General features: G+C 40.6%; 5 protein-coding genes and 1 long non-coding RNA gene across 10 annotated transcripts in view; 3 read left to right on the plus strand and 3 right to left on the minus strand.

Moving 5' to 3' along the window:
* plxna3 (plexin A3) overlaps nucleotides 1-18,649 on the plus strand; it is a 118,690-nt gene extending 100,041 nt beyond the window's left edge. The window contains exons 18-38 of the mRNA XM_063895565.1: nucleotides 19-155; nucleotides 246-416; nucleotides 884-977; nucleotides 1,116-1,235; nucleotides 2,043-2,162; nucleotides 2,256-2,399; nucleotides 5,556-5,790; nucleotides 6,058-6,200; nucleotides 8,044-8,199; nucleotides 8,659-8,759; nucleotides 8,871-8,937; nucleotides 10,225-10,371; nucleotides 13,268-13,427; nucleotides 14,278-14,381; nucleotides 15,487-15,583; nucleotides 15,673-15,750; nucleotides 16,361-16,473; nucleotides 16,828-16,997; nucleotides 17,080-17,292; nucleotides 17,976-18,126; nucleotides 18,515-18,649. Coding sequence (XP_063751635.1) covers nucleotides 19-155; nucleotides 246-416; nucleotides 884-977; nucleotides 1,116-1,235; nucleotides 2,043-2,162; nucleotides 2,256-2,399; nucleotides 5,556-5,790; nucleotides 6,058-6,200; nucleotides 8,044-8,199; nucleotides 8,659-8,759; nucleotides 8,871-8,937; nucleotides 10,225-10,371; nucleotides 13,268-13,427; nucleotides 14,278-14,381; nucleotides 15,487-15,583; nucleotides 15,673-15,750; nucleotides 16,361-16,473; nucleotides 16,828-16,997; nucleotides 17,080-17,292; nucleotides 17,976-18,126; nucleotides 18,515-18,610 — 2,817 coding nt within the window. The 3' untranslated portion in view covers nucleotides 18,611-18,649. The remainder of the gene's footprint in view (nucleotides 1-18; nucleotides 156-245; nucleotides 417-883; nucleotides 978-1,115; nucleotides 1,236-2,042; nucleotides 2,163-2,255; nucleotides 2,400-5,555; nucleotides 5,791-6,057; nucleotides 6,201-8,043; nucleotides 8,200-8,658; nucleotides 8,760-8,870; nucleotides 8,938-10,224; nucleotides 10,372-13,267; nucleotides 13,428-14,277; nucleotides 14,382-15,486; nucleotides 15,584-15,672; nucleotides 15,751-16,360; nucleotides 16,474-16,827; nucleotides 16,998-17,079; nucleotides 17,293-17,975; nucleotides 18,127-18,514) is intronic.
* A 22,630-nt stretch (nucleotides 18,650-41,279) lies between these two features.
* On the plus strand, nucleotides 41,280-59,705 carry bcap31 (B cell receptor associated protein 31). Its single transcript, XM_063882331.1, has 8 exons — nucleotides 41,280-41,421; nucleotides 43,894-43,993; nucleotides 46,674-46,774; nucleotides 47,746-47,890; nucleotides 50,608-50,743; nucleotides 56,195-56,321; nucleotides 56,463-56,563; nucleotides 57,517-59,705. The coding sequence occupies exons 2-8, from the start codon at nucleotides 43,902-43,904 to the stop codon at nucleotides 57,541-57,543; spliced, it is 729 nt and encodes a 242-aa protein (XP_063738401.1). The 5' UTR covers nucleotides 41,280-41,421; nucleotides 43,894-43,901; the 3' UTR covers nucleotides 57,544-59,705.
* Nucleotides 59,706-61,610: 1,905 nt separating this feature from the next.
* Nucleotides 61,611-96,594, minus strand: slc6a8 (solute carrier family 6 member 8). Of its 4 annotated transcripts, none has more exons than XR_010165706.1 (14): nucleotides 94,903-96,594; nucleotides 82,890-83,021; nucleotides 81,326-81,593; nucleotides 78,874-79,006; nucleotides 75,787-75,921; nucleotides 75,477-75,580; nucleotides 74,706-74,830; nucleotides 72,466-72,578; nucleotides 72,228-72,365; nucleotides 71,503-71,605; nucleotides 70,400-70,500; nucleotides 70,123-70,244; nucleotides 69,756-69,926; nucleotides 61,611-68,202 (listed from the first exon to the last, which is right to left on the minus strand). XR_010165706.1 is itself a non-coding variant. In XM_063882308.1 (14 exons), exons 2-14 carry the CDS (start codon nucleotides 95,222-95,224, stop codon nucleotides 68,068-68,070), a joined length of 1,980 nt encoding a protein of 659 aa, XP_063738378.1. In that variant the 5' UTR covers nucleotides 95,225-96,044; nucleotides 96,295-96,594; the 3' UTR covers nucleotides 61,611-68,067. The 4 variants fall into 4 exon arrangements, 3 of the variants coding, with proteins under 3 accessions (XP_063738378.1, XP_063738388.1, XP_063738372.1); XM_063882308.1 differs by lacking the exon at nucleotides 70,123-70,244 and having other exon boundaries at nucleotides 94,903-96,044; nucleotides 96,295-96,594; XM_063882318.1 differs by lacking the exon at nucleotides 70,123-70,244 and having other exon boundaries at nucleotides 94,903-96,047; nucleotides 96,295-96,594.
* On the plus strand, nucleotides 67,931-71,131 carry LOC134863697 (uncharacterized). Its single transcript, XR_010165709.1, has 3 exons — nucleotides 67,931-68,190; nucleotides 69,766-69,972; nucleotides 70,077-71,131. It is a non-coding gene; the product is annotated as an uncharacterized LOC134863697 (long non-coding RNA).
* A 3,365-nt stretch (nucleotides 96,595-99,959) lies between the features above and the next one.
* On the minus strand, nucleotides 99,960-114,045 carry slc35a2 (solute carrier family 35 member 2). 2 transcript variants are annotated; one of them, XM_063909999.1, is made up of 6 exons: nucleotides 113,712-114,045; nucleotides 109,378-109,560; nucleotides 108,141-108,292; nucleotides 107,495-107,617; nucleotides 106,496-107,082; nucleotides 99,960-101,707 (listed from the first exon to the last, which is right to left on the minus strand). In XM_063909999.1, the coding sequence occupies exons 1-6, from the start codon at nucleotides 113,773-113,775 to the stop codon at nucleotides 101,680-101,682; spliced, it is 1,137 nt and encodes a 378-aa protein (XP_063766069.1). In that variant the 5' UTR covers nucleotides 113,776-114,045; the 3' UTR covers nucleotides 99,960-101,679. The 2 variants fall into 2 exon arrangements, with proteins under 2 accessions (XP_063766069.1, XP_063765999.1); XM_063909929.1 differs by lacking the exon at nucleotides 99,960-101,707 and adding an exon at nucleotides 102,536-105,231.
* Nucleotides 114,046-114,945: 900 nt separating this feature from the next.
* Nucleotides 114,946-119,251, minus strand: part of pim2 (Pim-2 proto-oncogene, serine/threonine kinase) — a 5,490-nt gene continuing 1,184 nt past the window's right edge. The window contains exons 2-7 of the mRNA XM_063910121.1: nucleotides 118,531-118,631; nucleotides 118,329-118,379; nucleotides 117,156-117,364; nucleotides 116,841-117,010; nucleotides 116,550-116,726; nucleotides 114,946-116,381 (exon numbers count right to left, since the gene is read on the minus strand). Of these exons, the coding sequence (XP_063766191.1) occupies nucleotides 116,224-116,381; nucleotides 116,550-116,726; nucleotides 116,841-117,010; nucleotides 117,156-117,364; nucleotides 118,329-118,379; nucleotides 118,531-118,631 (866 nt within the window). The 3' untranslated portion in view covers nucleotides 114,946-116,223. The remainder of the gene's footprint in view (nucleotides 116,382-116,549; nucleotides 116,727-116,840; nucleotides 117,011-117,155; nucleotides 117,365-118,328; nucleotides 118,380-118,530; nucleotides 118,632-119,251) is intronic.

Consider the following 119,251-nt stretch of genomic DNA (forward strand, 5'->3'; position numbering starts at 1 on the left):
CTCCTCCTCCTCCTCCAGAGCCCCAGTTTCAGTCGGTTGCGTCCAGAGAAGGGTCCTGTTTCCGGGGGAACCAGGCTGACGGTGACGGGTCGACACCTGGACGCCGGCAGCTCCGTCACCGTCTACATCGACAAGGAGGAGTGTCTGTTCGTCAAGTCAGTGTCCCTCTCATGCTGACGCGTTTCCCCTCTGTACAGTACAGTTTGAATTCAACACTGACCAATCACTGATCTCCTCTCTTGCAGACGGACCAATCGGGAAATTATCTGCATCACTCCCGCCTCCCTGTTGGGCTCAGGCCCCGCCCCCATCCGCCTGATGATTGACAGGGCCGAGGTGACGAGCTCAGAGTTGAAATACATGTACACCGAGGACCCGACCATCACTGGCATCGAGCCCAACTGGAGCATCCTCAAGTAAACACATGATCTCTCATAATAATTATAATAAATAATGCTTTCAGTTATACATTTAATTTAGTGTATCTGTTTTACTTTTATTGATTGACTTGGTTACAACTTCTATTTATTTTTTACACGCTTTTTTTAAATATACAGTAATAATAAATAATAAAAACACATTTTGAGGGAAACTAAATAAATTCTATAAAAAAAGATTCAAATTAAACATTGAAAATAACAATTTGTTTACAATTTACAAAGAAATGTATTGGAAATAAATTCTGCACACAAGATGTTCACTGAACTATTTTTATATACAAAATACTAATTTATTTTGTCCTACTGTTCCAATTTTATTCTAATACTGAGCATCTGTTACCAAATTAAATGTCCCTGAAGTATTTCTGATTCTGATCATTAACCTGTGTGTGTGTGTGTGTGTGTGCGTGTGTGTGTCTGTGTGTGTGCGTGTGCGTGTGCAGTGGCAGCACAGTGATAACGGTGACAGGAACCAACCTGAAGACCATCCAGGAGCCCAAAGTCAGAGCCAAGTACGGCGGAGTGGAAACCAACAACGTAAGGAAAACCATTTAAAAATGTTTCCACTCAAGAGTTTCCCAACATGAGGGCTCGAAGTTTAATTATTCCTCAAGGAAATGTAATAAAATATAAAAGAAACAAACGTAATTTAACCGAATCCCTCTGTGTCTGTAGTTCTGCTCTGTGGTGAACGACAGCACCATGACCTGTTTGGCTCCTGGTCTGATCTACGGAAAACCCAACCCACCAGAGGGGGCGCTGCGGCCAGACGAGTTCGGCTTCATCTTTGACCAGGTAACACACACACACACACACACACACACACACACACACACACACACACACACACACACACACAGGTGAGGTGTTTTGTTGAGAATGTATGAATATGAACGTAAATAGACATCACAAAGGTTGATATTCTAAGTACAGTTATCGCTGTAGTAGTTTTACTCACTTTATAGAAACATTATTGTTTGATTCTTATTTTCTAATGTTTCTTTATTTACTGGCGTTCACTTCTCTGCTAAGCTTGGGAAAATTCCTTATGAAGAACATCTGTTGTGGTTAGTTTCTCTGTGCACCAACAGTGTGACCTTCTACTTCTGTTGAGAACATCCTGATACAGCCTCTCTGAAACTTACTGAATGCTCCTTTCATTATCCCCCCCCGCCCCCTTTCTCCTCTCTGTGTTTTAAATATGCAACCCAAACTACATTCTTCGTCTTTCACTCTGCAGACAGTTTGCTCTCTGTATGATTGTCTGAACTTCTTGAAAGAATAAATGACATTCTTTATTCGCGTTGGATAAATGAACTGCCACCACGTCACGACTGTGTTTTATTTTATAGTCGAGCAAAAAAAAAACCACTCTTTTAAATGTGGTTGCATAAACACACAAGAAATCCACTTCCTCTCAACACACAGCGTGAATATTAAACATCATCTTTCTGCGATCATACTCTTTGCACATGATGTAACTGTACACACTTAAAAACCCATCAGTGATGAAACAATCAATGGACTCACACACACCCTGTGGAAGTCATATTTCTGCAGATTTGAAAGTATTCAGTCCCTGATGTTCTGTGAATGTTCCAGGTCTCCTCTCTGCTCGTCCTGAACTCCACGCCCTTCACCCATTACCCCAACCCGACTTTTGACCCCCTGGGGAACTCTGGGATCCTGGAGGTCAAACCGGGGTCACCCATCATCCTCAAGGTGAGAAAAAACTGGAAGTTCAAAGATAAAATAAATGTGATTACACTACTTACACTGCACTAAAACTATAACTACCTGCCTCTCTGTTTCCAGGGTAAGAACCTGATCCCTCCGGCCCCCGGGAACAACCGTCTGAACTACACTGTTCTGATCGGAGAGACTCCCTGTCTGCTGACGGTGTCGGAGAACCAGCTGCTCTGTGATTCGCCGGATCTCACCGGAGAACAGCGAGTCCTGGTGAGTGACAGGAGCTAAGCCCCTCCCCCTTTGATTATGTGATTGGTTGACGATCGGGCAGTTACCGAAAGTTAGCGTAGAAAAAGTTTGAGGTGTTCAAGTCGGTGTTTACTCAATAAGAAAAGAGGGAAACGAGTAAGGAAAGGAGGGGAGAATAGGGAATAAGGAAAGGATGAGAGGAAAAAGTAGGGAGGAAGATTGAGACCAAGGGAAGAGGAGGAGAGAAGGAAATGAAAGAGAGGATAGGAAAGAAGAGAGAGGGTAAGGAAAGTGAAAGTGAGGAGATGGGGATAGTAGAAGAAGGGAGGAGGAAAGAAAATGAGACAAGGGAGGAGGGAAAGAAAGGGAGCATAGGGAAAGAGGAAAGAAGAAGAAGAAGATATTCTTTATTGATCCCTTACTAGTGTTGTAAGCCACTGCCGCCAAAGGAGGGAGGGGGATAGAAGTAGAATGGGAGGATGAAACCCTCTTTATTGTCACATACATGCAAACAGCAGAGCACACACAGGGAAATTGGTCCTCTGCATTTAACCCATCCTAGTACTAGGAGCAGTGGGCAGCTATCGTGCAGCGCCCGGGGAGCAATGGGGAGGGGGGATTGGAGGTGTCCGATGCCTTGCTCAAGGGCACCACAGCAGGGCCTAGGAGGTGAACTGGGACCTCTCCAAGTAGCAGTCCACTTTCCATATTTCAAGTCTGTTTGGGGACTTGAACCGGCGACCCTACGATTCCCAGTCCAAGCCCCTACTGACTGAGCCACTGCTGGACAGAAAGGAGGAAAATAAGAGCAGAGGAGAAAAAGAGAAGTAGGAAAGAAGGAAATAAAAGAGGATAGGAGAGAAGAGAGTGGGCAAGGAAATGTCAGAGAGGAGGAGGTTAGAGGACGAGATAAGGAAGAGGGATAGGAGAAGAAGAAGAAGAAGAAGAAGGTAGGAGGATGAGGAAAAAAAGGAGACAAGGGAGGAGGCAGGACATCTCAAAGAAGAGAGGGTAAGTAAAGTGAGGAGGGGGGGACGGGAGAAATGTCAGAGGAGAGGAGGAGGTAAAAGGAGGAGATAAGGAAGAGAAAGAAGAGATGTGGATAGTAGTAGAAGAAGGGAGGAGGAGGGACATCAGAAAGGAGAGGAGGGAAAAGGTATTTTGTAAAGGTGAAAGTCATTAAGTGCAGCCACAGGGAATCATGGGTAATTGGTCTGATGTCACAGATCAGAGGATGACACACACACACACACACACACACACACACACACATGTTCAAAGGGAACAGTCGAACAGCACCAGACAAACTATTGATACATAATTAAAATGGTTAATTACTAATCAATACTTAATGTCATGTTCGAGCCTCTCCTTCTTCTCCTTCTTCTCCTTCTTCTCTCTGATGAATAAAAGATAACGAGGAGATGAAGAGGGTCTGTTTCAACTCGTCTTCATCATTTATTCATCAGATTGTTCATACGAGCCTTCGTCTGTTTTTATAATCGATGTTTATCACCTGTAAAGAGGAAGCGCTTTAATAAAACATGAACACAGGAGACAACGGGGATAATTAATACTCGTATAATGTCTGTATAGGAGTGTATAAAGAGGTCTGCCAGTGCAGGGCGTCCTTCATCTGGAGTGTACAGTGGGCTTAATGTAAAATACCATCTCTTAATGACAAATGAAAAGTTCAATTACCTTCACATTTTTAGGCTAACTTTGTATTTGACCCGTGTTGTTCAGATGAAACAGTTCGTTTCTGTGGGGTTTTTATAAGTGGTTGAGTAAAATGAACATTTTTTATTCATACTAAACACAATCGACACCTTTATTCCCAAATGTCAAATAACATGTTGGACATTTAGACATTGCGTTCATAAAATAAATGGCAAAAGGTCAAAATAACGTCAAATATGCAGTCATTTCAGAGCTGTAAAAGTGCAGAAAATACAATCTTTTTGTGTTACTTTGGAAGAGTTTAGAAAGCAATGGAATACAGCTGATTTAGAATCACAGCTTTCAGGTGTCTCACATTTGTGTTTGGTGACCGTCCTGTAACCAAAATTCCAGCGTAGTTGCATTTTACGACTGTGTCTGCGAGGTAGTGCGGTCGTCTTTCAACCAGAAGGCTGTGGGTTCGATCCCAGCCCTAGCAGTCAACATGTCGATGTATCCTTGGGCAAGATACCTAACCCCGATGTGCTCCCGATGGCATGGCCAACGGGGTGTGAATGTGTGTGAAAGGTAGTTACCTAGAGCAAAAAGTCTACTGCTCTGTATGAATGGGGGTGAATGTAGTATGTGAAGCGCTTTGAGGGGTCGAAAAGACTGGATAAAGCGCTATTTAAGTACAAGTCCATTTACCATTTACCAAATATCTCTCGGATAACATCAGTGGCTTTCTCATAACGGGTGTATTCCTCTTCACAGTAATTATCTGTGGAATAAATACAAACACAACATACCTCCATGGCTGCATGCTCGGAAACAGAGGGAAGTATCTTGAGAACTTTGACTGAAGCTTACGGAGCTGTCGCTGTGTTGTTTCTCTAACTCACATTAACCTGGATTTTCAAAATAAAAGACTTATTTTACACCTTTGCATTTTTTGTTTTTATTACCCATGTGAAATATTGCAACAGGAAATGATTACTAGCCTTGGAAAAATACAAAGTACAATTACATGATAAACATGTAAAAGGCACTTAGCAAACACATGAGGATAGCAGGGGAACATCTCTCCTAGAGGATTCAAGACATCTTAAATGTAACCGGGACTGGGAAAGACCTCTGCTTAGAAAAACCCAGAACGACTTCCTAAGCACAACACAACTAAATGCAATCAAGCATCTAATCAACCGCCTCAGTTTTGATTGATGACTTGTTGCCTCCCATCTCTATCTGGATCGAATCCAGAAGGTCTCTAATGTGGTTCAGGTCCACAAATTAGGTTAACCATGATGGGGTCTTGATCTGGTGGTCCTCCATCTACTCCTTGATTGAAGACTGGATTTATTATGTCAGTGAACATCTTACCCTCTTATCAGTGTTGGATAGTTGGTTGAATTCAGGATGCTTGAATTGAAATTTGAGGAAATATTCATTTTAGAAATGGCTCCAACGAATCGAAACCGACCTACTAAATACACCTGGGCTGTCTCTGTGTTCCTGCAGATCCTGGTGGGGGGTCTGGAGTATTCACCCGGTACGCTGCACATTTACTCCGACAGCGCCCTGACGCTGCCCGCCATCATCGGCATCGGGGCGGGCGGGGGCGTGCTGCTCATCGCCATCATCGCCGTGCTCATCGCCTACAAGAGGAAGACCCGCGACGCCGACCGGACGCTCAAACGCCTCCAGCTGCAGATGGACAACCTGGAGAGCCGCGTGGCGCTGGAGTGCAAGGAGGGTACGTCCGGGGGATGATATGAGTTTATTCACACAGTGTTTGTGGTGTCTCTGATATCTTAAGACCCCGAGAGCTTTAAGTCAAAAGTATTTCTGATTCTACGTTTTAGAAGCTTCCCTTCTACCAGCACTCATGCTAAGCTAGGCTAATCCAGACTCCGAGTTTGGGATTTATTAAGATCTAAAAGGGTTAAACCTCATACTTTAAAACCAAACTGTACTCCCACCCTGTGTTTTATATACCCGTCCTCTCTGTTGCTTCTTCCAGCGTTTGCAGAGCTGCAGACGGATATCCAGGAGCTGACCAACGACATGGACGGGGTGAAGATCCCCTTCCTGGAGTACAGAAACTACACCATGAGAGTGATGTTCCCCGGCATCGAGGAGCACCCCGTCCTCAAAGAGCTCGATGTACGGACACAGACACACACACACACACACACACACACACACACACACACACACACACACACACACACACACACACGGCCCTATTATGCTTTTTAGAGTTTCCCTTTCCTGTAGTGTGCTATAAAGGTTTTTTTGTGCATGTAAATGGTCTGCAAAGGCTAAAAGATAACCAATCAGAACAGACTGGGTGAAAAGAGGTGCAGAATGAGAAAAATAAAGAGCTTTTTGAACATTAAAGCATGGAGACATGTCCCAGGAGAGGCAGGAAATACAAAACTCAACTTGAACATTTGCTGAATATGTCGCCTTAAAAGGAAAAGTAGACAAAAAGTGGAAACGAAAGAAAGGAAACGAGGGGAAAGGAAATAAAGTGAAGTAAAAAGGTCAATGTTGGCCTCTAAAATGTAGAGTAGATTGTAAAGTAGCATGATAAATAGTGCTTGGGTAAATGTACTTCACTGCTTTTATCCCCAGAACAAATACAGAGGAGTATTTCAGAAATAGTCAAAGCTGCTTTTTAAAGGGATGAGAATGATCAGAGAGATGGGAGAAGAGGAGGAAAGGACATAAGGACAAAGGAGAAGGGGAAAAAGTAGAAATTAGAGGAAAAAACTAAATGAGGAAGAGGAGGAAGGAACGGAAAAGGGGAGTAAAAAGTACAGTGTTGGCGTCTGAAAGGTGTGAAACAGTGCTTGAGTAAATGCACTTCAGTGCTCTTATCCCCAGAACAAACAGAGGAATCTTTCAGAAATAGCTGCTGTTAGAAGCGTCTGCACAGTGTGTGTAGCATCTTCGCTCGATGCGGCTTTAATTAATGGACCCAGCAGGAAGCCTCTGAGCTTCCCCTCTGCAGCGTCACGTTTCCTCAGATCCTCCTCGCCGGCTGTGGAGGCGCACCAGTCTCTGCCGTCCAGGATTTCAGCAGAACTCTTTCTTTGTGTTCGTCTGTTTCCTCAGCGGACCGAGAAGTCTCCTTAAACCAGCGGGAATCTTGAGCGTTGTTTTTCTAAAGGATGCAAATTTAAAGTCGTGTCGCGGTTTTGATGTATTCAAGGTTTCTTTTTAATGAGTATGTGGGAATATTAAATAGCAAACCATCGACAAACTATTTGAATCATCCTGAGTCTCCTATACTTTTATAACTTTAGTTGTGAGTGCATTATTAAATAAATAATCATACTTATATTTATTATAAGTGCTAATCACTTGAGGTAATCTGTGCTTTATATATAATATAATTAATATTTAATTATTTTAACATTTAACTTAAAGACAAATTCATGACTCAATACAAAAACATTAAACACAATAATATATTGAATTAATTGTTACCTAAATGTCTCGTATTTGTCCTGACATTGTTGAATCTCAAAGTAATTGTTAATTATTTATTTAATTTATTTATTTATGAATTGACTCTCACACTTGTGGTACATTTGCACGTTAAACTGGTCTTAAAGAAGTCTTCAAGATTCCAAAATCTAACTTGTTTTATACTGTAGGAACCTTTGGTTAATATATTTGCATATAACTAAGATTCCCATTCATATATTTATCCTCAGCGATGAAAAACTACGAAACGATTTCTTTATTCCAGATCAAAAAAACATACTTTGTTTGCAGAGATCCTGAAGAGACACGTTTTTAATAAAGCAGGAACATCGTTTGAAGTTGTTATCCTATACTAACTGTGTGTGTGTGTGTGTGTGTGTGTGTGTGTGTGTGTGTGTGTGTGTGTGTGTGTGTGTGTGTGTGTGTGTGTGTGTGTGTGTGTGTGTGTGTGTGTGTGTGTGTGTGTGTGTGTGTGTGTGTGTGTGTGTGTGTGTGTGTGTGTGTGTTTCAGTCCCCTGCTAACGTGGAGAAGGCCCTGCGTCTCTTCAGTCAGCTGCTGAACAACAAGATGTTCCTGCTGACCTTCATCCACACTCTGGAGGCTCAGAGGTCGTTCTCCATGAGGGACCGCGGGAACGTCGCCTCGCTGCTCATGGCCGCGCTGCAGGTAATCCCATATCTTATAATGATGGGGGATTTATAAATGAGATATTGTGTGCTGTTTTTAATGTAAGGTGTCTTTAAGTACCGTGAAAAGCTGCATAAATAAAACGTATTATTATTTTACTTTCATTTATTTCATTATATTTTCTTGCACTGCATTTTTATTACCTTGTAATGTTTATCTAAATATCTTTATAACTTAATTTGTTTTATTTTATTTTAATACGATTTTTAGTATTTTTAAATTGTATTAATTAACACCTAGTTAGTGTTTTGAGCTGATCCACAGTGGCTATTTTCAGGTAATAATTGGTAAATAGATGTTTTTAATGTCAGTTATCTGGTTTAAATATGTTATTAGAGACTTTTATGTGTAAATATATCTTAAAACTTGATCAAATATATGTTTTAATGTTATCTATGCATTATTATCTGTTATTAACTGGTTTATCTTTGTCTTCAGGGTCGTATGGAGTATGCCACAGTGGTTTTAAAGCAGCTGCTGGCCGACCTGATCGAGAAGAACCTGGAGAACAAGAACCATCCCAAGCTGCTGCTCAGGAGGTCAGAAACCCACTAATGCATGCAGTACCTTTCAAAATAAAAGAACCAGGACTGTAGTGCCTTTCAAAATAAAAGAACCAGGGCTGCAGGTTAACCTCTGACCTCTTTCAGGACGGAGTCTGTGGCTGAGAAGATGCTCACCAACTGGTTCACCTTCCTGCTGCACCGCTTCCTCAAGGTAACAGTACTGAAGTAAAAGTACCAATACCTTAATATTAAAATACTCCAGTACAGGTACAAGTATTGCATCTCATTTAGGTGAAGTACATCCGTTTTATCAGCAGAATAAACTTCAATTTAAGAAGTAAAAGCACTCACTCTGCAGGAAATGGTCTCCGTATGCGGTATATTATTTATAATTATTAAATATATGACATTGAAGTATAACATTTACTGTCAAACACAGTTCTGATACACAGCTTCGTCACGTTTACGACTTTCTTTCTTATTTTTTTGTTATATAATATTACATATTTCACCTCGAACAGTCGCTCTCATCTTTAAGGATGCGATATCTAAATGTTTATCACGGGGTTTTAATCTTAATTATAAAATCACTAAAGCTTTCAAATTTACTGGCAATTAAATTAACTTGAGTAAGTTGTTACTTTCCACTACTGGCTGCATGATGGGTAAAATAAATGAGGGTTTTTTAATATAAGAAACATTTGTTATAAATCAGAGTTAAAAAAAGAAAGTGCATTGAAGTCGTTCTTTGGTGAGGAGAAACATCCAAGACACATCCAGTCTGGCAAATCGTTCAATTAGCACGTTTATTATTTTAATCAGCGCATAAGAAAGTTAGTGCTGCGTAGCGTGGGTTGTTGGCTCAGCTCTGTTTTAACATGTCTCTGTTTTTGGACAAAACCATGAAATTTCAGCGTCTTTTTTTTTAAGCGTTTTGCCAGAAAAGTTCCGTAACCCTTTTTATTTTTTGATATATTGAAGCCAGTTCTGCCTTTTAGCATCGGGATAAACTGCAGCAAATTGCTTGTTATGTTCATTTTAAAATAGGCAGTGAAATGATTCACCTTGAGAGAAAAATGACACAAAACCTCTGAAAATAAATGAATAAAAAGACATTTTAAAGTTCCTCTTTATTCTGATGATCTCTCTCCTTTCACCTATTCTAAAAAGTATATATTAATCATCCATAGTAGCTTATCATCTCTTCGGTTGTTCTTCTTCTCCTCTTCCTAATTGACCTCGTTAAGCTCCTACTCGTCAGTGTGACCGTGACCAATCAGATCAGAGCTGCAGTTAATTTATTCATAGGAAAGGAAGGGCACTGGTTAAACCCGGCTGCAGGATTAAAGATGTAGAAAGAATTCAGACCTGACACTGTGTGTGTGTGTGTGTGTGTGTGTGTGTGTGTGTGTGTGTGTGTGTGTGTGTGTGTGTGTGTGTGTGTGTGTGTGTGTGTGTGTGTGTGTGTGTGTGTGTGTGTGTGTGTGTGTGTCTGCAGGAGTGTGCAGGGGAGCCTCTGTTCATGCTGTACTGCGCCATAAAGCAGCAGATGGAGAAGGGTCCGATCGACGCCATTACCGGAGAGGCCCGCTACTCCCTGAGTGAAGACAAGCTCATCAGGCAGCAGATCGACTACAAACAGCTGGTAACACACACACACACACACACACACACAGGCGCACACACACACACACACACACACACACACACACACACACACACACACACACACACACACACATATTGATATACACCTGAACATCAGCAGGAGAGGACTCTTTAAAGTAGAGACTCTACGTACTGATATACACCTGAACATCAGCAGGAGAGGACTCTTTAAAGTAGAGACACTACATACTGATATACACCTGAACATCAGCAGGAGAGGACTCTTTAAAGTAGAGACACTACATACTGATATACACCTGAACATCAGCAGGAGAGGACTCTTTAAAGTAGAGACTCTACATACTGATATACACCTGAACATCAGCAGGAGAGGACTCTTTAAAGTAGAGACACTACATACTGATATACACCTGAACATCAGCAGGAGAGGACTCTTTAAAGTAGAGACACTACATACTGATATACACCTGAACATCAGCAGGAGAGGACTCTTTAAAGTAGAGACTCTACATACTGATATACACCTGAACATCAGCAGGAGAGGACTCTTTAAAGTAGAGACTCTACATACTGATATACACCTGAACATCAGCAGGAGAGGACTCTTTAAAGTAGAGACACTACATACTGATATACACCTGAACATCAGCAGGAGAGGACTCTTTAAAGTAGAGACACTACATACTGATATACACCTGAACATCAGCAGGAGAGGACTCTTTAAAGTAGAGACACTACATACTGATATACACCTGAACATCAGCAGGAGAGGACTCTTTAAAGTAGAGACACTACATACTGATATACACCTGAACATCAGCAGGAGAGGACTCTTTAAAGTAGAGACTCTACATACTGATATACACCTGAACATCAGCAGGAGAGGACTCTTTAAAGTAGAGACACTACATACTGATATACACCTGAACATCAGCAGGAGAGGACTCTTTAAAGTAGAGACACTACATACTGATATACACCTGAACATCAGCAGGAGAGGACTCTTTAAAGTAGAGACACTACATACTGATATACACCTGAACATCAGCAGGAGAGGACTCTTTAAAGTAGAGACACTACATACTGATATACACCTGAACATCAGCAGGAGAGGACTCTTTAAAGTAGAGACACTACATACTGATATACACCTGAACATCAGCAGGAGAGGACTCTTTAAAGTAGAGACTCTACATACTGATATACACCTGAACATCAGCAGGAGAGGACTCTTTAAAGTAGAGACACTACATACTGATATACACCTGAACATCAGCAGGAGAGGACTCTTTAAAGTAGAGACTCTACATACTGATATACACCTGAACATCAGCAGGAGAGGACTCTTTAAAGTAGAGACACTACATACTGATATACACCTGAACATCAGCAGGAGAGGACTCTTTAAAGTAGAGACACTACATACTGATATACACCTGAACATCAGCAGGAGAGGACTCTTTAAAGTAGAGACTCTACATACTGATATACACCTGAACATCAGCAGGAGAGGACTCTTTAAAGTAGAGACTCTACATACTGATATACACCTGAACATCAGCAGGAGAGGACTCTTTAAAGTAGAGACCCTACATACTGATATACACCTGAACATCAGCAGGAGAGGACTCTTTAAAGTAGAGACTCTACATACTGATATACACCTGAACATCAGCAGGAATCTGAATTAAAAAGTATGTATGTATCTTCTGTCTATAACTTTGTATATGTAGTTTGAAAGGTGCTTTGTAACTGAAACCCTACTTGTTTTCTCAGATCTGCAGCGGGGGGCAGATGGTGGTTAACAGTTCATTAGTGCGGGGATGTTAGAGAGGAATAAGAATAATAAATAGTTGTAAAGTTGTTTATATGGCGGTATAAATCAGCCCCTGCTTATCATAACTCGGCTGTATTTAATGTCCTTAATGGTCACATTATATCTGCAGCTCCGTGATGCGCCTCCAGAATAAAACTCTGATTTGTTTACTATTTATTTACGGCTCCATATATATATATTATTTCTTTGCCTGATTCTCTGCAGGATGGATGCTCATAGTTTGCCGTGTCAGCGGGTCATTATCGCTGGTTATTGATAACACTGTGACTCACTGAATCACACACACTCACACACACACACACAAACACACACACACAGTTTCTGTGTTTATTATGTTAATTAATGTTTGTGTTAGTGTGTGTGAGCAGTCTCTTAATGTAGAGACAACATAATGTGTGTGTGTGTGTGTGTGTGTGTGTGACTGATCCAATCCAACAACTGCTAGATAATGATGTTTTCCTCTCTGTGACGACAATGCTTCGAACTAACTAAATCACACACACACACACACACACACACACACACACACACACACACACACACACACACACACACACACACACACACACACACACACACACACACACACACACACACACACACACACACACAGAGCAGTGGATAGATCAAGGCGTTTGCAGCCATTATCTCTTTTATTCGTTAATGACTTTAAAAGCAAAGACATGCTTTTTAAGTTTATAAAATACACGTTCGTTCTCAAATGACAGGTAGGGACGCTTTTTCAATTTACTTCTCATGACACAAATTTAATAACGTAGCCAAACTAAAAAAGCAGAGCACACAATCCCCATGTAATCATGTGAATTGTAAAAATTGTTTGCATAAAAAGGAGCCAATTTGATGCAACAGTCTACTGCAAACAGCAAGGATCTGCATTTCAGCCTCTGAGGAACCGCACGGCTTCCTTTTGTGTTATTTGTGCAGGTTTAGGGGCTGCAAGAGCTGCACAGTCCTGCTGTGAGCTGTCAGTGTAAGAAACTCCAGATGAATCAATGCTTAACACTTCTCACACTCTCTCTGTCTCTGTCTCTCTCTCTCTCTCTCTCTCTCTCAGACTCTGATGTGCATCCCTCCGGAGGGCGAGGCGGGGACAGAGGTGCCGGTGAAGGTATTGAACTGCGACACGGTGACGCAGGTGAAAGACAAGCTGCTGGACGCCGTGTACAAAGGGATCCCGTTCTCCCAGAGACCGCAGGCCGACGACATGGACCTCGGTAACCCTTCACAACACACACACACACACACACAACGACATGTTAAAGGATCTGCTGCTGTTTAGGTGTATTAAAGAGGCCCTAATGTACGTGTTGGGGGATTTCCCTTGCCTGTAGTGTGTTTATATAGGGTTTCTGCATGTGGTCTGCAAAGGCAAAAAAAAAAAGCATTTTCAAACACGAACATTTGAACAACATCAATATTTGAAGTCAAGATGAACTACAGCATGTGTGTTCATAATGAAGGAACATATATCCACACGACGCAGTGCAACAGTGTGACTCGTGGATGTAGATGTATTGAGACGTAGTAGAGGATCTGTTTAAGGGCCGGCTGTGGTGCAGTGAACACCAGTTCAATCCCACCTTGAACACCACTTCAGACATTATGACGTTGTGTCCTTGGGCAAGACGTGAGGGTCCACACTCCTGGTACCTTTGAGCACTTTCAAAAGCGCTAAAATAAATGCAATGAATTATTATTAATATGAATAATCTTAAAACAAATGAAAGCAGTAAATATAAACACGCTGTGACAGTAGAATTCAAATATAATACCTTAACAAAAATACCCTCATAAGTTAGAGTACACTTGAAGATACATCCCATTAGTAATAAAGTACAGAGAAGGTATACTCAGTACAAATATGCAAAGTAGTATTTAATGATTTGTTTATCCCGTCACCATCTACCTCTCACTCTTTATTCTGTACGTTGTTCTGCATTTTTACCTTATTTTTGCAGGTTCGCTCGGATGCTCGGGGGCATTTTGTGGTGTCGTGCTTGTGCGTTGAATACAAAAACTGAATGCATTAAACCACGTGACGTACTTCTGTGTTCTTGTTGTCAGAGTGGCGTCAGGGCCGACTGACCAGGATCATCCTGCAGGACGAGGACGTGACCACCAAGATCGAGAGCGACTGGAAGAGGCTGAACACACTGGCACACTACCAGGTACACACACACACACACACACATACATGTATTACAGTACCAGAGAGGCTTGCAGAATACATTTGAGGAATCTAGAAGAAGTGACAAGCCGGCTGTCTGTAAGGGGAGAGCGTTACATTAGTTTTGAAAGTGTAAACTTTGGTTATAGAACTCAAATGATGGGTTTAATTATTTAAATGCCTCCCAGATACTTTCAAACTATCAGAGATGCAAATCAGCTCCCTCAGCTCTGCATGCTGGGATAGCTGAAGGACAGTCAATTTCAGATTAAAGGAAAGGAATTTCAAAAGTCAAACATTAAGGCAACGCAGTGCTGTGTTACTGAATACAGTTTGTACTTAATGCAAACTTTAAATGAAACAGATTACTGTAGGTTACATTTTCCTGATCATTTCTTACACTTATTTTGAGCGCAAGTTGAAAAAAATGATAATCTAGGTTTAAAAAAACAGGATGCAGAGATGGAAATGCTGAGTAAAGCAATACATTTTTTAAAAGCAAATAAAAAAATTAATAAAAATGTTTTTATTAAAGAATTGTTTTTAACTTTATAATATTTAAAGATTTTTCTAAATCATTATTTTTTAAGCTGTTGTTTATTTTCGACGGTGCTGCTTTTTTTATAATTTTCTAAAATGAGGATTTTGACGAAAAATCCTAAAATAAAAATGTGTTGATAAATAGTTAAATAATTATTAATAATAAGTTCTATAAATACTTTATTGTTCATCAGAATCTTTTACTTGTAACACAAAACTTTCCTTAGAGAATGAAGTGCCGTCCTTATGTCTCAGGATTTACATTTCCTCCATAAGAAGTCTGCTTTTACTCCGTCAGCATTATTGTCAAACTCTGTATTAAAAGCCGGTTTATGAGCAGATTAAAGGCTTTAAAACCTGAATACCCCCCCCCCCTCCTGCTGAATGGAGACGCCTCAGCTCTCTGAGTGAGTCCTGGCTCTTTATCAGCGCTGACATGTGTGGAGAGAGCATCCAGATCCAGGGCGAGATACGAATCGACCGAGTTAGCGGACTGAATGGATAATTAGTCAGCTGACTGACGCCGCGATTGGCTGATTGACTGATGTGTTGCTGTTTGTTGCCAGGTAACAGACGGCTCCCTGGTGGCGCTGGTCCAGAAGCAGGTCTCTGCGTACAACATCGCCAACTCCTTCACCTTCACCAGATCACTGAGCAGATACGGTACAGCGTGCACACACACTCTCATACACACACACACAGTATCTGAGAGAGGATTACTGATGGATACGTTTATCTCTTTGTTTCTGCAGAGTCGTTACTCCGAACATCCAGCAGTCCTGACAGTCTGAGATCCAGAGCGCCAATGATCACCCCGGACCAGGAGACAGGTACTGCAGCACAAGGTGTATTAGCCAAGGGGCACTGACTACTTTAACATCCACAACATTCCAGTGTGTCCCTTATTTCAGGACAAAGACAATGTTCCTACTAAACTGGTTAAAGGAGTTAGATTTTCCCATTTACATGCAGGAGTGCATACTTGATCGAGGGACAAAAAGGAATGACCTCCACGCCCTTTAAATATCATACATACAAAGTTATTTACATTTTAAGAAAATTCCCAAAACATCTTTAAAATAAGAATTCCCAAAAAAAAGTGAAAATTCAAAAAAAAATCAGATGTTTTTTTCTCCGAGTTCTTTTCTCAGAACAAACAAAAATAATGATTCACATTTGGTCAGATCTAAAACAACATTTTCACACGTGGCCGTAATCCTCTTCAGTCTTTCAAGTCTTTAATGATTTTCAAAATGTGTTTTGGCATCTGACAAGCAACCTCTTTAGGCATGCATCTCTCCCTTAGACTTTAAAGTTGTTGGCTAGTTACAACAATATACTTCATATATAATCCCAGAGTTACAACACATGCAAGAGGCTGTGTGTATCAATAGCAGTATCCAGCCTTTACACTACAGTGTTTATTTTCTGTACTTCCAGGGACTAAACTGTGGCACCTGGTGAAGAATCACGAGCACAGCGATCAGAGAGAAGGAGACCGAGGCAGCAAGATGGTTTCTGAGATCTACCTGACCAGACTGCTGGCTACCAAGGTAACAAACACAACCATAAATCATGATTGTTGCAGCATATCCCCCTCTCTCTTTCTGTATCCTCATTTCCTGTCTCCTCTCTACTGTTAACTCAATAAAAGACGATGGGAGACATTTAAGTGGCGGTGCAATGGCATATAATATGCCTGCACACGCTGCAGCTCATATCTAGTTTTTAAAAAGATGATGTTGATAAAAGACCTTCAAAGATATTACAATTCATGGAAGTTTCCACCGTGGAGGCTTTATGTAGTTTGTTAAGGGGTTTATTATTTCAGTAATTGGTGTATTTACTCCATAGAAATGTGGCTGTTTTAAATATTTACTCCCACACTTTGGTCTTCCCACCACCAGGGGACGCTGCAGAAGTTTGTGGACGACCTGTTTGAGACGGTGTTCAGCACCGCTCACCGGGGATCTGCTCTCCCTTTGGCTATCAAATACATGTTCGACTTCCTGGACGAGCAGGCGGACAAACGACAGATCACAGACCCGGACGTCCGACACACCTGGAAGAGCAACTGGTGAGAGGAACTCAATATACTGTTGTTGGTTTCATAGCAAGACGCTGATAAAAGTTGTTTAATCAACCTTTCTTTTCTGCAGCCTTCCTCTCAGGTTCTGGGTGAACGTCATCAAGAATCCTCAGTTTGTGTTCGACATCCACAAGAGCAGCATCACCGACGCCTGTCTGTCCGTCGTCGCTCAGACCTTCATGGACTCCTGTTCGACGTCCGAACACCGGCTGGGGAAAGACTCCCCGTCCAACAAGCTGCTCTACGCTAAAGACATCCCCAACTACAAGAGCTGGGTGGAGAGGTAGCTAACATGCTAACCAGCTAATTAACTGTAATACACAATGTAATAAAAGCATTGAGTGGTAGCTAATATGCTAACCAGTCAAACATTCTTCAAAGATTGAGTGGAAGGATAGTACACATCGTACACAACTAAACAACTGTAATACACTGCAATACAAATGTAGCTTTCATGCTAACTAGCATGCTAACCAAAGAACAGGATCCAGTTGGGTACTTAGCTAACGTGCTAATTACCTTAACTACAACAACAGCAAGAAGTCAAACAGTCATCAAGCCGTCACATAAACACAAAGAATACACGACCACGATACTGAGTGCAATCTCAGCTAACATGCTAAATAAGGAGCTACATGAAAAGGTAGCTGGCCTGCTAACGAGTTGATGAAGCAACGTTTTAGACACATAAATGACATTAATCATATTAATTAATGTCAATGACTCATAATGCAATTGCCTGTTCAGACAGAAATGAAATAATAATGACACCATCAGTACGGGAGTCTTAGGTAATTACCTGTGAAGAAAAACATTGTTGAGACAATTAGAAACAACTTCGAAGTGACTAACTGTGTGTGTGTGTGTGTGTGTGTGTGTGTGTGTGTGTGTGTGTGTGTGTGTGTGTGTGTGTGTGTGTGTGTGTGTGTGTGTGTGTGTGTGTGTGTGTGTGTGTGTGTCCTGCAGGTACTACAGGGATATTGCAAAGATGCCCAGCATCAGTGATCAGGACATGGACGCCTACCTGGTGGAGCAGTCCCGTCTGCACGGCACCGAGTTCAACACACTGAGCGCACTCAGTGAGCTCTACTTCTACATCAACAAGTACAAGGAAGAGGTGAGGAGGGGGGGGTTTATTTCTGATGACACTATGGATGTTAGGCATCAGCGTCATAATTACAGATTAGATGGTTATCCTGCATTACCCCTGAATCCTACGGCATGGCTCTACTCATTTTGGAGTTTTTATAAGCAAATGCTGTGGCTAGACCCTGCTAAGTTCTTTGATAACACCCTGGTGGAACTACCAAGTGATTTGATACTAGAATGATGAGTTAAAACCCTGCAGACCAACAATAAGTCAGAGAGAATCGTGTTGAATCTTGCACAAATCCCCTAGCCCCCCTAACCTGTTCCCCTGTGATGTTAGAGACACATTTAGTGGAACCCTTATATTGTTTGTAGCTCCGTGTTTGATTTGTTTTGTCGTTCCTCCGTGTCTGCAGATCCTGACAGCGTTGGATCGGGATGGGTACTGTCGCAAACACAAACTGAGGCACAAACTGGAGCAAGCCATCAACCTGATGTCTGGGAGCAGCTGAGAGGAGGGGACGAATGGACTGATGGACTGATGGATGGATTGGGGGGTGGGGAAGAAGAACGGGGGAGGGGGAAGTGAAGAGTTTTTGTTTTTCTGAACTGTCCGAACAGTCAGCTGAACTGCTCAGCGTCGAACCGAACTGACAGCCGCAGCTTCGGCCCTTGAGCAATCAATCCATCAGCAATTTATTTCTTGATTGATTGATTGATTGATTGATTGATTGATTGATTGATTGGAAGACTGATTATCTTAAAGGCTGAGACCCCAAATATCTCCATTTGGTGGGTTTTGGGGTTGAAAAATCCGTTTCCAAACTGATTTGGATACATTTGCAATGTGACTTCACCGTGGAATGGAGTCATTTTGGGGAAAAATGATCCAAGATGCATCTGTCGGTTCGGATTTGGATTTAAATTCACTACAGGTTGTGAGCAGGGATCAAAGCAAAAGGGGCCTGGCTGTGGAGAGACATGGAAACTAAGCTAAAGACTTAAGTCAGGTGACACTAAACAACGGGTGTGACATGAGGACTTATCGACCTGACGTCAGGACTCCCAGCCTGGTCGGGAAAATTCTAGATTTTGAAAAAGCAATAGGTCTAGTCAAAGTTATGGACTTCACCTTCAAAGCTTGTTCTGGTCCAAAGGATCAGGAAACTACGCTGATGGCCAAGGGGTCAAAGTCAAATCGCAAAAAGCCTCATCGTAGTCCAAACGAATCCGGGCTAAATGTCAAAAGGTCAAGTCAAGGCTCACCGCAGGAGTCCGAAGCCTCGTTACTGATGTTGTTATTTCGAGCAATTAATTCCCACCATGAATCCTAAGCCTTGAATGGAAGGAAACCTGATTCACTGTCAGAAGTTCAGGTCAACCGTCAAGGAAGGAAGCGTCAAAGTTGTTGGCGAAAGGATTCAGGAGGTTGTTTCACGCTTTAACGAAGAAGAACAAGGAAGCAAATAAACTGATGTCCAAATAACCGATAACTTGGAGAAACTGCTCGGTCTCCACAGATGTGAATTCACGGTGCAAAATAACAGGAATTCATCTTTGGAGATGAGGAACTTTTGAGCCGGGACGATTTTGTCTTGACCTTGGACTGTTCGGACCGAGCCTCGTCAGGATCCAGGAGTTTTCGAAGTTGCTGTATAACCACTCAATGTTTTCTCTGGACAATCACTCTTTACCACAGCACACTGAGCCCAATGCCTACCGACCGCCAGTACCTGTGTCCATAACCCCGTCCCGTTCCTTTTCCTTTCCTTCATCCTCAACTGTTAGAACTTTCCTTCGTTTGTCTCTATCTTCCCTTCTCCCTCCATTCTGACTAGTTTCCTCTTTCACCCCACTCTTTAATTCTCTTCCCCCTCGACCCCTCTCCGTCATTGGTCAGTGATGCTGGCCTCTGGTCATCCTATTGGCCAGGAAGACTCTTTAGTAATGTACTGCCCGACCAATCAAGACTGTGGAATTCGCCAGAATCAAGAAAATTAATCCAGAATTACGTTTTGAATACATTCCAGCACAGGCACACAGGCAAGGTCTGTAAATAAGCAGGTTGACTCGATAATTCTTCGGAAAAGAGAAGAACTTCTGACTGAACCGACATTTTTTTTCAGGACCAGAACGACCCGAAAACTTGGGTTCTGGATTCAGCACCAGTCGGTACACTTTGACGCTGGCTGGTGCACAACGCTTTATCGTCGGACCTTGCACATACACCCACATACAGCCATGCTTTACAGCGCCATGCTAACCGTGCCCAGGGGGAAAATACTGTGCAGAGCTACAAGCCCAGTGCCATGTAAAAGACCGGACCGGATCACGTCAGAACTGGACCGGACTTGGACCAAACCCGGATCAAAAACAACCCTGGAGTGGAGTTTTAACCCGGACCGTACTCAAGAACTTTTAAGACTTGTGGCCATAATTGTAAACAAACAAAAAAAGAGAAAGATAATAATAGAAATGATGATAAAGTATAAAAAATAAAAACAAAAAGAAAGGAGAAAAAAAAGAAATATTGAAATGTTAACATGTAATAAGAACTTTGTGGATTTGACAGTATGGATTTTAAGGAGCTGAACTTGTATAAAGCTGAACATTCAACTACATCAGAGTCTGGAGAAAGAGAGGGAGCCAGGAGACAGAACGACGAACCAAACCAAGTCCATCGAAAGTCCACCGAATCAAACTGGATTGAACCGGACTGAATATCTGCTCTGAATGTCAACGTTGGAGGAACAAACTGGACTTATTGGTTCTTTTTTTGCCAAACGGGATGTTATTTAGAACCGAACAGAGCAGTACTGGATAGAGGGTTGGTTTGGAGGTTGTGGTGGGGTTTGACGTTGCATCTGTAGCCTCGAACGGGGTCTTTGTTTTCATGATTTCTTGTACATCCTTGAGGCGAATAGGGGCGCTTTCACACTGTTCGACTCTACGAATGTTTACCTTGAAACTTGCAAATGGTTTCTGCAGACGGGGGAATTGTTCCTCAGTCCAACCATCTTGATGCTGGTAAGAAACACAGAGTTTGGATCAACTATAGTGCAAAAAAAGAACCAGTGTGAAACGCTTTTATTCCCCAGGACTTTCAAACTTGGCAACGCTGCACCCCCTGCCCCCCGCTCAACCTCGTTTTTCTGTGGTAGAACATTTTCACGTAACACTTAACCATATTTATTGTTCAGGGGTCAACACTTGTGAAAAGTTTGAGGATTTTTGTCCTTCTGAGAAGTCAGATAATCTCAGAAGGACAGATTTGAGTTTCTTTAAATACAGTTCACCATACATTCTGCACCATTGGGTTCAAATGTATAGGCAGTATGTCATGTGCAAGGAGGTGGGTTACCAGTACCTTCTCTTTGATTTTATTTCAGAATAATCCAAAAGTTTGTTTCAAAAATGGGAATTGGTGCAAACGTAAATCATTGACTAGTTTACCAATCTTTCTGCGCGGTTTGCCAATCCGTGAATATTTCCACATGAATTACTTAATGTTTTCTCACCACATGACCTCCTCTGAAGGAACGTGCACCATCTCCAGTGAAGGCGTGAAAAGCACCATCAGACTCGTTGGTTGATGTGTGAAAATGTTCCGCCACAGCGTCTGTCTCCTGGCTCTCTGCGACGCCATAAAGCTACAAAGCACCTTTTTATTTCTTATTTTTCTTGCTGTTGTTTCACTGTCGTTTGAACATTTTGGGGCCAAAAGGACCCGAGTGAGGAAGATGAGGAGGAGAAACGGTCCTGATAGAAGAAGACTGCCTTTTAAGATGATTAATTATAGAACAGGGAGGGAAGCCACTACCATACCAATACCACTGTTCACCCAACGTGTGTGTGTGTGTGTGTGGGGGGGGGGTGTATGTACGTGTGTGTGTGAGTGTGTGATCCTCCTGCTGCTGCTGCTGCAGTGGAAACTCAACCATTAAATCACTGATGGTATCTGCAGCTCAATTAAAAATGTTTTTCTGTACAGTGGCACCATTTAAATCGGACGATCGGTATCTTTAAAGCTTTCCAAATCTCAGATCGGATCTTCGGTGTCCTTTTAAAAAAATTGTTTTAAATGAAAATCTCAGATCGCCCTTTAATCCCAAAGTCACCAAACATGTTTCTGATCATGTCCTCGGCACCATTTTGATAAAACATTACCTTCTCTTCTGTAAAGGATGAGATGTGAGTTTAGAGGGGGAGAGGAGTTTCTGTCAGCATGCAGGAGGGTGTGGAGGAGGAGAGAGAATCCCAAGAGGAAAACGTAAAGGAAAAGGGAGGATGCATAGGGAACGCCTGCTGCATGTTGAGAAGTGAGGAAGAGGAGCGTGGAAAAGGAAAGAATTACTATTTCAATGCAGAGAGGAGAGGAAGAAGAAGAAGTGCCCAAAGGTGACGCAGAGGAGCTAAAGCCTGATCAATTGCACAGAAGGAGGAATAAATGTTAGAGTATAACACGGGAGGATCAGGATGAAAAGAGGAGGTCAGCTTCTCCTTTTGCACGCTAAAGTGAGAGGAAGGAGATGCAGTTTGAATACTGAGAGCAGGAGAGAGGGAGAATACTGATCAGGGAGGAGAAAGACGGAGGCAACGTCATCCATCAAAACCGGCCGAGGAAAGGAAAGGTCTCGGTGAGGAGGGAGGAGAGAAAACACTCCCGATGCAGAGAGGGGAGGAAAGGGAAACTGGGAGAGTTCTGCTAAAAGAAAGCACACATATCACAGGCGTGCCTCAGATAAACACAGAGTACCCTTTAAAGGATGTGTGTTTAATCACGTATCTGTGCTATGATGAAGCTTTCCATCCATTACATCCTCAAATGTTTGGGATGATGGTCTGATTTTTAAAGACAAGTCATGGTGCAGGATTCCCTCCTCAAACGGCAGCGATGGCCAGAGGACATTTCCAGAAAGCTGCTGGTATTGATCCGTTTGAATTAGCATTATCAAGCCTAATATGTTTTTGCCACCACCAAAATGTAGAGAAGACTGCCAAGGTATAAGAGCATAAAACATTAGACCCTTTTCCTAAGATACTTTGGTAAAAAAGGCAAAGACAACTCGGAAAATCAACAACAACTTGTCTCACATTAAGGCATCTTAAATGTTAATGTACTCGGGTATTATATCCACACTGGTAGCTTAATCTTTCAAACTGTCCGTGCTCCTATCTGTATTTATTTACAGTATATCTTTAAATCAGTGGCAGTTCAAACTTGCTGTGATATCAGAGTGACTGAAATGTGTTCGGTTCACTCTGATATCCGTCCTGATACCAGAGAATAGAAACCCCCGTAATACACTTTAAAATCATCCAGAACAAATCGATGTTTGGATGCTTTTCCACTGTGGTAGTGAGCAGTGTGTGTGTGTGTGTGTGTGTGTTTGTTTGAGTGTTGTCTCTACACATACACACATTTTAAAATCATATCCATCCATTGAACACACACACACACACAGCTGGGAGGAGGTAACTGAGACTGAAAGAGGCCGGAGGGAGGGCCGGGTGTAATTCCTGGAACAGCAAACAAAACAATTGGATTGATACCTCGTTTTAGATGCAGTGTCCATCCATCTGTACACACACACACACACACACACACACACACGGCTCAGAGTTCTTAGCGTTCTCCAGCGATGAGATATTTATTGATTATTTTCCTTTAATTTATTTTTTACGATGAGTTATATTTATTGTGGGAGGATGTTTATTACCTTGTACAGCGTTAAAGAGAGAGAAAAGCTCGATGTCATACTTTTACTGCATAAACACACACATTTTAACACACACCATGTTTTAATACGTCCATGTGCAGGCTGGGAAACCACCACGAACGCTGTAACACATACTGTTGTTAAAAAGTGTCATTTTAAGTGATTAAAGTCGGATTTTAAGGCTAAATTGTAGTCTCAAATCCCAATTTAGGTCACTTTCTAGGTGAAATATGTCGAGTAGATCTAAGAAGAATGTGTGTTTTCTGTTTCTGTGTATCGGGCTTTGAGAAAGAACACATTTGAATTGAATCCACAGTGTCTGGTCGGCCGTTTCCCATCCTCTGCATGTTCAAATCCATGCCTTTTTTCCAATAATTTAGGAGTCAGATCAGTTTCATTAATTAGGAATCATCCATCGGAGTATTTGTTTGAATCTTACGACGCCTCTGACTTTAAATCAAGACGATGTTTCCAGGAGTAAGCAGAGCGGGGAGCGGGGAACATGGTTCTCCAATTGAAAATCAATGAAGCTAAGCTAACGTCCTATTGGAAGTTATCATTTAGGGGACATGTTTTTATTTGAACACAGCATCCAAAAAACTCTCTTACTGGATATTTTTTGGGATCTCCCATTTAAAACCAATGGTGCCATTGAATTCCCATTGGATAAAATGTATGCTATTGGGTCGATTTGAGGTGTTTCCCATTTAAATCCAATGGTATCTTCATACACATTCCTTTTATATACAAATTAAGAATACTGCAACTCCCTTTCATAATCAATGGGAGCGTCTGAAGTGATACCGTTCCTTCCTAATGGAAATCAATTGTTCTCCCATTGATTCCCATTGAGCAGTTTGTAAACAACATCTCAAATCCATTGGACATCTCTCTCTTGGAAGAGTTATGTGATCCTAGCAATAACAAAAAGTTTTTACCTTTAAGTAATCCTTCATTTGAAATGATTGGTATTTGCATAAACGGGGGACCAGTACAACCAGCATGTATCTGAAGGTCACACTGGTGTCCCTCTGGAAATCAATTAATCTCCCGTTGATTTCATGGGAAATCAGGATAATTTAATTCTACACCAATGGGAGATTGAACTCAGAAGATCAGTGGTCAGAGCATTTATAGTCAGACCGAGCCTGGTAATCAAACCCCCCCCCCCCCCCTGTTCAAAAATCAATCAGCTGCACTGATCTCCCATTGGAAATCTATGGGAGTTGACTGAATCCGTCCTCTCGATAAGCCCCTCCCACCTCTGCAGACTCCTGACACACTATTGGTTGACTGACAGACGAGTCGAGCCGACAGCCAATCCCATCGCGGCGTCATTGTATCATAGCAACGGCAAAATCAGTGGACTCCCCACGGAGCTGACGGGGAGTCGGATGTCTTTATTGTACCATAATATAATTACTGTCATTATTATTGTTATTCTGAGCCGGTGCTTCTCAGCTGCAGCGGGATCCGGATCCACTAGGTTCAAATTAACTTTATCCGTAAAGCACTTTTTCTGAACAAAGTCCCGGGTTTTAAAATAACTCTCATCTACGTTAAGTTTTTTCGTTTCGGGTTTGCGAGCCGAGAAGCACCGCTCTCACTGGATCTTGTGTCTTAGTTCAGGATGGGATTGTTCATTTAGGCGGCTCCGCAGGAACGTTTAGCGTCCAATCGTGAACGTGCATGTATTATAAACACCCTCTCGACTTCATGACGACACGATGCGCCTCCCGCCGCGCCGCCGCTTCATTCACGCTGCCTGGAAGAAGCTGAAAAACGCAGAAACACACATCGCCTTGATTGCAGCGCTTTCCAGGATGTAGTCAGGGCCCATTTTTGATACCATTTGCCATTGCCTTGTTTTTTATTTTTTTATTTTTGCTGAGTTTAACAATGTAATGATGATGATGATGAGGATGAATCTTCTTCATGTAATAGCCTGTGTCAGTTTTTATACCATTGCCATTGCCTTCTGCTGAGTTTGTATATTTGTGTGATTTCACTAAAGTGTAATGGAAAAGTTGGACTCGTGTTTTCTTGTGTTTTTACTTGTTTGTTTGTTTGTTTCCGTTTAATTAGAAAAGCTGATCCTTTAAGTATTAAATGTAAGAGTATTAAAAACAAAGTTAAAATGCATCAATAAGTGACGTTCAGAATGTCTTCAAAGCGCAGTTATATTCTGCACTTCAGCAGCTTGACGCCTAATCAGCCGGTTTTCTGCTTGTTTGTAAGGTGACTTTAAGTTCGGTCCCCCGCTGCAAAGCCATCAGCCATCAAGTGCTGGCAAGGGTACAGACTAATTAATGGAGAACAATGATCCAGGCTTTGCAGGGCTTATCAGCGCGCAACAAAGGAACTGTTATCACAGGTTTTCATTATCAGGAAACACACATGATTAAAACACACCAGAGAGCGAAGGACAGACAGACAGGAGGTGAGACAGAAGAATGAGCTCAGATGTTCAGACTTTTGAAAGATTAGCTTTGAGAAACTTTCATCAGTGTCTTTCATCAGCTGAGTTTCAGTTTAAGGTATAAGACCTATACAATTAATTGGTCTCTAAATCTTAACTGGCTAAACCTTAGTGAAGTGTACGAGATTACACCATCACTCAGAGGTGAGCCCTATTGTGGGAAAGCGCAATAAATTAAGTGAACCAGCAGCCAGTTATAAACGATCATAAATAGTATATGTTGTAGGCGTTTGCACAAGAGCAGCACGATTTCAATTCACTTTCATGCACTAAAAACACTGAGAAGGGTCAAAAGTTTGAAGACGTAACAAAGCGACCAAATCGGACAAATTGGTTGCAGCAACCATTCATCTAAGGTAGCCCCGCAGTTAAACATACTCTGCTCTATCGTCTATTTTACTCTAAATGCAACCTTAATTTAATAAATGATCGACATATTGGATTGAAGAGGATTTCAGACTAAAGATTGAGATAAAAAAAATCTTCACAAAATTGTTTACAGATGCAATAAATCAAGTATGAAGTAGGGTCATTTTCTCATAGACTTCTATACAATCACATCTTTCTGCACCCCCTGCTGGATGTTGGGGAGAATGCACGTTAAAGGCATTTGTGCACTGGCTTTTCTTTGGAGGTTTGCAGCTTAAAGGATCTGTATTATGTTCATTTTCAGATTCATAACTATATGTCGTGCCTCTTCTGTGACAGCTTTGCATGCTTAATGTTCAGAAAGGTCTTTATGTACATGCACAAATACTACAGGAAAGGGAAGACTCCAAAAAGCATACTAGGGCCTCTTTAAATCCCAGCCTGTTTATATAAATGTGCTTCAGTTACCATCAACTCTATTCACTGAGACACAAATACATTCACTGCATAAAACGGGGGCAAACGTCGCTAAAAGACTGAACTGTACCTAATTTAAACACAACTATCGACACAGTATTTTCTTCGAGGTGCAATTAGGACAGCTCTTCAACCTGTCGGTCCGTCCAGAAAAACACTGATCGTTTTTATCTTTTTTGTGCAAGATTAACCCTTCCCATAATTCACCCCTGAGACTCTTTTCTGGTGTGATATTTGACCTGAAGTCTCATGGAATCATCTTATGTTCTTACCTGGTCCCCTACCTGTCAATCACAGAGGCATCGCGGCCAATCGGTTCAGTGTTTTGGCAGGACGTGGGCGAGGCTAAGCGCTGGCTTGTGTCTGAGCTCGTTAACATGACGAGCTGCAGCAGAGAGACAAACGAGCTCCGTTTAGGATTAAAGCTCTGATTTGATTACAGCTCAGTGTGTGTGTGTGTGTGTGTGTGTGTGTGTGTGTGTGTGTGTGTGTGTGTGTGTGTGTGTGTGTGTGTGTGTGTGTGTGTGTGTGTGTGTGTGTGTGTGTGTGTGTGTGTGTAAAGCCCTGACTCAGACTATGCTGCCAGTTAACCAGCTGCCCACTCAGCATCTACAGGTGTCACACACACACACACACACACACACACACACACACACACACACACACACACACACACACACACACACACACACACACACACACACATAGAGCCACTCTCCCAAATTAACCGTTAATCATAAACGGTAAAAAAAAAAACGATGAGTCATGAGTTTCCTAATCTCTGCTCGAAGCCTTACACTGACACACACACACACACACACACACACACACACACACACACACACACACACACACACACACACACACACACACACACACACACAGATCGGTAATCATTTCTTCAGTCAGCGTGTTTTTATTCTGCTGATGTTTGTAGGAGTCGAGAGACAGTTAGATCAAAATATTGTCTCTGACACATCATGAAATTAAATGGACTTTGTAATAATTAAGAATCACGGCAGAGCAACATGCCTCAAATTTATCAAACCACAACTTTCATACCAACATGCAGCTGTGCTTAAAATAAACAACAAAAAATACATTTATTTTAAAGTAATTATAAAAATGTAACCTCTTTTTTTTGTATGAAACAAATAAAAGTAAAAATAATAATAATTAACACAATTAAATAAAAGGAGTAAATGGTGTTGGTCTATTTTTTCTCTCTGGCAATGGTTGTAAATATATACACAGAATATATGCATTTAAATGACTGCCATTCGTGTCTCCTATTTCTTCAGTGGGTCGCAATGTCATTTAATAAAGCATTGTTATTTTAAATATGTATTTAATTAGGATTTATTGAGGTTCCTTTAGTTGTAGTGCACGTAAAAATACAATAAATAATAATAATAATAAAAGGCTTGAATTAAAAACCTCAGGTATGTTTCCTGGTAGCTTTTAGGTGTGATTTTTTCAAAGTCAAAGTCAACTTTATTATCAATCTTGTGATCGAAATGCTGTTTCTCACAATGCCTGGAATAAAAGTTAAAATATCTTTAAAAACTCCTGCATGATCAAACATAGACACATCTATAAACATCCCACATTAAGAGGCATCAATAAAACATACACATATAAAAGCAGTCAATATATACAAAACCAACACTCCCTTTCAGAGGAATATAGTACAGTAAAAGGTACACTAGTGCAAATGTCCACAGCAGTGTGGTTAAAGATGTCTGTCTCTGTCTGTCTTTGGTTGCAGGAGTGGGGGGGGGGGGGGGGGGTGGCTGTTACCATCCAGGTCCAATGGGGGGAGAGTCCAGCAGCCTGACAGCCTGATGGAAAAAGCAGTTTTTAGCAGTTTTTTTTAGCAGCCTCTTTAACAATGAATGTGACCTAAAAGAGTTCACGTGTCACCAATGCTTCCATGCTTTTACAATGTTCCTCTCCAGAATTTAAACTGGAAGCCCATTCTAGGTGTATTGAAGTTAGCTTTTTGCACCACCATAGCCAGGGACTACAGATGAAAAGCAGTATTTCTGGCATTTTCTACCATGTTTATTTATAATGTACAATGTGCCTTCTCTCAAACAAACCTCTCAACAGTTGGCGCGGTCTGAACACACTGAGCAAAGAGAGTCCAGTCATCCAGGGATTAGACTGTACCGAGCTCTCTCTCCGTCTGAGCTTCACTTAATGAGGCTCTCATTGTTTGTAAGGGAGATGAAAATACCCACAATCCCTCAGGAGCAAATTAACCATCCCTCCCCAGAGATTAGACCGAGTACAGAACTGCGGGACGCTTATCGCTGCAAAAAAAAACCCGTCAGTATTAATTATTATTATCACCATTTAATGACTTCTAAATTCTTATTTACATTTTCAGATTCTCATTTATGTGATACAGAAACTGGCTCATCCCAGTGGATCAGACTATCCTCTGAGCTTCTAATAACATGCATCCTCCAGAGATTAGACTGGACCCAGATTTGTTGTTCATTAATGAAGATATTTAGGTCAATACAAACCATCCACAAGCCTTTTCCTTTGAGATAATTGAGACTGTTTCCAAGTGATAGACATGTCCCACTGGACCGGTCTATTCTCAGTTGGTGTCTGTAATGGGAACTGGCAACAGTAGATAGGGAGTAATGGATCAAAAAAGATCTCTGCTGTCCAGGGAGTAAACCAGACCCAAACTCATACACATCCCAGTGGAAACTTTGAGCCATCAGTAACTAAGGTTTAGGGACAGACTAATCCCTGGAGAGTTTTTTTTCTATATACTCCTATATATCAGGGTTAATTCAGAGTATCAACACATTTACATCTTTACAGAGGCCTGCATTTGAGCAGAGAAGGCCCCTTTAATACACAAAGACAGCAGAGTATTAACCTTGGACAGTTTTAACCCCACTCTCCGTCCTTTCTCTCTTTTCAATTTTCACATTCTCTTAATTCTATCGATTAGCCCAGCATTAATGTCATCAGTATGAACGGGAGCAGTGGAAACAGACTGTCTCATGTTATTTCAGTCACACACACACACACACACACACACACACACACACACACACACACACACACACACACACACACACACACACACACACACACACACACACACACACACACTCCTTCCTATCAGTAGACCTCCAGCCAATTAGCTAATGTCTCGTTAAGGACGGCGTCCATTAGACCTTCTAATCAATCAATTAAGCAGAACAGACAAGGAGTAAATTGATCCGCTCCAGCTCTGCTATTGATCACATGGTGCGGTCACCACGGCAACCACATGGGACCGAAATGATGATGAGGCTGACTCAGCATGTGTGTGTGTGTGTGTGTGATTTTATGGTTACATTCAGTGTGTGTGTATTACTCAAGTAATATGGTGGAGCCTATAAGAGCTCTTTATTTCTCTCATACTGCCTGTGCTACAGCACCTCTTTTCACCATCTGTCTGAAACCAGAGCCCAGTCTGCTCTGATTGGTAAAAAACGTAGAGATGTCCCGCCCCTTAGCCTATCACGTACAATGTGTTGTGGTGATTATCCTGCACACTTTTATATACGTTTCTGTTGACGGTTCAGATACAAAATCACACATTTGTCACAGCTCTACCTGGGTCCCCGGTCAAACAGCAGTCCTCACAACCACCTAAAACAAGAATTCTCACACACACAAACAAAGTGTCAGCAGCCAACTCCTGAAAACACAGAGAACAGTTTTGTCTGCTGGTGTTTGAACACAGCTTCATCAGCTCTCCGTCTGTAGTCCAGTGGGCCTGTTGCCATGAAATTAATGAGACTTTATGGGCAGCAATCCCAGAGTTAAAGCACACACACACACAGACACACACACACACACACACACACACACACACACACACACACACACACACACACACACACACACACACACACACATACACGTTTTCTTCACAAGTCATCGCTCTCATTGTGTGTCTGTGTTGTATTGTTGTGCTGTTGCTGCCCGGGCCGATAAAACTACAGCTCACTGATGCCGAAAACAATGTGACTTGATTTGATCGACAGACAAAACGCTCACAGACATTTATTTATTCGTTAAAAATGATTTGGACCTGGAGCTTCACGGCACAGAAAGCCGTCATGAGATTAGAGGTACGTTACCACACTCACAGAAAATATTTCATTACCTCCAGCTTGTGCATTTTCAATTAAAACCCACCAGTTTGTGCATTGTGTTGAGGGAAAGTGATTAAAACATTTCTGTCTTTTCATTTCAGATAACAGAACACATCTCTGCACAGCGCTGTGTGTGACAGGTGCGTTGGACGGCTGAACGACCTGAATTAAAAGGGAAGAAATTATGATTAAAGAAATACTGTTTTCTGGCATGATGCAAAGTACTACGGACGTGGTAAAAAAAAACAGCAATATTACTTTAGATGAAACTCAAACAGTCAGAAGAATAAACGAATCAAAACCATCGAAATCATTTGATCGGTCTACCTTTTATAGCCTATATCAAGAATGCGTTGTCCTGCTGCTGGTGAAATAGGAAGTTTCTTACTTAACTGAAGCACACCAAGACGAACGGGCTGCATGATTCCACGAGGTAATCGAGGTCTTCATTCAACGTTACATTTAATTTAGATGTTTTCATCCAAAGGGACTTCAAATAAGTGCAATCAACCACAAGGAAACAATCCCAGAACATCGTTAATCCTGCAGCTTCAAATAATCCCAAATATTTTAAAGAGGCACTATTACTTTTTGTGGGGTTCCTTCGCCGTGTTATAGGTTTTAGTGCATGTAAACGGTCTTCAAAAGCTAAAATCCCTGAGTCCCCCCCCCTGGCTGAAACACCTCCATCGGACTCCATTGTTTACTTCCTGAACATAGTGACATCATTATGTAACACTCAAGCTTCTATTGGCTAGCACTCCAACACATTGTCGGCTAAGGAACGGGACATCTATAAACTGTTGACCAATCACTGCGGCGCCGGCCAGCTAACCAATCAGAGCAGACTGGCAGTATGAGAAAAATAAAGAGCTTTTTTGAACATTGAGACATGACCCAGAAGAAGCAAAACTGACAAATATGAACCTGAAAATGTCCTCTTTGTGGTCTTTTGTTACTACACTAACAGAGGGACTACCTTGTCTGCTCAGATGCACATCACGTCACTGTATTTTTACTTAGCAGACAGTTCTTTGCTGCTATATATTAAAGCTCCGAATGCCATAAATAGATCTTTTATGGGTGGCCAGTGACTCAGGAAGTAGGGTGACTGTCCACAAATCAAAAGGGCGGTGGTTTGATCCCCAGCTCCTGAGGTCTAAATGTCCTTGGGCAAGGTATTTAACCCTTAAATCTTCCCGATTGCACGGCAAGGGTGTGTGAAGAGCAGGAAGTCTTTGTCTCTGTATGAATATGTGTGAATGCTGACCTTATATTTAACATTCAAGGATTTTAAATGGAGTATTTGTGCATGAATGTATTGGTACTTTTACTACAGTAAGGATCTGAGTCCGGACTGTTATTGTTTCTGACAGAAGAGAAATGACATCATGGTACAGTTTGACGGTGAGGTCATGCAGCAGATATTACTGATGGAGGCAGACATAGAATATTCTATTACAGTGTGTCTCTGTGTGTGTGTGTGTGTGTGTGTGTGTGTGTGTGTGTGTGTGTGTGTGTGTGTGTGTGTGTGTGTGTGTGTGTGTGTGTGTGTGTGTGTGTGTGTGTGTGTGTGTGTGTCCACTCAGCCCCTCATCATTAATACATGTCATCATTTCCACTCAGAGTGTTTCTGGCCTCCTGCTGACACGTCTCCAGTCTCTTTAGCAGCTTTTAATGTTAAAAATATGAAAGAAAAACCACCTTCAGAGGCAAACCCGCTCTGATAGAACTTACTCTGAACATGAATCCTGTTCTAACCTGATTAAATATCAGTGAGGTCTGTGACACTAAACCCTCTGAGACTTAAACTGCTCAGGGATTATTAGTATTTCCAGAATCGGGGTATGAGAACATGATAGCCATGGCGGCACCAATCTGCCAAATCCCAAATCACCCTTTTGAACTTTTATTGAGTAATTCATGTTGTGCGTTTTAATTTCAGCTTGTCACATACAGACGCAATTAGATTGCAGTTTAAACCATGTGCTGAATGTTTTGATTGGTCTGGTTAAGGAAAGATAATGGTTTGTGTTGAGTAAGAACGTTTGCTACGCCTCCATTGGACCCATGAATGTTATCTCCAGAAGTAAAAAGCTAATGTAAGGCTATAAAGGAACTACAGCACGGTCACATGACTTCACGTCACCACCACTAAGCTAATGGAGGCTAATGTTGGGCTATAAAGGAACTACAGCACGGTCACATGACTTCACGTCTCCACCGCTAAGCTAAAGGAGGCTAATGTTGGGCTATAAAGGAACTACAGCACGGTCACATGACTTCACGTCACCACCGCTAAGCTAAAGGTGGCTAATGTTGGGCTATAAAGGAACTACAGCACGGTCCATGACTTCACGTCGCCACCGCTAAGCTAAAGGAGGCTAATGTTGGGCTATAAAGGAACTACAGCACGGTCACATGACTTCACGTCACCACCGCTAAGCTAAAGGCGCCTAATGTTGGGCTATAAAGGAACTACAGCACGGTCACATGACTTCACGTCTCCACCGCTAAGCTAAAGGCAGGCTAATGTTTGGCGTGATGACGTTTAGTCGTCTCATTCAGACACTAGTAGTAACTGCTGTTTTAAATTCACCAGGGGGGTAACATGCTGACTAATATCCAGTATTTAGGACTCATTCCTGCACCAGTCTGAAAGCTATTTGATGACATCAGGCTGCTCTAAAGAAGAGATCATGAGGTTATTTATATCTAAAGGTTTCATCAGATGGGACTCAGATGTGGTCGTTGTTGCTGTGGATCAAAGACAGGCTTCAGTATAATCCTGTTAACAATAAACTGCTGAACAGACAAGCATTTAACCAGTGACCCTGCTTCATGTATATTCAATTATGCAGGAAAATAATGTGATTAAAGTCATCCTCATCTGACAACCATCATATTTCAGGAGGCTCTGCTGTTGAGGTCAGTGATACAGACGTTTGTTTTGAAAACCTCCCAGAGACGCTGAGAGAATCTGTGCTTTTCTGTATATAATTAATTTATGTTTTCATAAGAAAACAGGAGGAAAGGACTTCCTGATGAGTCCCGTCTGCCTTTTAAAGTCCCACAGCGGCTGGAAACAGTCCTCGGGAGGTTAAACCGCCTGGCAACAGCAGGGCAGCTCCTGCATGATTTATGATTGGGTGACAGCCGGTCACATGACGCTGTGTGTTTATGTTTAATGAATGACGGTCTGGCCATCGTATGAAATCATCTGCAGACATCAGATTCATCTTTATTTTACACAACCGCAGACAAGGCTCAGCTCTGAATGCTTCTATATGTCTGTCTGTCTGTCTGTCTGTCTGTCTGTCTGTCTGTCTGTCTGCCTGCCTGCCTGCCTGCCTGCCTGCCTGCCTGCCTGCCTGCCTGCCTGCCTGCATGTCTGTCTGTCTGTCTGTCTGTCTGTCTGTCTGTCTGTCTGTCTGTCTGTCTGTCTGTCTGTCTTGCCTGCCTGTCTGTCTGTCTGCCTGCCTGCCTGCCTGCCTGCCTGCCTGTCTGCCTGCCTGCCTGCCTGCATGCATGTCTGTCTGTCTGTCTGTCTGTCTGTCTGTCTGTCTGTCTGTCTGCCTGCCTGCCTGCCTGCCTGCCTGCCTGCCTGCCTGTCTGTCTGTCTGTCTGTCTGCCTGCCTGCCTGCCTGCCTGCCTGTCTGTCTGTCTGTCTGTCTGTCTGTCTGCCTGCCTGCCTGCCTGCCTGTCTGTCTGTCTGTCTGTCTGTCTGTCTGTCTGTCTGCCTGCCTGTCTGCCTGCCTGTCTGTCTGTCTGCCTGCCTGCCTGCCTGTCTGTCTGTCTGTCTGTCTGTCTGTCTGCCTGCCTGTCTGTCTGTCTGTCTGTCTGTCTGTCTGTCTGTCTGTCTGTCTGTCTGTCATAAGAAAATGTAAGACAAAAAGACGTTTACAATTCCCCAAAAATAAATGAGTATACTTAACAAGACCAAGGAATAAAAACTGAAGCTAAAGTTTAAGAAATGTTAATATTTGAGCAGCTTTCAGAGAGTACGTTTTGAATATATGTTGAATAAATGTAATACATTATTTTAATCAAAAGTTATTATAAATCAAATACTTTTTTTGATGAACTCCTAGACACTTCTCCATTAAAATAATGAAATAAAATACTACATTTTAAAAAGGGAATATCTTCGTGTAGAGATTATAAAAAAGTGCTTTGATTGTTAAAAATGATAACAATGCACTTGACATTATTTGTGAATTTGAACACTAAAGCAATGTAGCTATCAGAAACCCTAACTTCCCAGTACAATTTGAATGCACCATTAATCACAAATTGCTCCCTACAGAGCCAATTTCCTCTGTAAGTCCAAAACACAATGCAGAAACTCCAGATGTTTTCACAGTGAGTGAAACTAGCGTCACTGAAGGTTTTACGAAGAGGAAACATCAATTACATAATTAACTCAAAGCTGCAGATGTTACAATTAAAACCGTGTATCTCTTCTGCTGGTATTTCTATAGAAAGTGAGGACTTGATAAGGATGCATTGGATGTTCATTTGAATTGGTGTTTGCACTTATTGTTCACAGAGAAATATCAATAAAGTTGTATCGTTCAAATGAAAATGAATATGTGTTTTCAACCAGTATGAAACGTTTCTTCACCTGTCTGTATAATCCTCTTTATTCACCTGTTAATCTGTAATATAGAGAATTAATCTGTCCCACACACACACACACACACACACACACACACACACACACACACACACACACACACACACACACACACACACACACACACACACACACACACTCCACAGGGAGCATCTCATTCATAACGGAGACTTTCAAAGACTTCTTCTCATCTCGTAATCCTCACAACTGTTAATCCCATTTGCATTTTCCCTCTTTCACTTCTTCACACATTGATTTTGTGTTTCTGTGAAACTGTTTCTCGTTTAATATTTCACGTGATCCGTCTCTCAGTTTCTTTATTATCATTTTTCTTCTTCTTCCTTGTTTCTCTGGCCTCGCTGTTTCTTGTCCTGATTGACAGCTCCTTTCTTGGTTTACTTCAATGCTTCCTTACCTTGTTTCCTTTCCTATCCTTGGTACCTTTTTTGGTGTCCTTTCCTACTACGTTCACTTTCTTTTTCTTAACTCATTGCATTTCCTTTCCTGTTGTGTTACCTTGCATTTCCTTTCCTTGTTTCCTCTCTTTTATGCCTCTTTCTATTATATAGTTTTTTCAACTTTTCTTTTCTTGGTTTCCTTCAATGCTTCCTTACCTTGTTTCCTTTCCTGTCTTTGGTATCCTTTCTTACCACGTTCCCTTTCTTTTTCTTAACTTGTTACATTTCCTTTCCTTTTTAGGTCCTTTCTTTTGTTTTCATGGTTACTTTTGTTCCGTCTTCCATCTCTTTTCAATCCCTTTCTGAGTTTCCTAACCTTGTTACCTTTACTTGTTCTCTTGCTTTCTTTGTATCCTTTCATTTCTCCATGTTTCCTTCCTTCTCTTTTACTTGTTACCTTTCGGTTACTTTGTTTGCTTTCCTGGCCTTTCTGAGTTTCCGTTCCTTGTAACGTTTATCTCAACCTTTTCTTATTTCTTTTACCTTTTCTGTAATCTTTTGCAACCATGGTTTCTTTCTTTCTGTTTACTTGTTACCCTTTCCTTCACTATTTCTTTTTCCTGGTTCATTTCCTTGTCTACTTCTTCCCTTTCCTTATTTCCTCCCCTTGTTTCCTTCCCCTTCCTCTTCTCCTACCTCCTCTACTTTTCTTTATCCTTCTTTCCTGTCGAAAGTCCATTCTCTCTTTCTCCTCATGGCTGTATTTCCCTAATCGTTTTATCCATGCACCATGACTGAAACACACACACACACACACACACACACACACACACACACACACACACACACACACACACACACACACACACACACACACACACACACACACACACACACACACACGCATGCTCGCACGCACACACCTACACACACTGTCATGCATGTGCTCTCACACACATACACACACACACACACACACACTCCAGAAGGACACATTACCCCCTGCTTGAACCGACTCAGCTCTGCCAGGATCAGGGGGCTGCACAGCACTGATAACAACACACACACACACTAACGCACACACACACACACACACACACACACACACACACACACACACACACACACACACACACACACACACACACACACACACACACACACACACCCTTTAGTTTCTGGTTTAATGTTGCAGCTGATCGATGTGTCTGAAATATAATTCTGTTAGAACAGATGACAGTTAACTGACAGTAGTAGCAGTAAGGAGGTGCAGACAGTAAAAAAAATAAACGATGTGTGACAAAGAGTGTGAAGAGAAACTTCAGAGTATCAGAGTCGGCTGGGTCTCCTTTATGCACGATGGTGTCAGTAAATCAAACACACTTCAACAAGACTGAAGGTGCGAAGTGATGCCAGCACCCCGTACAGGAGGAAGGGCTCATTACAGACAAAATACCTCCGTTTCTTTTATCTATCTTCTACTAATTATGAGTCTTAAAATCCCGAAATGAGTCAGATTTGACCGCTTTCAGTTCCCTTGGTTTTCTGATTGTGTTTTTGGTTGTTGTACTGAAATAAGGTATGTGGTTAACACAAGCTGGAGAGATTTGTGTTGTTCTACGACATAAAATACGTCAGTAAATACCCCACTTGTGGATTTAAAAATAGTGCTTGCTAACAATTGTCTATATGAGACATCAGGCCCAACATTAGCCACTTTTAGCTTAGCGGTGGAGACGTGAAGTCATGTGACCGTGCTGTAGTTCCTTTATAGCCCAACATTAGCCACTTTTAGCTTAGCGGTGGAGACGTGAAGTCATGTGACCGTGCTGTAGTTCCTTTATAGCCCAACATTAGCTGCCTTTAGCATAGCGGTGGTGACGTGAGGTCATGTGACCGTGCTGTAGTTCCTTTATAGCACAACATTAGCCTCCTTTCGCTTAGCGGTGGAGACGTGAAGTCATGTGGTCGTGCTGTAGTTCCTTTATAGCCCAACATTAGACACCTTTAGCTTAGCGGTGGTGACGTGAAGTCATGTGACCGTGCTGTAGTTCCTTTATAGCCCAACATTAGCCTCCTTTAGCTTAGCGGTGGTGACGTGAAGTCATGTGACCGTGCTGTAGTTCCTTTATAGCCCAACATTAGCAGCTTTAGCTTAGTGGTGGTGACGTGAAGTCATGTGACCGTGCTGTAGTTCCTTTATAGCCCAACATTAGCCTCCTTTAGCTTAGCGGTGGTGACGTGAAGTCATGTGACCGTGCTGTAGTTCCTTTATAGCCCAACATTAGCTTTTTATTTGTGGCGATTGCGTTTAAGCTAAAAAATCCTTACAGTAGCCCCAAAATCTTCATCTGATTGACGATCTCAGTCCTAACTCGTCATCAAGCTGTATATTGTCAGCGTGATAGCGTCACACTTGGGCATGGTGGAGGTGTGAAGGTTTACAAATGTGTAATATGAAGATTGAGTTCAAAGAAGGGCTGGAATTTCTGTGAAGAAGGCTAACATAAACTATAGACAGACACCACATAAGAAAGCAGGATTATTTTTGACAGGCTCTCAATGATTTAAATTACGTCAGTTCGGTTTTTAAATTGATGTGTCTGTACATTCAAATTGTATGGATCCAGTAGTAGGATTGAAGTGGAGCGTGTGGGCATTTACACTTTAAAGACACGTTAGCACCTCGCTAATCTGTGTAATTACACATGAAAAGGAGGAATTATACGTGACTCAGTATTACACACACACACACACACACACACACACACACACACACACACACACACACACACACACACACACACACACACACACACACACACACACACACACACACACACACACACACACACACACACAAACCAACACACTCACTTACAGTAGTGCAGAACATTCACACATGAGCATGACCTCACACTTAACATCATGCAATGTGTGTGTGTGTGTGTGTGTGTGTGTGTGTGTGTGTGTGTGTGTGTGTGTGTGTGTGTGTGTGTTCACCATGATGACTAATTCATCTCTTCATCACTCAGCTGCTCGCCTCCACTGCTTTGTAAAAATTGCACTTTTACCCAGCTTTTCATTGGCCGTTCAGAAAATCTGATCAGCCAATCAAATGCTTTGCTGCTTCTGTCTGAGTGTTCTCCGCCCGGCGACCAAAAGAGACCCTTTAATAAGGTTCATTGTGTGATTTAGGGTTGACTGGAGGGGGGAGGGAGAAGAAAGCAGAGGGAATAAGAGGTTGGGTGAAAATAAAGTGTGAGGAGAAGAAGAGGGTTTAAGTTAAAAGCATAAAACAGAGAAAGAGAGGCAGATAAAACGTCTTTATGAGCGTTGACGTTTTTATGAAGCAGACAGACTCTGTGTGGTCTTTTTCAGTCTTTACGGGGTCTTGTGGTGTCTGGAAAGAGAATTAAGTGTGTATTGATTGTTCTCTCTGGTGCCCCCTGCAGCTCTTCACTGGTATAAAGTGTGATTGTTAATTAAAAGAAAACTTTTAATTAACAATCACACTTTATTCTGTTTCATTGTTTTTCCTTTGTGCCATAGAGCTCCATTATTGTCCAAAAATGTATTGAAAAAACCTATAAATAAGAGCTTTTTGAGCATTAAAGCATGGAGATATGTCACAGTAGAGACACAATACAAAGATGAACCTGAAAATGAACATGAGGCCCCTTTAATTAAATTTGTTTAGCTGTTGTTCCTGTATATAAATGTGCTTGCTGCTATTATATGAGACCCAAATCCCCCTCAGGGATCTATAAATAACTACCCTGTATCTTCGAAATTGACTGTACATACTTAATAATTTACTGTGGAGGCAGTCTGACCAGTAATTGGAGAGAAAAAGAGAGCTTGTATCGTTCGTGGAAAAACAATCAGAGTGAGATGTCTTTGTTTTCTTCCTCCTCTCACAATCTATCTGAAGCACAGAGATCGTTTCCGCAGACAATGTCTCTCTCTGCCGGTCAGAAGATGGAACTGTGTAGAGATGATGGATAGCTAGATAGAATAGATATGATAGAATACATAATAAACCTTGGGGGGAAAAATCAAAATAAGGGTTATTTATGTGAAAATAAATATAAAAATTAGGATTGAAAAACATTCATATTAATCTGTCAGAAATAAATTAGATTGAATAAATCAAAAACATTTATTCTCAGTGTATATGTAAGTATTTTGTATTGATATGGCCAACTTTCTGAAAGAAAACCTTTTTTTTCTAATGCAATATATATTGCATTTTATTATATAGTTGCACAATAGCCACACAAAATCTAGGAAAGAAATTTTATTTCTTGATGGTGTTCCTCTGGGCCTTCATCAGTTTAAAAAACATAAGCCGAGAGTGAAAGGATACATTAAATTAAAGTGAATAAATAACAGTATTATTATTATTATTATTATTATTATTATTATTATTATTATTATTATTATTATTATTATTATTATTAATAATAATAATAATAATAAAAATAGGTTAAATAAACTTATATCATTTATTTCTATAAATAAATGATAGAAAAACAATCAGATTAATAAATGAAAGTGTAATAGTTTTAATATATAATTAAATCTCACATATAGTTGTCAAACATTAAAATACCTTATAGATATTAGATAATTTATATAATGTGTTATTACTTATATATTTATTCTATTATTATTATTTATTTCTCTTTTTTGTTATTGTTTTTTAATGTGATATTTCAACTGTTTGATGTTTGTTTTGAATGCTTTTTTACGGGGTTTGGAGGGAGTGGGATTTTTTTGGGATACTGTATGTAATTTAAAGTTGCTGTAAAAAAGGAAAATAAAGTAAGAAATATAATAATATAATTGTCAAACCTCGGAAGTGACACATAGACCCCTCCCACCTGCATCAGTTTAACCAATCAAATACCAGGAGCTGGATGAGCTGGCATTAAACCCCGGAAGTATCACGTGTTTACAACAGGAAGCTAGGCTAATAAGCTAACTGCTGTGAGCAGAGAGTTTGAAGCGCGTCAGAAGAACTCCGTGTTTCCTGAGTTTCTCTGAGTCTGCGGAAATATTCTCAGGTAAGTTCACCTTCTCATTCACAACTAGGGTTATTTAGCTAACAACTGCTAACTATTTTAGCCCGCTAACTTAACGCCACGTTTGTTAACTTATTAAATCAAGTTGTTAGCATATATTTCCACATCAACCATTCCCGAGAAATACGACACATGGAGTCATAATTAATAACGTTAATGTCTGACTCAAAACAACGCAGGAATTAGACGGGGCCTACAAGCTAAGTGGCTAATTTCCAGGAAATACTCGGAGACATCCAGCTATTAGCTAAACTAGTTCACGTTTTAAAAACCGAACTTGGGTTTCCTGTCAAACTCCAAATAAAACAGGGTAATAAAATCTGTCTGTTTTAACTTCTTTACGTAAATAAGTTTGATTCCAGGTAATAGATGTACCCTAAACGTTATTGACGTGGTGTGCCTTTGTTGTAGATCAATATCTTTTAGCAATGGACACTCATTTAGTTGTTGATAGAGAATAAACAGTGTTTTCACGTAGCTTTTTACCCTACCAGGTGTGTCCTGTGTGCCTGTTTAAATTACCTTTATGGACTAAATCTGTTACTGTTTAATTCCCAAATATACTTTGTTTTGTCACACAGAGAAAGAAACTAGTTCATAGACACTGAGCAGGTTAATCGTGTCTAAATGTGTGTTTTTAATGTAAAGAATAAGCCGATGATCAGTGTGTGTGTGTCTGTTGGCACTGTGTTGCAGCATTGCATGACACAGCTGCTGCCACACCCACTCCACTGGTCAGCTGATCCTCCACTCTGGGTTTAGTTAGTTTAATTAAATTAGGTTTATTTGTTAGGCTTTTAGAAAACAGAATAAGGGAGTGCCCTACACATTTAGCTGTCTGGACTCTCCTACAATGGTTTTACACGAACCAGGACTGTGATGCTTTAACTTGAGATCTAATTACATGTTTTACCTTTTTTTATTTATGAATTGTGTATACAAGCTTAAGTGTTTTGAGTTTCAATGATTCTGTTTTTGTTACCTACCAGTGCCAAGGCACTACACATGTACATTATTTATGATAACTATGGCATTGAGTACAACAGCAGATAACATACGGCTACATTTGCACACATTATTATTAATAACACACCAAGTAAAAAACCAAAATAGCATGGTGATAAACGTGAAATTGCAGGAGGGTATATTGCACAACGTTTTATATTGACAGACAGGGTTATTGCACATCAGGGTTATTCCATTCTGTGTGTGTGGGTGGGGGGGTCTACCAGGGGCCGTGGTGGTTGTAAAGCCTGATTGCTGCAGGAGTGAAGGGACTGCAGTATCTCTATATAATATACTGATCAAAGTAAACGAATAGATGCACAGAGAAGCGGTCGTTGTTAAGATCTTAGGGTCCTTCCAAATATGTTCGTTGAAGAGGTATTTTTTAATCGGCACGTGAGAAATGAGACTTTAATGGATGAATTAATGTGGATTATACAAATTAAAATAGGATTTATTTGTGGAGAACGGTTGCAAAATGCATGAACGTTAATCTAAACATGGATGAGGTAAATGTGTAAATATAAAATGCATTCAAGTAAATCTCAAGATAATTGAACATGCCATCAGGCAGCTGGTATTCTCTTGTTCTGTTTCACTATGACTATTTCATTTCTAATATTGTGCAATGCCTTGTTGTTTTTTTATGCTGCTGTAACAAAAAAAATTCCACTTTGGGATCAATAAAGTATATCTTATCCATTGTCTTATCTTATGAGCTCTTGACCCGGATGATGAAACTGAACCAGAGGTTAAATTGAATTTCAGCTTAAGCTGTTGCATCTTTTTTCTAATAATAATAAAACCCATTTACAAAATCAAGTTTACAAGTTGTTGTTCTCAGAAACGTCCTAAAATAAACTCATCACACCCGGCCTCTAATTATCCTCTCCGCTTCTCCTCGATGTCATTTAAGTTGCAGTTTCTCCTGCGTGTTGTTACAGCTCAGTGTTAGTTTCAAACCTCAGACGCATTTCTGAAGGTGTGCAGATATTTTGTGAACATTCGGCAAATTAAAATACAACGATAACGATTGTCTTTGTTATTTGTTAGTTTCCTCTTTAAACGGAAGTATTTAGAATAATGTCAGACCTCATTTTGGTCTTTTATGGAACATTTTAATGTATGCTAGAATATTTTAAATTGTGTATTATTTGTGATTTATGTCTTTTCTACTGTATGTTTCTATATTTGCTATTTATTGCTTTTATTTTATTATGTTTATACTTTATTCCACCTTTTTTAAACATTACATTAAATTAAACTAATTTATTTTCACACTTGATAAAAAAACTGTATCGTTGTATCCCAAACAAATGCTATAAGACGCATGAAAAGGTAATAAATATGTACTCATTGCAGCTGAAACTAAAAGCCAGTCTCAGTGTTTTCGTTCTGCTGCCGTTTTAAGATTTTAAACTTAACGCCAGGTTTGTGTTTTGTGTTCAGGAGTCAGGATGAGTCTGCAGTGGACGGCGGTCGCCACCTTCCTGTACACTGAGGTCTTCTTCGTTCTGCTGCTCTGCATCCCCTTCATCTCACCCAAGAGGTCAGTGCTCACCTGTCCTCTGCTCACCTGTCCTCTGCTCACCTGTCCCTCTGCTCACCTGTCCTCTGCTCACCTGTCCTCTGCTCACCTGTCCCTTTGCTCTCCTGTCCCTCTGCTCTCCTGTCCCTCTGCTCTCCTGTCCCTTTGCTCTCCTGTCCCTCTGCTCTTGTCCCTCTGCTCTTGTCCCTCTGCTCACCTGTCCTCTGCTCACCTGTCCTCTGCTCACCTGTCCCTTTGCTCTCCTGTCCCTTTGCTCTCCTGTCCCTCTGCTCTCCTGTCCCTCTGCTCACCTGTCGTATTGCGTCAGAATTCATCTCTTTGCGGACACTTTTCCAGACATTTTGGTGAAACGTTGCTGTAAATTTGCTCTCTGACATCACAGACTACAAGTTGTTTCCCAACCTTTACACTGTTTGCAATAAATCCACATTTTCTGATGTTATTTGTTGAATTTTATAACGCAATGTTCATTTATTTGACTGTAACTTTACTATATGTTTTATATATTCTTTCTAAAAGGGAGAGCAATTGTCGCCCCAACACCAGTTTTGGTTGCTGACTCCCTAAGTCTATTGAGTAGGACGGCTATCTGGTTTATTTCAGTGTAGTGTATTGAGAATGCAGTGGTATTAACCGGGTTTTATTCCTGGGGCTGTAATCATAAAGCTTCCCAGCACAAAGAGTAGCTCTTACTGACAAAAAACCCTTAATTTATGAAGATTCTTTAAGAATTTTCCTTTTTTATAGTTAAGACAAGATCGTGATTAAGAAATATGGTTATTACAGACATCTCAGTCCTTAAGAGCGCTCCTAAAGTTAAACACATGTAAGGAGGACTTATAAACATGGTCGAGAGCAGAGGGGAAAATAGCAGAGAGACAACAGAGTTTGAGAGAGATTCTCCAGATGCTTTATGACGGTGAGTTAATGAAACACTGCAGATTAGATCTCGAGGGGAGATTGTTCTCCGTTGATTTTATCACACCCACAATAACTCCAGAAAATAAAGTGGTCATTACGCTACGATATCTGGCATGGGTTAAGTTCTATAAATGCCAGCATCGGGAAATAAATAGAACAACTGCTGGCCTGTGATTGCTCGGCTATTGCGCAAATAGAGTTTGAATTCAAATGAACTTTTCTTTTTGGCTGCTTCTGAGGTCTGGCTTCTGATTTAACAGATCTTTTATTATGTAAAATAATATAAACACACTTTTCCTTTATAGAGAATACATTCTATGATTCAGCATACTGATGGGGCTGTGCATTGTTGTGTAATATTGAACAGTTAAACACCTATTTTATTTCAGTTTCTAAGGTAATTTGATCCTCCATAAAGTATTTTTAGTGAATTTGACAGATCATTGATGCTTTTATTTTGAAGGCAGCTTCAGGCACTGGGTGAGTTGGTATTAATTGGAGACAGGTGGAGGAGTTATTGGCTTTATCAGGGACAGGGAGGACGTTAAGCCATTGTTTGTTGTATGTTTGATCACAGAAACCTAAGGAAAATAAATTCAATAAACTAAATGCTTCCCTGGACAGTAGATGTTGTTCTGCGTAAGAGTTTTCTACCCGGTGCCTCGGTGGCTGTCTGATTCTGAGTTTATTGTTCGGTTGAATTTATTTAATCCACCGTCCCTGAGAGAGAATGTATTTATTTCTTATTGTTGTTTTATCATCCAGTCACACCCAGCAACTGGTTCAACCACACCTCCACTGAGACTAAACTGTCTCTCCCTTTCCTTTTTAGACTTGTTTTAATACATTCCCTTAATCAGTCCTAAACTACGACTCTCTGCTGGGAATCTTTAGCTCTCACGCTGTTTATCGATGTGGTGTTAGATTGATTTTAAACAGCGAGCAGAGACGGAGCCGCTCTGCGTGAAGCACATTGAAACCTCCTGATGGTAAAACCAAAACCTCCGAGTAACTCTCAGAACAGACTCTTCTCTGAAACCCAGAGCTGATGTCAGCTGGTTTATATCACCAAGAAATCCACAGAAACTCTGAGGGATGTTCCGGATTTAAGTGATTTATATATATACATATATAAGAGAGAGATTCATGACCCAGCTGTTCAGTGAAAGAGTCTCTGATTGTACAAAGTCTGATTATTCAGAAGCTACTGGAGAATCAGTGGTTCGAAAGTACACAGAGAGGGAATGTCCTAGAATAAAAGTGCTATTATATCCAATCTTATCTGGACTAAAGTAGCACTCTCACATAAAACTTGAAACCAAAATAGTTTTAAAGAACGTAGAACATTTGAAGTACTTTTTTAGTACTTTCTTTATCCAATAAACACCTTAACATTTGTCCTCTTATTAATCTAGTCAGCTGAAGAAGAAAAATGAAGCAAGAGGTTTTGATTCCCTTCTGGTGTCGTCTTTTCATTGGTTTTCTGGTACTGTACCTGTAGAAGTACTTAAATATTACTGACATTGTATAAAGTCATGCGTCACTTTGTGTATTTATTTGGTCATCATATATTTTAGCATCTTAAATCATTTAAATTCTTCACTTCATTACAAGTCTCTGCTGTTGCCGCTTCCTGCTGGTGATAAGGACGTCTTTCTCCTTGTGTCCACCAGATGGAGCCAGAGCCTCAGCTGTGTGTGTCTGACTGCAACCCATCTATTCGACCCTGCTGTATTGTAATGTGTGTTTGATCCTGCAGGTGGAGCAAGATCTTTAAGTCTCGGCTCATCCAGACCATCGCTCTCTATGGAAACACCTACTTCATGGTGGCCATCGCCATCCTCGTCTTCCTGCTCATCGGTATGTCTTCTTCTTCTACTAGTTCTTCTTCTTCTCGTTTTCTACTCGTTCTTCTTCTCCTACTTGTTTTTCTTCTTCTCTTACTCGTTCTTCTCCTACTCGTCCTTCTTTTACTTGTCTTTCTTCTTTACGATCTTCTTCTAATAGTGTTCTTCTCCTCTTCGTTCTTCTTCTCATTTTTCTTCTCCTACTAGTTCTTCTCGATCTTCTTATTCTCCTCCTCCTCGTTCTTCTCTTACTCGTTCTTCTCCTCTTCATTCTTCTCCTACTCATTCTTCTCTTACTCATTCTTCTTCTCCTACTCATTCTTCTCCTACTAGTTCTTCTTCTCAGTCTTCTTCTTCTTCTCCTCGTTCTTCTCCTCCTCCTCGTTCTTCTCCTCGTTCTTCTCCTACTAGTTCTTCTTCTCCTACTAGTTCTTCTTCTCCTACTCATTCTTCTCTTACTCATTCTTCTTCTCATACTCATTCTTCTCCTACTAGTTCTTCTTCTCGGTCTTCTTCTTCTTCTCCTCGTTCTTCTCCTCCTCCTCCTCGTTCTTCTCTTACTCGTTCTTCTTCTCCTACTCATTCTTCTCCTACTAGTTCTTATTCTCGGTCTTCTCCTACTCGTTCTCCTTTCTTTGCTTCTCCTATACCTCTTACATCTTCTACTGCTCCTTCTTGTACTGCTTCTCTTTGCCTCTTTGTTCCACCACTACAGCTCTCCTATTTCCACTCTATTTGTCTCTTACTCTAGTTTGTATAAAGCTCTTCTTCTTCTACTCTTTTTCTAATATGTCTACTCCTTGTTAATGTTCTACTCCTTCTTCTTCACCTACATTTTTCCACTGGTGATCAACAAAGCCTTATCTTATTTAAAAGGATTTATATTGTTTGAGTGAAATTAGTTTTAATCAAGTTCAAACTCCAGGCAACTGCAGACCACACACTGACGATGCTCTTCTTCTTCATGTGTGTTTTATTGTGCAGATGCTTTCCGTGAGGTGAGGAAGTACAGCGTGACGGAGAAGGTGGATCTGACCAACAACCCCACGGCCATCGAACACATCCACATGAAACTGTTCAGAGCTCAGAGGAACGAGTACATCGCCGGCTTCGCCCTGCTGCTCTGCCTGTGAGACACACACACACACACACACACACACACACACACACACACACACACACACGCACACACGCACACGTCTAAATGCAGAGGAGGGTTACTGTGTGTGTGTGTGTGTGTGTGTGTGTGTGTGTGTGTGTGTGTGTGTGTGTGTGTGTGTGTGTGTGTGTGTGTGTGTGTGTGTGTGTGTGTGTGTGTGTGTGTGTGTGTGTGTGTGTGTGTGTGTGTGTGTGTCCATTGAGAAACGCTCACTGTACAGTGCAAGTCCTGCAGCCTGACTCTTGATTGGACGAGCCTCTGAGGTGTAAATCTGTCATGCTCCCTGATTGGCTGACCCTCTCAGATCAAGGGGTTAAACGTGAATGAGTTCTGATTGGATTCAGAGTTGAGTGATTGGAGGGCAGCTTGTTGTCAGGCTGAAGGACTGTTGGTGGTGATCGAATTTAGAAAAAAGCTCTAATTAGGAAAATAAGAGAAGGGATAATCAAATATATATTTCTTAAGGGTGAAGTAAATGGATTGTTGGCAACAGAAAATATCCCAAAATCCAACTGCTTGGGCATTTCAACACAGGGATTTTAACCTCTGCAGACCATTTACATGCACTAAAACCTACACTACCTGAAAGGGAAACCCCATAAATGGTGGCCCTGTTGCATGTTCATAAAGTCTCAGTGACCAGGACTAAAGAATGGGGAAAAGACATGAGGTAGCTACCAAAATGAGGTGTGTGTGTGTGAGTCTGTAATATCAGTAGTGCAGAGTGTGTGAGCTAAAGCCAAAGACTACAGGAAGCTGCACTCAGCAAAGAGAGACACTGGATCGGGCCTTTTATCCTCAATCAATGCTACCTTTCAGAACAAAAAGGAGGATCATTAAAGGTACACACACACACACACACACACACACGCACTACAGGGAGGAGGGGTAGAGCAGGGGTCAATGATGAGGTCATACGCTTGCTACATATCCCAAATTGCATCATATCAGAGGCACTATGTGTTAAATAGATATAGTGGAGGTAAAATGTGACGCAGGACAAGAAAGGAGCAATGAATGTCGAGTACTTTCTGGCCCCCTGTAGTGGGCAGCACTGCTCCTCGTCCTGCAGCAGCTGCCGGTGAATCATGCAGCATGTGATGGAGCAGCTGCTGCAACGCAGACTCCAGTAGGAAGTGCTCCAGCGTTTAGACCGAGCCGCTCCCCGACCGTCTGCTGTGAGTCAGAGAGAAAAACATATATTTTGGGAGCACAAGTTTCTGGAAAGGTTGACGTGCTCGGCAGCTGATGAGATTATTTCTGGACTCTGAGAGGATCTTCTTCTGCAGACCACTCAGATTGTGTTTATGTACCAAATGTTTTAATTCCCAGATCATTCTCTGATGGTTGCACAAGAATAACTTTCAGCCTGATTTATCGTCTCGTCTGTGCTGTAGCACCACTGTTGTCTTTCAAACTAAACATCACGGAGCCCCACTGTTACTCTGCGTGACGGTTACACTGTCCTGCTGCCCCAAATACTCACTGGAGCACCAAATGTGGATTAATCTGCCGCTAAAAATAACCAAAACTAAGTCACTTTTTGATCGATCAAAGCTTATTTTTAAAGAAATGACATAACGTCTTTTTTGTGACAGACTGGTACACATTGTTGGATTATACTCTGAATTCCTACCGGGGGGAAATAAAATAAATCTGAGTTTCCTTTAAGAGTCCAAAGAAGCTTCTTCATTTGTTCATGTATTTAAGGTATTGTAGTGTCGCCATGTCCGTGTGTTTCTGCTACCTGAGCGTGCCACAACAACTTCACTCTGCAGGTGTATCGACAGTCTGCCTGGCAACAAATCAGGTTAGAAAAATAATATTAAAAAGATGTTCAAGTCATATTGGAGACAAAATAATAAAGTAAAGTTTAAAAACACAGCAATGATGCTACGACTACCAATAAAGGAGATTCGAAGAGGCTAAATGAAGCTTTGAACTGGGATACGCTCAAAAAGAGTCCAGGCTTAAGTGCGTTAACATCTCTAAAGCAACATCTGAAACCTGAGGGCAAAATCTCTAAAGCCTCAAAAAGTGAATCCAATGCATTACCGTGATACCCAGGTGGCAATTGATGAGAACCAGATACAACACGTGCTGTCCAAACAAATAATGATAATGATGATGATACCAAATATAAACACCAGCTAAATATTTTGCTCCTACAGGCAGACTGCTCCTTTCAATCCGATCCAGCTCTCACTGTCAGCAGAGATGTACAGGAATGGGGAGGGGGGGGGTCTTCTATAGTGTCCCCCTCCTGTTTAGAGTCACTATGACGCACACACACACACACACCTCAGCTCAGCTGGGAAGTGTCAGGGGGAACTCGATGTGTGTGTAAGTCGTTACTGTATGTATTTATGTGTGTGTGAAGTTGTGAATAGCTATATAAGGCTGTGCATGATGGATGGGCTAGTATACTGTAACACACACACACACACACACACACACACACGTCAAACAGCAGGTTGTTTTGGGCTCAGGTGGTGTTATGGTGTTCTCACTATGCTCCTGCAGTTCTTGCTTGATTTTTATATTTAAGTGCATGTGAATGGTCTGCAGAGGCTAAAATCACTGTGCACCCTCCAGAGGGAGTTTCTATCCCACACACTCCCCCCATTTGACCACATGTTGTTGTTTTGTGTGTGTGTGTGTGTGTGTGTGTGTGTGTGTGTGTGCAGGTTGCTGCGTCGTCTCGCCACGCTGCTCTCCCAGCAGGCCACCTTCATGGCCTCCAACGAAGCCTTCAAGAAGCAGGCGGAGGGCGCCAGCACCGCCGCCAAGAAGTTCATGGATGAGAATGAGCTGCTGCAAGAGGTGACACACACACACACACACACACACACACACACTTAAAGCACAACATGTATTATTTATGGTGCTTTATAAGGAATTTCATCTCGTTATTTATTCGTCCGACTCATAACTTCTCTGTTCTGGTTCACTTATACAACTCCCATAGCGTCAGTTTCATCGCTTAGAGTCTGAATACTTCATTTATCCCGGGGGAAATTGGGTTTCCGTGGTCCATTTTATAAAAGATAATAAAAATATATATTTTTAGCTACACAGGAGGTAAAAATCAAAAAGCATAAGCGATAAGCAAAATGTCCAAAACAAGATCTAATTAAACAAAATAAATTCAATGTAAAATGTTTATTATACTTCAACAAAAAACACCTTATTACAAAATCACTTTAATTTCTGAGTCTGAGCTGAGAGACGCTGCTGTTCCCTCAGCTCACCAGCAGGAGGCAGCTGCTCCCAAACAAACACTGGAAATATTCAGCGAGCAACACATAACACACTGTCTCATTCACAATGTGGACACACACACACACACACACACACACACACACACACACTCTCTCTCTGTGGTAATGTGACCTGTGTTTGTCCAGGGTTAGGAGATCGACCGGCACTCCGCTGCTAAAAGGAGAAATTGCTTCATCTGCATGTGACACACACAACCAAACACCCACACACACACCACAGTTTAATATCCTCTACCACAGAATCCGAAAGGAAGGAAACTCCTTGTGAAATATTTAACTGTCGTTCATGAAGTCAGGAGAAGGTAACATAGGAAGTCTCTCACCCATATACTTCCACTCTCTTATCGTACTCAAATGTAAATGGTAGTGCGTTACAGACATGGTTTTAAAGAATGGAATAAAATACACATCATTTTGTAAATGCACGCAGAGGTGCTGCTAAAAAAGAAAGTAAAATATATATAAAGAAATGTAAATATAGTAAACAAAATATATGCTAGGCCCTTTTGTTCTACAAACGTTAGGTTATTACAGAGGGAGAGAGCCACTGGGAACCTGAAGACAGTAGATGATGGTTCCCTTTCTTTGCATGAAATAAACCGACACAAATGTCCTTTCAAATGAAATGAAAGGTGAATTACAGGAGGATGTAGTAACTGTCAATCTAAAGTGTTTTAAAAATAGTTGCTTTTTAGTAAATATTTACACATAATTCTATAAATGCTTGTAGAAAAATAACTTTGGTTATAAAATAGTAACAGAGTGCAGTACAAACCCTTTCCACCAGGTGTGCTGTTACAGGGCTGAGCATTGAGGAGAGGTTAAGTTTGTGATGGTGAAGCTTGTAGGATGTTGGGAAATGAAATAAAAAGACCAAGTGATCTGCGTATCCTTGAAGAAATGGATAGGTAAGACGTAAGGTGAATCTTGGGAGGATTTATTGTTTGGACAGAATTCTTCTATATATAATATGAGTTCCGGATTCCTGCAGGGAAGGCTCCGAGCCCGGATCAAGTCCGATGTCACTTTTTATAACACCGTGTTGTCATCGCAGAGGGATATCTATCTCTGAGCCCAGAAGGTCAGGGATGTGTGCAGCTGCAGACACACACTCCCTCCCACACACATGACTCTTGACCGAATGGTGACACAACTTGTGTGTGTGAGTGTGTGCACGTTCACATGTAATCAGTGTAACATGTTTCTGTGGAGGTCACCAACGCCGCCGTCCTCCCTCTGACATCCGTCACATAAATAACGTCACATTTCTTAGATGGAACTTTTAATTGAGATTAAACTCCAGTTGTTAAACAATCAGTAATTCAGTCCAAATGTTTATTATGATGCAATGTGACATGAGGTGTTGCTTCACCCCCATCTAACCTGAAACCAAGCAGTGTTTCAGTCGATTTGAAAGCTCTGACTTTTTTCGGAATTTGTCAAAGTTCAGATTTAAAACTAATAAATAATAATAATAATAATAATTAATATTAATAATAATAATAATAATAATGACCTCAGAATTCAGTTTTTTCCTCTAGTGTCTTGGAATTCAGACTTTTTTCGTAACTCTTTGAATCCTATTTTTTGGGGGAAATCTCAGAATTCTTCAAATCTGATTTATTTTTGAAAAGTCTGAAAAAAAGTTCACGTGGCCCTACTCCTCTTCTGTTTATATATAAACACACATTACCAATACACTGCACAACATCACATAATTAAGCACTGACACATTTCATTAGTCCGGTCTCTAACCCGTGGAGGGAGAAGTATTTCGGTCCTTTACTTAAGTACAAGTAGAAATACTATAGGGTCTTAAAATAGTCCATTTCAAGTACAAGTCCTGAATTAAAAATGTTACTCAAGCAAATGTTTTGGCAAGTACTCCCTGGCCTGCACATGGCCTATCTCAAAAATAATCAAGAGTATCAGTAGCTTAACACAGAAGTACTTCCACTGCTGCTTCCAGCCGTAACTCTGAACACGTGTAAGATATTCTCTAAATGCTCTGAACGTCTCGGACGGTGTTTGAGTGGTAATTGGTTTGGAATTGTGTCTAAAGGTTTTCTCTTTCCCGGTTTCAGGAAGTCGTCTATATTTATCGTTCAGATTTTATTTGTATGTTCTTAAAAGGTGTTGATGGTGCTCGTGATGCAGCAGTTTGCTCTGGGGGTCCCCGGGGTCTTGTGGCCTTTCTGATCCGACCCTGAGATGCTGCTGGATTCACTTCAGAGAGCCATAAAACCTGGATTTATTATCCCAGCCTCGTCACTCAAAGGGCAGATGCTCAGCACCTGTTTCCCCCCCGTCACTCAGAAACACCACGAGAGCCAGGTTATTCCGTCTCGTCAGTAGCGCTTGAATTCTAATATTTGCTCAATGTTAATGCGTACATTCAAAAGCAGTGTGTTTAAGTAAAAGTATTTATGCTTTACTTGATGACTTCTGATGCTTTTACTCCACTGCCAAATGAATCATGATAAATAAATCAAATAATAATAATTAAATAAAAATAACTAATAATAATAATTTAATAAAAATAACTAATAATAATTTAATAAAAATAACTACTAATAATAATTAAATAAAAATAACTAATAATAATAATTTAATAAAAATAACTACTAATAATAATTTAATAAAAATAACTAATAATAATAATTAAATAACTAATAATAATAATTAAATAAAAATAACTAATAATAATAATTAAATAAAAATAACTAATAATAATAATTAAATAAAAATAACTACTAATAATAATTAAATAAAAATAACTACTAATAATAATTAAATAAAAATAACTACTAATAATAATTAAATAAAAATAACTAATAATAATAATTAAATACAAATAACTAATAATAATAATTAAATAAAAATAACTAATAATAATTTAATAAAAATAACTAATAATAATTTAATAAAAATAACTAATAATAATTTAATAAAAATAACTACTAATAATAATTAAATAAAAATAACTAATAATAATAATTTAATAAAAATAACTAATAATAATAATTAATTGAATTCAAAAATAATTCTAATAAATCTAATGATGATAATATTAATTAAGCAAATGAATAATAATACCAATAATTATACTAACTAAATAATAAGAACAATAACTATAATGCTTATAATGCGACTCTCAAAAATAATGAGAAAATTGAATACATTTAATGGTAACAAGAGAAATGTTAAATTATATTAAGCATTTTACAGTTTTGAAACCCAACAGATGCAAAACAATTAACTGAATGAATAAGTTGATTTGATTGTTTAGTTGGCAACTACTTTGCCTAATTATTAAAGTCATTTTCTATTTCCTTTTGAAAGGATGTCCACCTTTTTCATTTGACTAATATTTAGAGATATCCCTTTTCTCTAGCGAGTTATGGTACTACGTTTATACAGATGTGTCCTTGAAATATGACGTTACGTAGCAATACATTACAGACCTGGACTGACACTAAAAAACAAATGCTGTTGTCATAGAGACACTGACGGGTTTACATACCAAACACTCCTTCATCCGCACAGCTACACACACACACACACACACTCTCACTCATGCTCATCATAATAAGTGTCCAATAACGAGAGGAAGAAACCGTTTTGGAAAATACTGAACTTACAAAACCCTGGAAGTTCCAACATGGAGGGACTCGAAGGCTATTGTTGCTTTCCTGTCAAATGGATCTTAAATCGACACAAATAAAGAAGCAGAAACACCGGCTGTTTGAGAGACTGTGGGGGGGGGGGGTTTCACAGTCACACATTTAATCATTTCCAAATTCAAGAACAGAATAGGCTTTTTGAAGCTTCAGAATAAAGGCCCAGACACCAAAGAGAAAGTATGTCAAATATATCTGACGAACACGGATAGAGCTGGAGCGCTTCCATGTATTATACAGGGATGATTACCAGCTAAAAGCAGCCAGCACTCACTACCCTAAAAAGAACTACTTCATGGTACTAGTTCAAAAAGCTGCTTCAGCTCCTCTTTTCACCCTCTGTCTGAAACCAGAGCCCAGTCTGCTCTGATTGGTTAGCTGGCTGGCTCTGTTGTGATTGGTCAACCGCTTAGAGATGTCCCGCCCCTTAGCCTATCACGTACCATGTGTTGGAGAGCTAGCCAATAGGGGCGCACAGATTAAATGCGTGTCAGAGAAGGGTATTTGATGTTTTATATAATATTTTTGAAACCTGAATGTGTTTTATATGATCCACAGACGATGACATTTTTATAGTGTCTCCTTTCCTTCCTCTGGACCTCTGCAAGCTCATTTATAACAGATGTGTTTATTTAAATCTAACACTGTATTTATACCACCCAGACAGCCAATCAGAGAGCAGGGTTTTGTTTCTCGCAGTGTAAACTCCGAGAGCAGCTGCTGATCTGAGGTCAGCGCTGAGGTGAAGAGCGCTTGGTATGAACACCTGTTCGTCTCCCGGGTGGAGTCAAAACAGCACACTTCCACAGCAGCAGTTTAAATTCCTCCACATCTGATTTATGACTTCTTCTTCTTCTTCTTCTGCGGGGTTTCTCTTCGATAGACATTATAATGGACGTTATTATTGAGGGTAACCGTTGTGGAGCAGTTGCGAAACTCTGACGAAAAGATTTCAAGAAAAGTGCAAATCTATAAAAATATCAAACTGATTTTCACTAAACTTCAAGCAATGGAAAATGTGAGGATCTAGAGTTGCTTACATCTCACTGTAAGAGCTGTACCTTGTGCACAGATACTAAGGAAGTACACATTCTACAACATCAATGAATATTTAAAGTTGGATTAGTTACAAGATGTTTGATAATACAAGAGTAAACCAGCAGGATAGAAAACTGTAAGGGACTCATTTACAGATCAAACCATGAGTCCAGATTTGAGTTGGAGTTGCAAATGATTTCCAGCAGTTCATTTAATCATCGGTTCATTTTTGGTGTTTCTAACAAATTCTTCTGGTGTTTTTTGTCTTCTGACAGAAACTCCGTGACGCTGGTATCGATTTGCCGGAGGCCGGGAAGAAGGGAGCCGGACCGGTGGAGGAGAACAAGAACCTGAAGGAGGAGGTGAAGACGCTGAAGGAGGAGCTGGAGAACAACAAGAAAGGTGGGCAGGAGGAGAGGTGGTGAAAAGAGAAGAGCATTAGAGCAATGATTTAAAAAGGAATAAAGTAAAATGGAGAAGAAAAGTAAAGCTTCTTTGTTTTCATCATTGTACGTATTTACCCCCCATGTGTTTGTCCCGCAGCTCTGCAGAAGTCGGACAGTGACGTTCGTGCGATGAAGAAACAGGCGGAGAATCTGACGGTGGAGTACGACCGACTGCTGGAGGAACACAGCAAACTGCTGGTAACACACACACACACACACACACACACACACACACACACACACACACACACACACACACACACACTCTAAACACCGTGTACATTGAAGCTTGATTTCTAGGTAACCAGAGTCCCTGTAGAAAGCTGGTTGTGTTTCTTATTTATAGTTTATCATGAAGCGTCTTCAAAACAACACGATTCAGTCACACGGTTTTTATTCTATTCGGGTTTCAAGGTTTTGCATTTTTATATGCAGAAGAAAGGACAGAGAAACACTGGAGTCATTAGAGCTCAGACTCCCTGTACATGTACGTTCATTAGATACGTCAGAAAATAAGACATTATAAAGCGATGTATAAAATAAAGATTGTGCACAAGTGTGTGAGGAGAAGTAGTTAATGGGTTATAAAGCTGGATATAAACTAGTCAATCATTTCTTCGAGGGGGTGTGTGTGTGTGTGTGTGTGTGTGTGTGTGTCTCTCTTTATGCGTGTGTTGGTGTGTGTGTGTGTGTGTTTGTATAAGAAGCAGCAGCTGGTCCACCTTCGAACTGCCAGTCAGGACTCTTATAGCACTCGAACACACACCGAACATAAAGTTACGTAACATACCTCGAAGTTAGAGTTGCACCAAGGAGTGATGTCATCGCTGACAGGTGTGATTTATAATCCCCCAACACACACACACGCACACACACACGCACACAAACCGGTGCACGCTCAGAGCGACAGAAGCAAAACAAAAATGGCGTCGTTGGATGGTTTGCACCCGAGAGAAAATCCCCACACATTTCTTTACATCGATGATTTTAGTCTCTGTGTTTGACTGGAGTACTCAAACGGCACCTCACGTTTATATATTCTTTTAAATTTGAGTAAAATCTGTTGAATTATCTCAGTTTACCTTTTTTAAAATCGGCAAACATCGCCCAAACTGACTCTGTGTTTTTCCCGCTCTGTTCTCTGTCTGCAGGCTACAAGCGACAAGAAGTCAGACTGAGACGGACAAAGACGACCTCCAGCTTCTCTCATCTTCATCCTCAAAATACAGTCAGCAGCTCTAGCATCAGTGATGTCACTTCCTTACTGGGATGACGGCGGGCTGTGATTGGCTTATTTCATGTGGCTAAAAAAAAAACATCCCATTTGACTGTCAAAAAAAAAAATGTGGGCTGTCTGTGAACCTTTCCTTCTACTGACAAGGTTTTCTGTTTGTTGTTGTTTGTTTGTTTGTTTGTTTGAGGAAAATAACATCTGATCATTCCCTGTTTCCGAGTGCTGGAGAGGAACAGAAAAGAAAACCTGATTTTCATCATTTTTGCAAGAAACACAAGAATTTATTCCAAAACTTGAGGTCCAAAGTATTCAATACAACTGCTCTCATGTATTAATAACCAACATATTGCACATATTGAATGTGGCCAAACATTATCCTTCAGAAATGACCTTTAACCTTAACGTTTAAGTGAATTTATCCCCAAAAGAACGAAACCTGTTGAATGAGTGAAGGTAGACTTGGATCTTCAGTCTGTGAATCACGTTGTGCGAGCCAAAGCAAACACCTGCGTCTCCTCTTACCTGTTTCCCTTTCTTTGCTCCAATCCTTTTTATGTTTTCTACACTGGTTATCTTTAATATCCTGCCGTTTCTACACTCATCTAGAGGCTAACTTCCAAAACGGTACACAAACGGTAAAATAATGGACGCACAAATGACCAGACGTTTGTTTTGCTCGCACAAAGTGATGCTTTCTTTCTGTCGTATTAAACTCGTTTGGTTTGAAGATTTTGTTAATCAGTTTTCAGTTTTCAGTTCTTTTTGTGTGTTTTTTTTAGGGTGATTTCCTTGTCTTGTGGCTTTCAGACTGAGATGTTCTCTCTGGTTAAAGATAACACAAGCTGTTGGACCTGTTTTACATTTAAGACCACCAAACACTTTAGTCTCAAATGACCTGCAGGTTAGGGATAGCTTGAATATCTCCGTCTGAAAGCCTCTTCACACTTAAAGATGTGGTATTGATTGCTTTGATGGCAGAAAGCACTTATTTGTTCGGTATAGAGTCTGTAAATAGGTGGTGTCGCTGTGAAGGGTAAACACTCTCATTCCTGTTCAGTGAAGTTACACAAAACCATGTTCACTGTCTCAGTCATCCGTCTGTGTTTGTGAGCAGATGATGATTGTGAGCAAATTGGGTTCAAATAAAAGCAACGAGTTAAAACTGTTGTTTAGATACAGGTGAGATACTTAATGAGACACTGTCTAAATGACTTGTGCATTTCCCCTTGATAAGACTAGCTGCCTTACCATTCATGCAAAGGGGTCCTGTGTCCTTGTGTTAAAGTCAGCTCATGTTAATCTAAGTAACTTTTTCCTCATGTGTAGCATAAGCTATACAGAAGAGAAAGGACATACACGTTCAGAAATCAGCTTTTCATGTATGCATCAGATGAAATGCTAAAGTACAGAAACGGAACAAAAGTGTTGAATTTAGAAAGACAAAACATTAACATTAGCACCAAATGCTTTTATTTTGAAAATGTTTTGCAGCTGACAGCATGTGCTTCACTCTGAATGACTCAGAGGATGGTTAGCTTTTAAATCTTCCTCGTATTTCAAACTAAGAGAAGATATTTGGTGACGTCACACAGCTGAAGTACGGCTAACGTCGGGTTGAGTCCACACAGTTCTCATGCCCCACTGTTTGTTTACATCTTGTTTCTTCTGAAGTATAGTTTCTACAGTAAGTCTAGGGTTAGCCCTTTCTTGCATGACAACACTGTTTGCTTCACTCTCATCTGTTAACATACATTATTTCTGCTAATATAAACACCTGTGGGACTTTTGTTTTGATAGTCTGTCACGTTTACTTGATGCTGAATGTGCAGTTATTATTATTCTGACCTTTATTTTGTCCCATCTTTTAGAAATCATGCTGAGAGCTATTCACCTCTAATGCTTTATGATGAAACGTGAATATACCGGCTGATTTAATGTTGTGATTCAGCGACGTTCAGACCAAACCTCATATCTCTGTATTCAAACACAGAAATGTTCTCTTGTTTCATTTCTACCTGTGTGTTGTTTTTGAAGACGTGGTGAACTGTATCTGGACTCATCATGTCAGACAATGGAAGTTTTGAAATAAACCAGCAAAGGAACTTCTCTAGAGTCTGCAGGTATCTTGTTTCCTGTCACCTGGAGTTGGATGAGCACTGATTTAAAAACAACACAAGCAACAAGCATGCATTTCAATAAGAATCCATGGAGCGAAAAACACGCCTTTTTTATGATAGTCTTGATTTAATTAATAATTATGTCCCAAAATCCTGCTTTTTTACAATATTTATAGGTGTTTAGAGGTGTTCCCTTTCCTTTTCCCTAATATTTAGTGCATGTAAATGGTCTGCAAAGGTTAAAATCCCTGTGTTTCTTGAATATCTGCTCTTTTTGCCACATATTACTTCTACATTAGTGAAAATACTTTTATCTGACAGTGACAAAGTGATTTTTTTTCAAGTTATCATTGTATAATTTCAGCTTCATTATTGTGATAATGAACTGCTTTTCCTTTCTACAAATTTTAATTGTTGAGGTTTGCACTGAGACATGTTCATAGTGGCACTTTGCGTAATTCTGACCACATTTCTTACTATTTTCACTACTTTTTATAAAACAAACAATTGGAAAAATTGAGAAATTAATCAGCAAATTAACCTATAATTAAACAATCAAATTCAAAGTTAAAAACCAGCTGAGCCCCAACTAACTACAGCAGTAAAATCCAGCTATATGCTCAATCACAATACAATATAGATCACGGCCACACAGGACATTTTTTAACTACCGTGACCTCATTTCCTGTGTATTGTCAAAGGTGTTTTTATGTGTACTTTTACAGCAGGATATGAATACTTCCTCTGCTGTCTGGAGGCCTTTTTTTCTGTCCACATAACAAACATGTCCCTCCGTCTCCGGTCTAAACTTAGCGTCGCACCTTCACCTCGTCCCTCTTAATATGGCAGCTGTCGACTCAACGGCCGCTTGGCATTAGGAACCGGTTTGAGCCCGCTCTCACCAGATCAGCTTTCAGATTTCAGCCTCCAGTCTAAAACTCTCTGGCAACAGAAGCAGAAGAAGAAGCAGAAGAAGCAGAAGAAAGCAGAAGACAAGAAGAAGAAGAAGAAGAAGAAGAAGGTGGTAGACTCTGTATTTCTGTCTCCGACTTCGTGGAAGTTCAGCCTGGTTTCAGGGTGCTGCAGAGAGGCCTGGGCCAGAGGCTTCCTCAAAACACAAACACAGCAGAGATTCTGTTTTTGATATCTGTCACAGGATAGAGTTGTGTTTTGGTTTTTCTAGAAAAGCAGAACTTTCTTTCTTGGTAGTTGAAATACGAGTAGCTGCAACATTTCCGGTTTTAATCCAGTTGTTCCTTTTGAACTGTCTATATATCCCCACATGATGCCAACAGTATGAAAGCTATTTAGACCCTAACAGAAGTAGCTGTTTTAGCAAGAAACTTGCTGGGATTTTCCTTTTGCTGTCATTCTGAATCCATATTTATATATGTTGATCCTCCTTGTAGTGTCTTTGTCGTCTTTATGTGTTTTTTTACTCATTTGAGTCTCTTTGTACTCAAAGAAACCAGCCATCTCTAAGGCTTTCTGGAGGTTAACTAGTTTAAATATAAATACCGAATAACTGCAAGGCCTTAAACGCATCCATTGGACTCCTTTGTTTGCTTCCGGAACACAGTGACATCACAATGGAAACCTCGCATTCTTCTATTGGCAAGCGCTCCAACACATTGTACGTTATGGGCTAAGGGGCGGGACATCTCTAGGTGGTTGACCAATCACAACCACAGGGCCGGCCAGCTAACCAATCAGAGCAGGCATTTAAGCATGGAGACATGTCACAGCAGAGACAAGAAATACTGATATGAACCTACAAATTAGACCCTTTAAAACATCTCATTTACAGGAATAAATAAAATATAGTAATCCTCCTTTGATCCTCAAACTTCTGTGTTTCAAACCACAATGACTCAAAATGAAGCAGAGACGCTGATCTGTTTGTCATGACGTTAGTTTTATTGCCTTTGTTTTATTCTGTGTTTTAATGAGCACAGTGATCACAGTGGCTTACAGCATGAGACCCTCGCAGGGGTCAAAGGTCAATGAAACAGGTGACGTCCTCAGGGGCTCAAAGTTAACTCTCATCATCCACCAGTCTGCATTCGTTTTGGCTGTGTGACTCGTTAACGTGGAGCCCCGAGAGTCGTTAGTACACATCTAGGAACTAATGAAGCTACTTTAATCACCTTGTAATCGATTGTCTCTAATCTACAGTTATGTTTGTATGGAAGACTGGAGCGTTACAGGAAGTCACACAGACACAGGTACAACAGAAATGACGGACGGCGGGACGGATGAGGCAACGTGAAGCTGAGTTTGGGCCGGAAACATCACAAAATCATCTTCAGCACCAACGTGAGAGAAGGTGAAAGGTTTGAATTGGACACATATCTTATTGAATGCCTTTTATCCAATAAAATTATATTTTTGGAATAAAAAAATTAACTGATTGGAGAACTACATTTCCCACAATGCTTTGGGGGATGTAAACGCTAAGTAAGCGACTTTTTGCAAGATGTTTTTTATCGTATCATAACGTCATTTTCTCCGACTTTATGTAGCTCATCAGGAACATCGTTTCAAACGTTTGTTACTTTGTTGATTTAAAAAAAAAAAATATCGATGAATTTTGGGATGTTTTTGCTAAAACAAAATGTGTATTTTTAAGGTTTCCAGCCCAAACCGGTGACAAGCGCCCCCTGCTGGTTCATCTGATCCGACCTCAGTTTCCCCAAAAATGTGAACGTAAGAGCGTTACTTAAAATCCCAATCAAATATCTTTTGAATTTCAGAAACAACAGATCCCAACAGAAACAAACAAAAACAACTCATTTTTGTCCCTTTTGAGCTTCCGTATTTCTTTATTCTGGAGGTTAAAAAACACTTTGGCAATGTTTTTGGCTATAAAATCATTGACAATATTTCTCAAAAAGTTGCCCTATAAAACAAGATGTATCTACAGTAAAATGAAGCAGGAATCACATGTTTCATTTTCTTTAACAAGCTGAGAGAAGAGGACGAGGTTTTTGGGGAACAGACGCTCTGTGATGGAAACCAGCGGAGTTGGTTGGACAGAATCGATGATAAAAAGCTTGAGAAATATTTCCTAAACTTTCTCTCTCTTTTTTTTTAGAATAAGGTAACCAAATATTTGTTACTGCAGAGAGTGATATATATGCCATTTCATTTTGTTAACCAATCAGGGCTTCCTGTGCTGTCTCCGGGCAGATTTGATCATCGATTCTGTCGCAACAAGGATATTTTTGGCAGAGAGCACAAAGACAAAATGACATGAAACATCAGATTTTGGTAATGTACATTTTCATTTCTTCAAGCTGTGTTTTTCCTCATTTTCTTTAACGGCTGCAGATGTTTTCTTATTAATTATTCCCCCCCCCCCCCTCTGACCCACCAGGCTCCAGACATTTAAAAAACAATGATAATTAAAACTTAAAAAATATAATAATGATTTGTGTTAATGTCATTTTTAAATAGAATACTGCTGTAGGTTAGTTTAATTAGTGTAATGTTTGTGGCCTCTACAACATATAATCTCACTAGTTTAAATCCTCACTAATAATCTCTCTATGTACTCCATTTAAATCCACCAGACCGGCCAATCGATACGCAGAAAATTGTTAATTTCATCATTAATTAGTGTTATTTCATTAGCCGTTAACTCACTTTTTAATTCATTACACTTGACTCCTAAAACTGATGCTTTTAGTCCAAAAAGTTTGGATTAATTTCCAATAACTAGATCATTTTTACAGGTGAAATCAGTATTTTTTGACCATCACTTTGAATATAAATTGGTCATTTTTAACTTGTAATTGATTAAATTCACCACACAACTGAATAGTTTTGTAGATAATTCAAACGATATTAATACTGTGACAAATAATCACAATATAAACTTTAGATCCATTCAAATTGGCTTCAATTACCTTGGACGTCAGTTTTTAGACAGTAATTAACTTTACCAATTAGGACGCCAATTAAAGGTTTGTTTGTAATAGGGATTAAGCAAAAACTACCTGCCCGAAATTCATGATACTTGGTGAAATGGTGACGCATCACCCCATAAAGAAGCCATTATATTTTGGATCGATCCGAATCGCTCACCCTGTGTCACAGTGATTGGCTGGTCTGGTCCTGCTTCATCATTTTGATTATTTAATTGGGCAAGCAGAGGCTCTGATTGGCCTAAACAGGATTAAACCACATTCAGTTTAGTCTGTTATTATTCTCACTTTAAAAGAAAATGTCATTTCTTTGTTTATGTGAAATTAAATTCAGTTTATTTTGCTGCTTTAGTTTTGAAGAGGCAGACTTGGCTACAGGAACTCTCCATATATGGTCGTGTCTCATTTGCTGGTTTACCATATATGGTATCGATATCCTATGGAGGCTCCCACTGACTGCTGGGATGTGTAGTTCTTATTTTCTACTACAGTTAATATTATTGATATTTTAACTGAAGATATTTCCCAGGTGTAATAGTGCAGGTGGGAGTGAGAGGTTTATTCTGCCTATTTCTACAAAAACTGACAATTAATTATTTTAAATGGCAGTTTTTCAGCCTTTAAAACTTTTTTTTATCCTAATTTTAAAAACAAAGTGCTGTATTTTTAATCATGTGCCATAATGTCGACATTTTGTAAATTAATTCTATGGAAAAAAACAAACAAGCAGGTTGTATTTATCTGCTTGTAAAATAATTAGAATGTGAGTCTGAGCCGTGACGGGGTCTGAGGATGAAATACTGATATTCAGAAATACACAGAGAAAAAATTAAACCATCTAAAACTAAAACTCTTCAAAACACTTAGAGCACTTTGAACAAAGACATAGAATAACATTCCCTTTCGTGGTGTGTTCAGAGACACACGAAGCCTTAACGTCACTGCATCGCAGCAAACCCCGCCAAAATAAAAGCCCTGCCTATCGCTGATTGTTCCCATTAGCCGGTCAGACACCAATTAAAAGTCTCGCAGCACCAACGTTTTCAAATAATACATTTGTAATCAATAAGGGACGTAGATCCATAGAAATGTGACACTTTAAAGTCCAATTAAACACAATTATCTTCAGTTTTAGTTTTTAATTGACACATTTTGAATCCTTCGTGATTTTCAGAATAAAATATTTCCCTTGGTGCTGGACAAACTTTAAAGCAGCGACGTGAAACAGGCCGAGGAGGGAAGTGTTTCGAACAACACTCCCAGAATCCTCTCCTGCTGCCAGCCGACGCCGCCGCTGACAAGACATTTGCATAAAAAGCTGAAGGGAGTTTTATTTTGAAAGGTCTAAATGGGAAGTGAGGTAGCCGGCGTCGCTTCGTCGCTGGTGTTTCGCCGGCTAAAGCGCGAACAAATCAGCCGTGAAATCATCATCAAAATCACATACTGCATCAAATATAGATAACGCACAAAGATATTCAATATATATATATATCTGTCATACTGTATGTATCAGCAAAATAAAAGCCTCCACAAAATAAATCTCTGATTCATTTTACAATATGTAAAACAAAACATGATTTCTAGACATGATTCTTCCGGAAAGTGCTAGCCACATTATTTTACAACAATGTGCAAATGTATATTTTTAATAATATATATATATTTTACATTCTAATCGTTATGTGATAGGTGGATGGTGAGTGGTTGCTCGGAGACAGAGTTGTAGACACGCCCCCTCCCCCCCACGCAGACTGCTGATTGGTGGGATTTTAAAGCAGAGCCGTACTGTGATTGGCTCTGGAGTTAAGACAACGACGTAAGGCAACGCTTGGCATCAGGTTGAGTCCTCAGGCTCTCATCTCTCCACCAGCTGAACATGGGTAAATAATAAACACTGATTTCACTTTTTTTTCGACCAAACAAATTAAAAAGTCATTTTAACAACACATTGTTTTTGTTGTTGAGTTTCTTGTGTATTTCCCTTTGAATTTAACATTTTTACACTTTTAGTTTAGCTAATATAAAACATGTTTGATGGATTTTTAAAATGTTATTGGATTAGAAGTTGATCAATGCAATTTAATATAATTTAATATAATTTGAAAAATGTTGAAATAATACAATTTAAATGGTGGAAATGTTAGGACTTTTTTGAGCAAATAAAAAATAAAATTCTGCATCATGATCATTTTTATGAACGACCTTTGAGAATCAGCGCTCTAAAGTAAGCTCTTACTAATATCTATATTTGAGTTTGAATTGTGTATCTATATTAAGACCTCACATCCATTTACGATGAGGGTCTTTTTATTGACATTTAAAAACAATGAAATATCGTCAAATATTTTGGTCATCTGCATTGCTGCTTTTTTATGTGCTGAATACAGATGTGCAGAACCAGTTCAAGACTAAATCTGGTCCTGTTATCAGACTTTATTCTAACCCCGGAAACCAGATTATGGGGTTTTACTGTTTTTCTATCAGCTGCTAAAGAGGAGAGCGTGATGTTTGGTGGGAGGACTTCAGCCTTAATGATGCGACGAGGCAGAGAAGAAGAAGAACTGTGTTGATATTAAATGATATTGGCAGCCTGGAGCGCTGATCTGGGATCAGTACCGCTCCGTTTGGCACTTCAGTCGACCCGGCGTGGGGGGGCGCAGAACGAAGACCCAAAGATTAGAGGTCAGATCCAGCGTGGTTTCAGTCTCTGTGTTCACAGACTGGGACTACTGGTGGACTCAGGAGGAGGAGAATATCAGGTGTTTAATCTGCTAATTAAGATTAACCTGTCGTGAGAGTTTGTGATGAAGTGGAGTTGATTTAGTTCTTCAGCTTTGCAATAAATCCACAAACTGAACCTGGAGCAGGTAATCCTTACTCCAGGATTTGCTTCAAGTAATAATTGTCTTTATTTAATATTAATCTGTCCATGACTGTTGATCAAACCATTCAATTAGTCTGCTACATGTCAACATTTCCTTCTGTTATTGCCTTTTTTTGTCTGAATTACAGTCAAAAAAAAATGCAGCTTTTTCTTGATAAATGTTTTGCCAATTAATCAATTATTAATATCATTGCTTTGGATAAAGAAGTAGAAAAATGAATATGAATAAGGTAAATGCTGGTTCATTTTCTCCTTGGGTCAAGCAAGTTAAGATTGTCTTACTAAATATTTAATGTGTTTATTTGTTTGCAGAGAAAACTGGAACTTGAAGCTGATTTTTGCTGAGAAATCCCAAGCTTTGTGGTCAAAATCTCCAGAAAAGAAAATGTAAATTTAGCTTTTTTTTAGATGATTTAAGCTTCTCTTCCATCATCTTTACTGAGTGAATTAGAAAGTAAATAAGACACCTGGATATAATACTACATTTGGGTCAAATAAACCGCACTAAATGATTAATGACTGAATTCTCACCGGAGCTTTCCTTCTAATATCACCAAGGTGTGAAAACAGAGGCGGGCGGTCAGAAAACGTCACGCTGTTCATTCACAGTTTTTAATCTGGATGCAAGCTGCTATAAAAAAAACAAACAAACGATGAGGAAGACTTCAGTCCTGATCCGGTTTTTAGATCAATAACAATCAGAGCGTCTCAGAAAGTGCTCACAAACAGACTCGAAGACATCAGGACCGACGGTGCGTTCACTGGCGAGTTTAAAGCTCCGTAACAGGAGGTAAAACCACTCAGAAGTGGCTACGTTTCCTCGTCCGATTGCAATATGGCTTCCATCTTTCCTTTAGTGTTTTACGCTTCACAACAGGACTGACAATCAAAGGCCTTTTTTTACATCCCGTTACGGCGCAAACGACCTCTGTTAATTCTCCCGGTCTGTCTACAACTCCGTCTGAAGAAAGGCCATTACACACACACAGAAAGTGTCAGAAAGTTTACCCACAAGTCTCGAGCACCAGTCCCTGTTGAGGCAGTGTGTGTGTTTTTGTGTGTGTGTGTGTGTGTGTGTGTGTGATGGCTGTGTGTTTGCATGTCCACCCCGCCCACCCAGAGACAAGACACTGCAACATGGAGGAAGCCCAGCAGCTGTTTCTGAACACAGTGAAACTCTCTCTTCTGCAGCTCCTCCAGGAAAAAAGCTGTTGCATGGCCTCAGTGACATATTATATTTACACTTTGAGATGGAGCCCTTTGCAGGTAAACAACACATTTATCTGCTGGTTTTCAAATCTCACATTTGGGTTGAATTTCGAAGGGGGAAACTAGGAAGTTGTTGCAGTGATTGTTTAAATCCACCTGGAGGAGCTGCTTTGTTCTTTAATTCGTTTACAGGGATGGAAAATCTTCCAGCTTTGGTCTGCCCGGTGACGATCGAAGGAAGGCCACCGATTGGTTAATCCGAGGAAGACGACCAATCAGTGGAGGCGGAAGTCATCTTGTCGTAGGTGGGATTGGTGGAGATAGAGTCCGGCCTACATGACGCTCTCGAAAATGATGACCTTGTTCTCGTCTGTGCCGGGGGACATGGAGGTCAGGGACCTGATGTCGGGGGCCATGTACTCCAGGTGGTGGGGCCCCCACACCGGGGTGGTGAGGTGAGCCCAGCGCTGCAACACACAGCAGGAAGCATTAGGATGTATCCTCCATTACAGCTGTCACATATCCATGTTACAAACAATATAAAGGAGCGTGCAGGAGCCAGATTTGGGTGTTATGGGTTTCTATTTATTGTGTAGTTTGCGGTGTTGGGCGTGCACTGGAGTTTGTGGTGGAGTAAGGGGTTGTTTCACCTGGCGGCTCTCACCTGCTCTGTGTGGTTTTGTATGGAAAGAGAGCGTGGAGTCGGGAGGTGAAACTTTTTATTGACTGCAAATTTATACTGAGATCCTGCAACATTTTTCCATCGCAACGTCCTCAACCATCACTGATTAAAGCACTTGGATATTTTCGCTTGTTGTTTCTACAGTAAATGGCCAAAGTGGAGCAATGTTTGAGCGTGTCAAAGTGCTGATCTTCTCTGATTAAGTCCCGCTTTTAATTGGACTGCCTATAGCCGCCACAGTAAGGTTCTGATTTATTAAAAAGTATCTCCAAAAGGTGGAACAAGTACTACTTTTACTTTATATCTCACCTAAAAGTAGCAGTAGCATTTTAGAGAACATAGTATATTCTATTCCTGCTCCGACTTTTACTTACAGACTAACAGACTTTGTCTTTCCTTTATGGCGTCTTTGGTCGCATCAGTCGTGGATCTTCTACTAGTTTTTAAAACACCTGTAGGACCTCCTGCTGGTCTTCTTTGCTCGTTAATCTTTTGCATTTTGGAAACAAATATATATTGTGCACATATAACCCCAGCAGTACCGCGGCATCAGGACTAAAACCATCAGACTCAGAGATTCCCCCCCACAGGTCATAAGACTATTAAACACCTGATCCTGTAAGGTTCATAAGCATTCATCTGTTTGCATCTTACTTTTTATTTATGTGTGTATCATATTATATTATTATATTCCATGCACTATTTCAGTTTTTATTTACTTGCCCATCTTCCATCTTTCTCTTTCACTACTTTATTTTGATGCTGGTCACTATTTGTATTTGTTTTATGTCCTCACGTCGCATTGTTGGAATATCTACACAGTATCTGCTGTGCACGGGATAATAGAGCCTTTGAATCTTGAATATAAGTACACAAGTTCCATAAAAAATGACAAGCTTGAGAATATATTCATCCCTTTAACGACGCAGCTGATAAAGAAAGGTCTACTTTTGAATATCCCAAATACCGTTAAGAAGCTTTACTTACAAATGTAGACTATCGGTCATATTATTTTGAATATTTGGTGTGATTGATCTCAGTCTGCAAAGTAACTATTGTTTTAAATGAAGTACAGCACTTGAATGTAATGAAATAAAACCTTGAAAGAGAAGCGCAGTGAGAAATGCGTCACCAATTTTCTATGTTTTTATATATAACGATCTGCACCTGAATTGTTAACATAAGTGAGTGCGTGTGTGTGTGTGTGTGTGTGTGTGTGTGTGTGTGTGTGTGTGTGTGTGTGTGTGTGTGTGTGTGTGTGTGTGTCTGTGTGTGTGTGTGTGTGTGTGTGTGTGTGTGTGTGTGTGTGTGTGTGTGTGTGTGTGTCTGTGTGCTGACCTCTTTGAAGGTGCCCTTAGCACTGAAGAGTTTGTACAGGATGCTGACGGGGATGCAGAGCATGGAGGAGAGAGCCAGACACCATCCGATCACCTCCCCCCACCACGGGTAGACGTACGTGTTGTTGTAGGTCAGCGGCTTGTAGTTCACCAGGTGGAAAATGAAGATTCCCTGCAGAGGAGAGGACAGAACATCAAGCATAAAACCAGCTGTCATGGTAAGGAAAAAACAGCTGGAGGACATTTCCCCCGGACAAACCCTAGACTATGCATTTCTTAATTTACGTTTAATAAAGTCTATCCATTTCTGCCTCTTATCCAGGTGTCAGTGGCAGCAAGGTAAACAAGGTAGACCAGACGTCTCTCACCCCAGCAACATTTCCCAGCTCTTCCCGGGGATCCCGAGGCATTCCCAGGCCAGATGAGATTTATAATCTCTCCGGCGTGTTCTGGGTCGACCCCGGGGTCTCCTAACGTTCTCGGGAAACCTCTAAAGGAAGGCACAGCGGAGGGTCCTGATCAGAAGCCTCAACCGGCTCCTTTCAACATTAAGGAGCAGCAGCTCTACTCCGAGTATGAATAAACAAAATCACTCAGTTATTTGTTTTTGTTTTCCTCTACAGGACCCGCGTTGTTCGGTCTTACCATGCAGACGCACGGCGTGATGAAGGACCAGCACCACTTCATCCAGGGGAACGGCCGGTAGCCGATCATACGGGCGACATCGTCCATGAAGCGGTCGGCACCTGCAGGGAGGAGAGCGAGCGTCGGTCAGTGGGTCTGCAAAAACTGCAGGAGTATTAGAGATAGGAGAAGTCCTTTTTTCACTCTTAAATCTTTTCTGCTCAAAAACATTGGCAAACAATAACTTTAGTGCTTCTTAAATTACTATCATCTTTTGGGGGTGTTATATTTTGCTTTTTTTCGACTAAACATATTTTGACTTTGTGATAAATGGTGTGATATTACCCTAGGAACAATCATGTCTCAACAAGACCTTCACAAACTCATTCATGCGTTGGTTTTCAGCAGGCTCGATCCCTCAGAAAAATGCAACTCATCCAGAACGCTCACTTATAAAACACTGAAGGATTACGAGCCAATCAGAGCTCTCAGATCTTCGGGGGGCGGGGCATTGTTTCCTCGGGTCAGAACCACGGCGAAGCTGCTTTTAGTTTTTTACGCACCTTCAGAACACCTGAGGTATTTTAAGTCGAGGTAAACGTGTATCTGTACTGCTGCTTACCCAGAAGTCATTTCACTTTGTTTCATCCTTCACTTCTTGCAGCATCGTCTGTATTTACATTTCTCTTCTATGAATCTGTTATTCCACCGTGTTTCTTTCCTATCTAAGTATTGTGTGTTCATGTTGAAGTAAAGCACTCTGAATGGTTTATATTTAACTAGATTATTTCATTTTCATGGTATCTGTGCTAAATAAACTATATTTCCTGATCTTAACGACATCCTTTCCCATGATGAACTTCACTTGAACATTCTACTTGATAACATGTGATGGACTCGTGACACACCAGAACATTTTGAACTTTGAAAAACTATACTTTAACAAAGTGAACTGTGACCTTCTTTACTGTAACACCATATTACACAAGTATTCACACACCTATTTTTGAGATCAGATCCTTTACCATGGTGCACCACACTGTGCGCGCCTGTGTGTGCGCGCGTGTGTGTGTGTGTGTGTGTGTGTGTGTGTGTGTGTGTGTGTGTGTGTGTGTGTTACATACCGTAGACCCAGGCAACTACTATGCATTCCCAGAATGCTTGCCACAACAGGCTCATTCCACTGGCTGAATAGTAGTCAAACAATTGGAAGACGTACATCCCAGCCTGCAGACGTAAAGAGAGAGAGACAATTAAATAAAACGTAAACAAAGATCATTATTTATTTGTCCCAAAGTGCGGGAGTTTGCCGCATTACAAAGCTCAGAGATAATGCAATAAACAAGAGGAAGTATAATAAGAAGAAGGGGCTAAGCATTTACAATTCTGAGGTACTTACTTGAGTATTTCCACTTTATGCTTCTCAATACTTCTACTCCATTACATTTTAGAATCTAGTATTGTACTACTACCATCACGCATTACCCAAATGACTTTAATAACAATTCTGATTAAAAATATAGAGTATAAAACACTGAACTACAGTGGAAAGATTAATGATCTGATATGTATTGATGTATTTCATTTATTATTATTGATTTCTATCCAATATGGAGACACAAAACCCAGGTTCCTCCAGGATAAATAAGGTTTTCTGATTGTGACTTAATTGAATTTACTGTTGATTTTGCACCAAATTTAACCCATTAATCACCTGATGAGTTTTCAGTAAGTTCAGCCATAACTTCAAATCTCTGTGTTCCCTTTTCTTGCTTCTTCTTATGAATAAAGAAGACACTTTCTTTAATCGTTTCTTTACACTTTGGAAGAACCAGGGGGTTGTTTGTACCTGTGTCACCATGGAGAGGTCGATGATGAAGCACAGCAGGCAACACACGGCCACAGAGATTTCCCTTTTGTAGCGATACTGGCTTTTTCCAGGAAACAGATCCAGGATTCCCGTCACGAAACCCTCCACCCCCACAAACTGGAGACAAAGACAGAGACACAGATACATAAAACACTTGTAGAGAGACAGGATAACTCTGTAGGAAAGCCACAGGATGTGGATTAGGTCTTTCACCAACCTGACTGTCGAGTCCCAGCAGCAGCAGCATGAAGAAGAAGAGCGCGGCCCAGAGAGGAGCCACCGGCATCAGACTCACCGCCTTCGGATACGCGATGAAGGCCAGACCGGGACCTGCAGCACACAGGAGGACAACACTGAGCGGATGAGAGGAACTCTGGGTAATATATCTGTATGAATGTGGAGTAGTGGACGCTGAGCTCTGATTGGCTTACGGCACAGCGTTGAATAAAAGGCAATATTTCTCTTCATGCCAATCATTTGTATTTCATTCTATTCAGCCTTTTATACATGAATCAAGTGTGTGTGTGTGTGTGTGTGTGTGTGTGTGTGTGTGTGTGTGTGTGTGTGTGTGTGTGTGTGTGTGTGTGTGTGTGTGTGTGTGTGTGTGTGTGTGTAAATATATCTAAGCTTTAGCAGGTTGACCCTAAACCTTTGCATGCAGCATGTGTGAATTGATTGACAGGTGCATCATCCAATCAGCAATCAATCAATTAGTCCACATATTAAAGGAGCATTATGCACAGTTACATTCACTGTTTATGCTCATTAAAAAGGGCTGCTTAAACAATCCCTCAGCTGATAGCACCACACACACACACACACACACACACACACACACACACACACACACACACACACACACACACACACACACACACACACACACACACACACACACACACACACACACACACACACACACACACACACACACACACACACACACACACACACACACACACACACACACACACACACACACACACACAGTGATGCTAATACTTTAAACCAATGTAAACGTGTCAGTAGAGTAAATTGGATTTACTTTTGTTCCTTTTGCAACGAGGTTAAAATAAAAAAGATACATGTCATCCCGCTGGCACAACTGCTGACACACACACACACACACACACACACTTAATCCCTGTCATTAACGTCATTAGTCAGAGTGCACTGAGGCTATTTTATTTAAAACTGCTCCCCCGCACGCCCTTACTCAGCAGTCTGACGCACCCTATGTTTAATTCAGAGTCGGACTCACACTGTAGTATCGGCTCTCATGGCGGAGGATAAAAGTGAATGAAAAAAAAAAGAGGAGAGGATAAATTATAAATAATTTATGAGAGAAACGTGAATCCTAGAGGAGCTGCAGAGCGAGGCCTTCTGTGGAGACACTAAATATAACCGGGAGTTTGTGATGTCACGTCATGTGCTTCAACACTATTAATACAGTTGACTGACACACACACACACACACACACACACACACACACAGCTGGCACTGAGTGAAACACATAGCCCTGAAGCCAACAGTATCCTTTGTTTGACCCAAAAATTGTGACAAAAACCCTCTGTGAAATGTTCCTGATGTACATGAACGCCCCATAGTGAAATAACTCATTGTGCAGCAAAGTTAACTCCCGAAAACAAGATTAAAAAAACACATTTTCAGGACTTTCAGGAAGCAGCTCCCCTGATAGTTTAGTTTAGTTGCACTTTGATCATCACATAAATGATATAAAACTGACCAAATATTCATTTATTTTGGGGATTTTAACCATTTAAATGTCTGTTTCTGCTGCAGTTTCTCACAAAAGATGTAAAAGAATATTTAAATACTAAATGGTGCATTTTTTGCAGCATTATATTGAACCTTAGAGGACATCAATGTAACATGAAACCTAAAAGAATGATGCTATTATTATTATTATTATTATTATTATTATTATTATTATTATTATTATTATCATTATTATTATTGCCTTTTATAATCATGCTAATTATTTTGGGTATCTGTAATTTAATTTAGGATTTGTTATTTTTATTTTTTTATATATTATTACTATTTATTTGTTTTGTATTGCTGGTTTTATTTTTCTAAATTATGTTAGCTTAGTTTTCTTTTTTTGATTTGTGTTTTTCTTTGTTGTTTGTAGGGGAGCTCCGTGTATAACCCAGAGGCTTCTCAGACAAAATTCATGTGTGTGTTATTGTCTAAATATGATAAAACTGCAGCCAAATGGCCTCAATATCTCCTGTGTGGGAGCGTTAACCTCTGACTGATATAAAGAGCTTTTGTTCGGCAGCCTCTGAGGTTTAGAGGTATTCAGGCCACACCAGAGCTGCTGAATAACCCGTGATATCTCTAATAAAGTCACTTCTCTTCTTCAGGAGAGAGAGATAAATAGAGTGTGTGTTTGAAAGGAACAGCTGGTGTTTTTGTACTTCCTTTTTTACCTGATTCAGCAACCTGTGAGATGTGCACTCCCTGCTCTGCAGCCATGAAGCCCAGAATAGAAAACACCACGAAGCCGGCGAAGAAACTGGTCCCGCTGTTTATCATCGCCAGGACAAACGCATCTCTGCAGGACAGGAGAGACGGGGGGGGTGGGATAATATATCATTACAACAATACACTTTATTATTTATATATAGTTTGGCTTTCTTTATGCAATAAATGCAGCGGAAAGTGTTTTATAATAACATTAAAAAGACTGGAATAAAAATAAAAAAGGAATAGAATCTGAAAGTGAACGGAGAAAAAGAGACTTGAGATTAAAAAAAACAAGATAAAAAAAGCAGAAAAGATAGAAAATAATAATAATACTAAATTCAAATGTAATTAATAAAATATGTATAGATAAAAAAAGTACATTATCATTTACCTATTATATTATTATATTAGGACTTTCTTACGTCCCACAGGCAAATACTTTTCTCAGTGAAAGTTGGACGTACTTGTGATTTCCCTTTTTAGCAACTTCTACTTCACTTCATTTTAGATATAATTTACTTTTAATCCCCAACACTTTACCGACAACTTTGTTCCTTAAAAGATAAAGTGTTCCTTCAGTTGTTTGATACATTTCTCCTCCTTATTAAGCTAAATAAAGCCTTTAAAATCGGGAAAAAACAGCAAAATTCAGCAGTAATGTGTGTGTGTGTGTGTGTGTGTGTGTGTGTGTGTGTGTGTGTGTGTGTGTGTGTGTGTGTGTGTGTGTGTCGTACTTGTAGCAGTCGTTGTTGAAGCGGTTGTAGCTCCCCAGAGCGGTCAGCGCTCCCAGTCCGATGGCGTAGGAGAAGAAGATCTGAGTGCCGGCGTCGATCCAGACCTGGACAGAGGACAGAGGTCAGAGGTCAGAGGGAATCCTGTCTCCCCGGCAGCGTGTTTACTATTATTGTTAGACTCATTATCAGTAAACATTCAGAGAGCACTAAAGATTGTGAAAGTCTCTATAAACATTTGTGAATTTGTTTTGTTTTTTCGTTCAGGTTTTCCTGAGAGTCATGATTCGGGGCGACAGTAACCCTCACTGACCTGAGCCTCCCCCAGTTTGGACCAATCAGGTTTGATGTAGAACATGATGCCGTCGTACGCTCCAGGAAGTGTGACGCCTCGGACCAGCAGGATGATGAGGACGATGTAGGGGAAGGTCGCCGTGAAGTACACAATCTGAAACACACACACACACACACACACAGATTAGAAGCTGATGTTTAAGGCTCATTGTGTTCTTCTGCACGTTCCGATCTTTTGCATTAATAATTAAATGTTATATATCATCGGTTTGTCCCTCCTCTCCCCCCTTTAACCTCCTCATTATGACAGTAAACCCACACCACCGGCCAGAGGGGGACAAGAGGGAAATTGGGGCTCCCTCCGTGAGAATCAGGTTAAAAAACAACAACCGCGAGAAGGAAAGCAAACATGAACCTGAACTGAGGAAACAAAAGCAGATGAGACCTGCTGAGACTGGACTGACACACTGACACACACACACACACACACACACACACACACACACACACTGGAATGTGCAGTTTCAGCACCATGGAGAGCATCTGGCCCCAGGTGGAGTCGAGTTTCAGTCATCTCACAGCTGAGGACATTTTTCTACAAATCCCACACACCCTCCTCACACACACACACACACACACACACACACACTCAGGTTAAACACACACACACACACACACACACACACACACACACACACCCACGCACACACACAGGTGGTTGAGTTCATTGCGGTCGTACCGTATAAATGTGTTGCGATGATCCTTTAATAACTTCCTTTAAAGTATTTCAAATGTAAATAAAAGCAGGTTTACTTTGACTTCTTTTCAGTTCTCATACGTGCGATCGGTTTTAATAATTGGTTCCACTCTCTATATTTTATGGCTCTGCATTTACCTCTATGCTGACACCAACGCACCTTTCAAATAAAATGAGGTTCACTTTTAGTCTTAGTGCTACGGATTTATATCAGATCTATGTTATTAGTCATACAAGTTACTGTAAAGCTATTTTTTCAGCTGTCATTGGTCTGTTGGAGCAGCTTTATGAATGAACTCTCTCTCTCTCTCCCTCCCCCCCTCTGTCTCCCCTGCTGTCTCTCACCCCTCTCCTCCCGGACACTCATCTTTCAGCCTCCTGCCGACCGTCAACAATAAAATCTGTTTCTGTTGGTACTGAGAGCCGTGTGAACTCTGTTTGGTTTGTATTCAGACCAGACACACACACACACACACACACACACACACACACACACACACACACACACACACACACACACACACACACACACACACACACACACACACACACACACACACACACACACACACACACACACACACACACACACACACACACACACACACACACACACACACACACACACACACACACACACACACACACACACACAGTACAGTTATGTGTATTTCTCTCTGTGTTACTCTCTATATATATTTATATTCATTATGTTATTTATGACATTTTCACTTTCCTGGGTCTATTTTGCCTCGTAGAATTGGTGGCATATTTTCCCTTTGGATATTAATAAACCTCTTAATCTTATCTAATCTAATTGGAATACACACACACACACACACACACACACACACACACACACACACACACACACACACACACACACACACACACACACACACACACACACACACACACACACACACACACACAGTGTACAGTACAGGGTATTTATACAGTACAGTCCGATTCCTGTGTGTGTGACTCTCAGTCACGTCCCACTGCAGTCAGACTGCCCTCCCTCAGGACGACCAATCACAGAGTGCCACCTCACTGAGCCCCACCCTCTGCCGTAGTCAGGGCAACGCTTAGTCCTGCTATGTGACAGCAGTGTGTGTACGATGGTCATCGTCATGAGCCAATGAAACACACACACACACACACACACACACACACACACACACACACACACACACACACACACACACACACACACACACACACACACACACACACACACACACACACACACACACACACACACACACACACACACACACACACACACACACACACACACACACACACACACACACACACACACTCAGTGAATCACAGCTTTACTGTCTCTTTCCTTTACACTCATTTGAAGGTTGGGTTTTTTTAGGGAACAGAACCATATTTGATCATTTTGGGGAAAAGAATCTGACAATAAGCAAACAGAAGACAATGAAGTGTGTATATTCTATTTAAAGACTTAAAACAAGTCCGATTTATAACTCAGATGAGCTGAAAACCTACCAAATCCAGTTGTTGGGAGGCAGTGTTATATTCTGCAGTCGGATAAAAACCTTGTAAAAACCTGAATCCAGGACAGAATCCAGGACAGAATCCAGGACAGACTAACGGCAGATGGGTTTGGGTTACGTTTGCTCTGTTATTGACCTGATATAGTTCTAGAGTTCAGTCAGCTGTCAGGTGACCTCTTGACCTTCAGCTGTGTTTTGTAATCCCAGCTGTTAGCTTGCTTCACAAACGGACAATGTGTGGTTCTTGTTTTTATGGCATTGTGGGGACCATGTCATTTACCAAACATTGTATGGAATATTATATATTTTGCACCTGTAATGCAAAGATTGGAACATAAAAGCTTCACAAAACCGGTTTGAAAAAAAACTATAACAAATATAAAACAAAAAAATGTTAATTGTTGTTTTTTGGGATGTTAAATGTTAAATGCATTTATTATTATTTATTTATTCTGCCTAAATTAAAACAGATTCAGGATTATTTTCTTACTTTATAAACTTTTACTTTCATTTGTTTTTTTTAACACCAAATTATTTGTTATTTACGACACTTTTTCAAACTGTTTATAAGACGGTAAAATATGTTTATATTATTGTATTAAATGCCTTGTTTGGAACAATCTTTCCTTCATTTCACGAAACTTGGGATACAGTTAGAAAATAAATCACATTTCCAAGGATTTACTTCGCTTAGATTATAAGTACTGAATACACAAAACACCTTTTTGAATCACTGCAAAATGTAAGTTGTGATTCAGAGGACAGATAGTTCAGAAGTGTCTTAATGGATGCTCATGTTGCGTAGAAAGTGTTTGTGTACCTTTCCAGTGGATTTGACTCCCTTCCACACGCAGAAGTAAACCATGACCCAGACGGCAATCAGACACAACATCAGCTCCCAGTTAAACTCTCCAGTTTCCCCCAGACCAGACGAGATGTTCAGCACCTTGTTTCTGCACGGAGAGAAAGTGAGGTTAACATCAGCACCCAGATAAGATAAGCAACAACCCTTTATTGATCCCCACGGGGAAATCCAGGTGTCAACACAGGACAGGAGAGGTAAGAGTTCACACAGGGAGGATAAGAGATCAAATAAGACAATGTTTTGGAAGAGGGATTTTAGCCTTTGCAGACCATTGACATGCACTTTAAAATCTGGACCTAATGCACCAGAAACTAGTTTGAAAACTAACCCTTTTACAGTCTTTTATGGCTTTCTATCTCATCTAATCAGCCTTTATTGGTCCGAAAGCCTTCTGAATGTGCTTTAATCAGTCAGCAATCCCTGATAAAAAGCCTTCTTGTGTAAGTGTGTCAAAGTGTTCTATCCCCCTCTGCTTCCACGTGGACTTTGTTGATGTTTTAGGGGTTTTGTTGCGGTGAGGAACACAGCACCATGTTTCAGACGGGATCAAGAGATTTACACCATGCAGGAGGAGGTTAATCTGCTGCAGCAATAAAAGATAATCTGCAAAAATGACCGATTATAACTCAACTGTAACACGAAGGTCACGTCTTCAGTCTGCAGTTTGAGCTCATGCATGTTTCTATAAGGAAACATAAAGAGGGATAAAGCTGCAGCAAGTAAATGCTTTTTAAATGTGAGAAGAGGATGAAACTGTTGGAGTCAATATTTATGGAAACAGTGTTTTATTCACTATTTTGCAAGAAGTACATTTACTCAGCTTCTGTACTTAAGTATTACTTTAATACACTTTCCTTACTGCATGTTTAACCATGTTATGCTACTTTATACTTCCACTCCACTTCATCTCTGAGGGAGATATTGCATCAAAATGTATAATTCAATAATATGACCTCATGTTCCCAATTTGGCCTTTTTGCAGAATAAGTAGTTTCAACTTTAGTGCTTAAATTACATTTTGATGCAAACACTGAATAAGTCATAAGATTTTGAGTGCATGACTTTTAGGCTTTATATCACTTTTTGTTCTTGTTGTTTCAACACTTTGTGATACTTACGAAGACAAAGCATTCAAATGTATAAATGTCTTATCGAAGCAGCTTGCTGTTATAAAATAAACACATAGTTCATCAATAGCCATAACTGTAGGTATATATGTTCATTAGATTAGGTATCTACTGATTACAGATGTGGAGCAGCTCTCTGGATAGGAGGACTACATTATATTTACTGGATGTCTTTCATATCACTCATTTAAACTTAAGCTAAGGCCAGTTTTCTTTTCCCACAACACCCTTCCTTGTGACTGTATGCCTTCTTTTCAGAAGCGGTGAATCACTGTGAGCATGACTTTATTAGTTCCAGCAGGATACATAATCAGCCTCTGTGGACTTGAATAAATGCAGTAAGGAGTGAGGAGTGAGACTTTCAGGGAAAAACTGAAATATTTCTTGCATGAAAGCTGCAGTAAATCAAGCTTTTGAATTTCTTTCTGCACAAGAATGTGAAAACGCACAGCAACAAGTAGTCCTGTCACCTGATAACCAAAGAGACATTAGGGAGAGATACTGAAACGCACCAAAAAGCGTGACATTTCCGGTACGAATCCATAAGAGAGTGATGTTTTAAAATGATTAAAACGAAGTACAAAACAAACAAAACATTTTTAAAAGTTCATTTTTTTTTGGTATTTGCAATTAAATTTAAGATTGAGACGTTTGATTTAATTGTATTCATTAAAACTGACCCCCACCCAATATTTTTACCCAAACCTGAACCCGGAAACCAATAATAACCAGTTAATAAAAAACCTGAATACCCCAAAATCATCTGGGGTCATATTACCAACACATTTGGTTCGACCCAACCTCACCTGATCTAACCTCTCCACGTAAAAGACCCAACCCAACATGCCCCCCTACCAGAAACACATTGAACCTTTAACCATGCCCTAAAGAACACGATGCTTCAGTATCGCGCAACACAACCCAATGAACCATCCTGCCGCCTGGCCGACCAGAACTCAAAGAAAACACGTTCTCCAGCAACCCTTAGAAAGACACGGACCCATTGAGCTGAACCCATGGAAAACACCTCTTCAACATTTCCCAAGACAACCCAATGAACCCTACCTACCAAAACAGAACTACCAACCACTCTGACATCCCTTCAAGTCAATAACGATCCACTTACCAGAACCTAAAGTAAACAATTCTTCAACAACCCCAAGACAACAAAGACCCACCAACCCAGAACCCCGATAAACCCCAGATTAATCAGGACTAATCAAACCAAACCCAAGCTCACCTGTTCACCAAAACCCAAAGAGAAATGAAACAGAACTCACTCCCAGAACTCGATGATGGGCGACCGGGCGTTGGCGAGTTCGGCGCAGGTCATGTTCCCGTTGATAGTGTCATTGGCCAGCGTGCCGTTGATGCAGTCCTGGTGGCGGAAGATCTCGATGCAGTTGGGCGTGTTCCACTCGTTGTCGCACGTGGACCAAGGGAGGGTGGCGTTGAAGGACTTGATCAGGTAGTAGAAGCCCCAGGCCAACACCATGATGTAGTAGGTGTTGCTGAAAAACACTATCACCATGGAGGCGTAACCCAGACCTGAGGGGGACATGAGATGAAGGGTCAGAAACTAACCAGGCAACACAAGCTGTGGGAAATAGTCCCAATAGCAATCAACCCATCCTAGTATTGGTACAGCCGTCAAAGAAGTCATGCTTCTGGCTTTGTTTGGAAAACTACAGGACAGATGCTCATGAAACTTGGTGGAAAGCTGAAAGCTACTAAAATATGGGGTGGATGCGCAACACACAAATAACACAAGCATTATTTTTGGATGATGATCCCCTGTGGGTCCTCAGATCAGTAAATCATGGGATGTTGACTCTTGGTGTCGTTTCCTTATCGGCTCTGTCTGTAAGAATGTAAAGGTGGAGCTGTGTCAACACCCCCTGAAGTTTAAAGGTCAGGAGAAGGTGGTCTGTGTATCACACACACACACACACACACACACACACACACACACACACACACACACACACACACACACACACACACACACACACACACACACACACACACACACACACACACACACACACACACACACACACACACACACACACACACACACACACACACACACACACACACACACACACACACACACACACACACACACACACACACACACACACACACACACACACACACACACAGTCACCTGTAAAGATCTAACATCTGATAAACGCTGTGTGTGTAGCACTAATAGATGTAAAGGAATCGGGTGGCATGAAAGAGGGTGTGTGTGTGTGTGTGTGTGTGTGTGTGTGTGTGCGTGCGTGTGCATTTTCCTGGTAGTTTTCCAGCCGTGTCTGCAAGCACGTATACAGCAGCATATCACAGATTAACAACTTCCAGATAAACTTTGATAGAAATGTTTGCAGACTGACCTTCACCTGATTACCACGTCCACAAATTTACATCTGTAGTCAAGGCAACGTGACCCCAAACAGGGCTGTCAATGGTTTTCCTTAGAAAGGAGTGCATGCCGCTTTTTATTTAGTCACTGTACTTGGCACGCTTGTAAAATGTATGAAGTGTGCTGTTTATATCCTTTGTTTATGGCCGTGTTTCTGCTGGTATACCAACAATATCTGTTGTGAATCTGGACAGATAGTAGGTCTGTAAAATGAATTGTGATTTAAAAAGAAGGGTGCAAAATTGATATAGTAGCTGCAAGTGATGCACATGAATTCATTATCAAACTCAATCCTTTCCTAAATTGTCCCTACTGAGTGTAAGTTTGTCAGGTTTTTGAGATCTGCTTCGAAGTTTCGTTGTATTTGCAAAGATGCGATGGTGGTTTTAAAGCAAAACATTTGTGGCGTACTGCACCTTTAAAGAGTGGAGCGATGTTCCAGACGTTAATACTGCCGGCCTTCATGAACTGTCCCAGAGCGATCTCCAGGAAGAAGACCGGGATCCCTCCGACAAACACGATCAGCATGTAGGGGATCAGGAAGACGCCTGCAGGGGTAAAGGATCACTTCATGTTAATAAAGGCAGATTCAACACATATGAAGATAAGAGCAGTCTGGAAACTATTCAGTGAGGACGTACTTTTGTAGGTCCACCTAGAAGTAAGCATCAAAAGGGTTTTATTGATAAAAACCCAAAAGGATCTTTCCATTGGAATGTGTAGTTTTGCAGAAAATAAGCTCTTTGGCAAACACACGTTTATGATGCTTACACATTTTGTTCAGCAGGATAATCCCAACCATGTTGACACCACTTTATGATAGTTGAGGTGTAAATGCAATCTAAAAAAGCTAATGTTGGGCTATAAAGGAACTACAGCACGGTCACATGACTTCACGTCACCACCGCTAAGCTAAAGGAGGCTAATGTTGGGCTATAAAGGAACTACAGCACGGTCACATGACTCCACATCACCACCGCTAAGCTAGAGGAGGCTAATGTTGGGCTATAAAGGAACTACAGCACGGTCACATGACTTCACGTCACCACCGCTAAGCTAAAGGAGGCTAATGTTGGGCTATAAAGGAACTACAGCACGGTCACCTGACTTCACGTCTCCACCGCTAAGCTAAAGGAGGCTAATGTTGGGCTATAAAGGAACTACAGCACGTTCACATGACTCCACGTCACCACCGCTAAGCTAAAGGAGGCTAATGTTGGGCTATAAAGGAACTACAGCACGGTCACATGACTTCACGCCACCACCGCTAAGCTAAAGGCGGCTAATGTTGGGCTATAAAGGAACTACAGCACGGTCACATGACTTCACGTCACCACCGCTAAGCTAAAGGAGGCTAATGTTGGGCTATAAAGGAACTACAGCACGGTCACATGACTCCACATCACCACCGCTAAGCTAAAGGAGGCTAATGTTGGGCTATAAAGGAACTACAGCACGGTCACATGGCTTCAGGTCCCCACCGCTAAGCTAAAGGCGGCTAATGTTGGGCTATAAAGGAACTACAGCACGGTCACATGGCTTCAGGTCCCCACCGCTAAGCTAAGGGCGGCTAATGTTGGGCGTGACGACGGTTAGTCGTCTCATTTAGACACTTGTTGGGGAGTTACCGACTTATTTTAGAACAAAACGTTAAAATCTCTTCAGTTTGTGTTAACCACAGACCTAAATTCAGGCTTCTAACCAAAAACAGATTCAGGAAACCATTGACCTCTAGAAGAAGGAACAGGAAGTACTAGAATGCTAACTAATTTCCTGGTTTTGGGAGTCATTCCTTCCTCAATATTTGCTGTATTACCGATATGAAGCATTACAATCTGTCGGCTCCTTTAACGCTGCCTGTCTTTAATAAGTCTGACCAACTCTGGTAGCAATTTGGGTCTCATGTTTATTTCACCAGCATCACGAAGAGAGATTTATGTAACAGAAGAACAGAAAGGAAGTGACTCTTCATCTTTTCATCCTCCTCATCCTTTCTCTCCGTCTCACTGCTCCTGTCTCCTCCTTTTTATTCATATGTAATCCTGTCTCCGTCTAAAGAGCTCACAGCAGGAAAGGAAGAAAGGACAAACGTCCGTGCTCTTTGGCGGGTAAAAATGATAGAACATGTATTTTGTTGATTAAGGAACGGCCCTCGCCTCCCGTGCCACTCGCCGGGTTCACAAGTCTAGACTTCATGGACGACATCAATAGGCTTTTTTGTGCGTTTCACCACGGTACATACGTCCACGTTTCATAGCTTTCACTTCGCATTTTTTCAAACATTTAACAAATCATAGAAATCCACAAATAAGGCATGTTGAAAAAAGGTTTGGATGAAACTCGGGCTAAAATGCAAACAACTATTGACAGATAAAGAAAAAGAAACTTGAAGTACATAGAAGGAGTTTCCCTTTCCTGAAGTGTTTTATCAAGGTTTTCTGTGCATGTAAATGTTCTGCAAAGGCTTGAATCCCTGTGTTCCCTCCAGAGGGAGTTTCCCCACCCACTCCTGCCTGAAACGCCTCCATTGGACTCCTTTGTTTGATTGCAGAACTCAGTGACATCACTACAAAACACTCACGCTCCTATTGGCTAGCATTCCAACACATTGCACGTGATAGGTTAAGGAGCGGGACGTCTTTAAGCGGTTGAACAATCACAACAGAGTCGGCCAGCTGACCAATCAAAGCAGACTTGGTTCTGGTTTCAGACAGAGGGTGAAAAGAGGTGCTGCAGCACAGGCAGTATGAGAAAAATAAAGAGACACTACATACTGATATACACCTGAACATCAGCAGGAGAGGACTCTTTAAAGTAGAGACTCTACATACTGATATACACCTGAACATCAGCAGGAGAGGACTCTTTAAAGTAGAGACGCTACATACTGATATACACCTGAACATCAGCAGGAGAGGACTCTTTAAAGTAGAGACGCTACATACTGATATACACCTGAACATCAGCAGGAGAGGACTCTTTAAAGTAGAGACACTACATACTGATATACACCTGAACATCAGCAGGAGAGGACTCTTTAAAGTAGAGACACTACATACTGATATACACCTCAACATCAGCAGGAGAGGACTCTTTAAAGTAGAGACTCTACATACTGATATACACCTGAACATCAGCAGGAGAGGACTCTTTAAAGTAGAGACGCTACATACTGATATACACCTGAACATCAGCAGGAGAGGACTCTTTAAAGTAGAGACTCTACATACTGATATACACCTGAACATCAGCAGGAGAGGACTCTTTAAAGTAGAGACACTACATACTGATATACACCTGAACATCAGCAGGAGAGGACTCTTTAAAGTAGAGACACTACATACAGATATACACCTGAACATCAGCAGGAGAGGACTCTTTAAAGTAGAGACTCTACATACTGATATACACCTGAACATCAGCAGGAGAGGACTCTTTAAAGTAGAGACTCTACATACTGATATACACCTGAACATCAGCAGGAGAGGACTCTTTAAAGTAGAGACACTACATACTGATATACACCTGAACATCAGCAGGAGAGGACTCTTTAAAGTAGAGACACTACATACTGATACACACCTGAACATCAGCAGGAGAGGACTCTTTAAAGTAGAGACACTACATACTGATACACACCTGAACATCAGCAGGAGAGGACTCTTTGAGATGAATGAATCAAAAATACTTCCTCTCCTTTACTCTGAACTGTTGCAAGAGACATGAATGAACAATTAGGAATGCTCTCCCTCTCTCTCTCCCTCCCTCTCTCTCGTTGGTATTTTAATTGGTGTGAATGAGGGTCCACACACAAACAAACAAACACACACACACTACAGGGGGTAACTGGGTCACAGTTATACCAGGACCTGGAATGAATGGAATCAAACTGGAATGATACTGGGAGGGAGGAGAGAAGGAGGGAGGAGAGAAAGAGGGAGAGGGAGGGTTGATGTGAGCCAGGAGTTATATAACAGCAGCTGCCATTACACACTGAGCTATTATACAATGAGGGAGGGAGGGAGAGAAAAAAGAGAGAGAGAGGGGGAGAGGGAGATTATTTGTGATTAAAAAAGCGTTACTTATAATAACCCTAACCTGTTGTCAGAATGAGCCAACACATCACAGAGCACAAAGTCAGTCACATAATATGGAAGGCCATCGTATCCTCTGCTACAGATCTTCACAAATTGTTGATTTTTTGTTGATCTCTTTTTAAAAGGTAATCTAAAATCAATACGAACACTGGCCTTTCGTTGTGTCCTGCCCTCTTCTGTGTTTATTGAGACAGGAGGAACACAGCGCGGCGAGTTTCCATTCAAAGTTTGTGCATTTTTTGATGTAATTGGTGGAAAATCTGCAAATGAAAATGAATACTTTCCACCTCTTATTGCAGGAGAAGATTAAAATCAGGACTGTCAAGACGTCTCTATGCTAACCCTCAATCAAAGTTGATATTATGATTCCACTGTACAGTCGTTATTTTTAAGCTCAGTTGTGTCTAACGGAATTAAACATGTTTAAAGTTTATTCCACGTTTACTATTTTTATTGCACCATTTAATTCAATGATCTTATTTGTATTTAAAGTATAAAGTATGTTGATTTGTTATTGCAGTTATTCTTTTCCTTTTTCCATCTCAATCCATACCTCTACATAGGTGCTACAAATGTTAGCGTTAGCATTAGCTACTTACATACACACCGTTATTTTGTGTTAGCCTAGCATAGCATAGCATAGCATAGCATAGCATAGTTTAGCATCAACACACACCAGCTGCTGGTGATTCCAGATTGCAGAGCGTCAGGTGGGGGGGGGGGGGGCAACGTCCATTACAGCAGCTCAATAAAAATCCCCACACACACACACACACACACACACACACACACACACACACACACACACACACACACACACACACACACACACACACACACACACACACACACACACACACACACACACACACACACACACACACACACACACACACACACACACACACACACACACACACAGGGCTAAGTGGAGTAATGCTGTTAGCTCGTCAGTAACTCAGTGATGATGGGATTACAGAGCACAATGGAGTTATAATTTACACACACACTCACACACACACATATACACACCAGCTGCCAACACTTCTCACACTACTGTATTATTTATTCTACATTCTTGTAGACATTTTAAACCTCCCAGTTCTTCGTGTATAGTTTTACTTTAAGTCAGACCGTCTCACGCTGCAGTGACTCCCCTGCCCCGCTTCATGAATGAACACCTTGCACTTTAACGCACGCTGCTGCTTTTATGGATATTTTTAGTTTGTAGTTGTATAATTTCCATGATAATTCTTAATATTTAGATATTTGTTAACGGTCTTTTCCCTGCTGTGGGCTGCACGAAACAGCACTTCATGTATCGTCCACAAAAAAATGACAATAAACTGAATCCTTAAAACCTGCAGTTTGAAATCTATTTATGGTGTTGATGAAGATGCTACAGCGAAGTTAAAGGAGAAAAACGACTGGGTAGAAACACTCTGCAACACGTCCTGCACTCAAAACCCTTTTAACTTTAACCAATGTGTTTTTTGCTCATTCATTAAAATCACATGTGGTTTAAAACGGATTTTCCTCTGAAACATAGAGACAGTGCAAAGTCTTGTAAAAGATAAAGCATTGTTTCAGACTGATCCAATAACCCCAAACGTAACCCACTCCAAAAGTCAACTTTTATTTGGTACTTTATTGGCGTTAATCCTACTGATACTCTCCTGCCTGCTGCACACAATTTTACATTATTTAGATAGTGATTACATCTAAAAGGATTAGAAGATCTTTATTTATATTGTATTCAGGTACAAAACAAATCCACAGGTTTCTCTAAATGCAGTAAGAAATAGAAACAGATGTCAGCAGAGAGAGCGCCAAATAAAAGGCACTCATTTAATTACATTTACACATCTACGATATGACGCCAGACATTCAAACCCTAATTAGAGAACATTAATGGAAGCTTCAAATGTATAATAATGATATTTAGTCCAGTTATGGAGAGGGAAAACAGGCCTTAAAAGCTAAAAGCGTGTTTTTCCTTCGCGTTAACGTTTAGAATAGACTAGCATTAAGCGTAAAGTGACGGAATCAAAGTCATGTTTGTGTAGATCCCCTTTATCTACTGAGCCACATGTTGGGTGACATGTTAGTTCAGAGCTGAAAGTGAGACGGGGGCAGAAATAGACAGGAATCATTTCCGCGGCTGCAGTTAGCCCACTAAGCTGCAACGCTACAGTTAGCTAGCTAAGCTGGCTAATCCACAGTAAGTCACTGGGCTAAGCGCAGCAGGGCCGAGGGACTGATGACGGAGCTAATAACAGAGCCATCAACGCCATCAAACACTCTGCAAAGCCCTCAGCAACATCCTATTTTAAAAAGTCTTCATCATCTTATTCTATCTTGTTATGATTTTGCTATTAGCCGTAGCGCTAAGCTTGTAATAGCATCAGATAAACAGCAAAATTAGCTTTCGGTGCGCTTTGTATTTGCAATGGTTTGTTACTAAGTTAACCCAAAAACAAATAATGCAGATAAGCTCATATTGACTTTATTTACATGCACATCTTGTGCATATGTCAAACCTACAAACGTTCAGTTGCTCATAAAAATGATCCAAAAATTACAATAATAAAAGGTCTTCCCGCTCTGAGTGTCTGCCTCATCAGTGACTGCAGCCAAATGCTAACTTAGCTTAGCTCACCTGGCTTACAAACTGAAATTAATTCAGTGTTCCATTCGACCAGGAACAGATAAGTTATTAAGGTCATAATATGTTTTATATCTGGACTTTAAACGAGGTTCATCGCAGAGAAGAGAGTGATCTCCATAAACTGACATGAGATAGACAGTGATGCAACTCCAAAACCTACCCTTGAAGTCAATGGTGCTGTGCCGGTGAAACGTTGTGATCTTGTGTGTTATTTCCGCACAAAACACACCTAAAAGAACGTCTTCAATGAACCGTCTGAACTCTCAACTGCTCTGCAATGCCCTCAAGTATCACCAATACCTCCCTGAGTTCCCTTATTACTCCATAAATAACACTGACACATGTTTAACCATCAATGGAAGACCTTTAAGCAAGAATCCAACCTCTTTCAACCTCAATGATCTCTGGTAACTTGTTAAAACCCCTTAAATGGTTACAGGAAACACACTGGGATCTGTGATTGGGCAATAGGAGGTTTTATACGGTGCACAGAAAGAGTTTCCACCAATACGGTGTTGGCTTTTCTCCGTTGTTTGTCTCATGGGATGCATATAAAAGGAGAGAATGGCCCACCCCTATATGGAATATCTTCCAAAACTCACAGAGGAATGGCTAGGGACATCTCAAAGGAACCTGCTCGTTAACCCCTAGGAAGGTATGACGCAAAGGGGACTCTGAAAGGACCCCTGAGTCCAGAAGTTCTTCAACACAAAAAACTATTGAGAGCCGCTACCCATGAGCTAACCCAGTAGCACAGAGGCTAACCCAGTAGCACAGAGGCTAACCCAGTAACACAAACACTAACCAAGGAGAACATAGACTAACCAGGTACCAATAAGACTAAGCAAGTAGTAAAAGGCTAACCCAGTAGCACATAGGACACCCTCTGAACCTAAATTGTAAAAGGTACTCCGTTGTCAATATGATGCAAACACTAAAATACCCCGTACAAAGTATGCAGTTTTCTGAGGAGTTCTTCTGATCTGTTGTCCGAAAACATCTAATATCTCTTGGAAATTTAGCCAAAGCCCTCCTCAGCAACACCTGCAACATCGACAAGGACCTCCAAACATTCCTCCAGGACCCCCAGAGCAAGGGGAGGGGAGAGAACCAGGAGCGGGAACAAGGAGAGCAGTGAAGTCTGCCAACAGGATTAAGAGATTACAGGCCACTCCTGTTAATCTCTGGTCCACGTGGCGAGAGGGATGATGATGTCACACTTGGCAGCCTGTCTTCATTCACACACACAGACACACACGAACACACACACAGCGGCCATTAAAAAGCATTCATATCTTCACCGCTGACCCGAGCAAAGGTTCATTACCAGGGAGCAATGAGAGGATCTGATAAGCACCTAATGCCCTCTGATAAGATCTGTTTGGCTGCAGAACTGATCAGGACTGTCTCGAAGACCCTTGGAAACTAATCACAACCCCTTTAACCTTTTCGAGGTTAATCGTCTTCTCATCCGTGATCGTTTGAACACCATAAAGGTCCTTTAGGGAGTCTTCAAGGACTACTTTATCATGGCTAATGATCGTCAGAAACTCCGGAAAGACCACTACAACCTGAAGCACTCTTTCCTAACCCTTGAATCCTCCAAAACTCTCCAATAACCAGATGAATTTGATAACTCTGGATAAGAATTTATTGATAGCAATGCCATTTTCCAAACTGCTCAACAGTCCAGTTCTTTGGCGATTCCTCACATTGAGTCCTGATCAGATTTATTAGTGGATAAAAGTGGGCCTACACAGGTTTTCAGCATTCTTAAATGGGAATCCGCTGCAGATTGTGTGGTTTATCATTTGAAAACAGTCAAATATTGGAAGCTCTGTCCCTTCCCTAGTCCCAGTTGAAGCAGGAAACCACAGGGCCTTTCCAACCTGACCTATAGAGCCGGTAGTGTTGCATCACCACGGAGGAAACGCACCCTGCAAGGCTACACTAAAAACCTACACCAAACCGATCTGGGCTGAATCCTCCATCCTCTAAAACCTCCTCAATAACCTCTGATAGCTTCACAAGGCGACCGGAACGCATTTTACTTTTGTAGTCGTCTTGTTTATTCCATATAAAACAATTCGGAGATAGAAAAGGGACTTTGATGTGATCTACAAACAACTTATCTCAAAACTCATCACGAGTTCCAGCTTTCTACAGATTAAGGGAATTTATACGTCAGATTCTTTAGTCTTATTTAATGCTACTGGAGTTAAATTTAAGACCAATATTATGTGCAATTTCAAGATATGCATGTTATAAAAGCAAAAGGCATAAAATACAACGCAGAGAAGATGATTCATGAAATCCTACTCCGTGTTGGAGCATTCAAATCACAATTAAGGCTTTAATTTTGGGATAAATTAACTTTCAAGACGCTTTAAGGAACACTCAACAAACAAATGAAGAACAAGGACTGGACAACATGTACTGAATGTGAAGGTCTCCAACCATAGCTGGTGCTCACAAAGATAGAAAACACGCGTACACACACACACACACACACACACACACACACACACACACACACACACACACACACACACACACAGACAGACAGTAGTTGCCCGAGGACAGGGCTGATCTCTGAAAGATGAACACTGAGCTGCAGGTCATTTCATAATCACTGGAGCAGAGAATCACTGTGTGTGTGTGTGTGTGTGTGTGTGTGTTATTGCTGCAGTCACTACATGAAGGGCACACACTCTGCAGGATAATAAATTGCAACTTTGTTGAGGGAAGGGAGGACAACCGGATAAGGACATAAATTGGACAGAAGTTGGGGAAATAGTGTGTGTGTGTGTGTGTGTGTGTGTGTGTGTGTGTGTGTGTGTGTGTGTGTGTGTGTGTGTGTGTGTGTGTGTGTGTGTGTGTGTGTGTGTGTGTGTGTGTGTGTGTGTTGCAGATGAGCAGGTAGATCAGCAGCTGCATTATTGATCTCTCCATGCTCTAATGTTCAGAAAGCTCTTTATGTTTCTCATACTGCCTGTGCTGCAGCACCTCTTTTCACCCTCTGTCTGAAACCAGAGCCCAGTCTGCTCTGATTGGTTAGCTACACGGCTCTGTTGTTCAGAGACTCCGGAACTGCATAACAATGACGCCATGCTGCAGATAAAAGTGCTCCTTTAAAGAGAGAGACATTGTTTTATAAATCAGGTGTTAAGCAGCAGAGTGGGAGAGGAGGAGGAGGAGGAGGAGGAGGAGGAGGAGGAGGAGGAGGGGAGACCTTTAGATCAGCATGTCTCTGTAATGTGAGAACTCAACCTTTTCTTTTGATACTTAGTGATTTAACATGAGTCTGACCTTCTCCCCCTCCTCTTCTTCCTCCTCCTCTCACTCCTCTATCTGTGTGAACATTGAGACCTTTCCATCCTGCAGAAACTGTGTGAAAGAGACCTTTTCAGGTAATAAGAAACAAATCTTTATTCTCCGTCAGCAGTTTGTCTCTGTTGTTTCATTTGGACAGAGGAGAGATACGCTCTGCTCCTCCTCCTCCCTTTAATTCAACTATTATCACGGACATGGTTGACTGAGACACAAAACACCAGGACATGGTTGACTGAGACACAAAACACCAGGACATGGTTGACTGAGACACAAAACACCAGAACATGGTTGACTGTCTTGCTTGATAAATTAAATGAATTCCTCTCATCCATTAATACGAATTAACTTGAGAGACGTTTGATCAGAGCTAAAAAATACATTTATTAGTTGATTATCAAAATATTAATCAGGAAAAAGGTATAATTGGTTAATTAATGTCCATTTTTAAACAGAAATATGTTGCGTTTCCAGGATTTTTTGGCTTTTCTCAGTTTCATATCATTGGAAATTAAACATCTTAAATGTTCACGAGAATATTTTGTATTTTATACTTTTACTCCTGAATTTGTACTGAAGCAAATACCTGCAGGTCTTATACTAGGAAGTGTTTTTATTAGACAAAATAAGAAGAAACTTCCAAGGCATTCTTCTGTCTGATAGTAAACAACCTTTGTTCAGAGGCTATTTCCAAATGAAATCTTTAAAAACAACCAAAAGAAAAACCCGTTTTCACAGTGACTGTCAATGATCCACCTCTTCACAGGAACGTTAATGATGAAAGTAAAGGTTTTCACGGCCGACTGTTAAATATTAATTTGTCCTCTGGCTGCACAGATCATAACTTCTTTCTTCTACAGGAAGTGTTGTTGTTTACCTCACAAACACATGACCTCAAGGCCAAATACCAACCTTCTATCGGGTGAAGAGCTCTTTATTTCCCTCAGACTGCCTGTGCTGCAGCACCTCTTTTCCCCCTCTGTCTGAAACCAGAGCCCAGTCTGCTCTGATTGGTTAGCTGGCCGGGTCTGTTGCGATCGGTCAACCGCTTAGAGATGTCCCGCCCCTTAGCCTATCGCGTATATTTTCTGTCTAATTTGTGATTTCTTCAGTAAGTAGTCGCGTGAAAAGGATATAGGAGGGGAATGGAGGGAGGAAAGCCTTTCTTCGTGTTCAAATAAAGTGACTTTGTTACTGTGAGTCAATTAATCCCACTGTCGACAAACACACACACACACACACACACACACACACACACACACACACACACACACACACACACACACACACACACACACACACACACACACACACACACACACACACACACACACACACACACACACACACACACACACACACACACACACACACACACACACACACACACACTGAACTATTCATTCACTGGCTACAGTTACTCACACACACTCACAGTTTACATAAATAGTACATGGGGCTTTCCTCAACTAAAAAAAACACTCATAAGATTTATTCAACCTTAATTGTAATCCTGTGTCAGAAATGGGCTCAAAGGATTCTGGAAAATAAGTTATTTAGCATAAAATTATAAAGAGTCGTCGTGAGATTTTCTCAAAATGGCATATGGAGGGGTGAACTACTGTAATTGCAGGAAGATCAATACACACACACACACACACACACACACACACACACACACACACACACACACACACACACACACACACACACACACACACACACACACACACACACACACACACACACACACACACAAGCTGCCCCCTTTGCGATCAATAGCAAATCAATGACATGCAAATTACACAAAACTCAGTCGAAACCACGCCCCCTTTCAAACATAAGCCCCGCCCACAGACTCAGCTCCTCCTTTCTTGTAGCTCTCTTTGCTTCCCTTTAGTTCTGCAGGTTTTTAACACTTAACTTAATACTTAGCATTCCTCAATAACCAGCTGGTGGAGCAGTACACACTTTGTGCACGAGTGATTTCTGTGTTTTTAAACCTTTAAAGCTGATTTATCTTTCTCTTTCAGCACTAAAATCTCTCTCTTCAGCTTCTTTGCCCTTCAATTCTTAGACGTTTTTGCCCCAGAATCGGATATTTTCCCTTGGGCAGAAACAAAGTCCGCTGGAGTCAAAAATCTCTCTTGGCCTCCCTTTAATTCTGCAGGTTTTGTCACTTAAAATCAGTTTGCCCTACATCAATTAAAGGAGCAGTCCGCACTCTTTGCACAATTCAGTGTCTTTGAACCTTTTAAAGTTGATTTCTCTTCTTCTTTCAAAACTAAAATCTGTCTCTTCCTCACCCACTCCTGTCACTCAAATCAGACTCACCTCCTCCGTTCTTGTAGCACAGGTACGGGAACCTCCACACGTTTCCCAGGCCGACGGCGAAGCCCACGCAGGACATCATGAAGTCCATCTGCCGGGTCCAGGTTTCTCGCTCTTCATACGCGGGCACAGCCGGTGCCACCTTCTTCTCCGGCCCGGCACATGCTCCACCACTGGACCCCGCCCCCGTCAACGGGACCAGGGTACCGTTAGTGGCAGCTGTGGGGTAACCACAGGCACCGTTTGGATGTAGGAGAGGGTTCTTCTTGGTTTCCTCCAGGAGAACCAGAGAGCAGGAGGAGGCCGGCAGCGCCTGCTTCTCCATCGCTCAAAAGTCCAGTCAGGAATCACTTATTTAAAAAACAAAGTTGGTCAAAAACCCGGTCAAGTCCTGTTTCTGAGTCCCAGAATCTGGTGGTTTCCCACTTAGACTCGCCTAAATAACTAGAAACAAACAAAGTCAGATGTCGTCAAAAATCTCGCTTTGCTTCCCTTTAATTCTGCAGATTTCACTTAAATCTGATTTATTTCAGTCAATTAAAGGAGCAGTCTTTGCACAGTACTCTCAGGTGTTTTGTACCCTTTAATGGCTGTTGTCTCTTCTTCTGTCGGTACTAAAATCTGTGTCTTTTTCCACTGTCGGATACCAGTAACAAACCCCACAGTCAGCACTGGTTGCTGGTAAATTCAGTCTCTTTGCCCTTGGAAGTTTTTGCTTCAAAATCTGATATTTTCCCACCTCGAGTCCAATCACCAGATCTAAACAGAGTCAGATGAAGTCAAAAGTTATTTGCTTCCCTTTGATTCTGCAGGTTTTACCTCTTTAAATCAGTTCACTCACTTCCCTCAAACACCATCTAAAGGAGCAGTCTGCACTTTTTAGACAGTTTATTTGGGTACCTTTAAAAGCTGATTTCTCTTCTTCTTTCAGTTCTGAAATCTGTCTCTTCCTCACAGATAGATACCAGTAACAAACCCCTCAGTCTGCACTGGTTGCACTGGTATTTTCAGCCTCTAACCTCTTTATTTGTGCAGCCTCACAGCCTCAGTGTGTGCAGCACCTCCTCCCAGAGTCCCGGTCAGAAACAGATGAGTCAGTCCAGCAGGTGCAGCCCGTCCTGGGTGCAGGATCTCTATTCTCGCTGCTTCTTCAGAAATAATACAATATTATTATCAATCTCAGCGAGGTGCAGGTGGATCGTGGATAATGCACCAGAATCTGTTGTATTTTGGTGAAAAATCAATTTAATTTGAATGAAAATTAAGAAAAAAAATCGAATAATGTCTAGTAATAATCTGGAGACATTTCTTTCCTCCAATGCAGAGAAAGAGACACGATTCTAGGGGAAAATAAAAAAAATGTATCCAAAAAATAAAAAATAAAGAGAATTTTACCAAGAATCTGGCTGCGACCTTCAAAAACAATCCACGAAACACTTGAATGTGAGTCTGAAGAATCGCATGAGAACAGAGAGTCACGGAGGAGACGGCGGCCCGCTCACAGAGCACGGAACCGGGCACCGAATCACGGGAGGACACCGGGCGGAGCGGAGCTTTAGACCCGGTGGTGGTGGTGGTGCAGGAATTTCTGCAGGAGCTCCATCAGGGATCAGAAAGAAAAAGAACCTGGTCCTCTCAGCTGTCAAATGTCCTCGGTACAGCCGCTCAGAGGTATTTAAGGTCCGGCTGCGCGTCTGTCCGTCTGTCGGTCCCTCCGGAGGCTTTAAAAGGAGAAGCGGCTGCTCACGGTGACGTTACGTCCCTCCCTCTGCGTCGTTACGTCACCCACATAACGCCTCCCCTTTCTCTGTGTGTTCCTTCACAAGCTCACCCTTTGATTTTGTAATCTCTGACGTCAGACAAGCCCCCTTGCCTTTATGTCTGTGACGTCACAGGGGTCCCCCTCCTCTATATTCATTCAGCATCAGTAACTGGTTCACAGGGGTGGTGCAGTGACAACAAAGGAAACATAGTGAAAGAAAGACACATAAATAAAATAGGAAATGCAAGAAGTGTAGGACATACATATTACAGTACATCTGATTACATAAAAACAGCAGTATATATGGAGGGGGGGGGGGGGGGAGTGGCGCAGATAGAACAAGTGAACAAGGTCGTATGATTTTGGAATCAATGATATTACATTTTATTTCCTTAATTTATCTAACCTTCATGTCGTCTTGAGAAGTGTGCATGTAAATGGTCTGCAAAGGCTTAAATCCCTGTGTTTCCCCCCTGCCTGAAACTGCTCCAGTGCACTCCTTTGTTTAGAGAGAGCGGTAGCTAAGAAGGAACCCTTAATGGTCCCACAGAGGGGAAAGGTTAGGGGGCGGGACATCTCTTAAGCGGTTGACCGATCACAACAGAGCCGGCGAGCTAACCAATCAGAGCGGACTGGGCTCTGGTTTCAGACAGGGGGGTAAAAGAGGAGCTGCAGCACAGGCAGTATGAGAACATAAGAGACCCTATATACTGATATACACCTGAACATCAGCAGGAGAGGACTCTTTAAAGTAGAGACTCTACATACTGATATACACCTGAACATCAGCAGGAGAGGACTCTTTAAAGTAGAGACACTACATACTGATATACACCTGAACATCAGCAGGAGAGGACTCTTTAAAGTAGAGACACTACATACTGATATACACCTGAACATCAGCAGGAGAGGACTCTTTAAAGTAGAGACACTACATACTGATATACACCTGAACATCAGCAGGAGAGGACTCTTTAAAGTAGAGACACTACATACTGATATACACCTGAACATCAGCAGGAGAGGACTCTTTAAAGTAGAGACACTACATACTGATATACACCTGAACATCAGCAGGAGAGGACTCTTTAAAGTAGAGACACTACATACTGATATACACCTGAACATCAGCAGGAGAGGACTCTTTAAAGTAGAGACACTACATACTGATATACACCTGAACATCAGCAGGAGAGGACTCTTTAAAGTAGAGACTCTACATACTGATATACACCTGAACATCAGCAGGAGAGGACTCTTTAAAGTAGAGACGCTACATACTGATATACACCTGAACATCAGCAGGAGAGGACTCTTTAAAGTAGAGACGCTACATACTGATATACACCTGAACATCAGCAGGAGAGGACTCTTTAAAGTAGAGACTCTACATACTGATATACACCTGAACATCAGCAGGAGAGGACTCTTTAAAGTAGAGACGCTACATACTGATATACACCTGAACATCAGCAGGAGAGGACTCTTTAAAGTAGAGACTCTACATACTGATATACACCTGAACATCAGCAGGAGAGGACTCTTTAAAGTAGAGACCCTACATACTGATATACACCTGAACATCAGCTGAATAGGGTCCGTTCAAATCAAACTGTGTCCCTAGAAGCGGTGTGCTGTACAGAAATATCAAGATCTGCATTAAGATTACAAAAGAGACTAAAAACAACTACAGAGTGACCCCCACCAAGAAAAGTGGGCCTTTGTCCTTACTCTGCTCATTGTCCATCTCTACAAGGTTCAGAAAAGTCACACTCAGCTCTCTGCCTGTCTTCATCAGCACAAAAGACAGTCAGTGGTGTGGAGAGGGACCTGACTAATACCTGGAAAGAACTGGAGTGTGTTGCTAATACCTTGCTGACTAAAACCTGGAAACAAATAGGAGCCAGGATTTGGAAGGTTGCAACTATAATGTGATGGGGACTTTAATGGTCTTGGCTAATACCTGCTGGCAGAGACTGGAGTGCATGGTGAAATCTGGCATGGTGAAAGGTATGACTTACTGGCACACACTGACATGTTGATATGAATGACAAAGCATTGTGTGGAAGACACGCCTGACTAGACCAGATGGCTGGATGTAAAAAGGAGGTTTCCTGGAAATGTTTGAGAGATGCAACTAATGCTTGGAAAGTAATATGACTGGTTAGGGCTAATATCTGGTATTGTGAAACAGGCAGGGAGTTACTGACTGCTGGTGCTGACTAATACCTGTACAGGAACAGAAGGAAAGATTTAGAGGTCTGCAACTTAAATGTGAAGGAGGCTGAATGATCTTAAGGGTATGGCTTATACCTGGAACACACTGACATGTCTTATAAACACGGCAAAGCATTGCGTTGAAGACTCCGAGTGAAACCAGACACGCAGTGAAGAATTCTGACTAATATCTGGATTGTGCGACAGACAGGGAGTTAATGTGATACAAAATACAAAGTGGGTGCTGACACATACCTGGAGTTCAGCAGGAGCTATTATTGGGCCTACAACCAAGTGTTGAAGGTGATGACCAATATCTGGAAACGAACGGACGGGATGCTTTTGTGGGCTACAACTAAAATGGGAAAGACACTAAATGGTCTTGGCTAATAACTGATAAGGACTTGAAGTCGTGCTTAACAGTAGCATTGTGTTGAAGGTGCTGGCTAATACCTGGCATGGATTTGAAGATACTTTGTTCTCCTGCTTGTTTCAGTTCACAGTTTTTTAACCAGGGTCATCATCTATGATCGGTTAAAAGCAGGAGAAAATCTGCTTCTTTATATGTCTGTACTTCTTCCTTGGCATTTCATTGCTGATTTTAAAGTTTCTGTCACCTGCTGCCCTTCTTTGAGTTTCTCAGGAGGAAAATAGAAAATGACGCTGTCTCCCCCTGGTGGTTGGATTACCAAACTACAGCCGATATTTATTTATTTATTATGACGTGCTGAAAATGAAATAAAAAGAATACACATTAAATATTGCTTTCCATTTTATTATTATTATTATTATTGCTACTACTATTATTATTAATATTTATTTTTTGACTTCTCATAATTTATTTATGTAATTTCATTATGAATATAATTGTATTATTAATATTATTTTGATTGTTAACCTTTTTTCTCGTTCTAAGTTTTTCTTTTGTTTCATAAAATAATCCTCAAAGGGTAAATTGTGGGTTTGAAACTATTATCCAACACATTTTCACAAGTGCACAAAATCACCAACAAATAATCTGTTTAATATTCTTCTCATAATCTGTGTTTTCTGTTGAAAAGATAGACACTGAAGTCCAAACTTAATTATATATGTTTTTATTTTATTTCATTTGCACAAACCTAAGACTACAAAAACAAAATAAAAATAGGAATATTTCAGAGGTCAAGAAGCTGCAGGACTATACATAAGACCTCCGCACCACCACAAAAAAAAATCAACAAAACAATACAAATAAAACAGATCTAGCATACACAACAAACAACTACAAACAATTAAACAACAAACATGAAAATATGAGAGCAGTAAAAGTATTAGACAAAAGGGGCCAAAAAAAGACAATAAATACTTGTGTAAATAAAATAGTATTTTTCTTAGAATTTAAAGAGGAGATAATGTTGGTTGGAGTGAAGACTGAAATCATGAATCATGTAAATGATATCTGAAGTCATAACAGAAAAAACACTACATGTAAAATTCACATTGTTTTTAGCAGATTTATAATTTCTCACATTTTAAATCCCTTTGAGGAAACATTCACCCAAGAAACTAAAATCAGCCGAGTTTCTAAAACCTCAGAGACTTCGAAGACATTTTACATTTTAACTTTCCACTTTAAAACCTTAGGAAACAAACACTAAATAAAGCTTGATCACACGAAGGCACTGAGGTGAAGATAGGAGTTCATTTAAAGGAGTGTTACACGCTGTCGGAGATCAAATAAATATCTGGAAACATTCTTTTGAACTGTAAACTTTCACAATAAAAGCTGCTTTAGTGTTTCAGTCTTTCAAAAATAAATATTCATAATCTTAAAATGAGCTTAAATATGGGCTTTAGTTTTGAAATGTATAACTTGTAAAGTAAATACAATAAAATAAATACAATTAAATCCTGACTTTGAAAAACATCCAAAGTTTTAAATGTAAACAAATTAAATCTCATTATTTGTATTTTGTTAACAGAAAAGCGTTGGGTTGTTTTATTTCAAGCCACTTCTGTGTTAAAATAGAAGGATGCAAATTAAGAATGAATTTAAGTATTAACAAAATTAATCCTAATTTTAGACCTTAAATAATTTGTGATGAAAAAATATTCTAGAAATTCCATATTTTCAGTTTTTCTTTATAATAACCCCTAATTTATTTCAGTAAAAAACAACAACAGTATAAATGTTTTCCTACCAAATTGTTCCGTATTCATTTCGTAATAAGAAATACAATCTTTTATATTGAAATGATAAAATCCATGTTTGAAATAATTTGGATAAACATTGTAAATACTCAAAGTAAATCACGATGCTTGTCACAATTTTTATATAATTATACTTTATAAAAGGTTTCCCTTATGTTGCTGAGAGCAGCTTCACTTATATTATTAATAATATATATTGTTATGAATCCCTTTGGGTTAAGATATATTATATCAAGAAATATTGAGACAATTTAAATCTCAGAAATTTAATTTTCTTTGAATATTAAATGTATTTTTTTTAAATAGAAAAATATATGTATTTAATATTCTTTAAATGTATTATACTTTTAGAAAAATACAGAATGACATGATAAAATTGCATTTATATATAAATCTATATTTTGTCAAATGTTCTTTTCTGAAAATTACTCAATATTTTAACAATTATTTTAATTCTGTGGTATCAGAATGTTCAGGAGTGAATTAAAACTAAAGACTACTTGTGTTTAAGTACCTTAAGCAGAGTACAGTAATACTGCAGTATCATAAACTGCAGCGTAAATATTAATACTGCAGTACCGCCAGCAGCAGGATGGGGGCGCTGTCTCTCAGGATCCCTTCTGTTTCCCTGAGCACCTGCAGGACAGAAGAAGAGAAAACAAAGAATTAAATTAAATATCATTTCCTTTTATCAAAAAAATAAATACCAAAGACAGAGAGTTTATTTTACAGTGAGGGAAATTCAAATAAAATAATTTGAACATTAAAATACATCTATATTTTTGACAGCCTTCGGATTATAGAAAAACTGATTGAGTTCAAAAACTGACAGCAGGAGTTTCTGTAAATTAAACATGATTTAAATAATAGAAATTAAGCATTTATTTGCCTTTGTGTGTTAACATTATTGTTCATGACTTACTTTCACTTTATAAAAGATATAGAAAATGAACCTTAATAATGAAATTACACCGGTCTTTCAAGATGTAGTCCAAATAATACATCACTGTTATTGCACTTCTTCATACCTCCCTTTATTACACACATTTCTTATATATTTCAATTTAATATAGAGTTTAACAATGTTCAAATACACTATGAACTAAAACAATGTCTGGAAAGGATGGAAAAAATATCTTGAATTAAGAAAAGATGATTCTTTAAAATAAAAAAAGTTAATTTATTTTATTACTTTTATTTATTCCAAAGGAAAAATGATTTAAAGTGCTTCATATTTTAACCTAATCTATATATTTTTGATATATATGTAATTCATCAGGAGATATTAATTCATTTGTGTGTGCTGGTATGATTTTCTAAATAATAAATACATAAAAAATGTTTTGACTTTTTTTCTGGAGTTATCTCCTAACACTGTGTGAAAACTGACAGGTGCAGAACATGAAATAAAGAAGTGATATTATACTTGTTATTAAACTACAAATTAAGACAAACTCCAGAGTCTTTAAGTCCATGTCCGTGTTTATATAAAACTTTACCAAAGGAAGTATTTACAGGTTCATCGGTACAACAAGTGCAAACTCACAAACTGGGGGACACCCGTCCATCCCATCAGACAGCTCACACACACACAGGAGGAGGAAGTCAAAAATAAAATCAAGAGATTTAAATCCTGTGATTTCTGGAGAATTACGCTGTAGTGATTTTTACAGGATTTCTTTTTATTCGAGTCCTGAAAATAAAAAACAGTTTCAAAAAAAAAATCTCAGTACAATTTATTACATTTAATATGATCGAAATATCTACTTTTAATTCTGATTGAAGAGCAGAAAATAAATGTCCCTTTTTTGAGTAATTTATCAAACGAAGAGCAGACTTCACATTATTTTTTAAATCCTGTTATCTGGAGATTTTCAAAATAAAATAGAAGCGGTAAATTCTTCAGAATATTGAATAACCTCTTTTCAGTAAGAAATGTCTATTATTATCCCAATATTTTTTAGATGTCATGATTAAAGACACGGGGGTTGCGTTATATTAGGATAACAATATGATTTTCCAATGATAAGGGTATTTATTTCTTGTTTTCTTATCAAGATCCCAGAGTAAAAACACCGGTTTCGCACCTTTTCACAGCTCCTGACCTCTTAAAGCAAAGTAGTATGTATTTGTTACCAAAGTATTTATGCGAGATGGCTCTCAGTTTAGGGAATAAATCAGATTTCCAAAATAAAATAATATAAAAGTAAAATCCAGAGCTGGTTGCACTTCCCCCTCTCCACCAATAGGATAATGATCTATAACGGAGCTTCCTGTTTCTCCTCCTTCACCAACACACACCCAAAACAAAACCAACCTTTCATTCCCACATTCAATAAAAACCACTGATATATTAATATATACTTTAAGTTCCCAAAACAACAAAAACAGAAAATAACTAAATTAAATCTTGGTTCTCTTTTTGATTCTCGATAATAACAAAACAAACAGAAGATATTTTTGAACTTTGGGAGGAAAACAAACATCCTTTTGTTTTTGTATTTCTTCTCCACGTTGATCTGCAGGAGGGGGACAACGAAGTGCCGATATTTCACACATCTTCTTTTGTAAATGTGTGATTTTAATCTCCTAAATTCAATTTGTTCTCTAAACAATATCGTCTCTACTATAGCCTTTCTGCACTCGGTAAGTTGCTCCTTCCACATCCTGCAGCCCTAAAACGCGTGGGACTTTAAACAGACTCTGGTGTCCGTGCCCTCCTGCAGAGATCTGGAGATAAACCACGGAAACTTTCCTCCCAAAGCGAAACGTAAACAACAGGAAGCAGCTCGAAGGACGACTGACTGAACATTCAGGACGCACCGGCAGGACGCCCCTGCAGGACGCCCCCTTCAACTGGACGCCCGCAGAGGGACGAACAGCAGAATAATTATTAGGATTCATTCGTTTATATAAAAAAGATGCTCCAGATCCCGCACTGCTGCATCCCACAGCAGCCGGTCTGAGGAGCCAGTTTGTGTCCCTTAAAGTAAAAATACAGACTCCCGAGAGTTTCCGTGTGCAGCTGCAGAGTCTGTACTTCCAGCTGTCTGAGAGCGAACTGTACAGCTAACAATCGTATGGCTTCTGTACAGATGAGAAGAAAAAAGGCACCGAACACAAACGTCTCCGAGCGACGCCGACAGGAAGAGGAGCTCGACCTCTGACCCGGTTTCACTGAGCAGCTCAACTTCAAATCAGATATTTCAGGTGTTTTTTGGGACAATTTCCTCTCTAAATATTTGATTTTTAGGAGACTAAATAAGGACCGAAGCTGGTATTGAGAACGGGAACTCAAGCATTTATAGAAATGTCTCAGTGGAATCCTTCCTGGGTGTTTTTACTCTCCAAACAGAGAATATAAATACCAAAATGTTGGGGTATTATGGTTCAGATAGGAAGATGGAAATATTGATTAATAAACATTATTTAGTGACATCCTGTAAGAATTAAGACACCAAAAGTATGGATCTTTAATGTCCTATGTTAAATAGAGTAGGACACAATCATTGGGCACTGTCTTTGATAAAACCTGATTATAATTCATCGTTTTTTGTTTTTGTTTTTCAACCTTTGGTCAGCTTTTCTATTTTCTATAGTTTGGAAGTGTTTTTCAGATATAAGAAATCTGGGTATTTTATTCCCTGCTTTCATTTGTTTATTGTGTTTTATTATTTCTTACTTTTATTCCTAACGTCGGTTTTTTTCTTGCCAAAATGGAACTAAATTACAAAATAAATAATAAAATGTTGGAATAAATCAAACTAATTATCATCAAAAAAAAGGATCATTTGCTTTAAAAAATAAATAAATACAAATAAATTCAGAAGTCAATCTATTATCTTAGAAATCCCTAATTGCAGTCCTGAAGAGGAAAGTAAATGTAGCAATATTTTCCATCAGCTGCTCAGTGAAGACGGGATCAGACTGCAGATTCTCACCGACAGTAATCAGTATTCAGGAATATCCAGCGTAAGGCTTCTCCTCGTTTCATTCTGTTAGTAAAGTAAAGAGTTTTAAGGCAGAGAGGAAACAGATAGACAGACAGGTGCACTTCATCCTCCTCCTCATCCTTCTCCTCCTCTTCCTGTTGTGCTTTTAGCCGTTAGTCTGTGATGGAGACGGCGACGGGAGGAGACTCGAGGCCTCCCTCCTTAGCTCTGAGGTGGAGGGGGAGGAGAGAGGAGAGAAGTTAGTGTTTTAGGGAGGAAGAGCACAAGAAGAGTTTCTCCCCTCCTCCTCTTCTTCATCAAGAGTTAAAAGGAGCTTCAGCAGAGGAAGCAAGACTCTCCTCTGCACCACAAAGCAGGACGCGGAAAAAGGAGGAGCCTGTGATGAAAAGCCGCAGACAGGAAGTTTTGAAGAGGAGGAGGAGGAGGAAGAGTTTGCTCCTCTTTCTCACCACAAATGTCAGTTTTTTAAGAGGCTGAGCTCAGCGGGAGGTGAGGAGGAGGAGAGGAGGTCGGGAAAAAGTCAGGAAATCTAGGAGGAAGTCAGCATGGGATAAATCCAGGAGATATTCTGGGCAATAATTGTCCATAAAACGCTCCTAACTGACCTCAAATTATTACCTGTGCTCCATGATAACAGCTGTTTGGATTCTCTAAATGTAAATAAAAGCAGCTTCAATGCTTCCTTCCTCATCTCCTCTAGCAAGAAGACACCGGACAGTCCGTTGCCAAGGGAAAGGAGAAGATGCCGACCCACGATTCCTTGCAGCAGCAACATCTAAAGCTGCAGACGTGAATTTATTGCACCCTCCGTTTCCTGGTTTGAAAGGCTGCATTACAGTCAATTAATGTAATCTTCTGCAGGTACAATTATAAGCCTTATCCCTTTTTGGTCGTTAGATCCACTTAAGTTAAGCCTGCTATACCAATCGATATTGAAGTACTTCATCAAAAGTGTATTTCATTAGACTCTCTCCATGTCGCCGAGGCCTTACTGCATCAAAACTCCACGTTAAATAAAGTGTAGGTTTCTCTCAGTGCTTTCAATTAACTCTTGTCATATCTTCACATTTCTATTGAATAAGTTATGTCCTAAAGTCCAGAGGAGGTCAGAAGGAGTTTAGAGGAGGTGAGAGGTCAAGAGGAGGTCAGCAAAAAGCCAGGAGGAGTTTTTAAAGTTAGAGTAAGTTCCAGAAAGTGAGGAGTAAGTGTGTAAAGCTGAGCAGGAGATCAGGAGGGGGTTCTCTCGTTGGTCGAGTCCTTTTAATGAACTCTCCCCCACATCATGACATATCTGACCGCAGTCAGGATGTCCTAAAGTCAAAAGGAGGGGGGGAAGTCAAGAGGAGGTCAGCAAAAGGCCAGGAGGAGGTTAGAAACTCAGAAATAGTTCCAGAAAGTGAGGAGGAGATTGTGTAAAGCTGAGCAGGAAGTCAGGAGGAGACAGAGAGAGAGTCACTTCACCAGCACTGACTTTGGCAGAAACGCCTCCATCTCCACACCCCCGTTCGTCGCTGAAGACGCAGAGGAGGAAGACGAAGAGGACGAGGAGGAGGACGAGGAGCTCGGTGCCGCTTTGGGGAGGCTGTACATGTAGACGGCGCCGATGACGAGCCCCGCCCCCGCCGTGAAGAGCAGGTCCACGTGGAAGCCGAACAGGTAGATGGACATCACCGTGGAGACGATGATGGAGAAGGACGTGGCGAAGCCCTTCAGGATGTTGTCAGCATACTTCACCACCACGGCGACCAGCAGCCCGCCGAACGCCTGGTTGAAGATGACGCACCACACCATGCCGGTGTAGCCGAACAGGAAGCCGCGCTCGGCGATGGCGGCGCCGTCGTTCCACCACATTCCCAGCATGCCGAGCGCCATGCCGAACACGCCCAGCTGCACGTTCCTCACCCAGACGGACGCCGAGCTGCCCTTCAGGATCTTCTCGAAGTAGACGCCGGCGAAGCCCGACGACAGGCAGCTGATCACCACGGCAACCAGGCCCACGGTGTAGTTCTGGTTGGTGCCGTCCAACACCGACGCCTCCTTCTTGCCCTCCTGCTGCACCTGATGGGGGGGGGGGGGGATATACCAATCAGTACATCAGTGCTTACTACACGGCGTAACTTGAATGCTGGATTCTGATTGGTCAATTCGGACATTTCATAGGTTATGAAGTAAGGGATTATCAAAGAGCCACAAACTAACGACTTGACTCCAAAAAAAGTGTAACTAATCCAGTTATTCAGAGTGTCTTTATTTAAATCACAGTCAAAAGATTCAAAGGCTTTTTTTCATGTGTTTAAAAAGCTGCAGCGTAGTTTTGGCAGTGGAAATCTTCAAGACTCAGGCTCCTCCAACACACTTTCTAAGGATTTATAGACAAAATAACTGAAGTAACACTTAAATATGTTGAGGTCATTTCACTCATAAGACTTCATTAATTATGAACCAGGTGAGCTGCAGGTGAGGGGCGTACCTGAACGACGGCGACCCCGGCGAACAGCAGCAGCAGAGAAACCCACTGAACTTTGGAGAGGGATTTCCTCAGCATCAAGACGCTGAACAGAGCCGTGGTGAGGATCTTCAGCTGGTACGTCACCTGAGAGGGGGGGGGGGGGGGTCATGTTAACACTCTGTAACAGGTAGTACTGTGTGAGCCTGATTTATGCAGTATGAATTTGCCTCTTCAGAATGGAGCATTTTTTATACTTCTGCAGTTTTTACTCTGAAACTGAGACTCATGAGCCCAATTATTACTCATGTGTTCATGCAAGTCTAAAAGTCACCATTAAATTGTAGTGAAACCATATTTAGAGCACAGTAGTGGTCTTTATATACTCGGATCATGATGCTCTAAGCTCTTACACACTCCAAGCGTTCAAATTTGAGGAGGAGCCTAAAGGAAAAGGATCTTTGTTACAGATTAATGTCTTAAAGAACATGCGACAGAGTGCTCAGCTGCACCTGAATTCATCTTCAGAGCCTCTGCTTTCTGATGATGTACAACACGTCTATGTTACTTATACTGGAGACCTGCAATCTACCATTAAAGACCCCCTGTCCCTCCTTAAAAAAAGCCTAAAATGGACTTGCACGATGAGGTTATTGATATGAAGTGTGACCTGGAAGGTGGCGGCGGGCAGGTTGGAGATGGCGACGTACTGCAGGTTGTTCTGCAGCGTGTAGATGAGCGAGGGAACGGCCAGCTTCAGAGTGTCTTTGTACTGAAACACCACGGAGTCGACCAGGAAGAGAACCGTCTGCTTCACGTTACCTGCAGACAGAGCAGGAGGTTAGTGTTTGTTCTAACGTAGTACACCTCAGGGTTCGTGGTGAATTCATAAGAGTGTCACACACACTTATTTGAGGATGATAAACCTGCAAAACTAAACAGTGTAATTCACAAATCACATGCAAAACGTTGGTCAATATTTAGGCAATTTTAGATTAGTTCTTGGTTAAATTTGTAGATGGAAATAAGCTATCATCTGGCATATATCAGTTCAGTAGAGTGAGTACATTTCAACGCTGACTGCGAGTCACCGACAGGGTTCACTTCATACAATACTTTCTTAAATGCAGGGTGTATAAGTAGTAGAGTACTGCATCAGCACATCATGTGTGCTTATATGTTTGTATTGTTAAAGTGGAGTAAAATGTACAATACAATAGTATTTCAAATAGAAATACTCAAGTAGAGGTATGACAAAATAGTATTCGAGTAACTTTATCATGCTGGAAAATACAGCATGAAGCACCAACGTCACTTCCTGTCTAAATTAAGCCCCGCCCACTTTCAGGTGTAAATCCTGCATTAAAGCGAAGCTGAAAATAATCTTCACGTCTTAAAGCTGCTGAGTCATATATCGCACCTCCAACAACAAATAGATCCAGAGCTCCGGTTCCTTTACTTCCTCTCCAGAAAAAAGAGAGTAAAAGAAAGGATCAGAAATCTCAGTCTCAGTGTCAGCCTGCTGCCTGCCACTCGTCCCCCGGCAGACCCACCGGACATCCATCCCCTATTTATTCTCCGTAAGCTGTCTCTGCCGTCTGACCAGACATCTGACCCCATCTCCATATCTCTGGACTCATTGGATGTATAATTATACTCTTATACTGTGTCTTTATCTGCACTGTTCTCTTGCTGTAACACTGTTAATGTCCTCGCTGTGGGGCAAATAAAGGATTTCTGATTAAGTAAATGTGCTGAGTTTAATTGACACTGTGTTTTCACAGGTCTCGCTCTGGTTATAATCAGGTGCGTTGAATAACCTGTTCGTCCGGATAAAAATCCTGTCCTGATAAAACCAAACTGTATTCTTTGAAGTCCTTCCCTTTATTGTTGAAGCGTGCACTCACATCTCTTCTGCAGCAGGATGATGAGCAGACACGTCAGCACCTTCAGTACCTCGGCCATCACCACCGCCGACGTGGTGAAGAAGCGGTCGCCGGGTAACGTTCGCACGTACCGGATGCTGAGGATGAGCGACGCATTCTGGACCACCAGCACCGCCAGACTGATGTACTTCAACTTCCTGTTCACTGCAGGAAACACAGAGAAAATACCAACAAGCCATTAAGAAGTCTGGTCGATTCAAAGAGTCCTCTCCTGCTGATGTTCAGGTGTATATCAGTATGTAGAGTCTCTACTTTAAAGAGTCCTCTCCTGCTGATGTTCAGGTGTATATCAGTATGTAGAGTCTCTACTTTAAAGAGTCCTCTCCTGCTGATGTTCAGGTGTATATCAGTATGTAGAGTCTCTACTTTAAAGAGTCCTCTCCTGCTGATGTTCAGGTGTATATCAGTATGTAGTGTCTCTACTTTAAAGAGTCCTCTCCTGCTGATGTTCAGGTGTGTATCAGTATGTAGAGTCTCTACTTTAAAGAGTCCTCTCCTGCTGATGTTCAGGTGTATATCAGTATGTAGAGTCTCTACTTTAAAGAGTCCTCTCCTGCTGATGTTCAGGTGTATATCAGTATGTAGCGTCTCTACTTTAAAGAGTCCTCTCCTGCTGATGTTCAGGTGTATATCAGTATGTAGTGTCTCTACTTTAAAGAGTCCTCTCCTGCTGATGTTCAGGTGTATATCAGTATGTAGTGTCTCTACTTTAAAGAGTCCTCTCCTGCTGATGTTCAGGTGTATATCAGTATGTAGTGTCTCTACTTTAAAGAGTCCTCTCCTGCTGATGTTCAGGTGTATATCAGTATGTAGTGTCTCTACTTTAAAGAGTCCTCTCCTGCTGATGTTCAGGTGTATATCAGTATGTAACATCTCTACTTTAAAGAGTCCTCTCCTGCTGATGTTCAGGTGTATATCAGTATGTAGAGTCTCTACTTTAAAGAGTCCTCTCCTGCTGATGTTCAGGTGTATATCAGTATGTAATGTCTCTACTTTAAAGAGTCCTCTCCTGCTGATGTTCAGGTGTATATCAGTATGTAGAGTCTCTACTTTAAAGAGTCCTCTCCTGCTGATGTTCAGGTGTATATCAGTATGTAATGTCTCTACTTTAAAGAGTCCTCTCCTGCTGATGTTCAGGTGTATATCAGTATGTAGAGTCTCTACTTTAAAGAGTCCTCTCCTGCTGATGTTCAGGTGTATATCAGTATGTAGAGTCTCTACTTTAAAGAGTCCTCTCCTGCTGATGTTCAGGTGTATATCAGTATGTAATGTCTCTACTTTAAAGAGTCCTCTCCTGCTGATGTTCAGGTGTATATCAGTATGTAATGTCTCTACTTTAAAGAGTCCTCTCCTGCTGATGTTCAGGTGTATATCAGTATGTAGAGTCTCCTTTAAAGCGTCCTCTCCTGCTGATGTTCAGGTGTATATCAGTATGTAGTGTCTCTACTTTAAAGAGTCCTCTCCTGCTGATGTTCAGGTGTATATCAGTATGTAGTGTCTCTACTTTAAAGAGTCCTCTCCTGCTGATGTTCAGGTGTATATCAGTATGTAGTGTCTCTTTATGTTCTCAGACTGCCTGTGCTGCAGCACCTCTTTTCACCCTCTGTCTGAAACCAGAGCCCAGTCTGCTCTGATTGGTCAGCTGGCCGGCTCTGTTGTGATTGGTCAACCGCTTAGAGATGTCCCGCCCCTTAGCCTATCACACACATTGTGTTGGAGCGCTAGCCAATAGGAGCATGAGTGTTACACAGTGATGTCACTATGTTCCGGATGAAAACACTGGAGTAAAATGGAGGCTATTTAGGATTCATGATGGCTAAACAGTTCACAGAAAAGAAAATACTAGACTTAGAAAACTAGACAACATGGAAATGATCCCACAGACACAGACGATGTCTGTTCCAACCAGTAATATAATAAATGACCTTCAGTGAGAGTAAGTCATTTAAAGCATCTTTTATTTTGCTGGAAATATGTGTTTCTAAATTTCTGCTTTTGATTAAAAACGTTCCCTTCTTCTAAAGGGGGGGTTTATCTAACTGCTCTCAAACTGAATGTGTTATTGGTTTAGTAAAATAAGACATTCTGTTCTCGCTAAACATTTATTGTGGGTGTAATGTAACGTATCGTACATTTATTTACACACTATATCCTGAAGTGATTTGCATTAAGAAATAATTACACAAACGGCAGGGCGAACAGAGACATCGTTTACATAGTTAATATTTATTTAGCTGAGTTCACTTTATCAGAAGCTATCTTTTCCAGGTCCTCACCTGGAGAGACTCTATTCAAACCCCTTTGAGGTTTTAATAATATTCATTTATTAAAAGTAAACTTTGCTCTTCTTAGAAATGTATGTTTATGTATCATTGCCTGCAGATATTATTTAAATCTGACATGCTTTGCTCTACTACTGCACTAAAGTACACATTTCTACCCCAATAAATGCCAGAGTTACTTTTTTAACTACGATTATTCTCCTTCTATTAATTCTAAGTAAAGTTTTTAAAAGCCTCTTGGATCAGCTGGAAAACGCACCACGACAGAGCGGAAAACAGGGCTGTTTTTCTGAGAAACTCGTGAAAAGCTGTCTTTTTAGATAACAGGAGTATAATGTAAGACACACATTAATGATGCTGTAGCTTTAATGCAGCAATGGTTCATAATCAGGGAGTTCAAAATGTTAAACACGTGTTTTCTAATGGTCATTATTGGAATGGAATATTTAATCGAAACACTCAAATTAGACCAAGTTAGCCATTAGCCAATAACCAACCAAGGTAACCCCCGCCCACCTGATCACCTGGATCTCCTCCTAGAGCACCATTGTGTTTTTTGGTTTGTGTTTCAGCCAATCAGACAGGTTCTGTATATATCTGAGACCTGGAATATATTGTCGATAGGGGACCTTTAACTTTAAAAAGTTAAACCCATGGTTAAAACACAGTGTTATCTTGGATGATATCTGTGACATAATGTAAGTAAAGCTTGTTTTAAATAGTACTTGGACTTTCAATGAAATATTTGCCTACAGGGCCATGAGTATTTTTACTGCTGAAGAGAATCTTGATTTACCTACCAGCAATGATTATTTAAATGTGACGACAAACACTTCTTAGAACACAAAAGACTGAATGTTAGCAAACTGAAACTACATTAACACCAGCAGCCCATACAAAGAAAAGGGCGTATGTGTTCATAGAAATACTGAGTGTAGGTTACCTGCAAGAGTATGTGTGTGTGTGTGTGTGTGTATGTGTGTGTGTGTGTGTGTGTGTCTTTGTACTTCTACTCCACTACATTTATTGAGTTGCTAGGCAGATTAGGATGAATGATGGTAATATAATCTCCCTTAAATCTGACTGTAGTTCACCTGCAGTAAATCCAGCAGCTACCCTGCAGTATACAAAGCCATTCAAACTAGCTGCACCTTTACCAGCTCTGAGAACACTTTAATGATCAATCATTATAAAACATATCAGAGATATTATTCTGAAATGGACCAATCAACAATGACTACTTTTACTGTCGCTCCTTTAGGTATTTAATGATGACTATACTTTTGTTATTTTACTTGTAACAGAGTATTCCTGCACTCTGGTACAAGATGTTAGTACTTGTCCCACCTCTGCTGACAATAAAGCCTTTGAATATTCAACCCAGCCTCCACGTCACCAGCTGCTAGCCCATTAACACTTACTGACACAAAATGAGTAACCAGACAAATTCTGTTAAAATGTGGAAATATAGATAGAAGTGCCATCACTCAGGACCAAATTGTTAATAATGCACACTGCCTGCTGGTTTATTCCCCTTTACTAAAGGCTGTTATCAGTGTGTAGCATTAACATCAGCCAAAAACTTTACCTAATGCCTCAGTTAGCTTCACACAAACTATTAAAACACGAGTAAACAGTGGAGCTAGCCTAGCCTCCTGCTCAGGTAGCATGCCAATTAAAACTCAGACATTATTATTGATAACTAAACGTCTAAGATTATATTTCTGCGTTAATAATAAAATATATAACTTTTTCGATTTCCTTTAATTAATGAAAACCCTCATTAAAGGCAGCTAAGTGTGGTTTGTTTAACTAGCTACTAGTGAGCTAACTAGCCTCGAAACTACAGAGAACCACAACTGTATGCTATTAAAAACACATGATTTTAACTAGATAATAACTATTTCAACACACCAGTGCTCCTATCATTTAGCCACCCAATAACCAGTTTTACAGCCATACAGGCCGTCTGAATACTACACGACCCCTGGTTCTCCTTTTCCTGGGACTCACCCTCACTCTGACCCCGACTCACTCCCTTCTCCTCCACCGCCTGAGAGACGCTTGCTGCGGCCATAATGTGCTCCTCTGGCCGCTGGTCCGGAGCCTTCTCACCGCTGCTAACGCTGTTAGCCCCGAAGCTAACTCCCCTTTCCCGGTTCAACGGTTTAATATCTCCCTGGTCCGGAGCACCGACCTCCGTATTGTGGTTTCGGGGGTTAAAGCGGGAGGGAGCCGCGTTGTCAGAGGGGTATTAAAGCCGGAGATGAGGTTAGAGAAGGCAGCAGAGGAAGGGATAAAAACAATCTCCGTGGAGGAGCTGAGGTGTTCAGGAAGTGAAGGAACTACAGAGGAATTCAAGGAACTACAACTACAGAGATGAGAACATGTGAAACGATGTGTCACTCTGAGCGAATAAAACGAATCGCTTCCTGGTTACAGTAGTGAATCAAAAGCAGGTTAAAAGTAGGTTTTTACATACAATACGTTTATTTTTAAACTAAATGAACAATAGAAGCAGATATTGAACATTTGATTACAACAAATATTTAAATAAAAATAAAATCAATGCATAAAAACAAAACCCAGATAATATAATAAGGTAAAAATCTATATTATAATATAACATTATATAATATACCCTGCTATGGTATCTAATAAAAGTAATGTCTTACTTATTACCTTAAAGAATAAATATCACTACTTTAAGAAGCACATTCATTTAACTAAAAAGGGATAATGGGTGCCCTTAAATAAATCGATATAAATATACATTTGATATACTAATACAATTAAATTTCACCGATTCAAAAGTGGATATTTTAAAGATTTATAGGAATGTGTGACAGTTTCTGTGCAATGGCAAACATATTTTCGTATCAGGAGGAAAGAAGTGTTTTATTTTTCTATTTATAAAAACAGATTTTGGTCCGAGCTCTGCATAAACAGTCAGAGTGAGCCCTCTCTGATCCGCCTGAAAACAATCGCTTCCTTCTTCTCTCCTGCAGGTTGAACACGGAGGACTCCTATTGGCTGCTGTGGGAACACCTCACCTGTCTGATGTTGTTCATCTTCAGCGCCGCCGGCTGGTCATTTTCAACATTGCGATGGATATTATGATATAAAGTAGGGGAAAGCATGGAAAACACATGATCATGGTTAAATTATTTCTTGGCTTGTTATTGTTAATCACTATGAATTATGGGTAATGTAGTTTCACAGAAAACAACAACAGGACACAAAGTGCTTAAGTGAGAAAATAGTTTTATTCGAAACATTAAATAAGTTTCTTCTTCTTCTTCTTTCGATGCATAAACTCTTATTTAATGTAAATAAACAGTAACAAGTGATTGAGGAGCCACTTTGATGATAAATCCAGGCAAAAATACACAAGTATTTACAGTGACACTCCCGTCACTACTAATCACATTCACTGGTCTGGAAACAACAACAAATAAATAATATATCTAACATTAAATCAATAATCTTACTCAGAGGTGAAACACATCTGCAGTGCTGATATCCAGGCAAGGGGGGGAAAAGTTCTTAATAACTAAGAATTTTAACATTTGTAAAAGTCTAAATACTCTTGACTCCCAAAGATTTAAAGCAAAACAAAAGTAACAATACTCCACTAGTATTATACTATGAGCTGTGTCAGGACATTATACTGGGATGCTATGGCGGTGGGAACATTGATTTAAATAACAGTATAATACTTAAGAATGGATAAATTGTTGGCCTTTTTGCAAAAATAAAAGTATAAAAAAAGTGATTGTAATTTCTCAACTGAGGTCGATTTTCTTACTAGTTCCTGACATTAAATGGAGCAAAAACAATGATCTTCTACAGCTCTGTTATTTGGAAACATGTCCTGTAAGTGACCTGTCCTGTTCTACTTGTTTTACAAGATGCTCTACTTCATTTTTGGGAGTTTTCTATTCAAACTTTTCCTGTTTCCTGATCCTGCTCCACCTGAAGTGACAGAGAGAGAAATCCGTCCCTGAAGCTGGAGATCAATTGTAGATAACAAAGTCTAACCCAACATTTAGTAACTGAACACTTCCTTATGCTTATACACCAACTTCTTTCTAGAAAACTACTTTATTCCCAAAATCCCCAAAAGGAGGACACTAAAGGAGCTGGCGTTTGTTCGCTGATACAGCCGTAACAAAACAAGAACAAGAAAAAAAGGTCTGTATTTTCAAAATAAGATAAAAAATGATAACTTAACAGGAAGTCATTCTGCCCAAATCAAATCAAACAAAATAAACAGTAGTACAGCCGAGTGCAGCATGCAGGGCAACGATAATGAAAATAAATACTCTTCTGTGTTAGAGGATCATCACGGTGTTTCCGTCTCGTTTGAACCCTTTCATTTCGGAGGTTCAAAGTCCTTCCTCAGCGCCATCAGTGTTTTATGTTAAAGGGTTAAAACATGAACATGTGCTCCCTTCAATCCAGTGTGTGAGCTTTCTGTGCGTCAGTGTGACGTATATTCAGAGTTCAGTTTATTGGAGCGCCGTCACAGGGACTGTTTGGTCAGAGAGCTGTGATCCTCCTGCAGATCTCCACCTTCCTCCTCCTCGCCTCCCATCATCCAGGGGTGAGACAGGATCTCCTCCAGAGTGGGACGATCCTCCGGACGGTACGACAGGCACCAACGGATCAGAGACTGGCATTCTGGGAAAGAAAAGAGGACATTTGCTCAATATGAGATTAGACGTCACAGGTAGACTACCTTAAACACAGGACAGCATTTTGTAAGTGGAGCTTTTAAAACAGTACCAATATTACCAGGTCACACAGGTGTGTGATGAGTGTGTGTTTGTGTGACGGACACCTCCTCACCTTTAGAGACGCGGCGGGTGAAGACGGGCGTGGCCCTGATGATCTCCTGGTCGCGCTCGAAGGGGATGTCGCCGCAGACCGAGTCAAAAAGCAGGACGCCCAGAGACCAGACGGTGAGAGAGACGGCATTGTAGGACTGAGACAGGATCCACTCGGGGGGGCTGTACACACGAGTACCTGAGGGGGGGGAGGGAGAGTTACAAATGCAGTCTGAAGCTTGGTTTTTGACCCTTTCCTATGACCACTATTAAATCAAATGATACTAGAATATCCGACAGTTTGTTCCCGTACCTTCGAACTCGCTGTACGGCGTCTCTTTGAGCAGCGCTCCTGATCCAAAGTCGATGAGCTTGACTTCCAGCGTCCTGGTATCGACCACAATGTTCTCGTCTTTGATGTCTCGGTGCACGATGCCGTGAGCGTGAAGGAACCGCAGCGCCTCAACCACCTGCCGGAAGAACCTGACGGAGAACACAACACACAGAGAACGTTAACACACCGGAACAGCAGGGGGGAAATTGATTTACATGATGCATTTCTGTGGCGGATATACAGATCTATATATAGCAAAACCTTTGAACCTTTGACATGTTAAAGATCAATCACCTGAGTGCGAGGCGTTCAGGGAGCGCTCCTCTCTCCGTGATGAAGTCGAACAGATCCTGGCAGTGTGGGGGGCGCTCCAGCACCAGCAGGAAGCACCGTCCCTCCACAGAGAACCAGTCCAACATGCGCACCACCCCCTTGTGACCTCCGCACTCAGACAGCCGCAGCAGCAGAGCGATCTCCATGGGAACAGGAGCCGCCTCTCCGGGCTGAGGGGGAAGAGACATTATAAACATGAAACACTGTCCTCACTGGATAACAAAAAGAGTTACAGTCTCTTAATTTAAAGCCTTTCTAATTATTATCTTTAATTTATATTTGTTATTTTCTGAATTTGCTTCACCTCTCCACAGACATTATAATTCCCTCATTTTTATTTTGTAAAATAATTATTTATTTGCTACTTTATGTATAATATATATTACTTTAGTTAATTGTTCTGATGTATTATGATTTAAGAGTTTTATATCTGTTAAACTATAGAAAATAAAGTAAAAGAATTCAAACAGAAATGTATTAAAGTTATTCGTAAAATATAAGAAATATTCGACTTAAATAAAAACAATAAGGATGTCCGGTTTGAAAAATAGACCGCATATTTTTCTTTAATGGAGTCATGTGAAAGTACATAATATATATCAAACCTCATGTAGGTTATTCTCTTTTATTTATTCTCACAGAAATTCCACTTTGGTTTTTCTGCCCTGATTCATCTGCAGGTGTGTAACACTCCTATGTTGTGGTGGGGGGTGTCCCAAGTGCTAAAGAATACCAAATGAGTCCCACCACTGAGGGGAAATCCTACAGCGTCATTTACTGAGCCATGACATCACAGAGGGGGCTGCCCCAACTCACAGGTGCAGTTCACCTGTCAGTCCAGCAGAAGGCAGTGCTGACCCAAGGTCAGTTTGCACCTTTATGTATACAGTCTATTGTTTACAAATGGTTGAATCCATTTTAATATATAAAAAATGAGGTTTTTAAATTATGCTTTTGGTGTAACTTAATGACTGAGTACAATGAGGTTTTTAGAGTCTCTGTTTTTAACTCCGTAAACTGAATATATCTGAGTTTTGGATTCTAGGTCAAATAAAACAACACAACTATAGACATGATCTGTGTCTGTCTGATGTTTTCTGACATTTTAAATACAATAATAGTCTTGTTACTCACCAGTCTGGCCCATTGCTGCACCCGGTCACTGGAAATCTGTTTGATGGCAACCTGGAGGGACAAAAAGGGAGACCATGAGTTCAGATTTGCAATATCAGACATTGAACTTTAGAACAATAACAACATGTTTAAAGTTGTTAAAACCTGACATCAATAAAGAATAGAGAAGCAGCTGCAGAGGTAAATGTGTGTGTAGACTGACCTGCAGTCCATCAGAAAGCCTCTGGCCCGAAAACACAGAACCGAAACCCCCACTGCCGAGAAGAGGACCGCGGTGGTACTGACTGCAGAACGGTTCCTTCACTGAGGAGAGAGAACACAGAACGTCAGTCTGCTGTGGACATTCACACACACAGAATCACATTATAACAAAGCACATAAAGTCAGCCTTTGAGACATTATGTAATCCAGATGCATCCTGACCACTGTGTCTGGGTTTATGTTTTGCATCTTGACCCCTGAATTTGCTGTAATTTTATCCATTTCTACAAACTAAAGTCAGTGAGGTGTTTGGTTAAAAGCTCAGGAGGGTCAGCAGACCAATTAGATGGTCAGGTATGGTTTGCACCCTGTAATACAGAGTAAAAGAAAGTGACCAAACACTGAAACATGAGGAAATATTGAAGAAGTAAATCTATTTTAGTGCCAGGAATAGCCTGTCGTAAGTCTCAGCTTATCTACCATGTGAGGAGAGGAATGTCAGTATGTAAAGTAGGTAATCAGCATAGTCAAAGGACTTGAAGACAAAACAAAACAGCTGGGAAACTAAAAGTATTTACACTCTTTACTTGAGAATAAGTACTAAAACAACATTGAAAAGACAAGTAAAAGTCCTGCATTAAAAGGATATTTGTGTGGGGAATGTCCTGTTAGTCGAGACTGAATATGTTGAGTTAATTGGACAAAAAAGGACATTTGTAGTT

This window comes from Eleginops maclovinus, chromosome 1 (assembly GCF_036324505.1).
Source record: "Eleginops maclovinus isolate JMC-PN-2008 ecotype Puerto Natales chromosome 1, JC_Emac_rtc_rv5, whole genome shotgun sequence".
NCBI classification, from domain to species: domain Eukaryota; kingdom Metazoa; phylum Chordata; class Actinopteri; order Perciformes; family Eleginopidae; genus Eleginops; species Eleginops maclovinus.

Excerpts from the sequence above, each read along its gene's own strand:
- bcap31 (XM_063882331.1), top strand. The coding sequence starts at position 43,902 with ATGAGTCTGCAGTGGACGGCGGTCGCCACCTTCCTGTACACTGAGGTC. Across the intron at positions 46,775-47,745 it reads CCTCGTCTTCCTGCTCATCG|ATGCTTTCCGTGAGGTGAGG; the intron begins GTATGTCTTCTT and ends TTTATTGTGCAG. Across the intron at positions 47,891-50,607 it reads TTCGCCCTGCTGCTCTGCCT|GTTGCTGCGTCGTCTCGCCA; the intron begins GTGAGACACACA and ends GTGTGTGTGCAG.
- slc6a8 (XM_063882308.1), bottom strand. The coding sequence starts at position 95,224 with ATGGAGAAGCAGGCGCTGCCGGCCTCCTCCTGCTCTCTGGTTCTCCTG. Across the intron at positions 81,594-82,889 it reads CATCGCTCCACTCTTTAAAG|GTCTGGGTTACGCCTCCATG; the intron begins GTGCAGTACGCC and ends TGTCCCCCTCAG. Across the intron at positions 79,007-81,325 it reads CCCATCATCGAGTTCTGGGA|AAACAAGGTGCTGAACATCT; the intron begins GTGAGTTCTGTT and ends CTCTCCGTGCAG.
- slc35a2 (XM_063909929.1), bottom strand. The coding sequence starts at position 113,775 with ATGGCCGCAGCAAGCGTCTCTCAGGCGGTGGAGGAGAAGGGAGTGAGT. Across the intron at positions 109,561-113,711 it reads GAGTCGGGGTCAGAGTGAGG|TGAACAGGAAGTTGAAGTAC; the intron begins GTGAGTCCCAGG and ends TGTTTCCTGCAG. Across the intron at positions 107,618-108,140 it reads TGCCCGCCGCCACCTTCCAG|GTGACGTACCAGCTGAAGAT; the intron begins GTCACACTTCAT and ends CCCCCCTCTCAG.